A 124,258-nucleotide genomic window follows, 5' to 3' on the forward strand; every position below is an offset into this window, starting at 1 on the left:
CATAAAGCTAATGAGAATTTTCATTTAGTATCTTGATAAATCATTTGACAGACTAGGATTTCAATTGATATTTACTACAATAAGCTTAAGCACCTGAGGTAAAATATATTAGTATTAATTTGCTATCTACTACTGTTTATGACTATGTAAGTAAATGTAAACCTCACACTTAAGAATTCATCTAGTATTGATATGAATCATAACTATACTATTTATAATTTTTCATTGTATGACATAATATTAGGTGATTACTGAAATGTCAAAATGTTTTGTATAAACCCGGAAGCATCAAAGACTTATAGTAGTTTATGAAAATTCATCTTCTCTAAGGAACGAAGTTAAGGATCTGAAGAAAAATCATTTTCAGCAGTGAATCACCCTATACTGGAATGTTGAAAATGATAAATGAGAGATACTTGAACATGTAAGGAACATGTTTTATTAGAATTAGTATGAATTTAAAGGATGATTGAGCAGTATAGTGTAAACTGAAACCAGGTAAAATGTCATGTTATTGAGAAAATTATCGAATACAAATAAAGCATGTTTGTGTATGACAAAGTTGGACGAACAGAGAAGATTACAGTAAAATAGATGAAATGTTGTAATGTATAACCAATCTATACTGACATCCATAGGAGCATGAATAAAAAGAAAAAATTACTATTTAACCTTCAGAAATGATAAAACTAAAAATGTTTTCTATTTATTGTCAACTATTTAGACATGGATCTGCACTTAGGAGAGGTAGGAGGAAGCAATGTGCAAATTTGAATCAGAAATGCATGCACTTAATATTATCAGTTACATATAACTTGTAATAATTAGCTCAGTAGGAAAGGAAGAGAATATTTACTGAAAAAAAGAATAATATTTTAAAAGTAAAAAAATTTCTTGGAGATAGTTAAAGCTTGACAATGTTCAAAAAATGAGGTTTCAGTTAAAGGAGCTAGCTTATAGCATCCCAGTATGATAAAATAAAGATAGAATAATAGATAGTGCTAAACGAGGATTAAACACACTTGACACAATTATATGATATATATAGGGTATGAAGAGTATAAACAGCAATTTAATGTGATCTAAATATTTGATGACAAGAACGAAAATATAAAATGATTAATAACAGTTTCGGTAAGAAGATTATCATTGACAATCAGGTTACAAGAATAGATGGAATTAGGTAAGTTACATTGTTATGGATTAGAATGTATGCAAGAAAAAGTCAAAACCAGTTGTTTGTTGGAGCAAAGGTGCTCAGATACAATAATACTTTACCATGGTTTAAAATGTGTCAATATGATTCATATCATGGATTGAGATTGAGCTGTACAGGATATGACAAAGTTGTAATCCTTTCTATTGGTCTTACATTTTTTGTAAAAGGTTCAATTTGCTTAAAGAATTTTTGAAAGTATAATTAGTGCTATTGCTTACTTACCAAAAGGTAGAATACCTTTGAGTGTAAGACTTAGCAACAGTTTTCAATTTACTTCCTTCTTCATACAGACCCAACGTATTTCAAGTTCAAGCCATTAATTTTTCAACTTTTGCTTAGTTCCAACAATGTGATGCACTTCAGCTATTCATTTTGACTTAAGCATTCTATGTATATTTGTTCCTGCCTCTACATACTGATGGACATAGTGACCAAACTCTCATTCAAGTCTGGAAATCTTTCCTCCCTCTCTAACTCCTACCTTCTCTTGGTTCATTACAAGTTTCAGTTTAAATTGCCTAATTTGCTAATAGCCTTCTTAATCCTGCAGTCTTACCTGTGAGAATATATCTAATTCCTAAATTTATATAAACTTTTATATAGTAGTCCCATATTGATCTCTTCACTCCCATCTCTAACTAAATAGTAAGCTTCAATGAAAACCATAATTGGATTTCCTTCTTTGTATCCTATTTCACTTGGATATTGTTCAATACAATAAATCTTAAACCTTGTAGTAGATTCAAGATAAATATTTTATATTGACAAACTCCCCAAATAGAACTTATCAACCCCTTCATTAAATCAAAGATAGCTGAGTAATATGAACTCATGAAAGTCATGAAATCAGAAAGACAAATACAGCTACTAGAATTAGGGAATGCATAAGTAATACCTTTGATACTTATTATTATATGATCCATGCCCTCAGTCTGACTATTAATTACTCATTGAAATCAGACCTTAGTACTGAACTTCACATGAACAATACTTTTCAATAAGGTGAAATGAGAAAGTTTCATTGGATTGCTGTTAAATCAAGAAACAGGCCTCAAAGCCAGAAGTTCACTATATCCTTGTCTCCAGAAAAGAACCTTCCCATTTCTTACCCACAATAAGGGGAATAAAAAAAAAAAAGGTGATCCAGTCCACTTTTTTAGCTATTGATAACGCAAATCATTACAATATCTAGTGTACATCTCTTAGAAGTCTTCAACTCTTAGTACAAGGAGTTTTCAAATGTGAGTAAATCCAAGTTGATTCTAAAAAAAATGAATAAGGAAAATAAGAAATGTCTTTTCCCTAATATGGATAGATTTCTAAAGCACAACAGTAAAGGTTTCAAACTTATAGTCATTCCCATGCACCACTTATAACTGAATAAAAAATGAGTTACTTAATATCAGTAGCACAAACTGTTCAAAATACCTCCGAGAAATATGTGATGCAATGGAAAACACACTACATTGGGAGTCAGGATACAGTTTCAAACTAGATGGGCTTCCTAACCATCTCTGTGACTTCAGGCTTCCCAAGACAAATGAAGACATAGGACTTTGACAGGTTAATTAGAACATTTTGATTCAATCACCACATCTCAGTTGATTGATGTGTAGAGCAGAGTCTTGGAATGGTATCATCTTACAAAACTGATATCCTTATTTTATAATTTCTGTGAGAGTTCAGTAAAAGTGACTTGCCTTGAAATCAATGCCAATAAAGATCGTGAAAGAACTAGGAAGCCGCTTTTACACCAAGTAATATGCTACTCAATTTGTGACCAAATTAAGGATAATGCAAGATCTAGACTTCTGTACTAGAAAATTAGAAATTGTCTAACATCAAAATGGAAACATAATATGATCCTGAATATTGGTAGGATTGACTGTTGAAAACAAGAAATGCATGCTGCCTCAAATATGACTTTATTTTCCTGCAATGTTAAGTGAAAAAACTTTACTCAATATTTCTTGACCCTATAGCTGTGGTTGTCTTCATTAAAAAAAAAAAAAAAGAAAGAAAGACAATCACTTTTTTTTCTCCACCTCTGAAGCAAATATATTATAAAGAAAAAAAAAATTTCTTTTGTTGAACTCAATGATCTCTTCTACTGTTCCAGTCTTTTCGAGCTTATTAAGACCCCATTTTATTCTCTATCAAAGAGAAGATGTAAGAGAGATGGAAGGACAGAATAGAACACTACTGTGAAATTCATTATTGAGGATTCAGAAAAGCACAACAGAAAAGCTTATATTATCCAGAGTTCACCTCAGTAGACTAAAATAACTCAGTCAAAAATGATTCCCAAAAAAGGGTCAGGGTAAGGAGGAGAGAATATTCAAATCCCAGTCCTCCAAAAATATTGAATTAGTCTCTAGTTCACATTGTCGCTACACTTTTTAAATTTACTTCAGGAAATAAATGTTCAAACTAATGTTCTTGACTAAAGGGAAGATGCTCAGATAAACACATAGGTTTACAGGTTAATAGGTCAACAGGGTAACAATATTCACCTGCATAGTTTAGGTAGGGTGGGGTAGGAAGAGCTTGTGAATCTTAAAATTGCCCAAATTTTTAAAAAGGACTTCATCCCTTATTTTAACACATTATTACATTACTAATTTTGGTTATTGGTCATCATTCAGGAAATCTGTCCCACAAGAATTAGCATGAGGTGACTGGTGGTTAAGCTGCTTTTCTCAATCAGTTGACTTTCAAAGCTGAGACCAAATTAAAAATGGGTGCTATTGACAAAGATCAGATCTCCTTGTTTCTCTTTAGCGGCTGGCCCACTATCACCATGACATTCTGCTTCGATGATAATTGCAGCTGTGTCATTTCGACTTAAGCCATCACTCCTATATGTTGCAGTTGGAGGACAACCATTGGGCTCTGCACAAACATTGATGTGAGTAAGGGATTGCATCTCTGGAGGGCAACAGAGATGATTCACACATGCTTTGGAGATGCACGGTGAGTTACAGAGGAGCATCAAGTCCTGATCCAAGGATTCCTCCTGGTCTACATATTCTGGCTGGATGGTTACATTATGGATCCCTGCACTGTGGAAAATTTCTCGCATTTTCAAATTGGCATCTTGGTAATCTTTGCTGCTTTGGCACTTGATGTGGCGAGTGGCAATGTTCTTCCTACTTCCAAGTTCCCAGATGTGCATTTCATGTATGCTGCTAACACCAGGTACATTGGACAGCTTGCCCACTAGAAGAGAGAAGAACAGATAGTATACAAATGAGTACCAGAATTAAGAGTGACTATTTTATAAAGATATCAAAGAAAAATTATTAACCAATAGTTCTGTCCAACAGCACTACAATATATGGAGCCCATTTAAATGTTCCTATCTCAAATAACTTGTCTTGATTTAAATCAGCCCTCACCAGGTAAGAAAACACTTACCTCAGGAAATAAATGTTTGAACTAAAATGACTAAATAGGAGATGCTCAGGTAAACACATCAACAAGTCAACAATATTCAGCTGCACAGGATAGGTATAGTGGAAAGGGAATGGTTTGTGAATCTTCAAAATGCCAAAACATTTTTAAAAGGACTTCATCCTAAGAAAATTAATTGTGCTCTAAACAAATATCTCTCCTTATTTCCATAATATTTTAAAATTTTCAAAGCACTTTGTTTATAATAATCCAAGAAGTAAATCATACAAGTATTATTGTCCCATTATATAGAGAATGAAACTGAAACTCTGGATTAAACAATCATTGGGCATTGCAATGGAAATTTCAATCCAAAGCCAGGCCTCAGTTGCCTCTAAGTCTAATATCCCTTTCACTAGAGCTTGCTGTATTGAAAAAAAAATTAACAAGTATTAAATGCCTACTATGTTCTAGCCATTTGTATTAGGTGTTATAGATACAGATATTACAAATAAAATTATTGCTACTCACAGAAAGCTTACATTCCAGTGGGGAGACAAGCACATATATGTGGAATAAAAACAAAATGGTTTGAAGGGGTGGGCATTAAAGAAAGGCTTCTTCATATAAGGCAATGTCTTGATTGTGTTCAAAGTGAATTCTCTTTTTCTCTGAACTCTCACAGAACATAACAATGCCAATGCCAATTTTTGCATGTCATGATAGCTTGCCTTATGCTGATATTTAGCCATTTCTATGTGCATTCTTTTGTCTAACTAGCTTGTAAGTTCCCAAAGCATCATTCATTCACTCAAAAAGCATTGATTAAATGCCTACTATGTGTCAGACACTCTGCTGGTTGATAAAAATGCAGCTGCAAAAAAATGAAATAGTCCTTGTCCTCAAAGTGGTTTACATTCTATTGAGGGGAAAATGTAAGTACACAGAAAATCCAATACTAAGTATATATAGTATAGATACAAAATAATTTCTAGGAGGATCTCAGCAACTAGGGAGTAAACACAGATTTCCTAAGGTAAGCCTTACAGGAAACCAGAGATTCACTGTGGTAGAGGTAGTATAGGAGTACATTACAGGCATGGGGGCCAGTCTATGCAAAGGTATTATGGATCACCATCACAACCTCAGGGCAAGGTTGGACCCATGCATAAGATTAATGACGTTGCAGTGAAATAAAATAAGACAGGAATTTTAGATCTCTGCAGTTTTAGCTTATAATAAAATCTTTTCCCTAAGGAACAAGAGTTAAGGGAGAAAACTAATCAATATCATCCCAAGAGGAGATACTAATGACTCTGGAAGATATTTTTACAAATAACTTATTAACAACATCACAGGTAGGTACTATTATTCTGCCTCTTTTATAGTTGACGAAATTGAGCTAAATAAAGATCCAATGACTTGACCAGTGTCACACAGCTAGAAGACCTAACATTCTATCCATTGTGCCATCTTGGGCTTAAGAAATGTTGGTTAGGAGACCTGATGAATACAACAAAAATAAATGTGCACAAGCCAAGAAAACGACATATACCGTTAGGCTACTCCTAACTGGGCAGTACCTTTCCTTACCCAGTCACCACACCCAAAGAAGGTTGCAGCAAGCAGACTTTATTTGGTACAGCTCATGATGTCTCTACTTCTCCCTCATCCCTTATCCCTTATATCTTCCCCCCAATTGTCCTGTTTCCCCCAGGTCACATTTCTCAGCAATAGTCCTTCCAGTGGAGGGGACTTCATGCCCTGTTTTCAGCACGTACTCAATGCATGACTGTGACTTATTTCTCTGGCTGGAACACCTACTGCACACCTGTCAGCAGAATACATGCCCGGGTGCCTCAAACCAATGCTAGTTTGTACTATTAGCCAAAGCATTGTGTTATAGGGGTCATGGAAAACGGGTGGAGTGGAAGGTTTCAGGGCCCAACAATATACAATGTAAAGGAAAAGAATAACCACAAAACAATGGTGAATGTTGAAAAATCACAAACAATTCTGGTTCCAAAGAAGATATGAGAAGACATTCCCATTCCCACCCACTTGCAGAGGTACAACATCCATGACTAGGGTACACTGCAGAGATTTTCAGATTTTTAAAAATGTATTAATTAATTTAGCTTATTTTTCCCTTTCTTTTTTCTTTAATTATATATATATATATATATATATAATGACTTTCTGGGAGAATGAAGGGGAAGGATACTGGGGAAATTTTTGGTTATAGGAAAAAAAAAAAAAGGCACACAGCCCTGATGGCCTCAGTTCCTTATCTGTAAAATGAGTTGCCACAAAACACTCCTAATGGATTCATGAAGAGTTGCACACAACATAAACAAATGAACAGTAGCAGTAGAATGTGGAGATGGAAAAAGTGGAATTGGGACCGTCTGAGGTCTGTTAAAAAAAAATCAGATATCCTGAGTGTATATTCATTTTGTGAACTATATCACAAAACACTGACTGTGTCTTATCAATATTTTCAATACCAAAATTAGAATGAAGAGATATTTTGTGAATTAAAATGTTTGCCAAACTGAAAAAGGACACAATTTAAAATTTTACTAAATTAAAAACCTGTACTGTATGGAATATATTCCATTTTCTTAGGGCAGTTACAGTTTGAAATATGGCATAATTATTTTCCCCTAGCAATGTTTGGATTATTCCCATTAAATTATTTTATTAACAATATACATATATATATTAATATACAATGCAATATACAAACATATATACTATATATATAGACATATACACAACCCACACACACATAGACACATTCACATCTTGAACTCAGATTTATACCAAAGTCAAAACTAATACTTATAGGTTGTTTTTAACCCGAGGCTAAGCAAAAAAAAAAAAAACAAAAAAAACAAAAAACAGATCAATCCAAAAAGAGGTCAAGAATGATCTGAATTTTAATCCAACTGTTTTCATGTGCTATAATAAATTGAGAACCTTTGCCATACTTAAAAATTCAACTAGCAACTCTGCAATATCTGAAGCAAAAATGCTTTTCAGATCACTGAGAGCAGCAAGACAACAAGGATTCTTGACAAAAAGGGTATGGCAAATTAAAAGAAATCACTTGGTCTATCTCATATGGGTGAAAAGTACAAGTGTTGACTCTTGAGTTCCATATTTTCAAAATTCATAAAAATACAGGACAGAAAATGTAAAGTCTTACATAAGGGTCACATAACTAGAATGAAAATCCATGATTGAATTTCTACAACCCCAGAGAACTGAGGAATTCAGAATATATAAATAAAAATTTTCCCCAGAAATACCACACATATAATTTATGTCATTAAAATTAAGAAAAAGTATGGCATAATGGATAGAGAGCTGGCCTTGAAGCCAGGAAGACCTGGGTTATTTAACATTAATATGGTCTAGATGCACAGTAATGGGAATGTCCTCATCTGAGATTTCAATAAAATTGTAATTTCAATTCATATGTGTATTTGTATCATTAAAATTACATTGATAAAGGTGCCACAAATTAAAAGTAAATTCAGCTTACCCAATTCTTCCAAATTGATACCTTTAGGAACCATTTGTAGTAAGATGGATGCTGTCTCCTTGATGAGTGGAAAAGCAGATGACAAAATGATGATGACCATGATAATAGTAAGGCTTGGATCAATGTAGCACTGCCAGTTACATGGTTTATTTCCCTCCAGAGGAAGCACATAGAATATGATAGCAGTAATTACTACAACCACAGATCCCAGTGCATCTCCCATTACATGCAATAGAACACCTACCAGAAAAAAACAAAAACAAAACATGTGAAAAACACAAACGCCATCTCAAGCCTATCAAGATTTTTGCACACATTACTTTATGAGAAAAGTATGATGGCTCAGAAAGACATACAAATAAAGTCATTCTTCAGAGAATCAAGTAAACAAGCATTTATTATATACTAAAATACTAAGAAAAGCAAAAATGACACTGCCTTCACAGAGCATACAATCTAATCAGGGAAAGAAATGCAAATAACCATCTACAAATAAGTTATATAAAAATCAAACAAAAATAATCAACAATTGAACTTTTGAACTATGAACAATTGAAGGCACTAGAATTAAGGAGAAATAGGAAAGACTTATTATAGCATGTCAGCTGGAACATGAAGGAAGCCAGAGAAACTAGAAGGCAGGAATGAAGGGGAAAACTCCATGCATGGAGGTCAACTAATGAAAATGTCTGGAGTTTTAGACTTGGGAAGTAAAATGCCATCTGCATCCAGAGGAAGAATCATGAAGATGGAATACTATTCATATGAAGCATACTATTTCGAATCTTTTGGTTTGTTTGATATTTTTTGTGTTTTTTTTTTTTCCCTTTTGTTCTGACTATTTTTAAGAGTATGACTAATATGGAAATATGTTTAAAATGATTGTACATGCTGACCTATATCAGATTGCTTGTTATCTTGAGGAAGGAAGGAGAAAAAAATTGGAATTCAAAATCTTACAAAAAGGAAACTTATTTTTGCATGTAATTATAGATGTCTATTTTAGATTAGTCTTGAATATTTTAGAAGGATAGTGAGGTCATACTAACTGTATGAGTCTGGGCAAGTTATTTAGCTATGTATCTCAGTTTCCTCATCTGCAAGATGAGCTGGAGAAGAAAATGACAAACTACTTTAGTATCTTTGCCAAGAAAACACCAAATGGAATTCAAAAGAATTGGACACAACTGAAAATGACTGCATAACAGTTACAAAAGGTGATGCAAAAAGTTCTTTTTCAATAACTTTCTTTCTAAACAAACTATACTTTTCCATGTAAAGACTTGCCTACAACTTATTCAATTTTTATATTCTAAAACATTAGATTAAAACATCTTCAAAAATAAGTATTCTATCATAGCTTTGTGTTTAACAAAAGACAAACTATTTGTTCTTCAATAAATGAAGAGGTACTAGAGGTATTAAAGTTAACAGAAATGTCTTTAAATGCCCTTTAAGGAAGGAAATACTAGACATAGACATGTATCCTAGGTCTTAGGAAAATAGACTTCAGAAAGTATAAACAAAATATGTTTAGACTGATAGTGTAGAAAAAAGTGTTCTGCTTTGTCTGTTTCCCTCCCTTCCCTCTTCTATCTCTTATCTCCCATCGCCCCCCCATCCACCTCCCTCTGTCTATCTTTCTCTCTCTCAACTCAAGAATTATCTAGAATATTTCACAATATCCAAAAGAAACCTAATCTTTAGACCTAATCTTTAATGCTCAAGGCCAAAGCAATTCCATAAATTTCATGTATAATATACAGTCAGGCAAAAGGGAGGAGAAAAGTGAATTTCTGTTTATTATTGTTTTTCAAAATATTGAAGTGTGTATGAATGGAAGGTGATGGTGGGGGTAAAATGTTGCCTGAGGTCACTATATTATCAGCTGTACTTAACTATTTAATTTTGTTACAAGAGAACTATACTAATGTAGGAGTAATCTGTAAAGGATTGTAATGTAAAAAAAGGCAGATCCATAAAACTTTTCTCAAAAAGAAAAAATGCACACTTTGTGTGGGTTCACTATCTCCTTGTATTCATTTGATAACTTTAAACTACCTTAGCCATTTTTATTTTTTTCCTAATTGTTTCCTAAGTGTTGTCATTGTTATTTTAATTAGATTGCAGACTCCTTAAGGGTAAGGGTAATATCTTATAATTGTTTTATTTTTTAAATCATTATGCCCATCACAATGTTAAACATGGAGAAGATGTCCAATAAATATTTTTGCCTGATTTCCGTCAAAATCCTTCTGATATGGACCGCTCTTGTCAATATGTCATGAATGTAGATATCAGATATGAAATCCAAAAATTGATGTTTAAACCCAAATTCTGACAATTACTACTTGTGTGGCCATTGGTAAGTTATCTAATCTTTCTGGGCCTCAAATTTTTTTATCAGTAAAATGAGAAGGTTGAACCATATGATCTTAAAAGCCCTTTGTATCTCTGTGATAAAAGTCCTATATTCAGGTTTTGTGTAAAACTTTGGAGATATCCTTCCATTTCCCCTAAGAATGATTCAGAGCTCAAGGGGCTCTTGGAATCAGAATTTCATAGATGGAAGGCACCTCAGGTCATGAAGTCCAACATACCAGACAGTAAATTAGTTATCTCAAACCCTTATTTTTACAAATAAGGAAACCAAGGATGAGGGAGAGAATGATTTTCAAAGAATCACAGAATTTTAGATTTATTAGGGACTTTCATAGCCACCTAATCCAATCCATACCTGAAAAGATACCCCAACAAGTAGTCATCTAGTCTCTTTTTAAAGACTTCCTATGGGGGGAAATCTACTACTTGCTAAAGCCAGTTATAAATATCTATTATTGACATAAAACCTACATTTTATTCTCTTCAACTTCCTTTACCCATTGCTTTTTTCCCAACCATTTAATTTTTTAAACTAAACTCACCAAGCACTTCCTTTTATCTGAAATAATGTTCTATGCTTGGCCCCCATACAGTTGGTGGATCTTAATAGCTATAGCAACAAATGCAGTGACAACCTATTTTATAGACTAAGATTGTTTGGTAGAGTTCAATAAAAGTTCATCATTTGGAAAATGACTTAAATCACATGGCTAGTCACAATGCTGCTAAGTATTTCAAAGATGGAATTTCTTTCTATTACCTTAGTTGCTAGCAAATGTAAAAAAGAAAAGAAACAAACTGAACAATCAAAAATCATGAATTAGTATCAAATAACACTCCTTGTCTTTGACATCATCTCTGCTCTTGGGAAAATCATGCATTTTGTTGAATTTGTTGATAAACTAGAAGTCTTTTACATCACCATGGCAAACCTACTTCTTTGTGTATTTTGATGAATTTAAAAAGTACTATGGGATTAGAATAAAACAAGGAGGAAGGGACACATTAAGACAAAGAGGTAGTGATTTTCCAAAAGATTTGATATATGAAGTTCCAACTAGTTACAGCTTAGAAAATGGCAAATATTCATATCAGATAAAAATGTTCATTATCTTTTTCAGACTCAAACTTCCTACCTCCTATCCTGCCTGAACCTACAAGTCAAGTAACAGAACAGTACAGTACAAAAGTGTGAGTCAAGGACCTGATCCAAATTCCAGCTCTGTTACTTGCTGCCTGTGTGATATTAAGGATGTTCTTTAACTTCTCTCGCCATATTTTCTCAGTTGGAAACAGATTTGAAGGAGGTCGATTTATAAGATCTCTTCCAGCTCTAAAACTCTGATCCTATGAATCATGACATAAAGTTCTGTCACAAATCTTAGGGCTTCAATTTCCCTATAGATTCAAGTCAAAAATGATGGAGTCTGAGATATGGGATTTCCTCCAACACAATCTCAGATTTCAATTAGAATTAGGGCTGTGGAGACAGGAGTGAAAATGGAGAAGAAACAGCTTTTTATAAACAGCATGCTCTGTGAGACATTTCCCCAGTTCTGGGGTCACACTGTTGTCTTTTAAAATAGCTGCTTACATGATGAAAGCTTAACAATGCTACAGACTGTGTGCAGTGTAGGAAAAGGTGGGGGAGGAAAAGAGAGAGTGGGTACCTTAGAGCATGATCCTACAGCCTACAGTAAACTCTTTTTGGTTCTAGCTCTGCCATTTTACCTAGTTCTGTGACCTTTGAGAAGTGACTCAATCACTTTGAGCCTCACTTCCCTCTTCTGGAAAATGAGGAGGGGTTAAACTAGATCATCTATAAGGCTCCTTTCAAATCTAATTCCATGTGGTTCCAAATTCATTCTTTAGCATAGCCTTAACAAAGGCTGAAGAGATGGATGTTCACAGTGATAATACTGGCAAGATACAACAACAGTAGCTGTACTCTTTAATTCAATGTGTGTAGTATGCAGGATACTGACAAGACAGGAAAAAGACTTGCATTGCTCAGATTTACTCACAAATCAGCATAGGTTCTTCCCCATCCATATGTTCAAGTATTCACTTAATTGAATTTTTGAGTATCCAGATTTGTTGTTTCCTCCTCCTCCCAGCCTTTTTTTCTGTTCTTTTGTTTTATTGCCTCTAGTCAATTCAATAGGCAATGAATAAAGAATTACTGAAGCTTGACAGTACCAATGGCATAATGAGTAGAATTTTGGATTTCAAGTCAAGAAGATGCCACTTTGAATTCTGTCTCAGACTCTTACTGGCTGTATGATCCTGGGCAAATCACTTAATCTCTGCTTCAATTTTCTCAGCTGTATAATGGGGATAATATTAGCATCTACTTTCCAAGATTTTTTGTAATGATACACACATGATACAAAGTGAATAAAGTGTTTTATAATTTTTAAAACATTATATAAATGCTAAACTGTTATTATGTACAAAGACTGTGTTAACTGATTGGCAGTCAATATACATTTATGAAGAGCTTACTATGTGTCAGGCAATGTGCTAAGTGCTGGGGATTGCAAGACATGATCCCTGCCCTCAAGAAGTTCACATTCCAATGAGGGGGATAACATGAAAGCAACTATATATATATATATGAAACATGCAGGACAAGTTGAAGGTGATTTCAGAGGTGAGGAGAGCTGGAAAGAAGACCTACACATAGTAGTCTTTGAGATGAGTCTTAGAACCAAGAAAGTCAGTAGATATAGGTTAAAAGGGAGAGTTGCAGGTATAGAGAACAGTAAGTGAAAATGCCTGGAGCCAGAGATGGAGGAATAGAAAGAAACAAGGCCAGTATTAGATTCTGTTTGTAAGTGGGGCATCTGGACCCAAGATTTCATTAATGCAGGGAACTCCCACTGAGAAAACTCCCTCAGCCAGGGTAGATCTGCAACTGTTTTGCATCCTAAAGTCTTAGTGTTTGGGGTATTGGGACATTAAATGACTAGCTCAGAGATAGTGTCAGTGATGGGATTTGACTCCGAAGCCAGTTCCCTATCCAATATACCATGCCACCTCTTAGTAGGAATTTGTTGTTCAGTCATTTTCAATCATCTTTGACTATTCATGACACTGGGATTTTCTTGGCAAAGATACTGAAGTGGTTTGACATGAACTTCTTGTTTTACAGATGAGGAAACTGAAATAAACAGACTTAAGTGCTTGCCCAGGGTCACACAGGCATAAAGTGTGTGAAGCCAGATTTGCACTCCGGAAGATGAGCCTTTCTGACTCTAGTCCTAGCACTCATTGACCCCTTAATTGCTCTTTCTAGGAATACAAAGATAAAAATGAAACCTTGATACTCTTCAAATTTCTTAGGTCCTACTGGAATTTTATCAAGTGCATCCATTATCACCTCTATACACCCCTCTCCCCATTTGTAAGGGATTTAGGGATTATAATAGATTTACTGATTTTATGGTGGGAATAAAATTAAATAACTGAAGGAAAATAACCAAAATAATACTTAAATAAATGCAAATGTAAACTGATCTAGTTTTTAAATATGAATTGGGGAAGGGGATAAGTTATATTACAGAATTTACTACAACATCCTATTAATAGTGAATTTCCTAACCACACCAAATATGTGATTAAAAAAAAAATCTTATATATGGTTTTGTTCATGTTGGATGCCTCTGGTTTCTAGATCAAATGAGATAATATTTGTAAAGTACTTAGCATAGTACACATGGTACTATTTAGCATAGAACACATGGTAGTCATTTAACTCTAATTCCTTCCCCTTCCCCTTCCCCTCACCCTCCCAGTAGAATACAAGCTCCATCAAGATAAGGATTATCTTTTGTCTTTGCATACCCAAGACCCAGAACCTTGCACAGTAGGCACTTAATAAATAATTGTTGGTTAGGGGTTAATAATTGAGGAAATTATCAGTGCTACAGACTATGCATTATAGGAAAAGAGTTGGGGAAAGGTTTTCTTTCATAGCAGTTCATTAAGATTTCATCCAGTGTTTTCCAAACCATGTGAAGTTTGCCTTTTCTTTTTTTGAGAATGGTTCTCCTAATCATATCTGGGCTGGAAATGCAGCAGTTACTCCTGTATCAAAGAAATTTTGACCTGATTCATACCTAACTTGAGCTGTTTTACTCTTCCCTTGGCAGCCTTGTATTCCTTCCCCTCAAAAATAAAATTCTAGTGGCTTGCCATATAGGTGCTATACTTCGAATGGTCACTTGATCAGTTGGATTCCTATTGCAATTCAAATGATCCACAAGAATCAATCACTCCAGAATGGACTACAGGGATGCACCACCATGTCCAGTCTAAAGTTTAGTCTAATCATTACTATGTTTCCCAAAGTCATGAAGAGGTTTTTCTGTCTTTGGGGGGACCCAGTCCCTACATGTTGGCTCTAATGCTGCTAAGGGAAGGTTGGGACAAAATTCTACCTAGATAAAAAGTACCCTAGAGCAGAAAATTTGAACTTTGGGATGGGAGGGGGGAGCATTATTTTTTGGCAGAAAGATGTTTATAATGCAAAACAAAATTACAAAAGGAAAGAAATTATATTGAAATAATCAATTTTTTTCTTTCAAAATATCAAGTTGAAAAATTCTGCTTAAACCAATGCTGATTCTATGATCATGAATTCAGATGGCAGGACAATTCAAAATATATTGGTGGAAACATTAAACCATCAACTCTCGACCTTCACTGGGACCTTCAGGGTTGTACTTGAAAGAAATTTCATGGGAGGAAAATTTGGATTCCAGGGCCTCAGGGGTCTGACCCTCTAGAAAAAACTGCCTTGGCAATTCCCAGGGTCTCACATTCCTGAAGATGAAGCTGAAACTGACCAACTGATGAAAATACTAGTCTCCAATATATCATAGATTAAAGGTGTAGTCCAATTCCAACACACACACACAAACACCTTAGAGATGAGTTAGAAGCACAGAATAGTCAAATAACTTGCACAATATAATCATACAGATAGTAAGCGGAAAAAGGAAAGATTAGAATCCAGCTCATCCAACTTTAAATCAATAGTCCTTCCATTAAACTACAATGCTTCTATGATTCTACCAAAAAAAGACTATACTATAGGATTAAGGAAAATTAGGAGTAAAAAAGAAGAGTAATAATTAGCAAATGTGTTCAACTAAGGGATATGATCAGTATCACTCTAAAACTGAGCTGTAATATCCCGTTAGAAGCAATGAGGAAATAAGAAACTAGGGGAATCAATTACACTGGTAAGTGCAATTTTAATATTTTCAGACAAATTTCTCCTCTCCTGAAAACCAAATGGAAATAAAGAACAATTGTGGAAGTATGCATTATCGAAAAGATTGTCTGTTTTGTTTTGTTTTTTCATAAAGATCTTAGAATAACATACCTCTGATATTCAGGGCTTCCGACTTTTTCTCTTTTTTCATAGTCTCCTCTTGAGGTTCATTCTGGGTGTTAAAAGAATCACCTGCATTCAAAGAAGAAACCTTGTGTTGTGTATAATTCTACAAACAAAAAGAACCAAAGGACTCAAAAACAATTTTTAAAGCCTTATCAGATTAGTAGGGTCCCCTTTATCCTCCATACACAGACGTACCCACGTATGCACAAAAAGCCTCCCTCCATTACAAATAGAACAGTGTTGGTTGGCCTTGAAATAAGCCGTGTGATCAGCTGTGGACTTTGTTCACTTTTCCATTCAAGTTAAAACCAATTCAAAGGAAACAAAAAATATCCTCCTCCCCTGCCCCTAAAACTTGAGAAATGAGGGAAGAAATGATCATCCTTATAAATTAAATAAAAAAGAATGCTATTTTTTTCCAATTTTGAGTATGTGTGATAGAGCTGAATAAAGGCAAAGACAAAAAAAAAAGGAAAATAAAATCCTATGAATTGAGTTGAGTGCAGTAAAATAAGACAAGAAATGAATGGGGGACCAATAGAAGGGGGAAAAAAGGAAAGGAAAAAGGGCTGAATGGGAAGAAGAAAAGAAGGATAAGATATCCAGAGGATGCAACTGAAAAGCACCTGCTTCACGCGGCTGCAGAGTCACCCCTTTCTCCGCCTTCCGAGGGTCGGAGGCCACCCGGAGAGTTAAGGCCGAATCCGAACCCGGTACTCCAGCAGCTGGCACAGACAGCTGCTGCTGCTGCGCGCTTACTGCCTCCGGAGGTGCCGAGGGACCTCTTTTGCTGCCATTCAGACGTCGCCGGCGGCGGCCACAGGTGAACCAGGAGGAACAGTCCTGGAAGATCAACAAGCCCACCACGTTGACCGCCAGTCCCAGGGCCCCTACGATGAGCACTAGTTCTGGATCATCAATACGCTCTGGCCGGGCCAGGCGCAGGATGGCCTCCACGAAAATGGTGAAACACAAGGCTGTGAGGAAGACCGCGTTGCTCAATGCCCCCACTACCTCTGCTCGCCTGTAGCCGTAAGTGGCTTGGGCACCTCGGGTGTGGCGGCGAGCGATGAACCCGGCGGTGAGCCCCACGCAGAGCGAGATCAGATCGGACAGCATGTTAAAAGAGTCCGAGATAAGAGCGATGGAATTGCCCAGATAGCCCGACACCAGCTCAGCCACGAAGAAACCGGTGGTGAGCACCAGCATGAAGATCAACTTGCAAGTCTTGCCCGAGTAGCGGCCCATCTCCTCCGAAGCCCAGCGGCGGGAAGGGTTCGCTGACCTTCTAACTGTGGCTGAGCTCAATTATATTCACCATGCCGGCCCACCGCAGCTGGGGATTCCCTGCAGCTCACCGCCGCAGCGCCGGCTTTTGGAGAGGGGCGCAGGGAGGGGTACGTCCCGGGGTGGCTGCGGGCTATGCAGGCCTGGGCAACAAGTGCGACCCCAGACCCTGCCTGACTCTGAAAGAGCCTTGAGTACTGGCCGTCAGGCTTTCAGCAGCCAACGCTGCCCTTTGGCTTTTTTTTTATAGGACAGAGAAGAGCGCCCCTAGCCTCCAAACGTTCAGTTGAAAGGAGTGGCCCAGTGGCTGCTGTCATTAGAACACCGCCTCCCTCTACCCTTTAGCCCTTTATAGCGTGATAATGATGAGGAAACTGAAGTTCAGTGAGTATGCCTAATTATATCTGGCCCATGATCCAAATAATCCTGTGATGTGATGTGAACCCCGATCTCCAATTCCAACAGCTTACTATTTCTACTGCGTCGCTCTATTTCTTAAGCCATGATAGAGAAAAAACAAAACAAAAAAAACAAAAAAAAAAAAAAAAAAAAAGAAGAAAGAGAAGGAAAAGGAAGGAAGGGGGGGAGGAAAGAGGAGACAGAAACAGAGATTTTTGATGCATCCAAAATGGGAAAAAAAAAACCAACATAAGGAAGGCCAGAAGAAAGATAAACAGGTCAGATCTGAAAGTTGTATTTTGAATTTATAATATACTTAAAAATGAAAAGCAAGCAGAAAAGCTGTTTTAATAGATTCGTGTACAATCCTCTTATATTGTACTTTGTACATGAAAATGGTCATTTTAATTGATAGTTAAGTTTAGAATTAAAAATTTTGAAGTTCTGTCCCTAACGCAATGACCTATCAACTACACTTTATATCAAAATATCAGATTTTTCCCCCTACCTCCACCCCCCATGCATGTATGAGCTTTGAATCCACCTGAGGTTATGAATTTCCCAGCACTAAAGTCATTAAATGGAGACTGGATAACTATAAGTAGGAAACATTGTTTAAGGGAGTTATTGCCCAGGTAAAGATTAGATTAAATGATTTCTGAAGTTTTTTCCAGCTATGAGTCTATGATTCTATGAAGGGAAAATATCTTAGAGACTGCTAATAGGCTTGGAAAGAACATGAGACTATGTGTACAAACTGCCATTCATCAACCAGCAACAGATGACTACCAAATGTAATGGATTATATCAGAAAACTGTATCTTCGGTCTCCCACCTTATATTTGTTCAACTGCCCCACCAACTTACAAATGTTTAGTATATGATTAATATATTAATAACCAAGTCAGTAGCAGCAAGAGATAGGATAATGTTTGCAATGCTTACTTGATACAGATTGGTATTCATCATTACTAATTGGACTTTTGTGCCACTAGGCACTAGAAGAAATTACAAGATCAGCAGACCTAGATCATGGGAATACTGCTTAGTCACTCACTCTAGTTACAAATAGCAAAAATTGTGTCAGAGTCTAGGAGGTGGAATCACAAGAAAGCCATTTCCCAAGGAAAAGGGGGTCTCTAAGTTTCTTAGGTACCATTAAGCTAGGATTGTATAGGTATATACAATATACATTTCTGGAAGAAGTCAGATCAGACTTCCTCTTTGACATTTAATTATTTTTTTCAACACTTAATAAATAGAACTTTAAAAGTTGTCCAATTTCTTCTTAGAAGCCTGAATATGCAACCTTAGAAGGGAATGCTGGAGTGGAATTAGTTTGTAATTCAAAAAGATGCTAAAGATGTTTTAAAGTAGTTTCATTGATTTTTAAATTAAATCTTATCAATAAAATTAATTATCATTCATTTGTATAACCTGTAATCCGATTATGAATAAGATATCTGCCCTTGGATGCCCCATGGGCAGGTCTAAATCATTAAGACCAGTCCTGAATTTATTATCTTTTCCTCTTAACATCCATTGTATCTGGCTGTTTCTAGAAGTAGCACAACCATTCAAGCTCTCTCCCATGTTCAAAACCTTGGAATTATCTTTTGACTTTTCCCTTTCCATCATTTCTCAGATATAATCAGCTAACATGTCCTATCAATCCTACCTCAGCAGTCTCTCATAATCTATTTCAACTGCTACTACCCTAGCATTGGATTAATATGTGTCATAGTCCCCTAAAAATCTATAATTTCTATGAGGACAAAGACTACTAGTGTCTGGTTTAGAAAGTATCAGTGTTTATATATTTGAACTGAGTTGAAAATTTTCCTCTGTTTTGAGAAAAACTGATTTTAAAAGTCTAGATTTTTGAAATAGGTAAATTAAGATGGTAAAGGAGATAATTTTTCACTTTAACAAAGAAATAGTGAAAATTTATCTTTTTAATATGACAATTCTCATAATGATGCTAGATTGTTCAAGCCTTGTTCATCTCTAACACAGATTATTATAATAGTTTTTTAATGGCCCCCCATGCCTCAAGTCTCTGTCCTTTTTAATCCATTTTTGAATAGCTATCAAAATAATCTCTTAAAGAACAAGTATAAGTCTTTTTCCCTTCAAATACCATTCCCTGCTCAAAAACCTTTCGTGGGTCCATATTTCCTCTAGGAAAAAAAACAAAAATCAACTGCTTAATATATAAGGCTCTCCATAATCCAACTCCAGAAGACTAATCAGACTTTTGTATCTTTGGTACTTATTTAATTTTTCACAATCAATAATAAACAGAGCTTAATAAGATGTTCCATATTTTCTCAAATATATATCTTCATAGATAAATTGATTAGTAGATATACATATATCTTCTTGTTACAATTCCAGCCATATTTAATATTATTTCTCTTCCCAAATTCTATATTCCAGCCAAACGGAATGAGAAGTTGTTTGTCACATCTGACATAACTAGCATATATACTCTTTCCTGATTCTGCTTTTTAAAATTCTTCTCTTCCTCAAGGCAGGTAACAGCTCTTCTATAGTCTACCTTTATTCTCACAATTGAAAATTACTTCTCCTTCCTCTAATTCTTCTGGAGTATTTGTCTGGATCTCTCTTTTTCTCTCTTCTTCCTTCACTAGCTTTCGTCAAACTTATTGGAATACATGCCATATCCTCTAATAAAACCTAGATTCTTTGAAAGAAGTGACCATTGTAGTCAATCTTTTTATTCCCAGTACTTGCACAGATTTTACAAGTCAACAACCATTTATTAGGTACTTATTCAATATGAAATTATGTGCTCAGTGCTGGAGATACAAAGAAAGGGGGAGAAAATAATCCCCGTTATAAAGAAGTTGCCTTCTAAAGCTTAATATATATATAGTATTTGAAAGGCACTCTCAGAAGGGAAGTCATTAGCAGGTAAGGAGACTAGGAAAAGCTTTCTGGAAAACTTAAAGTAGGTCTGGAAGGAAGTTAGGAAAATTAAGATATAAAAGTAAGAGGTCAGAATAGGATGGAAGATAGTTTGTATAAAGGGAGAGGAAAAGAAGATTGAGTGTCATATTCTTTTTTTTTTTTTTTTTTAATAGCCTTTTATTTACAGGTTATATGCATGGGTAACTTTACAGCATTAACAATTGCTAAACCTCTTGTTCCAATTTTTCACCCCTTACCCCCCCACACCCCCTCCCCTAGATGGCAGGATGACTAGTAGATGTTAAATACATTAAAATATAAATTAGATACACAATAAGTATACATGACCAAAACATTATTTTGCTGTTGAATGTCATATTCAAAGAAATACAAGACCAATGTTGTTGAAATAGAAAGTATAGAGGAGAGTAAAGCGATAAGAAAGCTAGAAAGAAAGGAATCAGATTTTGAAAACCAAAATAGTTTATATTTCCAGCCCTATAGTTGATATTGGAGGTAATGGGGAAATCACCAAAGCTCATTAAGTAGAAGAGTAACACCATCCAATCTATACTTTAGAAAAATCATTTTGCCATTCCAGTGGATTGGAATTAGGACAGACTTAAAATATGAAGACTAGGTAAAAGCAAAAAATGATTAGTACATGTATGAGGATAGTGATTGTGTGAGTGGAAAGAAGACATGAAAGTTGTGAAGAGACTGAATATTTCACATGAGTGAATGTAAAGAGTTGAGGATGACCCTGAGGTCATATAAGTCTCAGTGACAGGAAGAATGAAGGTGCCCTGGACAATTAATTATAAGAAAGCTGGGCAAGGATAGTATTTTGGGAAAAAGATAATGTTTCTGTGTTATACATATATTTGGTTAGGATATACAACATTCAGTTTCTGATATCCACTAATAAATGTTTGCTTAATGAATGAAAAAGATGCATGGTGGCTATAATCAGGACTCATGGGAGAACAAGCTTAACAGATATCACAATCACTCGAATAATTACAAAAGGTGAGTCATTTTAGGAATAAGAATGAAGGATAACGGAGAGTTGAAGGTTTGCAATGGTACTACAAAATTTTAAAAGAAATAGAAGGCTTCGAATACTTTTAGATAGGTCTTACATGAAAGGAAGATATGATTCTCATTCATATTTATCTAGAAAATGGGAGATACTGCTCCCTACCCCAAGTTTGGAATGTATTCACTCCTCATCTCTAAGAATGCCTCATTTTCTTAAAGGTTCAGGTAACTCATGGGGTGTTCAAGGATGACTAGCACATCTCTGGTGTGACAACTTGCCAAACCCTTTTCAGGGCTGCTCATCCAGCTTTCCTGTCTATTTGGCTGTCTATCTTCCTGTCTATCTTCTTATATATGAGAAGAAAACACTCATGTTTTACATTTTGCCTCTGTGGAGGGGAATACTTATATTAAGGAAATAATTGAAATGCTGAATCTTTAACAAGAATTATTAGATGCCTACTATGTGGCAGGCACTGAGTAAAGCACTGGGATTACAAAGATAAAATATTGTGGACCCTTATCCTCAAAGAATTTACATTCTACAGGGGAAGATATAACACTTGAACATTTAACTTCATACAAAATAGATGACTGATTGTCTTTGTTTTCAATAAGGACCAAAATGACATCCCTATGTTGGCATCAAGGTACAATGTGTCCAACTTTGACTTATCAGACCAATACAAGTTTGAAATCATAACCAAAAAGTTCATATGACCACTTGGAGGGGAGATGACTCTAAAAAAAAAAATCAAAAGTGCATACAAGGTAATTTGGGAGAACATTCAAATCCCCAAAGCTGGAGGGGATTGAGAAAAGTTTCATGAAAGATGAAGTAGAGATATTTGTCCTTTATTTTCAAAGAAAACCAATGACAGGGTGAATTGTATAAATTCTTGATTTATTGATTCTTGTATAAATTAAATTTAAGTGAGTCAGATTTGCACAAAGTCACCAATCTCAATGTCTTTTCCAAAGTCATTAGAGTCCAGAGGAAAGAGAGAAGTCTAGACAACTGTCCCAGAATGGAATTTTTGATGTCTGACCACATTCTAAGCATTCCAAAATATCTGCTTCATCTTCTTTCATGGGCATTTGAACAAATTGTTCTCATCCACACTTTCTGCTGGGAGAAGTCCTCACATGCTTGGAGTACATCCCTCCAATTCACCAACAGGTTTGAAATCCATTGGTTACCCTCAACCTGATTTAATCTGTTTGCTGAGACAATTTACCAAACTATAACTGCCCTGCATGCTACAACTTCTTCAAGCCCTATGTGAGAGCTGAGTGCCAAATAGACAGGAAAGCTGGATGAGCAGCCCTGAAAAGGGTTTGGCAAGTTGTCACACCAGAGATGTGCTAGTCATCCTTGAACACCCCATGAGTTACCTGAACCTTTAAGAAAATGAGGCATTCTTAGAGATGAGGAGTGAATACATTCCAAACTTGGGGTAGGGAGCAGTATTTCCCATTTTCTAGATAAATGAGCTTAGATTCAAGTTGGCTTTAGCAAATAATGACTAAAACTCAAGTACCATGAAATGAAAATGTTAACTGCTGCACATGAGAGTTATCCTGGTATAATATAAATGGAGTACTAGACATGGAGACATTAGCTAAGCTTTTCTGCACAAGTCACTTAACTTCTTTGGGTCTTAGTTTCCTTATCTGTAAAATAAGGAGATTGGAATTGATGATTTCTTTTAATTAAATAATTAATTATTTTTAAGTTTTCCAATTGCTGAGCTTTATTTTCTTTTTTTTCTTTTCCTTTAAAAAAAAAATTAGTCAGGGCTATCTCTTGGTAATGTGCATAGTGGAAAGAAGGCATTTATAATCATTAGCATTCACTTATAGAGACCTTCAGTTTACAAAACATTTTCCCTCAAAACTCTATGAGGAAAATAGAGCTAATATTATTATTCCCATTTTAGAGATGAAAAAGTAGAGAATCAGATATGTGTGTGTATATGTGTGTGTGTGTGTGTGTGTGTGCTGTTTATACATGTGTATATATGCATATTCATATACACAGACAAAAAGAAACACACATTTACCTAAATATGTATATTTTAAATAGCTTTCCCAAATCTAGACATGAAATAAGTGGTAAAGTGGGGTCTCAAATTCAAGACTTCTGATTCTAGCTTAGTATCCAAGCTGCCTTAGACAGAGAAAAGACAAAGAGGGTTAATAAAATATTTGAAAAGAAAGGAGTGTTAGAGAAGAAGGATAGAGACTAAAGTAGTACCCTACAACAGCCTCCATCTTCACGTGCTGAAATGAGTTAATATACATAACAGATTATGTAAAATTTAATGCCATTTAATGGAAGTTATAAACAGTATCACAGGCTCATAGATTTCAGTCTGTAAGAGATGATTACCATTATAATTTAGGGATTGGTTCCCCCAAGGAACTTAAGAAAAAAATTCATCTTACCAGTCATTGAAATATTTCCAATTCACATAGAAGCTGCACACACACACACACACACACACACACACACACACACACAATCTCCCCATTGACAGTGTGGTTCCCAAAAATAATAACCCTGATTTCAACAGAAATAACCCTCATTTACACAGAATCTTCCCTGGGAGATCAAAAGTCTTTACTTTCCCTTGTTTTCTCTCTTCATAGCAAACCAGTAAAACATAATAGAAGAAAATATTAGCCCAAGAAATGAGGGAATGAAGACTTCTAGGGATAGGGACAGGGAATGGGGTTGTGATTCCACTAGTATAGAGACCTTCCAGATGAAAAAACTTTCTACTATTGTAAATTGGCACCTTTTCTGCAACTTAAGTCCTTAGAAAGCTGTTTAAAGCATTGAGAGCATTGGCCTATAGCCAATAAAGAGGAAGGAGAATGGGGAGGAATGGGATTTAATTTAATTTATACTTTCCCTCACCTCCATAATGTTAATTAACTTCTGATCATCTGTGTTGTGTAGTGTTTCTTACTATCAGAAAACAAAGAAGAATATATTATCTTTCTTTTAAAATCATTTGTAATGTGCCTTTCCTATCATTTGTCTTTTTTTTTATTTTTATTTTAATACTATATTATTTTCCCAGTCACATGTAAAGATTGTTTTCAACATTTATTTTTGTAAGATTTTGAGTTCCAAACTTTTTTTTCTTCCTCCATCACCCCCTCCCTCCACACACTAGCAAGAATCTGATACAAGTTATACATGTACATTCATTTTAACATATTTCCATATGAATCATGTTGGGAACATTTGCCTTAATGCCAATAAATAATATTTCACTAACTAGAAATCAGTCATACAGCCTTGGGAAAAAGCATTATCTCTACTTTGGCACTCAATATATAGGAAGTATGTTTTGCCTTTGTAACAATGGAAGTTGACCCCAATTTGGATGACAGCTGATATTCCTATAAGCCCCTTACATATTTACAATATACTTCACAGCTATTAATTCATTTGATCCTTGCAACAACTCTGTGAGATTAAGGAATTAATTTTTATCTCCTTTTTATATATGAAGGAACTATGGGTCAGGGATGTTAAGTGCCTAGTTGTTTGTGACATTACTCTCTCTTTACTCTTCTACCTGTCTGATCAATCCTCCTTAGTCTTCTTTCCTGGATATAGGAATATAATAAAGTTGTGCCCCTAGAACAATTTAATATTTTATTTGAAAGGGAGAGATTTACTGGGACCAAATGGATCCATGGTTTGGTCCTAGGGCTGAATGAGACTCTCTTCAAGAATCTAGCAGCGAATGTGGGGTACAAGATTTTTTTATAGGGGTAACAAAAATGATGACATAATTGGGGAGGTACCTGGATGGGGATGACCTAATGGGGGGAGGCACCTAGGATGACATAATGGAGGGAGGCACTAGGATGACATAATGGGAGGTACTGGAGAGGCTCCTGATATTCTAATGATATCTAAAATGGATAAAGACCAGGATGCCTCTCCCCTGAAGGGCCATCACTTCCCCTGAAGTGATATGGAGAGTAGCTTTAAATTATTCTTTATTGCTTTGTCTGAGAGAATATATGGCCATGGTAAGGAAGAGAAAAAGAACAGGAAACATGAAGAGAGGTGAGAGGAAGGAGAGGGAATGAGAGGAAGAAAGGGAAAGAAAGGTAATGTATCACTATGAGAGAAAAGAAAGAAATGTAATGAGAGGGAACAGAGGAGAAGAGAAGAAAAGGGAGGAAAAACAATAAATGGGAGAAAGGAGAAAATGCATAAAATGTGGGCTTTAACTGAAAGCATAATGTATAGGCTTTAATTACAGTGAGAAATTTGGGTAGGACATACAAGTTATTAGATATTCTTTTATCTGTATCCATCTATCCTGTCATCATCATTATCATCATCATCATCATAGCCAAGATGGTTTAGCCATTTTCAGTAGTATCCGATTCTTCATAACCCTATTTGGAGTTTTCTTGGCAAAGATACTGAAGTGTTTTTGCCATTTCTTTCTCCAGTTGATTTTACAGTGAGAAAACTGAAGCAAACAAGGCTAAATGGCTTGCCCAGGATCACACATAGTCAAACAGTTTTTAAGTATCTGAGACCAGATTTGAAATCTGGTCTTCTTGACTCTAAGTTCACAGCACTATTCATTGTGTTACCCAGATGTTTCATAGCTCTGGGACCTCTGAGGTTATCTGATCCAAGACTTGCTGGAATCCCTTCTCCAACAAACCTAATGGTACTCATTTAGCTTCCACTTTGGGCTTCTGGGAAATTCACTACTTCCCAAGGCAATCTGTTGTATTTTTGAAGTTCTTTTTCCTATTCAGTTGAAATCCACCCTCTGTAATTTCTATTTTCTGAGCCTCCAGATCAAGTAAAAGAGTCCAGACATGTATTATAAGTATTACAAGATGAAGGAAAATTAACACCCATTGAGACAAAGGTTCCTGCAAATTCTTTCAAAAGAAGATGGAACACGGGCAACTAGCTGGTATAGTGGATAGAGCACTATCTCTGGAATAAGGAGGAACTGAGTTTAAATCCAGGTTCAGACATTTGACACTAGCTGTGTGACCCTGGGTAAGGTACTTCCTGATTGCCTAAGAAAAAAATCAAACAAAAAAAACATGGAGCCTTAAAAGATTTTCCTTGAATGGTTTAAAGGAGAAATAAAAACTGTGAAAACATAAATGTATAGCCCATATTATAGAAATAAATAGCAGAATAGAAAAAATGAATACAGAGTAGCAAATCTCACTAAAGAAAGAAAAAAAGAAAATTGATTTTGGAATGCAAATACATGGAACTGAAGAGCAATCTGAAAGAGAAACAAAAATGGAAAGACAAATACATGGAAGTGAAGAATAGTTTGGAAGAAGCAAAAAAAAAACATTAAAAGAAAGCATGATCTCTATGTAAACAAAACATGTTGATTTTTTTTTATTGTTATTAATAACCTTTTACAGGTTATATGTATGGGTAACTTTACAGCATTGACAATTGCCAAACCTCTTGTTCCAATTTTTCTCCTCTTTCCACTCCCTCCCCCAGATGGCAAGATGACCGTAGATGTTAAATATATTTAAATATAAATTAGATACACAATAAGTATACATGACCAAACCGTTATTTTGTTGTACAAAGGAATCGGACTCTGAAATATTGTACAATTAGCTGTGAAGGAAATCAAAAATGCAGGTGGGCAAAAATATGGGATTGGGAATTCAATGTAATGGTTCTTAGTCATCTCCCAGAGTTCTTTCGCTGGGTGTAGTGGTTCAGTTCATTACTGCTCCATTGGAAATGATTTGATTGATCTCATTGCTGAGGATGGCCAAGTCCATCAGAATTGGTCATCATATGGATCAGGCCATCCTCAGCAACGAGATCAACCAAATCATTTCTAATGGAGCAGTAATGAACTGAACTAGCTATGCCAGAAAAATAACTCTGGGAGATGACTAAAACCATTACATTAAATTCTAATCCCTATATTTATGCACACATGCATTTTTGATTTCTCACAAGCTAATTGTACAATAATTCAGAGCCTGATTCTTTTGTCAGCAAAATAATGTTTTGGTGATGTATACTTATTCTGTATCTAAGTTATATTTTAATATATTTAACATCTACTGTCATCCTGCCATCTAGGGAGGGGTGGGGGTAGAGGTGAAAATTGGAACAAGAGGTTTGGCAATTGTTAATGCTGTAAAGTTACCTATGATATATCCTGTAAATAAAAGGCTATTAAATTAAAAAAAAAAAAAAAAAAGAATTGGTCATCATATAGTATTGTTGTTGAAGTATATAATGATCTATTGGCCCTGCTTAAAACATGTTGATTTGAAGAAAGGATATGCAGAGGCAAATTAAGAATTATAGGACACCCAAAAGTAATGCCAAGTCAAAATAACTTGAAAACAATACTTCAATAATAATAATAATATTATTATATATATGTGTATATATATATATATATATTTTTTTTTTTTTACTGAGGCAATTGGGGTTAAGTGACTTGCCCCGGGTCACACAGGTAGGAAGTGTTAAGTGTCTGAGGACAGATTTGAACTCAGATTGTTCTGACTTTGGGACTGGTGCTCTATCTACTGTGCCACCTAGCTGCCCCCAAAATAATATATATATTTTTAAAAATCTGTCCATTTCTGAGCACAGAAAAGAAAGAGCCAATTTAAAAAAATTTACAGATTGCCTTCAGAAAGAAATCATATGTTGCAAATCACAAGGCATGTAGTGATAAAACTAAACAATTCCATTGACAAACAACAAATTCTACAAATGACCAAGGGGAAAAAACCTTCAAATATTAAGGAAAGGAAATTCAAATAACATAAGATTATTCTGTATCCACAAAAAACCACAGTAGGGACTGGAATAATGTTCCAAAGTATAAAGGAGTTCAAGATGAAGCCCAAGGTGAGAGTCCCAGAAAATCTGAGTCTAACTATAAAGGGAAAAAAGAGATGATGTTCAATCATTGTCTTCTAAACATACCATGTTTATTTCTATTTCTATATTTGCCACATTTGTCCCTTATACTACAATCTCCTCCTCTACTTCTTCAAGTCTATCCAAACTCTATTCATTCTTCATGATGTAGCTTTTTATACTCCATGAAATCTACCCTGATTATTCCAGCCCACATTAAGTAGGACTCATTGAAAAGCAGTGGTAAATGTTTTTAGCCTTCTGAGGGAGAACATGGCAGTTAGCAAGAATAATAAACCTCTGACTCAAAACTGCTTTTAAAAAGCCAAAAGGAAGTTATTGGTCCATTTTTGAAATTGGACTGATATGAAGTCAAGGCACCATCTATGTAAAATAAATACAATATTTGGTAAGACCTTGACCATAAAATTTCCTTTAAAACTACAGTCAAAAAATGGCAGACTATATTGAAGTATATAGACTTAGAAGGAGGGAGGGTTTTCTGGATAGCTCAGTAAATCCAAACCCTTTCTTCCTATAGGGTATCCTACTCAATGTAGATTCTAAGTCTGGAGTATTATAAAGGTCCCTGGGGAAATTGGATGCTCATCAGAGAAGGAAATTTTCCTGATTATTGGCTCAGAAAACAGTTCTTTGTGTTTTCCATCTGATTCAATAAAACCTGTTGTGTATTGAGTGTTTTGTTAATCTTAATATTTTTATGAGAACTCTTTTAGATATGAGCCAACTTGTGATGTTCTCAGGAAAAATTTTGAAGGTATAAGGGGGATTCTTTTTAAAGACTTCAAGATTGAACTTAGTTTGTGTAAGTCCAGATCTACTTCTCTACTTAGTAGAGCGACAGGTTACAAATACAGTGTTTTGTACTGTTACATTTGAAAATTAAACTGAAAAACAGTGATCTGAGTATGATCAAAATATTAATTAGGCTATCTGTAATCAATAAATTGGGTGATTGGTCTCTCCTAATGACAAGGTCCTAAGGTAGGACTTATCAACTTTAATATAGTTTTGATGATTTTAGAGTTCAGGAGGGGTTCAATAATACAATTGAAAATAGGGTAGAGAGCATTGTGGTGTTGGGGAAAACAAGATTACTTACATTAGAAAAAGAGATTTGACACTCACATGAAGTTAGCAATTACCCATCTTGGTCTTAGAGGAATATTTGCTTGATTTATGGGACCCAGTGCATCCTGGAGCTATTGATAGGGAATCAGGGATAGGAGATTCCCTGGCTCTAAGATACACATATCTTATGTATTGCGTTAGCTTCAGCACTCAAAGATATCACCAGATGTCTTAGTATTTTCCTAGGAGCTGAAGGTATGCTAAATAACAGTTTTCCCATCAATTATAACTTTAAGTTAACTCATAGGGAAGCTAAACTTCTGTGATTAAGAAATGTTCATTATTTGAGTCTACTTGCAAAGTTAGAGATAGTGGACTAGATAGACTTCCTGGTGTCCACCTGCATCTTTCAGAGCTACCAGATTTCCTTGAGGCAAAAATAAGGAAGTGGTTAATAGAAGAATTCAGTTTCTAAACTTAACTCATTATAGACCAATTGAATTTTGAACTAAGTTCAGAAACAAAGAACCATGATTTAGACAATTATTCATGGGGAAAAATCAATTAATTGTAAATAGGATTATTTAAAAGATATATAATCAATTTATTTTTTTCAGTATCCTAAAAGTTATACTGATATTATTAATCATAGGATTTCAGAGCCAAAATGAATCTTAGAATACTATTAGAATTCAGAGAAGAAACAGATTACTAAGGATTAATGGTAAGGCTTTTTTCAGAAGTGAGAAAAGATTGCTTTCTCTTTCTGAATAGGATAAATCCTGGGTAGGATTTAGATAAATTGAAAGAGGAGTTAGGGAAAAACATTCTCAGCAACAGGAATGACACAGATCAACAACATCTCATACCCATTTCCTTATTTCTCTTCACACAGCTGCTTCTTTAATTGAGGTTTTTATCACTTCTCATTTGGGCTGCTGTTGAAATCACTAATTAAATGGCCTTCCCCCAATCCTCTCAAAGGAATCCTATGACTATGAAATTTCTCTAATTCATCATTCAGATCACTAAAAACTGTCCTGTTCAAAGACTTCTACTGACAACCTATTGTCCAACTAAAAGAAGTACACACACTTTAAGCAGGCATTCATGGTCTTTCCTTATTTGATCCCAATTGATCTTTATAAACATTTTTTACTACCCCACTCCTTATTCCCATGCAGTCTACAAGGCAGCCAAACTCTACTACTCACTGTTCCTGTTATCCCCTCCCCAATGCTATTCCCCCAAATGAGTACTCAGATGGTATTCAGAAATTGGAGTTTGAATCAAGTGAGAATATTCCCAGGAGAAATTCTGATGGGAAATTCTGTACAATCTTTAAAAGAATGACAAAATCCTAGAACTGAAAGGGATCACAAAGGCCAACTAGGGCTTCTTGAATCCTTGAAAAATCCCGTGAAGAGATTCTTAACATGGGACCAAAGAACTCCGTTAGGAAAAAATATGTCTTTATTCACTAACTTTGGGGTTCCTTTGTAATCTTTTATGTTTTGTTTTATAAATTTAAAAACAGTATTGTAAGAAGGTCTATAGACAAATTACTAATAATTTAATGCAAATTTAGGCAATACTGAAGTTCCTCCTCATAGATAAAAGATTGTCAATATTGATCAGAGAAAAACAACAAATGAAAGGGCTGTGGGAAACAGGCACATTGACGCACTCTTGGTAGAGCTATATGAATTGACAGTCATTTTGGAAAATATTTGAAACTTCTATAACTGTGTGGGACGGGTGCTAGACCCCCTTCCCCAAATTAACTAATCAGAGAAATCTTCAGGTACAAAGAGAAAGCATTTATTTAGTCCCTGCAGGGAGAGGCCCAGACACACCTGGGAGCCATCCTAACTCTCACCATGTGCTCGTGGAACCTCACCAACTAGACATAGAACACCTGGTTAAATTGGAAAAAGCCCAAGTCATTTCACTAGAGAGACTAAAAGGACATAACTCATCCTTAACCAATGGTCACTCAATGCTGTCTACTTCCCACAGGTCACTTCACTTCCTGTAACTTCCTGAGGGTTTGACCTTTAGAGACCAAGTGACATCCTGCAACCCAGGGTTTGAGTCCTGATGTTCCACTCTGGAAATAGGGATCTTGTGATTTCAGTCTTAAAGTGAGAAAACTTTATCCACCCAGTCCCATTCAACTCTAATGACTAAACTATACATACTTTTAACCTGGCTACTTTGACTCACTACTAGCCAATTACCCCCGCCCCAAATCCATTTCTATAATCCCCACCTTTCTGAATAAGGGAGGGAAAGTATATTTTCTTAACTTCTTTGGAGCCTTGCTTGACTACAATAATTACATGTTGTTTAATATTGGTTTTACTGTTTGACCATTTACATTTTTATAATCATATTTTTTTAATTTTTAAAAATTTTTCTATAATCATAAATATCATCTTCCTGATTCTGATTACTACACATTATATACATCTTCCCATACTTCTCTGAATTCTTCATATCATTTGTTATGACGCAGAAATTCATAGCATTAATGTCCTACAACTTATTCAGCCATTCATCAAACAATGGGTCAGTGGATCTTCTTAACAGATAATAATCCTTAACTAAATTCTAACTAAAATGCCTCATCATGGTACAGAAGTGATCCTGAGGTTTCAAAGGCAATGCCAGCAAACCCAAGCTCTGGCAGGTCCTGTATTTTTGAAATTTTTCAAACATCAGTTCAATATCAGACCAGCGTGGTTATGTTTGAGAGGTTCCTCTGCAGTAAAGTTGGTCAGCAAGTAATGAATTTTTGGAGTCACTGCAGTTCAGAGATGCAAGTTCCTTGAGTCTATGTATTCCCTAGTTTTTGTATTGGTATCCCTAGTGCTTTGCATAGTGTCTAGGACATAGCAAATCCCTAATAAATACTTGTTGAGTGATTATTTTATATTCCCAGGGCCTGACACATAGTATTTAATAACTTTATTGATTGATTGATGAAAAAACCATCTATTTTAGATATGGAAAGAGCTGAGATGTGTATTAGTGAAGGTACTTAAGTTCCATAGATTTTAAATTATTTTTAATGCTTCTTCTTTGCCCCTCTTAATCAACCTATGACATTGCTTTATTCCACTTAGGCATCATATTTCAGAAGGTCATTTGTCTCCTTGCACTTTATTATGCATATTCTATATATTTGTATATATGAGTGTATAAGCACTTTTACTGTCCCTTGGACATTTTCTCTGAATTAACAGGCTTCAGTCTATATCATAAATGATATTCTGTAGAATAAATCTTAGTAATTGTATCTGGGATTTTTTTCTCCCTTTTTATTGTATTTTCAATTTAAAAAATTTTTACAATTAGATCTATGAGCCTTCTTATATCAACCAATCAATATTTATTAAACACATAATGTATTCTAGATGCTGGGGATACAAATTCAAAGGAGAGAAAAATCTTTACTCACATCTAACACAATTCTTTCAGTGGAGACAGGAAGTGCATATATAAGGATATTCAAGGGAAAAATAGAGAATAAATACAAACAAATACAAAGTAGCCTGGGAAAGATGGTACTTCAGTAGATCATAAAATGCTTGAATTGAGTTTTGAAAAAAAAGAAATTCTATAAATGATTGAGTGAGTGAATAAATGATTGAAAAGTTATTACATATTTATTATGTACAAATTACAAAATAATTATAGAAAAACCATAGATATGTCTCTGTTTTTAAGAAGTTCAGATTCTAAAAGGAGACACAGCACATCATAGGTGCTTTCAGCTGTAAGCCAGAGGGTGAGTTCCTGTGGTCCTCTGCAAAGCAGGTGATAATTACTTCCTTTTTGTTAGTTGCATTGATAAAATCATATCTATTTTTGACATTGAACCAGTGAGAAGAAATATTTTTTCTGAGTTGTCTAGCTGTGAAGGCTAAGAAGGTGGAGGCTGCAACATCAGCAGAAGTAGTTACTGCTAGGGTTGTTGCCCTGGAGAATGGCTGCCTGCCAGGGCTGTGATAGAACAAGGGCTAGTTGTCTGGGTTAGGAGAACATTACCATTACCAGCATTGTTGAATTTACCTGCCAAGAGCTGGCCGTTGGTTAGTAACATTAGGCAAAGGGAGAAGGCACTGAATTCCAGGGATAGGAACAACTTGTGCAAAAGTATGAATCAATGCCATGTGTGAGGAACAGAAGGAAAAAAAAAAAAGCTCAGTATGGTTGGACTGAAAAAAGGAGAGCAATGTCCAATGATCTAGAAAAATAGATTGGGGACAGGCTGTAAAGGGTTTAGAAGATTTTATTTTTGATTCCAGAGACAAAAGGGATTCACTGGAATTTATTGAATAGAATAGCAAAATAATCATATCTGTACTTAAGGAAAGTCCCTTTGGCCCTAAGTCAGGTAGAGACTTGAGGCAGGGAGACCCAAGGTAGCCATTACTTACAATAGTCGAGAAGACAGGAAAATTAGGACTGAACTAAAGGACTGGTTATGTGAATAGAGAGAAAGATAGAATGTGAAAGATATCATGAAGGTAGAAAAGCAAGATTTGGCAATTGACCAAATATGTTGAGTAAGGTGATAGCAACAGTACCAGTCTCAGAAAAAGGAAGAATCATGGTGCCTTCAATAGAAATAAGACAATTTGGAAGAGGGGTGAGTTTTAGGGAAAAAATAAGTTCTGCTTTAGACATGCTGACTTTGAGATTTTTCCGATTATTGGTGACACTAGTAAGGAAACTGATTGTGGATTTAGGAGTATTTTCAGCTGACTTTGCCCATAGATGGATTGATCTAGCACTCAAATGTGGAACTTTTGAATAGAAGGAGTTTAAAAGTAGGACTTTGGTTGAAAACTTCTAATAGCCACAGAAACCTCTTTGTCGATTGCTTTTAGCCTACTTGTGAGCAGCTTTGCCTGCCTTTATCTCCCCAAATTGTTCCTTAACCATATTGAAAATTGCTTTTGTAGAATCTTTTGTTCTTTCTCCTTAGCCCTCCACTGTTATCTTCCCCCTCTAGAATGTAAGCTCTTTTGGGACAGGGACTGGCTATGTTATGAGGAGTGGAGATTCATATTTTGTAACTTCTGTAACATCTAATGGATAGGGAATCCGAAAAGGAACTTGTGCTTCAGGATAGGAAATAAAATGCTGCCTTTGGAGTTTCAAAGGTGTTTCTACTCACCTAGGCACCCATTCTTGCAAAATGTAAAGCAAATTTTTCCTGCATTCATGAGTGAGTCAGTGAAGTTTTTGGTAAAGTATTTTGTTTCTTACAGTAGTATTTATAAAGTGCTTTAAAGTTTGTAGAGTGCTTGGTGAATATTGCTTCATTTTATCCTCAAAATAATCAGGGAGGTAATTGCTATTATTCTCATTTTATAGTTGAGGAAACTGAGGCAATAAAGAGGTTAAATGATTTGCTAAACTTCACATAACTGAGGAAAAATTTGAAATTTGAAAAATTTGGTCTCTCTGACTCCAGCTCTAGCCCTCTTATCCTCTGAGTCACCAAGTGCTAATAATCATATGTTAATTACCAATTATGTGTAAGGCCCTAGGAATAGGTGCTCATGAAACAAAAATGAAAAGATTATAGTCCCTGACTTCAAGGAGCTTACAATTTGACAAGGAAGCTATGTTAAATGCACAAACAAGTATGATCCAAGATTGAATGTATTTGTTTAGCCTACATCAGATTGTTTGCGGTTTAGGGGAGGGAGCAGGGTGAGTAGGGAGGGACAAAGATCTGGAACACAAGGTTTTTCAAAGGTGAATGTTGAAAACTATCTTTGCATGTATTTGAAAAAATTAAAAATCTTTCAAAAAAGAATTGCTTTTGAAATATATTGGAATATGTGTATGAACATATTTACATATGCATATGTGTATTATTACATAACATATATATTTTATATACTCTATGTATATATTATTATTATTATTAATATTATTATTATTATGAAATGGATTATTTGATTCCTTAGGCTCCAAGTGATCCGATGTGGAACAACAAACTTGACACACCAGAAGTGACTCTGTGATATGACAGATATTCATTCAGGAAGATGACATAGCTGCTAATTATTCATGTCAGATTAATAAACAGTGACCTCAGTATCCCTCAAAAGGGAATTACCAATCTCCTTAATTTACTGTTCTTCCTATAACTAGGGGGGAAAAAAGGTCCTCTCTCTCTTGGTACCACCTTGGAATCTTTACCATAATGTCATGTGGCATAGGAAGCTCCTATCTCAGAGAGTACAATTCCACTCTCTGTGGGAGACCCTGAAACTGATTAAGCTCCAGTGGATCAGTGGTCCATTTTCTTTTTCTTCCATTTTTCAAACTTCAGATTATATATGAAGTCTCAATTCTTGTCTGCCCCTTCAGATTCTTCTCCCCTGCCTTTTCTTCTTAAAGTATTCCTTGCATATTTTAATATTTAATTTTCCCTTAAAAACCTGGTGAAGGTTCTTCCAGCCCTTTTATCTTTGTTACTTGTCAGGTAGTTAGTTGTCACTTGACACTGGTGAAAACATATTAAATCACTGAAATATTTGTTGTATCCTCCATGTTGGCTGAATCATATCTTCAGTTCTATATAACTCTTACTGATTGACCAAGGACATTTGCTGTGTTGGGTACTTTCTGAGGGACTCGTTTATATAGGGCACATTTCCCGGTGTTTTCTCAGGCTTTCCTCCTGCCTTATCTGACACTTACTTGCCTTTGACCTACAACTGACATATTCCCGGCACTAAAATAAGTAGTAATTGTCTTTAGCTGTTATCTAGAAGGTCTTTTGAAGATAGGGTAATTAATTTCCAAGAAGTAATAAATGTCTTCTAATTTAATATCAAGACAGGATATGGCTTTTGGGGAGAAGGATCCCCCCAAAATAGGAAGGGAGAATTGAATTACTATGCAGTCTTAGTGAAGTAGAAGGATGGTGTAATGGGGTTTTTGTTGTTGTTCAGTCATTTCAGTTGCTTCCAACTCTTTGTGATCTTATTTGAGATTTCTTGGTAAAGATGCTGGAGTGGTTTGCTCTTTTCTTCTTTTTAAAATTTTATTAAAGCTTTTTATTTACAAAACATATACATGGGTAATTTTCAACAATGACCCTTGCAAAACCTGTTCCAAATTTTTCCCTCCTTCCTCCTGTCCCCTCCCCTAGATAGCAGGTAATCCAATATATGATAAATATGTTAAAATATATGTTAAATCCAATATATGTATACATAGCTATAGTTATCTTGCTGCACAAGGAAAATCGGATCAAAAAGGGGAAAAAAACTGAGAAAGAAAACAAAATGCAAGCAAACAACAACAGAAAGAGTGAAAATGCTATGGTGCGGTCCACACTCAGTTCCCACATTCCTCTCTCTGGATGTAGGTGGCTCTCTTCATCACTGAACAATTGGAACTGATTTGCATCATCTTATTATTGAAGAGAGCCATGTCCATCAGAATTGATCATCTCATAGTCTTGTTTGCTATTTCCTTCTGCAGCTTATTTTACAGATGGGGAAACTGAAGCAATCAGAATTAAGTGATTTGCCCACAATCACACAACTAGTAAGTGTCTGAAGCCAAATTTGAACTCAGAAAGATGGGTCTTCCTTATTGCAGGCTTGGTGCTCTGAATGCTGTTTTGACTCTTTGCATGGGTGACTGGGAAACCACTGAGAATTTTTGAACAGGGGGATGACATCTGTAAGGAAATGTTTTAGGTAGTTTATCTTGGAAATTGATTGTGGCATGAAGGATGGATTAGAGTGGAGAGGGATGTTTCAAGATTGTTTGGAATTTCAGAAGCGAAGTCATAATGGCTTAGAATAGGGTATTAGCTTTGAAAATAGAGATGGATTCAGGAGATATTACAATTGGTAGGTCTTGGGGGATTAGATATGAGTGTAAAAGAAGTTGAAGACTAGTTGTGAATGACTGTGAGGTATCAAGCCTTTGTTACTGGGGAAATGATAGTGCCAATGCTAGACATAAGAAAATTGCTAATAAAGGAAATGGAATCTTGGGAAAAGGTGAGTTCATATTTAATGACAGTTGAATAATAGCCATTAAGCAGTTGGAGATTCAAGACTAAGAACAGAACATTCATTATAAATATAGTGATAATCTTATGGTGGGGATGTCAGCCAGATTCAAGGGGTTGAGGAGTAAATGGATGATAGGGTAATATAAGCAGCACATAGATTATGTTCAGAGAAATTTGATGGTAAAGAAATGAAAATTAGATGAAAATTGGATTAAGGAAGTTGTAGAGATGGAGGAAGGGTTTTTTGTTGGTTTTTGAAGGTAAGGGAGAACTAATTCTATATATAAGTATAGAGGAAAAGAACTAGTGCTAAAGAAATGCTAAAGAGATCGTAGATATAGAGAGGAAAAGAAAGCCATAGAGACAATGACAGAGACAGACAGACAGATAGACAAAGGATAACTAATTCACAGACATAGATTCAGAACTGGCAAGGATTAATTTTAAAGATGAGGATTTGCACAAAATGATTTGTATAACATCACACTAGTAGTAAGCAGCAAAGACAGAATTTGATCCTAAACCCATTGAGTATTATTTCCCACATACCATATCTGTAATAGGATATGCAAGTGGAGACATTCTGTAAAGATTGTAAGCTCATTGTAAGACTAATCTACACTCTAATTAGAGGAATAAGAAATACAAAGAGCATGAATGAGCATGAATAACATTTTGTACATGTTTGTATTTGTATGTGTAAATTTGTCTCATAGGGAAACTAAGTGGAAAAGACGTGATTAAGAGGGCATATTAAGGAATCATGGATTGATTAGATATAAATCGTGAGCAACAGTGTGGATTCCAATATAAGAGTAGTCAATTAGGTCTAGAGGAAGAAGACAGTTTTTAGGTAAGAATTGGTGACCATCAAATAAGAGAGAGGTTGGTGAAAATAGAGGGGATGATTTTAAAGGTATGTGACTAGATGACCACTGAAGTCCATTCCAACTATGAAATTATATGATTCTGTTTGACTGGGAAGAGAAGCAACCCATAATTCAGGAAGACTCAAATTCAAATCCAGCCTCACTCAACTTCCTAGCTTTGTGACCCTGGGCAAGTAATCAAACCTCTGACAAAATGGACCAATGGAGAAGGAAATGGCAAACTACTCTAGTATCTTTGCCAAAAACCAAAACAAAACAAAAAACCAAAACCCAAATGGGATCACAAAAAATGGGACAAACCAGAAAGATTGAACAACAACAAATTACTGAGCAAAAGCTTCATTTACTAAGATCAGTGATAATTCCCAGGGAGCAGTTTCACACAGTTCCCTCCCCTCTTTGCAGAGGTGGGAAATTATGAGTATGAAATATTAGATTATGATATGTTGGTTGATTGTCTTAAAGGCTAGGAACAGGAATTGCATCCACAAATTTCTCTAATTTTGAGAACTCTGTAATGATGAAATTCCCTCTACTGATGCAGGTTGGCATCTTAGATCTCTGAAATTTAGAATGTTAGGGAATCACATAGAGCATTGAATTGCCTGGGGTTTTACAGTCAGTATCAGAGATAGTGCTTGGGTAATGGGAATCAAAGGCTCCAAAAATAACTCTCATTATTCCATACACACTCTCTCAGTGCTTTTACTAAACTGCTTTCTATTCTTTCTTTCTTTCTTTTTTTTCCCTCACAAGCAAATAGCAAGTAGAGGTGACTAGGGAAAGAGTAAGAGATATTTTCAGAAATTTTATATATATGTGTGTGTGTGTGTGTGTGTATTTATATATATGTATATATAAATACACACACATATATATAAATACACACACACATTTGTTTTAGGTTTTATGTGTATATTTATATATACATATATATAAATACACACACACATAAAACCTAAAACAAATCAACACAAATAAGAAAAATCAAAATTTTAAAGGCAATTTTAGTGACTTTGTATCTAAACCGGTGTCTACCACAGTGCTTTACATATAGTAGTAGCCCTTTAATAAATGTGTTAAAGTGAATTGTTGAACAATAGCCAGAAGCTGTAAACTAGTTTCCATTTACAATCGTCTTTTTATTCAAAAAAGTTTATCTTCAGCTTTCTGAATCTTGCTTATCTTAACTGTTTTTCAATAAAATTTCCTGTAGGAAATTAACCCAAAAAGAAAGTGACATATTTTAGTCAATGTCTACAGTATTATACAGAGCAGATAGGTGGTTCAGTGGATTGAATGTCAGGTCTGAAGTCAAGAAGATTCATCTTCTTGAGTTGAAATCTGGCCTTATACACTTATTAGTTGTGTGACCCTGGGCAAGTCACTCAACTCTGTATGCTTCAGTTTCCTCATCTATAAATGAGCTGAAGTAGGAATTGGCAAATCCAATTTCTATAGTCCAGTTTCTCTGCCAAAAAAAAAAAATTCACAAACCCCAGATGGGATCATGGACTGAGAAATGACTTAATAACAACAAAACAGTTTTATATATCCCAGGAGGTAATCTTTTAAAAACAGGCGTCATATGTATTTGATCCTATTAACTCCAAAGGGCAAAATGCAGATAATATGTGGAAGTTTCCAGCAGGCCATTTTTGCTTTCTTAACAATTACTGTTGGTCAGTTGAGTCCAGTTCTTTAAGTCCCTATATGGAATCTTCTTGGCAAAGAGAACTAAGTGGTTTACTATTTCCCTCTGCAATGAATTAGGGGAAACTGAGGTTAAGTGACTTGCCTGATTTCACAGAGTAAGTGAGTAACTGAAGCTGGATTTGACCTCAGGTCTTCTTGACTCCAAGCCTGACACTCATATCTAGACCACTTCATTGCCCTTTCTAACAATTAGAGATATCCAAAAGTGGAATGGGCTATATTTGAAAGTAGTAGGTTCCCTCTTAGTAGAGATTTTCAAGTTGACTAGATGATCACTTGTTGAGAATATTATAGTGTTGTTTTTTTTTTGGTCTAAATCTAGATTGGACCAGATGACCTCTGAAGTGCCTTCTAGTTCTGAAATTCTCTGATTTTTCCATGATAAATATCACAAATAGAGTTTGCCAAAGCAACAAGTCAACAGTATTGAAAAAGAAATACTTTGCTGAGATTGCAGATCCTTCTCAGTGCAGATTGTCTATTACTACATCTGACAGCCTGGCTTAATCTGTAGGAGTACTTTCACCCTAGGTGGGAGGGTAAATATTTGGGGAAAAAAATTGGGGAACAAAAAGAAATTAATTTTTAAAAAGTAAAGCTTTACAAAGTTTAGAAGAAAGGTCTTTTTCTATTGAAAGTACATTTCAAAGTCCATTTATAGAGCAAGTCAGCTCTGTGAGCCTGCTTTGTTCCCAGTCCCATTGCTACACAAGGCAAAAAAGACTCACTTATAATGAAAGTTTAGCAGCAAAAGATAGTAGAAAATCACCTCGAATTTAAAAAAAAAAAAAAAGCTAATTTGCATTAGGGTGTCTATCCATCCTCAAATTAAAGAAGTTCATCTATCAGTTTAGGAAAGAAGAAAAGGTAAATGTTAAAAATCAAATAAATCCAGAGTAATGAAAACTAGACAACTTAAGCAGAGTCTTTAAGTTGTATTGTGGTCTCAGAAATCAGGAGATAGTTATAGGTTATAAGACCTCTCCTAGATGGTAGTGTTCATAGCCTCTGCTTTTGAACTTTGAACTTGTAATGTATTCTGCTCTCCCTTCCACTCTTCTTTTCTTTATTAATTCTACCTTTCACTTTTGTCTAAACTGCATTGAAAACCAGTTGAGATATTTAAAATTCATTCATTTCCATCTTTTCTCTAATTAAAGGTCTTGGGTATCATCCAAACCTCTTAGTCTCTCTCTTGTTGATTCATTTTCATGTTTCCTGGCTCAAGCTGTTCAGTTTTCCCCCCTATCAATTACCCAGGAATGTCTGAATAGAATGTACAATCTTTGTTCCCAGTTTAAAAAAAAATTGGTGAGCCTAGTAATTTCTTGATTGAATTTGAAATTGAATTTCTTGATTTGTCTCTCATATCAGCTACCTGAATTTAATGAACTCTAGTTCCCTTTGCCATATATATATATATAGTAAAATGGGTGAAGAGCCATATAAAAAAAAGAATGAAAGTATAGAGTAAGAATCACTAGAAAGATGCAAATCAAAAATTTTTATTTTAATATTTAAAAAAAAACCCAGAGCACTTTATATGGCTGGAATGTTAGACCAAAAGATACTATTGATAATTTTTAAAAAATATTATGCAGAGGAAAAGGTAATTGATACCAAAATATTAAAATCAAAACACACAACCTGACTTTATAAGCTATAAATTACAAAAGTGGCAAGAAACATATGCTATCAATTGTAATCATTATTTATTTCAGTTTTGCTTAATGGTTTTGGGGAAATATATTCATCTTGGTTGTAGTGGAGAGGTAGTTGTGCTTATGTGTTTGTTGGGACATAGTCTGCTGTGTCAAAACAAAAAATACCAATAAAACAACATTTTAAAAACCAGGATACTATATTAGGGGTCTAGAAATGTAAAAATTCTTTCTCAGTCCCTACAGTCTAAAGTATGAGATCTCTGATTTTAAAAATTGTGTCTAATAGTGAGTACCAATCAATACTAATGTAAGAACAGGATGCATTTTATTCCGTTATTTTTATGAGAAAAATGAAGTAGGGCAATCTGTAAGTGTAAAAGATTCAACTAGCTTAGATGTTTACTCTTCACTTGAAACCTATTTTGTAGAGACAGGAGAGAGAAAGAGATGAACATTAAAACAGATAACTAAAAACATCGCAAACATGAGACTAGAGAGAAGAATAACAAGAATCCAGATGTAGTATTTCTAATAAAAATAATATTCCCTTTTTTTTAATTAAAAAGGGTTTTAATAAAAACCCTGAAGAGTTTACATCAAACATTGGATCATTCATATACATATCATTTAACTTAATAAAACCAATGCCAATAGAGCTCAAAATACAAAAAAAGAATATGAAAAATAGAAAACTATATCTCTAGATCAATAGTCCCTATCACCACAAGTACTTAAGTCTTTTGACAAAAGGACTAACTTACCAGGGAATGTATCAAAGGAAGATGAATAATATTTTCTTTTGTCTTATACCCTAGGCTGCTCCAGACCCAAGACCAAAGGGACCCATATGGTCTGCTCCACATGAACAGGTCAAAGGCTAGGATAAAAAATGGGTCTTGTGTCTTTTATTGTTATCTTAACATGGAAGTAAAAATGGGAAAACACTTCAAAAATGAGCACTTTGATAAAACAAGTTAAATAATTTTCTAATAAATGGATCACAGATGTCTAAAACATTGCCATGTTATTTTCCATATTTGTCTATGTTTATCTTTTCTAGCATTTCCATTTTGTAACTTTCTTTACATAGATGTTTATAATATAAGAAAAAGATAAAACTGGAACCAATGTAAAGCAACTGAGATAAATTAAAAATGTGTTCGTTAGGATCCTGTTGACACTTCTATCATTGTCCCTGTTTATATGTATTGGCCAACTATTCTTGCCTTGTTTTAATTCTAACATAGGACCAAATGTCATGTTATACTTTCACATAATGACCTATGTAACAAGATATAAAATCTTCACTCAATCGGTAGTTGTCCTTCACAAAAGAGTCATAACCACCATTTTATTTTATTAATGTATTGATTTACTCACTTAAAACATCTATTATTGAACATCTAATATGTGAAAGGCATTTGTGTTAAACTCTTGAGGGTTACAGAGATATACGAGAGAAAATTTTTCTCTTAAAGAGTTTACAATGCAATTTAATTATTCTTTCCTTTTGGGGAAAGAATGTGCTTCAGTATAACTCTAACCTAACATACATAACTGCAAAGCTCTTTCAAGGAAATCCTAGTTCATTGTCTATATATTCTCTTCCCTTATTCCAATCAAATTGATCCTTCTAACTCCATTTTTTTTCTCTTAATTTTGCAAATCCTACATTCTATGTCAAATACCACTAAAAGAAGTATACTGTTATTGTGACTTTAGAATATCCCCAACTTAATGACAAGATACACAACAAAAATAGATTCTTTATTAGACTAACTCCAGTTCATCCTATATATATCTTGTATGTTTGCAAGTTGTTTCCCATATTAGAATTTTAGCTCCTTGAGGTGAGGGATTGTTTTTGCCTTACTTATATTGTCTAGCATAATGCCTGGTACCTAGTAAGCATTTACTAAATACTTACTGACTGATTTTTCAGTGAGAAATTACAATTTACCAGTATGCAAACTGAAATGGAGATTGGCTAAGGCACTAGTCCCCTATATTTATCCACTCATCCATGTAATAAGCGTATCTATTCTACTATATCAAATATCAAATATCTATATCTATATCAAATTCTATCTCTATCACACCAGAGGGTGGTAGAATCTTAAAATATAAGATCCCAATAAGTGAGAGAAGATTGAATAATATGAAGCAAGAAAATAACAAATTTATAATTCTCAAAATCCAGAGGAGAAGTTTAGAAAGAATCCCAGGCTAGATCATAATATTACTCAAAGGCTACTATTGGCAGATTTCTTTTATGAAATTTTTTCTTCTGCAAACAGCTTTGATTAAAACAAAACAAAACAAAACCTCCCATGGCAATAAAAATATGACATACTGTTCAGATTGAAGAGCCTCTTTAGATCTGTTGCTTTGTTCTAAGGTTTATTGCAAGCTTTTATTTTAAGATCTAATGAATGAGAATGGGTAGGACACTCTTTCTACTTGAGTTTTTTCATAAAACCCACACCTAAATAACATTTTTGTCTTCCTTAAATGGAACAGATCCAGAATGATAAATATACATTCAAATTACTGTGAAGTTTTCTGTTAAAAAACAGAGAACTTACTAAATGAAAGGCTCCTTCATTTTTTTTCTTCATTTGTACAAAATATTCTTAGGCATCTGCTAATCTTAATTTTTTCACAGTTACAAAGTTTTTGGAGGAGGACAAGGGAACAATTTATTTTTTTCTTTCTTTTTTTCTCCCTTTGGTCTCATACTTTTTAACTGAACTTCCAGAGATTGTTGCCTCTAAAATTTCACCATTGCCGTTTCACATCTAGTTAAACAATGACTTTTTCTTCACAGGAAGTTCTTTGATCTATGTTGATCTTTTTCTTTTTTCAAATGACTGACACTGCTTTTGAGGATCCTTCCATTCCTAGATACCTCTCAGAAACTCCTTTTATTTTGTCCCTGGGGCTGGACTAGATGGCAACGGAGTTCCCTTCCAGCTCTAAGTTCTATGATCTTAAGCATTAAAAAAAGAGACAATCATGGTACTGACTACTAGGGACAGTGGAAAGTATACATGATTTGGAGTTAGAGATTTGACTCCTGTCCCAGATTCAATTTGTATGAATGAGTGTGTGTGTGTGTGTGTGTGTGTGAGAGAGAGAGACAGAGAGAGACAATCCCTCTGGGACCAAGTTCCTATAAAATCTATAAAATGAAGAAGTAAAATGAGACCAAATAGTCTCCTAAGTCCCTTTCTTGATCCTATGGAAATAGCCTGCTCCTATTAATCTCCTAGGAAGTTGAGAATGAAAGTTCTTATTCCCAGATAAGACTTTTTTCTTAAATTAAACTTAAAAAAACATAATATCTACAGGATATAATTTCCCAGAGAGAATGATGGTAAGAACCGGGTAGGAATTTTATTAAACACACAGCGACAAAATGAAGAAATACTACCTTTCAGCTATTTACCTGTTTCAATATCTTCCTTAGCGCTGTCGGCAGAGCAGTAACAGCAGTCTAGAAAGACAATGTAGTTGACCACATTGAAGAAGAGCCCAATAATCCCAGCAATGAGGACCAACAGGGCTTCTTCTGTCTTCTGAGGATTGATATACCTCTTGATGGCTTCAATCAGGATGCTAAACATGAGGGCCACAGCAAAGATGGTATTGCCAAATGCTCCCAACACTTCTGCACGGGGCAAGCCATAAGTGCTCTTCCTATTCTGTTTGATTGTACTGACCCGAACCCCAAACAGACCTATGATCATTGAAATGAGGTGAGAGAGGACGGCAAAGGCATCGGAGGCCAAGGAGAGAGAGTTGCCAATATATGCAATGGTTAGCTCCATCACAAAGAGAAGCAGGCTCACCACGCACATGAGAGACAGGCGACAACTTCTCCCTGTGTAACGACCCATGTTGTCTTGGCCCTCCCACTTGGCTCCTCCAGTTCTCAGGAAGGTCTGGGCCCCACTGGGAGCAGCTACAGATTTCTTGATTACAGCTCCCCACGATAACTCTCTCCTTCAGCCTTTCAGGGCTTGTCATATTTGGAAAGCACTTTTTATAGGCCCTAGTAAAGCAATAAAATGGTTTAAAGGGCAATTAAGCAAGGGGACATCACGTGAGCCCCAATGGGGAAATGCACAACATGGGGATCCCCTAGCTTCAGGTGTAGTTCTGTTATTGAAAAACATATATCGAACTGGTGAAAATCCCATGCCGTAACAAGTGGGTAGTTCATCACCACTTGCTGACTTCCCATCTTTTGAAGCCATGACATAGAATATAAGATTATTTCAGCAAAGCAAGATTCATCTAATACAAAAAAGCTTTTCTAACCTGTTTTGTAGATTATTTGCAATGTTACTTGCTGTATAGCATGAGGAATTTCCGGAGGAGATCAGCACTGAAGTGAGGGACAGCTGAAAGGTTTGCTTCCTGTCCGCTCCTTTTCTTAAAGACTTTCCTTAAGTTCAAAGACAAATATTACCTTATACACTCTCCCTGGGAAGATAAGATATATTCTCTATTGTTGGGGGACAAGAGGGCAGAGAATTTGCTCTTCTAATGTTCAATTATCTAAATTCCTCTGGCTTCATACAGCCAGGGAATTACTCTCCAGTGTTTTGCGATATATTAACTTTTTAAAATGAGTGATAGCAACTTTACTAATTAATATTTTGAGTGGTTATAATTTCTTCATCTACTATTTCAAGTTGAGACGTTTCTTTTAAACCTATTCTGTCTCCCAGAAAAGATGGGTTTGAAACAAAACTAAGCTATTTCTGAATCAGATTTATATAATAGCTCTCTATCTAAGCTTAATTTCTTTTTATTATATTATTGTGATCTATAGGGGTAGACATTTATTCTTCCTGGTTTGTGCAGCTGCAATTGAACCCACACAGAGATTTACTAGAGAGCAGCGATTGTTTTATTGTTATCTTCCTTGGTCTATAGCATAACACACAGTGTAGCACCTTACAGCTTTTGCAGTAGGTACTGAGTAAATATTTGTTGAATGAACAAATTAATGAGAAAGATAAATGGCAGGCAGGCAGGGTAGTGCAAAGTTAGGAGTCAAAGACCTGAGTGCCCAGTCCCAGCTTTGCTGTTGACTATGAGTTTAAGGCATTTTACTGTGCTGGACCTGTTTTCTCACCTGTGAGATTCAAACAATGGACTGATTCATCTCCAGAAGTTCTGTAAGTGTTGTTGTTTGTCCTTCATTCTCAAAGAGGACCATGATATTTGGGAGATGATGCCATGACTTGCAAGTGAATTGGATTAAAATGAGGGAGGGCTACACAAGGTCACCTGGCTCATTTTCCCCTCCAGAGCCATCTAGGTCCAGGGACAAGTATAGATCAGGATGATTGGAGATGCAAGTCTTAATCTGATGTCATTAACCTAGCAGAAATCAGAAATTATCTTTATCTTAACTTCTGTGCTAATGTTACTTTCTAAAAATATAAACTGTTAGAAGCCTATCTTCAAAAGAACCTGACAGGCTCATGCAGAAATTAGTCTAACATGATTTCTGATCTTTCAAATGTATTTTTACGCTTTTGACTAACAATCTAAAAGTTGGACAGTGGTCCTAAAAATCACTTATTTATTCATTTATTTTAGCACATCATACATTTTTATTTCACATTTGGTTAAGAGGGTGCAGAAAAAAAATGCCAGCTACAGAGTTGAGAGACCTGGATTCAAGACTGATTTTTGACACTTCTATTTATGCAAAATTAAATTTATGCAATTCACAGATTAAAACCAATTTCCTTATCTGTAAAGTATGAGGAGCTAGATGAGATAGAACCTCCAAATTCCCTTCCAGTTTTAAAACTGATCTTATAACAGCCACAATGTGGAAAACATTGCATAAGCACAGCTACACGCAAAACACAAGCCAATGTATTGGTTGCCCTCTCCCCAGAATGTTGATAGACTCACTATTTATTGACATTACTGACAACATGCTTAAGGGAGGTAGGGGAGGAAGTGGGGCAGAAGTCACACTAAAATGACCCTTAAGACTAATTTTTTTTCCTGCAAAAACAATTTGAATAATTTTAGTACCTATCAAAGTTAGATTTTATTACATTAGGCAAAGATAAACAATTAAATTTAATGCTTTGACTCCACCTATTGTGGAACATACACATCCAAACTCCATGTTTATGGATACACCGTGGTTATTCAGCTGATAGTATGAAGGAACATCCCAGATAGATAGCCATCATTTTATTCACATTTTGCAATGCCTTCTTTCAGGCTGCTCTTTGTGATGGGAAACTTCAGTGATAGTGAACTCTCTCCAATTCAGTTTGTAAGAATGTTGAGCAGATGCTCCCCCACTCAAGATACTGTTCATGATATTCCCTTATCACGTGACTCGGATCTTGAGCTGAACTGGGTTGGGCAGATTCTTCTGCAGAGAGCAGCTTAACCAATAGCCAACGCTTTCTTGGAAGGGCTGAAGTGATGAGTACAAGTCAAAGGTCAGTTTGGGAATTAAGGTGCCACTGGCTCCCTCCTCCAGACAGGAAGCTGCTGGCATCAAACTTTTGTTATTGGTAACAAATAAAAACGTCAAGGTACGAACAATATAGTTATATGGCAGAAGAGACATATTAATAGCTCTGGTCAAAGATAAACAGTGGGATCTACCTAGACTTTCTACACCCAAAATACCAATCTCTTATCTATTTGCCATCTGCTTTCATTATGACTCTCACATATCAGGATGAAGACATCTTTATGTCTTCCTCCACCAGTAGGTCAAATGACTTAATGTAATTATCCAGGCTTCAATTTTTTTGTAAATAATTTTTCTGGTTTGTTGGAGTTAAATATATATATATATTTAAACTGTCTTAGTTGGACTAAAAGTAGTTTCAGCTTAAATAAGATGTAAAGCGGAACTGTGCTTGTCCTTCTGTATGTTAACTTTCTAGAAATGGATCTTGTTTCACACTGACTCCACTAGCTGTTTTGAAATTGATATCACATGATTCTGATAGTCCTCAAAGGTTCTGATAAAGGCCTCATTTCTAAAATATATAGAGAATTGACTCAAATTTATAAGAATTCAAGCCATTCTTCAGTTGATAAGTAGTCAAAAGATATAAACAGACAATTTTCAGATGAAGAAATGTGAAAAGGTGCTCTAAATCTCTACTGATCAGAGAAATGCAGATTAAGACAATTTTGAAGTACCACTACATACCTCTCAGATTGGCTATGACGGGAAAAGATAATGACGAATGTTGGGGGATAGAGCAAAACTGGGACACTAATACATTGTTGGTGGAGTTGTGAAGTGATCCAACCATTCTGGAGAGCAGTTTGGAACTATGCCCAAAGGGCTATCAAACTGTGCATATCCTTTGACTCAGCAATGTCTCTTCTGGGTCCGTAAGCCAGAGAGATCATAAAAGGAGAGAAAAGGACCCACATATGCAAAAATGTTTGTGGTAGGTTTGTGTAGTGGGAAGAAACTGGAATCTGAGCAGCTGCCCATCAGTTGGAGAATGTCTCAATAAGTTATGGCATATGAATGTTAGAGAATAGTATTGTTCTATAAGAAATGACCAGCAGGATAATTTCAGAGAGGTCTGGAGAGACTTACATGAACTGATGCTGAGTGAAATGAGCAGAACCATATCATTGTACATGATGATCATTTCTGATGGATGTGGGTCTTTTCAACAGTGAGATGATTCAGGCCAGTTCCAATGGTTTTGTGATGAAGAGAGCCATCTGCATGCACCCAGAGAGAGGACTGGGGATTGAATGTAAATCACAACATAGTATTTTCACTCATTTTGTTGTTGTTTGCTTGCATTGTTTGCTTTCTCATTTTTTTCTTTTGGTCTGATTTTTCTTATGCAGCATGATAATTGTGCAAACATGTATAGAAAAATTGGACGTTTAATATATATTTGGCTTACTTGCCTTCTAGGAGAGGGGGTGGGAGGAATGGGGTGAAAAATTTGGAACACAAGGTTTGCAAAGGTCAGTATCAAAAAACTTTCCATGCATATGTTTTGAAAAAAAAAAAAAAAAAAAAGAAACTGATATCACACTTCCCATGAACTTGGAGGGTACTTTTTTGAATAGCTGATATAACACAACTTGGAAATAAAATATAATTTCATTCCTTTCAGGGGTTATTTGTTTCTAAGCCATCCCTTGCCTTGAAAAATACTACCATTCTACTTTAGGTAATTAGTGCCTTTATCATAAGACAATTACCAAATTTATCAAATAAATTAATATTACTAAAGAATACAATCAGGGCAGCTAGGTGGTGCAGTGGATAGAGCACCAGCCCTGAAGTCAGGAGGATCTGAGTTCAACTGTGACCTCAGACACCTAATACTTCCCTTGCTATGTGACCCTCAGCAAGTCACTTAACCCCAAGTGCCTAAGCAAAAAAAAAAAAAAAAAAAAAAGAATACAACCTCTAACACAATAACTCACCATAGAATCCTTTAAGTGATGAATGCATCTTTAAAAAAAAAAAAATAATAGCTTTTTATTTCCCCAAATACATGCAAAGATAGTTTTCAACATTCACCCTTGCAAAACCTTGTGTCCCAAATTTTTCTCCCTCCCCAAGACAGCCAACAGTCCAGTATAGGTTAAACATATGCATTTCTTCTAAACATATCTCCCCATTTATCATGCTGCACTGAAAAGTCAGATAAAAAGGAAAGAAAATGAGAAAGAAAAAAAAAAAAGCAAACTAACAACAAAGGTGAAAGTACTATGTTTTGATCCCCATTCAGTCCTCATAATCCTTTCTCTGGATGCAGATGGCCTTCTCCTTCACAAGTCTATATGAGTTGCCCTGAGTCACCTCATGGTTTCTTTTTTTGCAAGGCAACAGGTTAAGTGACTTGCCCCGGATCACACAGCTAATAAGTCTGAGGTTTGATTTAGACCCAGGTCCTCCTAACCCCAGGACTTATGCTCTCTCCACTGAGCCCATCTGCCCCTGAATCACCTCATTATTGAAAAGAACCAAGTCTATGTAAATTTACCTTGAAGGAGAATTTCAAGTGCTTTTGGAAAGCAGCAAATATACCCATTATGTGAAACCTAAAAATTGCCAAGGAGCAATATTCTTGGAAGACACCATTGATGACATATGTGCTATTTGAAAGATTGACAAAATACAGATAGGGTGTGATGGTAGCTATTTTGGGAACTTTGTTCTAATAGCATTTTTTAAAATTTAGATACCCCCATTATATAGGGAAACTGAGAAACTTAAAGGTAAATTATCAGGTACCAGGTGAAAGATGGTTCATAAAGTTGATTATTCCTAAACTTTTCATATTAATTCATGGAATTTTGGAAATTGATTTACAGATATCTTTGGGAAATATTTTGGAATAAATCAATTCTTATTAAAGTTATATCAAGTACATTAAATACATTAAAATTCTCAATTGAATCTGTAATGTATTCATTTGGGATGATACAAGATTACCATTTATCCATGCCTAGCTATTTTGTGTACTTCATGTTCATGTTCTCTCATAAATTTGCTATAAGGGGTTCATCAAAAAGGCTAGGGCATTTTCTTACTTTTTCATAAATGAAAAGAAGATGTTTATTAAATACTTACTATGTGCCATATCCGTTAAGATAGCCTGACATTGCCAAAATACTAATGGATTGTTAAATTGTCACCATGTCATCCTTTGCACTTGCTATGTGATTAGTTCTTCTCCTATTCCTACCCTACATTACACTGATAACAAAAGATCTTAAAAGGATCAAATCTAAAGCTGGAAGAGGCCCTTCAGTGACTTGATCTTTCCTGACACTCTGGGTTTAAATGTTTTTTTTTTTTTCCTGAGGTCTGAATTTTTTTCTGCAATCTTTAGGAATTTCTCTTCCTTCAGATATCATTATGAATTAATTCTTCATTGCTTCCAATATAAATCTCCTCTGTGTATTCTTCTTCCAAACTAGTGGCTTTCACTGTTTTTATTCTTAAGTGATATTTCTATCTTCTGTATAAGTATCCAAGAATTCAATGAGTCCAATTGCAATGGTTTGATGAATCTTGCTGTTTAAAGGTGTCTGAATGTTTTGCAGATTTTTTCCCACTGATTCAGTTTTTGAGGAGATACTGCTCATCATCATTCATCATCTCTTTCTTTATAACCTCTTACAAGTGAGTCTAAATAGGTGTTGCCTATAGACACCAACTTTTTGCTGAGCAAATACATCATTCTCGCTATCAAGATGATTTTAGGCTTTAAAAAAAAAAATCTCCATATTATGATAATTAGTTAAACTTCTGTGTAAAGTAATAAGCAGTATTGATATAATTTTATTTCTGTTGTATATGATTTTTTTTTCGTTATTACTTATTTAGATAAGTTCAGGATTGAACTTTCTCAATTGCAGGCCATCTTTAAACTCCATAGACTTATACTCCAATATCTCACATAAAATGGAGGTAGTACTAGTTCTCAAAGAATATGTGAGTAGATTTTAGCATTTGCAAGGGAGTTGACTATGCAGTGAAGCATTAGATATCTACTTTCTGAAGCTCAGTCTTGGTATGAATACAAAGTCTTATCATCAATATGCTAGCAACTTGTTAATAATCTCTTTGGCTCTGACAACTCATAAAAAGTATAAAGAATAAAAATTCTGCACAATAAATCTTCATTATACTCGTGGTTATTTGGATAAATGCAAAAGTACTAAAGATATTACTGATTCTCAAGAAGAAGGCATTTTCAATCTGATGATTTCAGAAACTAACAAACATGTTCTGTTCCTTATGGCATTCTTTATAATAAAACACACACACACACAATCACATACCCCAACCCCCCCCAAAAAAAAACCCTCCATAAATAAGTCTGATTATGTTATAATATTTTCACATGATTCAGCATCTTTCTTGCTTAGCATGAAATTTCATGTATCATTATCTGGCTTCATTCAGTTTAATGGCTCACATTCATGTTTCACTTCATTCATTTCTTCTTAAAATGTATATAAGATTAACAGATTAACATTTTAGGAAAGATGGATAAGGGCAGGAGATATCATCATTAGTCTGAATGTTGCCATTATTTTAAATTCCTAGTGACATTATTTTTTAACAATTTCCAAAGGCTTGTGAGGATTCATATTTTGATGGAGTCAGTTGAAACATTACAATGGGAACTGGTGGTTGTGGTAGAGAAAGTAGAATTTACTTCATACTTTGTTTGGAATTAAGAAAGTAACACTAACAATTCCAACCTGAGATAACAGGAGCAGTAATCCTAGCACCTAGGTTGCTGTTTCCTGATTCAGAGCAACTTATAAAAGTCAAATTCTTCAATGATCCAGAGACTTTTGAAAGATCTATTAAATGTCCACTTATATACTACTTTGTTTAAATTTTTAATTTGATTAAATTTTTTTCATAAAAAAGAACTCAATCCATATAAATGCAAATATGAAGAAATGTATGATCACAATACATATTTATTGTTAGAACTGTTCACAGAAAAGTCTTTATTTCTGCTATTTTAAGAGTATAATGACGTTTTCCTTTTCAATGTTGTCTCTTATGGCTCTGCTTTTTGAAATTTTATTTAAAAATTCATAAAACTGGTTATTTTTGAGATGTCAGTCTTATTTAAAAAAAAAAAAAGCTCAGCAATAGCCATTTTCTCTAGTAACTGCGACCAAACAAGGTGTAGAACTTGGCTAACTTCTTGCCACAGACACACTTGGCTCCAGGTTGCAGCTCACGGAGAGGTTTGAAGGGTATACAAAGGCTTTTTGCTCCCATTGATGGGGCACCAGGTTCAAGATCTTGATCTCTGAAATAAAAATAATTTCATTTATATATATTTAGACAACTCTATTAGTTTGAATGAGTACAAAATTTTTTTCATTAAGTTAAATAAATTCTTTATAATAAATTCAATAATGATATTAGAGCTCAATTTTATTAAAAAAAAATATTGCCTAGTAGGCAAAACATTGTGATAAGCTTTTGAGAGTTGTGAGGCACAGAATGATTTACATGTAAGTACAATACAAAATAAGATGTGATAAAAGAGGTGCAAATAAAGTGTCATGAGTATAGAGGAGGTCACAATTGCTCAAGAATATTCAGGGAATGCTTTAATTGTCCATTAAAAATAGGCATGCCTTCAACAGTTTTTGTATAAACAATGATGTTGAATCTTTTAAAAAAAGATTGATTTATCATTGCTTGGACTGCAATAGTTTTTAAACTGGTCTCCCTGACTGAAGTTTCTTCCCTCGCCAATCCACAGAGCTAGATGTCAGAATGATATTCCATGTTCATGAAAATTCAGTTGCTTGCTATTCCCTCTAGGATCACATACAAACGCTACTATTTGTATCTTAAGAGCAGGACCAAGCAAATTTTGTGTAAATTGTTGCACTGGTTCTCTAGCATTAAAACATTTCATAAGCTGGCTCATCTATCTTTCCAGTCATTCTATGTCTACTACAAACTGGCCTCTCTGCCATTCTTTCACATTATATTCTAACCCATCTTCATACCTTTGTATAGGTTGCCCTATAAACTTAGGTTGCACAACTCTTCTCATCTTTGCTGCCAAAATCCCTACCTCTCTTCAAAGCTGAAGTGTCAGCTCCTATATGAGGCTTTTCCTAATTCCCTCACATTACTAAGCACTTCCCAACTCTACCTGAAACCACTTAGTATTGACTTTGCACATTGCATTTTTTTACATTTGTTCATTTTGTTTCCCCAGACAAATGCAATCACCTTGAGGGCAGGGATTGTTTCATTTTTGTTTTTATATCCTCTGTGATTAGCAATATCTGGAAATTAGTAAGTACTTAACAAATTCTTCTTGATGGACTAATATATTATACATTATGGATTCAAATATTAATTTTTAATGATATTTATGTGACTTCTGTTAAAAAAAAAAAAAAAAATCAGGGCATAGTATTCTTTATTTGAGGTACTCATATAATTCCATGAAGCCAGGCTCCAGTGTCTGCCTAGTAGTAGAAGCCTTCTGCTTATTTTGTTAAAAGGGAAGAAGAAAGCTTAAAACCAAATTCCAAACACACAAAAATATCTAACTTCAACAATTGTTAAATGTGTATGAACTATATTAAAAGAGAATATTTAAAGTAATTTCTAAATTATTTGCACATTTAAGTTGTATTTATGAATAAGTTTACCTGGCAGTAGTTTTTTTGATCCAGTCTTCACAGTCAATTTCCCCACAGAAAGGAATCTGAGCAATCTAAGGTAACATATAATGAAGAAGAAAAAAATTATAATTTGCTGCGTTCCATAAAATATTTTATTTACATTTAGTGCTGAATCATTTATAATTCTAAGCACAATATATTCACAACTACATAAATTGCCTCTGCCGAATTTTATTTATTTATTTATTTAATAGCCTTTTATTTACAGGATATATGCATGGGTAACTTTACAGCATTAACAATTGCCAAACCTCTTGTTCCAATTTTTCACCTCTTACCCCCCCCCCTCCCCTAGATGTCTGCCGAAATTTAAAAGTAAAACTATGAACTATCAACAGGGAAATAAATTATTTAATTACTAGGAATAGACTTCATATAGGTTCTACCTCAAGAAGAATTTCAATAAATATTACTATACTAATCTACAGTTACAATCAACATAATTTATCAGGATCTGAAAAGGAAATGCTTGATCAACTTCTACCTGAATAATGTATTATCTGAGTTCACTATTCATGATAAATGTAATTTAATTGTAACAATTTTATTTTGCCTCTGGCAAAAGGCAATTTAAGATGCAATTTCCCCCTCGAATTTAAAAATAGAATACTCTTATGAAATGATTTTTGAAGTGAAAAATTTAAGTTCAAACTATGAAAGTATTTGGGCCAAGATAACAGTGAAACTTGTCCCCTTTGTGTTGATATTTGGTAAATCATTAGCACCAACTCAAACAAAAAGGATTAAAAACTCTGACATTTACAAAAAGTATTGTTTACAATGAATTAGAAAAGGGGGAAGATTGAAGGAGAGCCAATCATATTTAATTATACAGTGACAGGAAACTATTCATGGTTTAGTTATAATCTCTTCCTACAGGAAATACATACCTATGTATTTTATTTTCAAATGTTAATTCAGCAACTAGGTCAATATTTTCTTATTTGATACTATTTTAGCAATATTTTAACAGTTTTATTTCTAGTTGGCAGTTACATTCCTTAATTTTAAGAAAACAATCACTATGCCCTAAGTTTGGATTGATCTTAAAAACAAAGAGCAAAAATTCACCCAATAATGTTGTTAGCTAAATTGTTCAAAATATGTGTACTTAAAAATAAACATGTTATAATTTTTGAGATGACACAAAATAAATGTAATACATAATAGCTTATTCAGAATATCTCAAATTCTATTCTTTATAATAAACTAATGGGAATTTTTAGGTTAAATTCAATTCCAATAGTCATTAGTTGTATGGAAAATACCAACTGACAATTGGTATATACCTCAGTTTCCTTATCTATAAAATGGAGAATAATGATTAACATTTTCTACAACTTACAGAGTTGTCCAGAAGGTATTTTATAAAGCAAAAAATGCTGTACGAGAGTTCCTTGTTATTATAATCCAATCATTGAAATATTTCTGGTTAATACTAAATCTTAATTTAACTTTAAATTAGAAAAATCCTCAATATTAAAAATTGCTATAGTGCATTGAAATTTTTTAAATGGGAAAATTACAAAGATATGTCACCATACTAAATTCTTCAAAAAGAGACATTTAAAACTATACATAAAAAACAAATATCACTGTAACAAAGGAATTCATGCTTATACAATATATATGTACATAATGAGTAATATTACACATGATATAAAATAATGGTGTGCATTCTACCTAAAATTAAGAATCAGAGTACATCCATACTTTGCTAATGTTTATTTAAATGCACAATGAAATCTGTTTGAATGGTTTCAGTGGAAATATGTACACTTATGACATCTGTGTTAAAATGCATAATAGTTCAGTTAATTAAAAAATTCTACATTGGAATAATTCCCAAAAGCAAACCACATACAATCAGATATAAAGAAGTTTGGGGAAAAAATTTTTAAATCAATAGTTAAAATAACTAGATGCCTAACAATTATCAAATTATGTTTTATCTGTAAAAGTTCTTTTTTCCCCTTCAAAAAAAGTATAATAGCTAGCTACATTTTAGACATGAGATGAGATGGGTAAGAGAGTTCAAAGAAGACAAAATACAAAATTTTTTAGTGTTTAAAATACATTTGTTGGACCTGTACCTGAAATTCAGTTGTAGTCTAGCTTAAATAAGTTGAAATGTTTACAGAAGTTTATCTTCTATTAGCCCATCTTGTACATTTTTAATTTCTGTGAAAGTTATGGTTATTATTATCATGACAACTAAAGTTGTGCCATAGGCTAATTTATTAATTCATACAACATTTTAAAAATTACTTTTAAAAAAGTAACCGATAAGATATTGTTTCCACAATAAAGGAAATGAAAATGTCTTAAGAAATACATTAAACACAAAGAAAACAAATAGGATGCACATTCTCAAAACAGAAAAAGAAAAACCCAAATCTCCCCTGGACAGCTGGACACTAGTTCCTCAACACCTTTACAATGATGTGGTTAGTGAATCATTGTATATGACAGAAATGATGGGATTTGAAAGAGAATAAAACTATATAAGGAAACCACATACATAGAAAAGGTAGCAGATTTTGAAAAAATGGGATCAAAAAAACTAAGAATTGTGAGGGATCTTAGTATCTAATCTTATAAATGAGGACACATTTATAAATTTATTACTATCTCAGTGATAGTAGGGACCTTCAAAGTTATCTTGTCCAATAAAGGAATCTCCTCTACTTTTTTTATTAGATGATCTAGTATCTGCTTTATAACTCTCAATTATGAGGAATTCACTCTTTTATAAGGCAGTCAATTCAATTTTGGCCTGAACTCAAAACTATACACATTAATTATTTTGTCTAGTTTAATCCCTTGTGCTTAAAACAGTGCTTATATATTTTAAGTGTTTAAGATTTATCAGTTCCTATGGGAAAATAGACATGCCACAACAAAAATTCAGCTAATGTTTTATATTGGTTTTGACAAGAAGACATAGCAGAAAGTCCACTAAATCGGGTACCAACATCTGGGCTTAGCTGAAGCATTGGTATTCATAGATAGTCAGTGTGAATCTGGGCAATTTGTCATCTAAGCCTGAGTTTCTTCACTCAAAACAACAATCACATTCACAATAGTAGCTGTAGCTGTCCATACATTAGTCAATGTGGATTATCAGCTCCCTAAATATGCTAAGACATTATAATATCACTTATTCATTACATAGTCATGTAGTTTGAGCAGCCTCATAATGGCAAAACTTTTTTTCATAGCAATCCTCAGGTGAGAACGTTGCAATAAAGCCACCTCATCTAATTATAAAAAGCGATAATCATATTGTTCCTTAAGTTCCAACAGTATTTAAAAAGATAACTTAAATATTTTAAATTCACCTACATGGTGGTTTTAAAAACTTTTCAAAAGTCTTTTACCTTTCCAGAATCCAGTATTTTCTGAAATTCTTCCATTGTATCGGCTACAACCATGTGAGTTTTGAGGTCTTCAGATGCTCTACAGAGAAAATTATTAACAAATATTTCTTTTTATTCACCAATATTTATAAACAGTTTATAACAACACAAGGTGGTAAACAAGTAAGAGTATATCAATAGGCTTGGACACAGAAGACTTCTGTCCTTATCCAGATTCTGCTACTTATTAGATATGTGACCATATACAAGTCACAGTCTCTTATGAGTCTCAATTTCTTCATCTCAAAACATGGGTGTCAATGTAAACTGGAATGTTTGTTATTTTTTTCTCTTTATTTAAATACCATTGTTCTAATCTATCTTTTGTCAATATTTGTTAAAATCCAAACACAGTTTATGAAATGTCATGGAAGAATAAAAAAAAGAAAATAATGAAAAATATTACTTGGGATGGTGACATGATTGTTTTAAGAACCAAATGACACTTAAAATGCTCTCTGAATGCTTAGTATTCTTAGTAGATCTAACACAGCAGTCTCTTCTCTTAAGAATTTTAAAATATAAAAACTTTAGCAATTTAATTGGTTCAATAAGAATTTTATTATATGTTCTTTTTTCCACTTTCACATGTCAATTACAATTATAATTATATATCCCTTAAACAAATGAATGGCATAGAATGTATTGTAATAAAACATCTCTCACCCCTCTATACATATTCTCCCTTTTGCATACTGGAGATTCCTAGGACCACCTAAATGCTTGAAAGTGAAAGCCTTTGTATGGAAACTCTACATTTTACCCTTATAAATTAATTAATCTAATAGCTGTGATAGATTAAGCCAAACTTAAACTCCAAATCAGCATCCTAGTCACATTAAATCTGATGATTGCAACATAAAATTAGTTTCATCCCATGTTGTAAAACATGGATGTTAATGTAAACAGAAATGTTTGTTATTTTTTCCCCTTATTTAAATACCACTGTTCTAATCTATATTTTGTCAGTATTTGCTAAAATTCAAATACAGTTTATGAAGTGTCATGGAAGAATAAAGGAAAAAAATAATGAAAAATATTATTTGGGATAGGAATTACTTAGAAGGGCCTGTAAAATTTCTTTTCTAAAAACTAAGCATCATGTTTAAAGAACTTATTAACGTATATCTCAGATAGTTTGTAAGGATCCAACCTTTTGAAAAGGTTAACATGGATATCCTCCAAAATATCACGAAGCTTCATTTCAGCATCCTTTTCAGCAATTGTCAGCTTTTCACCAGTGTCTCGTCTGACTGCTACAAACTGACAGTTCTTCATATCTCGTGGTCCCACTTCAAGTCTGATTGGAACTCCCTAGAAAATGTAGATAACTGTAACATAAATACACATGCACATGCAAATACCTGCAATTACATACATGCATGTCAGGAATCATAAGAAAGACAAGTCTATATATACAATAAAAACATGATTTCTCTCTATAATCTCTGCAGCTGGGTGGTGCATGCATAACACATAAGCCTGGATTCAAGACGATCCACGTTCAACTCTGACCTGAGACACTTATTGGCTGAATGACCCTGGGCAAGTCATGTATCCCTGTTTGCCTCAGTTTCCTTATCTGCAAAATAAGCTGGAGAAGGAAATGCAAACCACCCCACTATCTTGGCCAAAATATCTTTCCATCTTTGAGGAAACCTGCATGAGAGTACGGCCCTGTACATATCGGCTCTTATGTGACAATACATGTATAATCAACAAAACAAATAATTAGAAAAAATACAAAAAACATCTGGAGAATTCCAACAAAGCAAATAAATAATATTACTGCACTACATTAAATATGGTTGCTTTCTAAGAAAAGGGACTGCAAAAAATAACAAAGTTATATAGAAGAAAAAAACCTTTAAATATTTAGCTCAAAATGAAAACATTGTCGTGTGGTAAAATAGAAAATCAATGAATGGGAACAGAAGGAATCTCAAAAGTAAAAACATTTATCCTTTATTCATTGTAAACCTCCTATAAAATTTCCTAGCAAACAGTTATACCAATGCTCAACTCTTCCATTAACAGGCAGTTCATTAACAGAAGTCCTATAAGCTTCACATATAGAGAAACAAAATGTTTCTGATCTGTTTCACTGAATTCTCTGCTTCTCTAATTGGTCAAAGTTTTTTTTTTTTTTTTGGAGCAACAAATAACAATCGAACATAAACGAAATCAAGAATATTTTTAAGGAATGCAACTTAGAGCTAAAGTCTAAAAACTGGAAGATTTTATTTTTTTTAACATATAAGTTTATTTATTTATTTTAAACTTAAACAGAAAATAAGAAAAGAGAAGCAACTAGATGGAGCAGTGAATAGAATGCCAGCCCTGGAGTCAGGAGGATCCGAGTTCAAACTTGCATTCAGACACTTGACACTTAATAGCTGTGTAACTCACTTAGCCCCAACTGCTTTGCTTCCCCCTACCCCTACCATAGAAAAAGATGATAAAAAAAAAAATTTGCCATGTGCACAGAACATAAGAGAAGATTCAAAATATAAAGCAATAAATATCCATTTCAAGAAAGCTTATACAATAAATACTAGTTATATTTAAAACTATCCATTTTTTCTTTGCTTCTTTGTAGGTCTTCTTTTGTTCTCTGTTGTGTACTTTTTACTTTATTCTCCCCCACATATACAAACATCTGCATACATATATACATATACATACATAGCTATATACATTCGTATCTATCTGTGTAAGACCATAGTATGCTTATTTATCCTTTGTTTCTCTGAAAGTGAATAACATCTTCTTAAGTCCAAGTCCTTCCATATTTTTCTAACTCCGCCAACTCATCATGTCCTATACCATAGCAATATTCCAGACGTATACTGTCTAGTTATTTTAAAAAGTCTAATACAATGTAAAATATTGGCATATAGTATAGTTTCCTTATTTTTTCCCTTTTGATTAAATCTATTTTAGTTTTAACTTACTCCTGCTTTTTATTAACATAACTCCTAACCACCCACATAAGTAAAACTCCCTTATCCTCTATCCCCCTATGCTTATTTCTTTCTGAATTTAGAAGACTTTTATACCCTTATAAATATGTATGTATTCTTCTCCCTTGAACTCATTTCCAATGAAAGAAAGGTTCCAGAACTAGCAACCCTCTTCCCCATCTAATTCCTCTGTCAATTCTCCTTTTCATACCTTATAATTGTTCTACCCCAATCTTTGTTTCAAACTACCCAATTATTAAATGTCTTAGACATATGGTTTATACAAAGACATGTATAAAATAGAAATAGTTTGTCCATATTGAGTGCCTTGTAATTAGTTTTTGATGTTTACTTTATATTTCTCTTGCATCTTTTATATCAAATTTTCTATTAAGTTCAGGTCTTTTTGCAACAAAATCCTGAAAGTCTATCAATTCATTGAATATCCTTTAGTTTTTCATTCATGATTGTCCTCAGCTTTTCTAGGTATATTTCCGGCCACAACCCCAGTTCTTTTGTTCTTTGATATATAGTGTCGAAGATTTTTGGTCTTTTAAAGAAATCACTGCTAGGTTTTATGGGATTCTAATTGTGGCTCTGCCATATTTGCATTTTTCCCCTTCTTGTTGTTTGTAATATTTCCTGTATGATCTGGGGGTTTTAGAATTTGCTTTGATGTTCCTGTAGGTTTTATCTGTAGGATCTCTTTCAGGTGGTAATCGGTGAATTTTTAAAATCTATTTATACTTTCCCCCTCTTGTTCTAACACTTCAGCACAATTTTCTTTGATTATGTCTCGTATTATTATATCAAGATCAAGACTGATGATACGATGAAAAAACTCTTTTTTTGAACATCGCTTTCAGCCAGTCCAATTATTTTTTTTTTCTTCTTGATCTCTTCTCCAAATAAACTTTTTTCTTATGTCTCCTGATCTCTTCTATTTTTTTATTTTTTATCTTTTGTTTTATTAATTCTTGGTCTCTTAGACCACTGCTGGCCTCCTCTTGCCTGACTCTAGTTTTCAAAGAGTCATTTTTTTTCCCCTTAAGACTCTGGATCTCCAAAGCTTCTTAAACTCTGCTTCACAACTATATATATATATATATATGTGTAACTGAATATGGGGGTCACAAAATTTTGGCAACAGTAAAAAGGATCAAATATTCTACCAAGATTTAATTTACTATGCTACAATAAATGAGCATATCCATATCAGTATAAAAATCTGCTTTTTATCTTTAATAAATGATAAAATTATGTGTATGCCAAAGAATTGTTTTAAAATAAATTTTTGATTTATTATTAAAAAAAATTATGGATCTCTTTTCTAGTTGATTGACTTTTCATAATCTGCTTATTTTTCTTGGCTTGTTATTTTTTTCCCCTTTATCTCTCTAATATTTGACTTTTTAAAAGGAGTTCTAACAATTCTTTTTAGGCAGGTGACCATTTGATGTTACACTTCAAGGTAGGAGAGGCTTTTTTTGCTTCAGTATTTTTCTCTGAAGATGAACTTGATCTTCTCTATTCCTACAGCAATTTTCTATGGTTGGGTTCTTTTTTTCTTTCTTCTTCCTCCCTCTCTCCCCCCCCCTTTTTTATTGTTTTCTTTTTTTTCTAGTTGTACACGTACATTAAACTTTTAAAATATGCATTGCTTTAAGGATCAAGTTGGGAAAGAAAAATTAGAACAAAAGGGAAAAACCACAAGGAAAAAAAAAACAGAAGAAAAAGGAAAAAAAAAAAAAGAACATAGCATGTGTTGATTTACATTCAAGTCTCCTTAGTTCTCTCTAGATGCAGATGGCATTTCTATCCAAAGTTAATTGGAATTGCCTTGGATCATTGAAACTCTGAGAAAAACCAACCCCCTTCACAGTTGATCATCTCACAATCTTGCTGTTACTGTGTACAATGTATTCCTGGTTCTGCTTGTTCTGCTCAGCATCAGTTTGTGTACATCTTTCCAGGCCTTTCTAAAATCAGCTTACTCATCATTTTTTATAGAACAATGATATTCCATTTTTTCATGTACTATAATTTATTCAGCCATTTGCCTGTTTACTTAAAAAAAAAAAGTATAGCCTCTTGTTAGCATGATCACCTCTAATATGAGGGTGTGGGGGATGGTTTCTTTGGCCTCTAGTCCTCTTTCAGCTCTCCCCTCTAGCCTGGAACTGAAACCAAGAACTCTCCTCTTAGTGCTGACAGCCAGCCTTAACCCCACTGCTTCCGCACTCACCAGGCAAGTGCTGATTCCTTCTCACCAAAGACCATGTTTTGGCAACACAGCTAGACTTGGCATCCTCTATCAGTAAAAGTTCCCACAGTCTTCTGACTCAGATGCCTGACTCCACATTATCTTGGAGGTGAAAATTCCTATGGCTGGGACGAAGGCTACCTCTCAAACTAGCTAGCCCCAGGGTTTGCAGCTTGCTGTTCCAGCAGAACCAGCTTGGACCAAACCACATCCTGGTATTTTTCTTCAGATCTTCTCTGTTTTCCCAGGAGGACCCCTGTTCTGCCTCAATTTTTCTTTCTTTCTTTTTTTCTTATAGCTCTATGTTCTTTTTGCTCACTCTCTTTTTAAATTTCCCATATCTGGTTTCCAATCTCATCAGTCAACCAAAATCATGCTCTTTAAAGTTACCAATGCTCTCTTAATTGTCAAATCTAAAAGTCTTTCTCCAATCTTCCTCCTCCTTGACTTTTCTAAAGCCTTTGACATGGTCAATCACCCTCTTCTGCTTGATATTCTTTGTCTCTATGTATTTAAGTCCACCACTCTCTTCTTAGTCAGTCCTTCTCCAGTCACTTCTTCTCAGTTCCCTTGCCAGATCATTGTCTAGGTCACATTAGGCTCTCTTTTCTTCTCATAGTTTCAATTGTTTTCTCTATGTTGAGGATTCTTAGACCTAGTTATCTAGCCCAAACCTCCAGATGCATTGTTTGAAACTGGATATCCTGTAGACATCTTAAAACATGTTGAAAACTGAACTCTTTCTGTCAAAACCATATTCTCTTCTGAATTTCCCTTGTACTCTAGAGGTTACCACCAGCCTCCCACTCATCCAAGCTTCTAACCTAGATGTCATCTTTGACTTCTCTCTCTCATCTCCCATATCCAATCTGTTGACAAGTATAGCTGATGTTATTATATACTTATTATAATACAATGAAATTGTTAGGAAAATATCCTGAACATATTATTTAAAAAAGAGAGGAGAGCTATAATTTGTAGAAGAAATTCCATAGCATCAATGTTACTGAAAATAACAAAACAAAAACTCAAATTAAAAACAAATTAATTTTTAACAAATGGGGAATGGTTTATTAAACTATGTTAATTAATGCAATGGAATATTGTAATGCAAATTGGACCAAAAACAGTTGATGTATATCATATTTGGTAAGTTTTATGTAAAAATAATGCAAAGTAAAAGAACCAGAAAAATTGAATAGACACTTATTAGGAGGAAAATTGAATAAGAATGACTAGACAGATCATTCTGAAGAGGATTTAAAGGGAGTGACTGAAAAACCACCATGATTCTATTTATTTATTTGTTCTGGTTTATTTATAAATAACTCCTCACCAAATTTATATATATATATATATATATATAATATATATATATATATATGAAATAGTGCTTTGTAAATATCTAAAAATAATGTACATAATTACAGGTTTTTAGGTAACTCCTCACCAAACTTTTATACATATATATGAAATAGCATTTTATAAATAACTGAAAATAATCTACATAATTCCAGGTTTTTAGTTAAATAAAAAGGATAATAAAAGTCTAGAATCTTGGACCCAAAATCAAACACAAAAGTCCAGATATAATCTGACTACCTTAGAAACAAAAAAATACTATGATTCTTCATTACCTCAGGTACCAAATTTCAATTCATCTTTTACATCATGGTCTTTGCAATATGTTTTTAAAAAAAAATCCTTATATCTTATTTTGATTCATAAATCCCTGCTCAAAAACCTCCAATGTTTCATTATTCCAATGCCAGGTAAAATACAAATTCCTGTATATGGCATCCAAGGACTTCTAAAATGTGGCTTTAAACTATCTTTTCAGAACTACTTCTCATGACTCCTGTAAATGTACATGGACTCCTATCCATTTCAGTATAATTGAAATAGCCATTGCCCTCTGTTCTCTCTAACTTTTACTGCCCTCTTGTGTTTGTTTACATATTCGGTTTACATCATGCTGCAAATGGACACCCCTTCAAGCCCATTCTTCACCTTTTAGGAAATTCAATACAGATGTTGTCTTTTTTTATGAAAACTTCCTTGATTCTTTTAATAACAAGTGATCTCTTACTCCATGTAATTCTCATAATTTGCCTGAGTTTTTTCAATTTAAAACATCTGCTCTTGCCTTAGAGTTATTTACATATAATACTTATAATACTTCCCTTACCAATTAAGTTATAAGTTTCTTGAGAAATAAGGACAAAACTTATTTATCTGTGTAAGCCCAAGGCCTACTGTCTTGGGGCTTAATGTCTGTTGAAATGAATTGAATTGTAATCTAAATTCAAATGGATTTTTGGCAGTTAGCACAGTATTGTTTTATAATCTGTAGTCAACTCTCCCAAGGCAGCTGATTTCTTGAACCAATGTTTAAGATTTTAGAGTCATCTGTATTTCACTGTTAGATTTCACTTATCATTCCAGTTTGCTAGGATTGGAGTATAAACCTGTTACCTAATACATAAGCTATCCTTTCAAGTTTCACCTGTCTTCACCTCACCTAGCTACGTCTCCCAACAGACTATTTTCTGGCCATTTGTAAGCCAGACCCCCTGTTTTTTAGTCTTTTTTTCCCCACTGAAACTCTACTGTTCTTCCTGGGGGTGCCTTATGCTCACTGATTGGTGAACTTTCAACTTATTTACCTCAGTTTCAGCCTTATTATATTAGTGCAGATTTCTGATCATCCAGAAGTTATGCCTTTGGATTAGAACTCTTTTAACGTACTTTTCATCACATTACTCCTCCTTCATCTTCTATTAGAATGTAAGCTCCTGACTGTTGCTTTATAATATAGTTTGAAGTTCTTAGAACAATCCTACCCCTTTTAATCATTTCATTTTATATTACAGAGCTTTATTAGAAATGAATTTTGCTATTATTTTCTCAAGTATTGTAAAGTAATTGTTTGATGATTTGATTGGTATAGAATTAAATGTTCAAATTGACTATGGCAATATTGTCATTTTTATTGTATTTTTATGCCCTAGCATGAGCACTGAATATTTCTCCAACTATTTAAATATTCTTTATTTAAGTTCTTTATTTACTTTGTCATTGAATATATACAATATATGCTTTAGCATATTTAACCCTACATATTTTATGTATTTTGTAGTTATTTGGAATGAGATTTCTATTTCTATTACTGGCTCTTATATGTTTTTGTTATTACCTCATAGAAATGCTCCTGATTTCTGACGGTTTATTCTGCAGTTTGTAACTCTGATGAAGCTATCAATGGTTTCAAGTATTATCTTTGCTGGTTCCCTAGAATTTTCTATATAAATCTTCATGCCATCAGCAAATACGAACAGTTTTAGTTCCTCTTTCTCTATGTGAGGTCTTTAATTATAAAGCAGCAATTATCAAAACCACTTGATATTGGTTTTAAAAAAATGGAGAAGATCAATGGAACAGATTATAGACAATGGAGAATCAGAAACAATGGATCTCAATAACCCATTGTTTGATAACCTGAAAAAGATAAATTACTTGTGAAAGAAATGTCTATTTGATAAAAACTGTTGGGAAAAGTGGAAAGCAGCCTGACACAAATTAGGTTAGACCAACGCCTTATGCTAAATTCTACAATATGTTTTAAGAAGATATGTAAACTCAATATTGAAGATTACATCATAAAAAATTAAAAGAGAAGATCCTTAAAGAGCTATGGGGAGATGTATTCTCAATCAAATGAGCAATAGAGATAATTACAACAGACAAAATGGATCTATTTAATAAGATAAAACTTAAAAAGTTCTACACAAAGAAAATGAATGAACTTAGGATAAAGGAACTAGTTGAATGGAGGGGTAAAGAAAAATCATTATATCAAATTTCTCTGAAAAGGATTTGGTATTCACGATATTTTTATACACACACGTGCATGCATGCATATGCTTATGTGTCTATATGTGCATAAAAAGACCAAAAGTCATTCCCCATTAGCTGTTGGCAAAGAAAAGGAACAGTTCTCAAAAAGAACTGCAAACTCTTAATAAACATGCCAATATTCCAAATCATTAATAATAGGAATGCAAATCAAAACAACTCTGAGGTTTCATTGAACACTTGGCAAATAGACAAAGATGACAAAAGATGGGAATAGTCAATACTGAAGGGCTTAAGGGAACACAGCCATACTAGTTCATTTGTGGAGTTGTCAAGCAGTCCAATCATTTTGAAAAGTAATTTGGAATCATTCAAAGTGACTAAAATATCCATACTCTTTGACTCGGAGATTCCATTACAAGACTTATACCTCAAGAAGACTATGAGTAAAAAGAAGGTCATGATATATACCAAAAATATAGTACTTTTAGTGATAACAAAGAACTGGAAACAAATACCGATCAGTTGAGAAATGACTAAGCAAATTCTAGTACCTGATTGTAATGGAACATTATGCTATAAGAAATGATGAACATGAAATAATGAATGTTATGAGTAGAGAAGAACAAAAGGTTTTACTTGAACTGACAGAGAGAAGTAGAGAAGAAAATAATATACACAATGATTATAAAAAAATAACTACACACTATTCGATAAACAAGTCAACAAATAATACAATATATTTTGAAAATAGTTCAACTACTTAGTGAAACCCTAATTCCTGATGGAACTACGATAAAATTAGAATAATCACATTTATTTCAATAAAAACAAGCTAAAACAACTCTTCCATTAAAAACTTAATGTGCATATAAAAATTAAATAGATACCACATATCTACAGAGTAGACAAATACTACATCCATCCATCCATCCATCTATCCATCTATCTATCTGTGTGCGTGTCTATGTATATACATGTATAGCAAAGCACCATCTGGATTTTCAATTTTTACTGACCAAAGAACACTACTACTTAAAACACAGAGGAATAATAATACAACCTTTAAGTATGAAAAAAAGTAGCTATAAATAACAAAGTTTGGAATAAAATCAGGTAGGGAAAAACAGTTTAAAGGAATTTACCTTGAGCTCCCAATGATTGAACTTCCAACCTGGTGAATAATTGTCTCGTAAATCTACCCGGACACGGATGTTAGCCATGAGCAGTCGTTTTCGATAATCATTGCATTTCATAAACAATGCCTCTCGGTCTTCTTCAGAGAGTGCGTTTGTAATTCCACAAGGAATAACAACAACCTATAAGCCAGTAAAATGTCCCAAACTTAGAATACAGAAATAAATTCGATTCAAGTAATTTTATTATGTAAAGTTTGCAACCATCTACAAAACTCTGCAAGTTGGTGTATATGAATGATGTCTATATTGCTAGAAATTTTATGGAATTATTTATCAGATCCCATAAATAGCTTCTTCTATGAAGTAGAAAACACTCCATTTATTTTAAAGTAAGTATTTGAAGAACTGAAAGTAATTAACTATAGAAGCAAAATAAAATAGATACAAAATGGTTAAAATGAATAAGAATTTGTTTAATTATCTTGTTTACATTATCTTGTTTACAATGCATTTTAAAAATCTACTTTTCAAAGTAGAAAGTAAGTTACATAAAAAAGACTTCTTCCTTACCTGAACACAGGCTACTCGGGGTGGCAGGACCAAACCCATGTTGTCCCCATGAACCATTGTCATAACACCAATAGTTCGAGTGGTAAGTCCCCAAGAATTTTGATAGGCAAACTGCTTCTCTCCTGGTGTCTTCGGGTCTTCAAAAATAATCTCAAACATTTTAGAAAAATTCTGCCCAAGATGATGTGATGTTGCTCCCTAAAATAAAGTTAAACAGTTGCAAGCATAAAAAAGCATGGCAGCTTATTTAAGTAAGGTTAAAATAATTATGTCTTGACAAATAAGTGCTGGAATTCTAAAAAAAGTTTTCTCCAATACAAAAAAAAAGTTAACTATTATACCAAATTATCATTATTTTAGAAACTTTCTTTTTAAAAAAATTATAATAATATAAAATAGATATGTTTAAGGGTAATAAAAAAATTTCAGTTTATTAAAAATATACATTATTCAGGGATGCTAATGAACATGATTTCTTTCTACTGTTAAAAAAAAGGAAATATTATTTCTGAAGATCAAATTATAACATTACCATTAAGTGAAAAAGAGGAAGTATATTTAATACTAAGCTCCTTTAAATACATCTATTTTACCCAATAATAATATAGTCCTAAATAAAGACAAACGTAGAAAAAGTTTTAAAATATTTTAAGAACCACCTTCGGGAATTTTCTTGTCTTTACTTCTTTGATTGTCACACCTAAATGCATTAAATAAAATCTATATCCCAAATTGATACCTGAATTGCTCTTCCACTGGCAGAAATGAATGCTTCTACTGTAGTAGTATAGTCTCCTCCTGCAAACTTCTCCTTCTCAGTTTTTCTTCCCTTTACAACAGGGATAGCCAAGAGTTCTTCATACACTTGAGCATATAGATCAAGTATCTGCAGGACCTATAGATATTGCAAATTATGTTTTCACATTAATAACATTTCCTCATTTCAATTTATAAAGGCTCAAATTTTAAAAAATGGATAGAAATTCCTTTTAAATTAGAATATTTTTTCTGAAAAGGTTTATAAAAGTGAACAGTACAAACTTAAATAGGGAAGCTTCTGAAACTAACAATGAGAATAAAACAAATGAAAATCATATTGCTACAATAAAAGTATACATAAACATTTTATTTTACAAATTTAGGGGATAAAGTAGTCAAGGAGATATGGACAGGTGTATGGACATATAAATGTGTGTGTATGTATATGTATGAGTATGTGTATATATACACACACACACACACACACTATATATACTGTTAAAAGCAATTGAGCATTTAATAAAAAGAAGTTTCTAAAGAGAAATCAAAATAATTAAAAATTAAACAATAATGATTATTTTTTCTATCAATTTGGGTTGTATACCAAAGTAAAAATTTTCAGTTGATTCTCTAGAGTTCTCTAGGTATATCATCATATCATCTGCAAAGAGTGATAATTTGGTTTCCTCATTACCTACTCTAATTCCTTTAATCTCTTTTTCTTCTCTTATTGCCAAAGCCAACATTTCTAATATAATGTTGAGCAGTAATGGTGATAGTGGGCAAGCTTGCTTCACCCTTGATTTTACTGGGAATGGTTTTAGTTTGTTCCCATTACATATGATTCTTACTGATGGTTTTAAATAGATGCTACTGATCATTTTAAGGAGAACTTCATTTATTACTATACTCTAAAGTCAAAATTTTCAACTACAAACAACAAATAATGAAAAATTCCAATTGAGAAATTATTTAAATTCTAATACATTTGACACTTCATAAGATTTCTCATTTCATGAGGATGGCAACTCCTTCCATTTAAATAGATTATTCCTTAGGATATGGTCTTCATTACTTTTTAGGGTGAAAAAGTTCCTTTTTTATGGAAAGTAGTATCTCCAAACTTAGTTAAATTGGCAATCTCTAACTAGCTTTTCAAGTATCATAGTATATGCTGACACTTGCCCTTTGCTAACAAGATCGTCTTCATGCTGCAAATAAGGGTACTGTATAGTACAGGTAACATGTAGTATATAAATCAAAGACTATTCCACAAAAATCTCTTTTGTGCCACTCATAAATAGATTTAATTTTTACTTCCAAACACTTAGAGAATGGCTATTATATGGATATAATGTGCTAGGACATATACCCACACAGCAAATCAATAGATCACAAAAAACTATACCTCTGCTGCAGCTTCTTCATATGTAGCGAAAGCACTGTGTCCTTCCTGCCAAAGGAACTCACGGGTACGTAGGAAAGGCTGTGGATGTTTGAATTCCCAACGCTGAAAAAGAATTTAATGTGTTTACAATTCAGGTTTTTTTAGTTTAAACTGACTATTATTTTATTTGGCATTTGTTTCACAATTCTCAAAATCCAAAATAGTCCCATCTCCAAAAAAATTCATTCAGTTTAATAAACAGTAACTAGGTACTTTTTATGAAATCAGTAAGAATTAGGTACCTACCACTACATTGCACCACTGATTAAGTCTGATTGGCAGATCTCTATGTGACTGGACCCATTTTGCATAAGCAGGATACATTACTAAAAAACAAAGTGGAGGGGAAGAGAAGAAAACTTAATTATCTAACAACATACTAGTGACAAACATACAAAGCCATTTCCAGAGGGTGGGTAGGTCTAGCTATTTAGAGGACAACAGGAAAGGGTGCTATAGAATTATAGATTTTTTAAAAGTACATTACAAGCATGAAGACAAGACCACCTAAGGCAAGGAGACAGGAGAATGAATGTGGTTTATATTGAACAGAAAGTAAACCAATTGGAATAGATTGTAGATAGCATAAAGGAAAATAAAATATAAAAAGGTAAGTTGGCAAAAGTTGAAATCCCCAAAAAAGGAGTTTATATTATTTAGAGGTAATAGGGAAACAGCAAAGATTAGGGGCGTGACATGGCCAAATTTGTCCTTTAAGATATCACTTTGGCAGCTGTAGAGAGAATGGATTAAAGGAAGAAAAATGGCTATTGTAATAGTTCAGGCAAAAGATTTACTAAAGTATAGCATCAAATTTAGTATAAATAGGATATAGGGGCAGCTAGGTGACAGTCCATAGAGCACCAGTTCTAGAATCAGGAGGACCTCTACCCTATTCCCACCCCCCAAAAAGTTTATAAAAACACATCTAAACTTTTTGTCATCTATTTATCTATTTATCTATTTATATAAATGTTTAGTTATTATTACTAATAATTAGAAATTTTAATATAAATTACTATTTTAGGTGCTTTGCTCAAAACTTGTACTATTTTCTTTTATGTATAACCCATGTGTTGTGAATATACAAAATATTAAACGAAATACTAAAGAAAGTGTCATAAGATACAGAAGAGAGAGAATATCAGGTCTGAGTGCTTGAGCAGGCTCTAAAAAGATCTCATGTGAGATAGAATTTTAGCAAATAAATAAAACAATTTTATGAAAAATGAATTTAATTAATGTTAAAATACAAAGTTACATAAACTGTATTACAAATGGTATATTACTATACTACCATTATGAAAAAGAACATTCCCTTCCATTAGCCATGAAACAAATTGTTTTTAAAAAATGGTACAGTAAGAATAGAAGCAGATTTGAAGTAAGATGTTGGGTGACTCTCCATTCCACTATCTACCAAGTGAACATATCTACCAAATGAACAGATCATAACCTCTCAGAGAGGTCATTCTTTCTGTTTACTCATCTGCCAAATAAAGAGCCTGTACAAGATGATTTATAAGGACTCTTGAAGACCTAAAGCATGAAAGCATACACTTCTAAAATTTGTGGTTATAATTACTATGCCTAATCAAAAATAGCAAGACTTCTCTTGAAAGGCAGATTATAGTCTATTCTCTCAATTATTCTGACAAGGCATTTTATATTACTTATTGTGTTTTGTTCAAAATCCCTTAAGTATGAAAACAAAGGCAACTTTTACACTCCTATAAAGCAAACAGATAATCATTTAAGGAGAATTAATGAATCTGCAGAACTGAAATAACCAAGATAACTAATAAAAATTGGAAATGGTATAGAGTTTAAGCATTCAGTGAAAAAAAAAAAGGAATTTTTAAAAAGTTTTAAAAAGACTTCTAAAAAAAATTAATTTAATTTTCCTAACTAGAAAGTGTTACAAACTATCATTTCTCTTATTGGAAAGTGAAAGAAAAGGCTTTTCTAAGGCCTTTGTAGTCATGATAGGAGAATATGATTATTTATCTTTTCCATACCATATCTTTATTAAACTTCCTAAGACTTTAGATTTCTGATAAGGAGACTTAAAGCTAATTTAAGTAGAGTTCTCCATTAATCCAAGGCCTTTTCTTACCTGTTTCACTAGTGGGGCGAACAGCTATTGGTTCTGCCAATTCTGTTTTGCCAGACCTTGTAACCCAAGCAACCTAGAAAGACAAAATTTGTACTCTGAAAACTTTGGGCAATTAATCAATTAATTAACATATTCTAGGCACCAACTACACAAAGCAGCTCTTACCCTCAGGGAGCTTACATTTAATCAGGGTAAAGAAACATCTGTATAGATGTCAGTCAAGTAATGTAATAAGTGCTAGAAATACAAAAAAAAAAAGAAAGAAAAGAAACGAAACAATATTCTCAGTCGTACAATCACCCAAAACTACTCTAAAAGGACTTGTAATGAAAATTCCTACCCATTTTCAGAGAAAGAACTGATTTGATCTGAATATAGATTGAAGCATTCTCTATTTCTCCTTCTTTCTTTCTCTTTAACTTAATTTTTCTTAAGGGTTTTTATTTTTATTAGAATAGGAGAGCTATATTTTCTTTCACAACTTGACTTTTATGGAAATGTTTTACATAACTTCATGTGTGGTTTCCTGATTGTGGATGAGGATAAGGGAGTACTTAGAACTCAAAAATCTTAAAAATAAATGAAAAAAAAAAAGTTTTGAATATAACTAGGGGAAAAATGTTAAATAAATAAATAAATTTGAAAATAATATTTTAGAGGGAGAATGGGATGATGACTAAGCCACTTTTTTTTTTTTAATTTTTTTTTTTTTTAATTTAATAGCCTTTTATTTACAGGTTATACGTATGGGTAACTTTACAGCATTGCCAATTGCCAAACCTCTTGTTCCAATTTTTCCCCTCTTTCTCCCACCCCCTCCCCGAGATGGCAGGATGACCAGTAGATGTTAAATATATTAAAATATAAATTAGATACACAATAAGAATACATGACCAAACCGTTATTTTGCTGTACAAAAAGAATCAGACTCTGAAATATTGTACAATTAGCCTGTGAAGGAAATCAAAAATGCAGGTGGTAAGACACTTTCTAACAGAAAAGTGATGGATTCAGAGAGTAAAACTGAGTTATATACAAAAGCCTTTTGAGACATTGGCTAATGCAGGAATTTGTTTTGCTTGACAATGTATACTTGTTATAAGGGTTTTGTTTTTCTTTTTTTTTTTCAATGAAGGAGAAGAAAGGAACAAATGAATTTGTTAATTGAAAAAATAAAACTAAATTTAAAAAGCAAAAATTCACACAGAGTGGTGCTTGACCTGTCTTGAAAGAAACCAGAGATACTAAGAGGCAAAAATAAATAGGGAATGCATTTAAATTTAGTGGACAGTCAGCAAAAAAGCAGGATATGATCATAGGAGAAGGACTATGTCAGCAGGCTAATGTGCCTTCATTATAAAGGACTTCAAGGGGAATAATGTGTAATCAGCCACAATGGTTAAATCAGGGGTTAGGTTTTGAAAAGCTCTCAATGTCAAAGAGAAGAATTATATTTATTCCTACAAGTTAGAGGGAATCTTGATCTGAGTTTTTTGAGGACAAGAATTGTGTTTTTCTTTCTTTGTATCCCCACTCCATAGCATAGTGCTGGCATATAATGAAAACACTTACTGACTTTCTGATATAGATCTAAGAACCATCTGCAAAGAGATGACAATGAAATCTTGGCTGATGAGATTTAGCTAGTGAGACAATTCAAAGAGAATAGAACACAGGATAAAACCTTAAGGCAAACCTAAAGTTAAAAGATATGTTACTAAATGATGAGATGGCAAAAGGCATTGAGAAGCAGCAATATATAACTTTATGTTTCTGATTAATAGTTCTTACAGTAATGACAGTTAAAAACTGAACAAATTACAAACTGCCACCATAGTATCTTTAAATAAGGACAGTTCAACTTAATAGCTAAACATCTATAAAACCAATCCTACCCCACTGTAAATATTTTTTTTAAAAAGGGTGATAATTTTCATTGCCTATTGTTTTTAAAATTAAAAACTTGACTAATATAGAATTTCCATTTATCAATCTATAAAGACATTAATATAAAACCATTCCTACATAATTTATTTAAAAAGCACATTTCCCCTAATTTCTTACTAAAGGCTTTTTAAAAGTTAAATTCAATATCCATAAGTGAAAAATTTTTTTTTTAAAAATCTGATTATAACAACCATGTAAAAAAAAAAAAAAAAAAAAAGAAACAACTTACCTCAGGGGCAAAGTCAGCAACATGAGTCTTTTCTTTCTCCAAAGCACCTTGAGACACAAACATAGGGAAGTAGCAGTTTTCCACACCCAGTTTCTTGATCTCAGCATCAAAAAAGTCTTTAATGGCTTCCCAAATGGAATAGGCCCAGGGACGGAGGATATAACAGCCACTCACATCATAGTACTCAATCATTTCTGATTTTGTGATTACCTTTATAAAACATACATTCATTATTACAAAAGAACTTACTAAAGCTATTAACTAAATGATTAATGAAATATAAAAAAGTTATGAACATGAACTTCAAACTCTAATCTCAAATTTACACAAAAGGCTCTAAATCAAATTCAAACTTTCAAAAGATACATGTTTTCATCAGGATGAATATATTCTACTTAGGCAGATTAAAACCTCTCCATGCTTTAGTAGATCCTTTTTGCGGGTAGTTGTGGCAAATTTTCTGATAAATCTCTCAGAAATAAACTATGCCAGTTTTTCAAACACAAATCCAGATTCTATAACTCAAACCTTTTACAATTTCATAGGTTATGTAATCAGAATTTGCATTTTGCTATTTTAGCCTCTGAAAACGCATGGATGTCAGAAGAGAATTTTAACAGAGAATGTAAAACCACACAAAAAACATTTAAGAACTATGTATACTGTCTATCCTGTCCCAAGTACAATCTAAAAGAAACAGTAAGACTATACAATTCATTCAAAAGATGTGATCAATACACTGAAAAATAAAATCCAAAAAATGTTAGAAATGAGATTAAATTACATGTAATCAAATTTCTTTTTCTATAATTATGTACAATAGTTAGCACATAATAGTTAGCACAAGTTCAATTCAACTTATAAATAAATTTAAGTCAAATGGAATACACTCACTTGAGAAAACCAGTCTGCAAGATTTTCTTCTTTTTTTGCTTCTAATCCCAATCTATAGAAATGAGAAAACAAAAGTAAATCCCCAACTGATATTACTACTGTTAATATTTAAAGAAAATTGTAAAAATAACTTTAAGCAGAAGAGACCAACTTATAGTTGGTACCAAGGACAATAAACAATTTCTCAGAGGAGGAACTGTACTCTCTATCCTTGTTAAAGTAGTCATTTCAAAAACCTTTAGAGGACCATTCAAAAAGATTCAAAGTACATAAAGTCAAGAGGTAGGCATGTTATTTATCCTCCACGCCAGGCAGCCCAAAGTGTATTACTAGGTTGTAAAGCACAAGAGCTAGTTATAGATGAGTAGAGTGGATTCTTTTGGATAGTCACAATTGACTTGTGATGGAATGCAATCCCAACTCTGGCTGTCACTCCCAGCAATGGAAACCTATCAGTTTTTCTTGTTGTCACTCCAATGAGAATCTTAATAAAACTGTATATGGGTACTTCTTTGTTGCTCATCTCTATAAATTCAGTGTACTGAGAGAATATATTATCCTCGAAGTAGGTACTATGCCAAAGTAACCCAGCAGAGGTCTAAAGACTGGGCCTAAAATTAGTAGACAAGTTAGACTTAACACTTTTGGAATATCTGACTGGATTTTTATATCAGCTGGACATCTTTTCCATCCTCCTCCAGGTAATTGGGGTTAAATAACTTACCCAGGGTCACAGTGCTAGTTAGTGTTAAGTGTCTGAGACCAAATTTGAACTCAGATTCTCCTGACTTCAGGGCTGGTGCTCCAATCACTGTGCCACCTATTCCCTCAGCTGGACACTTTACTGAACATTCCAAATTTACCTTGGGACATATACCCCATTATTCTAAATTTGCATGAACCTGATGGATTCTCTTAAACTTAAAGGATAGTTCTTTCTACCTGACAACTTTCTATTTTTTGAAAGTATAACCAAAACACATCACATTATTCTTTTTTTTTTTTTTTTTTTTGGTTGAGGCAATTGGAGTTAAATGATTTGCCCAGGGTCACACAGCTAGAAAGTGTTAAGTGTTTGAGGCCACATTTGAACTCAGGTCCTCCTGACTTCAGGGCTGGAGCTCTATCCACTATGCCACCTAGCTGCCCCACATTTGATTATTCTTTAACTTATCTCAGCTATTTCTACATTTTTAGTTCTTTATTCAGAATATGATATAGCAATAGTGTGATAATTATTATGAATCCTAGTTGAAAGAAAAAAAATTCACTTTTCTTAAGAAACACTCCTCTCTAAACAAGAAAACTGTAATTAAAAAGTTACTTATTATTTCAAGAGTTCAGATTCCAATAACATAAAAATGATTGAATCGGTTTATTTCACATTATGTCCCTAAATACAAAACTATAAAATGCTGCTAATAGCCATATTCCCAACTTTCAAAACTTCTAATGCAGAAAATCTCTTCACAAAGTACATTCTAACCAAATATAATATACAAGGGCTATGTTTATAAGTAAAACATATAAGACTTTAAAAGGTAATGTGCATCTTCACTACTCTTTAAACAATTTTAGTTTTAAATTTAAACTCATTTATTTCAAAATTCTCAAAAGGAAGTTCCAAATCCTCCTACACATCTTTCTTTAAAAAAAAAAAAAAAATCTCCCCTTTCTCTAATCCCCCCCAATTTTTGTTTATACCAAATCTTAATTCCTTGTGCTACTGTGTTAGCATTAAGATTATATGTAAGAACTCACACTGACCAAAATAAACTATATTTTAAATTAGTTTGATTCAACCAAAATTTCTTGCTTGGATTTTGTGGGGATTAAATTGCTAGTAATGTATATATTTAAATCTATACACACACACACATTACCTGGTTTGTTTCTTAGGTCCCTGACCTTCTCCTGCTCCACTTGAAGACATTCCACTGCCTTGGTCCTTAGAAGATTCTTTCTTTTGATTGTCATTTTGTTTTTGTGACTTATTTTGTTTTTCAGATTTATTTTCCTTTTCTTTTTTCTTTTTATCCTTGTCTTCAGTCCCAGTAGCAGAAAGTGGCTTGTAATCCACTCCTGTCAGAGACTTGTACTGTGCCTTCAACTGAAGAAGTTCCTGTACAGCTGCATCTACTTTATCCTTTAAAACAACAGAAAATACAAGCCAATAAGAATCTCAAATTAATTTTTATACACTGAACAATAATCATTATGACAAATAATGCGCATGCCTAAAAGATTTTTATACAAACGTCTCAGAAGGAAAAGGAAGTCTAAATAAAATATTAACTTTTGATGGAAATAAATAGTTTATGGTGTCTACTTAATACTGTGGCTGAGATACAAAGAAAAGAAACTAGAAAATATTATGGTTTTGTTTGATGGGAATCTAAAGTAAAAGTAATTAAAACTGTACAATTTAACAAACAGGGTTATATATTCTCCTTTTAACCCAATACCTACTATGATAGCCTAAGTTATACACACACACACACACACACACACACTCACTCTCACACTTGTTATTGGACCAGATCTGTGATTCCCTTAGTCCAGGCAGTTCCAGTGAAACACTTGCTTTATAAGTTACAATTTCAGATTGCCTAAGATGCTGGCAAGTGAAAGGCTTATCTGAGCCAATATAAGGTTGGAGCAGAACATAAAGTTGTGTCTTTCTGATTCTCAGGTCAGTTTTCTTTTGCTCTCATATTGTATGATATATTTTCTAAAAAATTTTTTTCTAATTAAAAAAAAAACCTCCACATATGGTCTATCTCATTTCAAAAATATTAATCAATGAGACACACTTTATTAGTTCTGTTAACATAATAATAAACTATCTTTTCAGGGAGATGTATGACAACATAAGAGTGTTTTGTAAAAAAAAAAAAAAAATAAAAATAAATGCAGACTTTGGTGACTTTTTCAGCTTTTAGTTTCCGAACTTCATCTCCTTGGGCAGCCACTCGGTCAAACAACGCTTTAGCTTCAGGTGTGTCAGGACCACTGATTTCAATGATTTTAGTTGGACTTGAAACCAAACTCTGAAATGGAGGTTGATTAGGTTTGTATTCTTGTCCAGTTTTTTCTTTATACTCAGCTTTTAAGGAAAGTAACAGTTTCACAGCTTCATCAATTTTATCCTGGATTAAAAGAAAAATCAAAAATATACACACAAAAAGGAAAATTATGAGGACAAGAAATAAAAACCACAGAAATTTAATCAAGAGAACATGAGTGTCCTTTTCAATCTTGAAATAATCAGGAGACTATTCTTGTAAATTTTATTTCCTTTTTTAAAATAGCTAGCTAGTACTTTAAGGTTTGGAAAGTGCTTTACATTTTATTTCTCTTAATCATTATAAATAACCCACTGAGGTAGATAGTCTTATTATATCCATTTGATGAATAAGGAAACTGAGGCTGAAAGAGGTTAAAGTGACTTGACAGGATCACACAGTTTAGTAAGTGAGGCTAAATTCAAACTCAGGTCTTCCTGATTCCAACTCTAATAAGTTAGCCATGGTACCTTGCTATCATAGCAAAGAAAAGTTAAATCATTTGGCCTAAAAGCATAGGGAAAAATGCTAAAGCAAAATTAAGAATAGAATTGTTATGTATGGTACACATTCAGTTCAGAAGATAAAATTCATTCAAGAAACAAATTGAACATCTATAAATTTAACATCTTGTTTTGTGTACAGTGAAATCTAAACTAGAGGTGTAACACATACAGACCCACAAGTCCAGAGAAAGAGAAAAAGAGGGGGGGAAATATAGGGTACAGACAAAAAGATTGCCCATTTAAAAAAATATGTCTATTTCCTAAAGCAGCTGCATAGTCACTGGAGCATGGATAGAAAAAAATAAAGCTGTAGCCCAATCACAACTTAAAAAGTAAGAAATTCTACTTTCAAAAGCTGGAAATGAACTGCATAAACCATTATGCATTTTAAAAATGCTTATGTGTAAGGCATTGTATGGACTATAGGATATGATCATTGTGGTGATTTTAGTTGCATTCTTGTGTATTCTGGCGTACATATGTATGCCACAGCCTTTGATATTAGAACTTTTCTTCAAGTGGCAATCTAAAGATCCTTTTATTTAGTCTCATTATTCCTAATATTAGTAAGAGATAACAACAATGGGAGAAGACAGGGAATGCAATATCTTGCCTGCTACTTTTGCAATACAAGATGTCAGTCTAAAGAAATAAACTGCTTCTGAATAATAAAAATTTTTAAAAATAATAATAGCTTTTTGGGCCAGCTAGGTGTCGCAGTAAATAGAGCACCAGTCCTGATATCAGGAGGACCCAAGTTCAAATCTGACCTCAGACACTTAACACTTCCTAGCTGTGTGACCCTGGGCAAGTCACTTAACCCCAATTGCTTCAACAATAAATAAATAAATAATAATAATAGCTTTTTGTTTTTCAAAACACATGTAAAGATAGTTTTCAATATTTATCCTTGCAAAACTTTGTGCTCCAAATCTCCCTCCCTTCCCTTTCTTTACAAGTTATCAAATATAGGTTAAACATGTGCAATTCTTCTAAATATATTTCCACATTTATCATGCTGATCAAGAAAAACCAGATCAAAAGAGGGAAAAAATTAAAAAAAAAACAAACAAACAAGCAAACAAACAACAACAAAAAAGGTGAAAATACTATGTTGTAATCCACATTCAGTCCCTATAGACCTCTCTGAGCAATAAAATTAAAAGGTAGCTGCTGACCTATATGCTAAAGGCCCAAACCATAAACATACCTTTGAAGCTTTTTCAGTTTTCAGTCTTCGGACTATTTCTCCTTGTTCAGCCACCTTATTATAAAATGTTTTACTGTCTACTGAACTTGAGCATGTATTTGGGGGTATAGAAGAAGTAAGAGGAGATGAAGCAGAAAGAGAAGAAGCTGAAGGGAGACCACCTGGTTTGTACTCCTGCCCCGTCTTTTGTTTGTATTCTGCCTTTAAAGTTAGTAGCATTTTCACAGCAGAATCTACTTGATCCTGAGAAAGAAAAAAAAAGAGAAATGTCAAACATCTATGTATATATTCATTAAAAATGAAACATACACATTTTTAAGTTAGCTGAAGAAAATGGAGAAATGTCAAGAAAGATCAAATGATTTTCTTAATCATTTCTGCAGATAAAAGGACATTTGAAATAAGTTCTATTTTGCACTAAAAAGCAAACAGTAAAGAAATAAATGAGACATTATTCAGACAAACATTCTCTGGGGTAGAAGGGAGTGGGGGAGAGATGTGAGTTTACAGTACTCTAACTGAACCTTGACTACATTGAAAATGAAGACAGATAAACACTCAAGACAAAGTGATAACATAAATAACATAGTAGTTTATTTTATAGTGAATGGGGAACTAAATATTCTGATTAACTAGAATGTGTATCCTAAATGGATTTTATCATTTTTCAAAGAAATATGCTGAATAACAAAAATACCATTATATGGCGAAACCTCTCATTTTACACACACACACACACACACACACACACACAATTTTTAAACTATTTCAATGATTCTATAATTTCATCAATGTTGGTGAATCCCTCAGGAGATATCATTTCATTTCCAAAAGACAATTCATTCATTCCTGCTCATCCAATGATTCTTTCAATCATATCACAATACCAATTACTGATTTTTTTTTGATAAAATGATAACTGAACACTACTATAGCAGATATAGGAGAATGAATGAAATATATATCTACATACTCACTTTTAAAAAAAATTCCTGATTTTTATAAGATACAATGACTATTAAAAGTAAAATTTTAAAAGGAAGAGGTGTGGAGAGGCAAGGATGGAAGGAAAAGGGAAAGAAAGGTAATAAGAAAGAGGGAATTTCATCCTGTTAGTTGAACTTTTTAATAGTTTGGAATCTAAGTAAACGAGACCACAAAAAGACAATAAATATTGATGATGATAAGAATTTCTTTATCGTGTAGTAGTCTTTATTTCTTGTAAATCTTCTATGAACCATCCAGGACAGTGCTCTGGACATTGTGGGCACAATACACATAAGGGGCAATACGATACGCAAACTAGCTCTGTGCTTGAAGCTAGGAGACATAAGGTCAAATATTGATTTAGACACTTTCTAAGTATAAGCAAGCTGCAACTTTTCATTTTAGTTTCTACATGTGTAAAATTAGGGTGATGATTATACAATAACAAATATCTTTTGTAAAAAGTTTTAGTTAAATAAATTGCTGATTAAATACGTTTTTAAAGAAGGATCTTTAAGTTTAAACATTATATAGTACACTGTGATCTATAAGTGCAAATATATATGTAAATATGTGTATATCTCCATGTATGTAAGTATGTTTGTGTGTAAATATGTATCTGTGTATATATGTAAGTAAATATGCTAAAATATGAGATACATATATTAAACCTTCAAGGAACTTCAGAAATTACCCTTGATAAATATGGGAATATAGAATAAATAAAATTGATGCAAATAATAAGAATTTATAGAAAACACTAAGCAGAGTTTATAATATAGAAGGAAATACACACCCAATTGAAAGATTTCCTATTTTAATATTATAAACATAAAAAATACCCAAGCTCATAACAGAAACTCCAAACTACCAAGAGAAGGGAAAACTGCATGACAAAAGACTATCTTTGACAAAAACAGAACACAATGGGGACCTAATTTCTAAAACTTAAAAAAAAAAAAAAAAAAAGATGAAGGGGGGAGGTCAGGGATTAAAAATAAAAAAGATTTCACATTTCAAACTCCTTTCAGAACAAAAATATTTTTAATCACTGACAAAAAAAAAAAGCTTCATCCATATTAAATCAATTAGAGCACTACAGTTTTCTAAAAAGGATAGTATTAGCTGGATTGGTTTTTATGTCTTGTTCAAATGAAATTTTGGAGGAAGCATTTGGATAATAAATATAAAAAAAACAGGATCTATGAATCAAAAAGATCAAAAGATTAGGCTTATTTTTAGTTAAACAGCAAAAATGGCTTGACACAAAACATAAATTATTTGTATTTTTAATCCATTACAACAATAAATAAAAATTATTGATTTCACAAGGCCTAAAAACACCTGAACACCTTGAAATGTCAATGGGTTTAATTTTTAGCACGTGAACAGTCTCCTATTTTTAAAATTTCACTTTAAATGTAAAGTACTATTTTTTTTATAATGACATGAATTAGACTTTACTGACATCTCTATTTAAAATGAAATTTTTTTTTTCTTCCTCCTCTTCAAACTATAACACAGAAATTTAACGTGAAATTTGACCATAATTTTTGCTCAAGGAGTATCTTGTGTTCAACGCCACTTATTATATCTTTATAATATCTGCCTATTACTTCACCTTGTTATACTACTTTGTTGTAAATGTTTCTGCAATCTATGGAACAAGGGAAGGAGAAAGTTGGAACAAAAGAAGGCTGACTACAAGAAGAAATTGAAGGTAAATATCCAGGATTCCTGACCTGTCTTATGCTTATACTCTGCTTTTACAGTTAAAAGATCTTTCACAGCATCACCTATCTGATCCTAAAAGCAAAAAAAGGGAAAAAAAGAAAAACAGAGTACTTATAAGTTATATCCTGAAGCAACTTTCTTATGTCAAACTCTGACCAGTTGAACTGTGCATCAAGGTAATATTTTATCCCTAAAGAAATCATACAAAACACAACATTTTCAGAAAACAAAATGCCTAAATATAGTCATGTTAATAAAAATCTAAGAGCTTATGTATGATACAACAAGCCTGATGATTAAATGGATATCTGATGCTTACAATGCAGGGCTATTTCCTTGAAATCATCTCTTCAAATTAAGTGGTTTACAATGACTGGAGAATTCTATTATACTCAACAGAGATAATTATCATAAGATGTCAACTCAGTACATTATTTTTAAAGTGTCATTGTATAGTGGAAGTAGAACTAGTAAGATTGAGCTTTTCACTTACTGACTTGTAACTGCTTTATTTATTATTAAATAGGGTTAGTAATACTCATATTACATTATAAGATTAATGAGAATATTTTGTAAATATATATATTTATATATTGTGATATATAAATCATCAAATAGCTATCTTATTAAAACACAACAATCACTAAACTTTTCTTTGGAAAGGTTTAAATGTCGCCTGAAAACTGGGAAAGGCTAGACTAATGCTAAGAAACTGGAATTCCCGAGAAATATCATTCTTTGAAATATAGTTCAAGCACTGATGTCTACAGATCTACTGGCTAATGTTAGACATGTAATAATCTGGCATTCAGGCCTATATACTCAAAGCTAAAGACAAGGAAATGTAAAAAAAGATTAAGTCTTTATAACATGTTACAAATTGCAAGAATTGAAGTTTCTGAAAGTTAAGCTATGGGATCTAAAAATATTATGTTCAGATTTAGTTCTCGCACTTAAAATGTTTTAATCATTTTATTATCTTACCTTTGAGGCCTTTTCTGCTTTGAGTTGACGAACCACTTCTCCTTGTGCAGCAACTTGATCATAAAGAGCCTTATCGTCTGTAGTAAAGGAACTGTTTGAGATGGGGGAATTTTTTTGTACTACAGTTGGAGGATTTCCAGGTTTATATTCCTGGCCAGTTTGCTCTTTATATTCAGCTTTCAAAGCCAAAAGATGCTTTACAGCCATATCCACATCTTCCTTGGCTGCTTTCTTTGCTTTTAATTCTCGAACTACATTGCCCTGAGCAGATACTCTGTTATAAAGGGCCAAAGCATTTTCTGGGGTCTCAAGCTCCTTATGAACAGGTGGTGTAGGTTTTTCTTTCAAAGTAGTTATCTTTAAAGGCAGAAAACAAAAATTAAACATGTAGTTCATATGAAATGCAGATAATAAATTTTTTCAAAACACATCCTCATAACACATAAATATAACTTTTCTAGACAAAAAATAGCTTTAAAGGTTTTTTTTTTAAAGCAAAATTGAACTTTAGCTAAAAGAAATCTTTTCCTGTAAAATGGTACTGAAGAAAAAATTACGTTAGGAAGAAAATGAAGTATCATGATCAATCAATCAGCAAGCATTCATTAAGCACATGCATCAGGTACTGTATTAAGTGATAAAGACATAAACACAAAAGCAAATCAGTCCCTAATTTCAAGGAGCTAATATTCTATTATGTGAAACAATATTTACTAGGACAGTAGGAAAGATTTTGTGGGGTAAGAGGAAAGCAGGTAAAGAATTAAGATAGCAAGTGGCATCTGAGCTTTGAAGAAAATTAGGGATGCTGAAAGGCAGGAGAGAGTGACATGAATTCCAGGCCTGACAAAAAACCAATACAAAAGCATAGAGACTAAATATGGATTATCTTACATGAGAATCATTAATAAGGAAATATAGCTGTACAACTGAATGAATGAAGTAAAGGCTGGAAAGGTAGGCTGGAAAGTAGAATGTACAAATAATTTGGTATTCTTAATTAAAGTGTTTTAAATTGCTTATTAAGGGAACTGCTGGAATAAAAAATTATCATGAAAAGATTATTTATCAATTTTCAAAAAACTGTGTATTAGCAAACTTATCCTAAAGAAGATAAATATCAATAGCAATTTTCATTTTTAAAAATGTCTCCTAGAATGACAGGGCTTTATGCCCTAAATTTTGGCATAAAGTAGCATAATTAAAACAAGAACAACTTGTTTTATTTGATTCTTTAAAAAAAAACAAAAACATTTCTACTTTCTAAATATTATTTTTCAATTAACAAAAATATTGTCTCATGCAAACTCTAACTTAAAAACATTTAAGGATAGAAATCTAAAGTTCACACTCATTTTCATATGACGTCACTATTTGCCTAATATGAAAATTGAAAGTACTAAACAATTCTTGCTAATTTAAAAACATATTTATAAAAATTAACACATTTACCTCATTCTTTGTTGTTTCTGCTTTAGTCTTTTCCTTTGAGCCAGATGTTGGCATTTCCTTTGTGTGGCCATCAGGGATATATATCAAAATGCACGGAGCTTCTCTGCAACTATATGGGCTAAAATAAAAAATAGTGTGTGTGTGTGTGTGTGTGTGTGTGTGTGTGTGTGTGTGTGTGTTAGGGAGGGGGAGAACCCATGAAATTTCTTGAATACAAATTAAAAAAGAAATATCCAAATTAAATGAATAAGAGATTTTTAAAAGATGCAAAAAACTGACCTTTTTAAATTTCAAGATATAATAGTTCATTTGCCTACATGCATGAATCCTTAGAGATTTTTTAAAATTTCACAAAAGTATCTATATACAAATTAGTTTATGACTTTACTCATTTTCTAAGAATCTCTCAATTTTAAAGCGTTTACAAAAAGTTACTAAACTGCTTGATTTTACCCATTTGGTCCAGTTATACCACTACTGACTCTACATTCCCCTCCCCAAAAATCAAACAAAGAGGAAATGGATCTATGTATAAAAATATTTATAACAGGTCTTTTTGTAATAGCCCCAAATTGTAAAATAAGGACACCTTTTCCTACTAGGGGATGGCTAAGCTAATTGTAGTATAATGTAACTAAATATTATTTTTGCCACAAGAAATATTAAAATGATCAGATGAAAAGGAAAAAAGGAAGACATTATGAAATGATGCAGTGTGAAGCAGAATGAGAATAATTTATACTTTAGAACTCGATTCATGAACAATGATAAAGTATTGAGTCTAAAAGAATGAAGGTAAAACATGCCACTCACTCATCTCCCAACAGAAATAAAACTCAAAAATTCAGCAAGAGAGCATATTCAGATAAAGCTGGCATGGGAATCTATTTTGCTAGATGATACAGAAATTCATCAAGATTTTGTTTTTTCGGTTTTTTGTTTAATAGGAGAGGGCAACAGATGGATAGGTAATAAAAAAGAAATACTTGCTCCTTGAAAAAATTTTTTTAAAGGAACAAAAAGGCCAATCAATAATGACACATCAACTTTTTATTTATATCCAATTTTTTCATTTATGCAGGAAAAAAAAAAACTTTTAGAGAGAGCACTATAAAATTGCTAAAAGGCATATTTAACATTTGTTATGACATTAGTAGTACATTGACACAGAATAAAAACGCTTACATTCAAAATACATTCTATCAGAAATTCTGTCATATAATTTTAATTTTCCCAAGAAAGATATGCTGATCCCCAAAGCTTCATATGCCCACTGCCATTTTCCCTTCACTTTTCCTCTCACTTGATAGACCTACTTGGAATGGGTGATGAAGTAACAGTGAGTACTCCACATAAGAATTGTGAAAGACTAGAGGACCAACCCTGAAGTCAGGAGGACCCGAGTTCAAATCTGGTCTCAGACACTTAACGCTTCCTAGCTGTGTGACCCTGGGCAAATCACTTAACCCCAATTGCCTCAGCCAAAAAAAAAAAAAAAAAGAAAAAGAAAAAAAAAAAAAAGAAAGAAAGAAAGAAAAAAAAGAATTGTGAAAGACAAAGTAAAGGAAGTCAAGGGAAAAAAGGAATGTTAAAAAAAATTAAGAGCATAGTACCTTCCTTATTTTCTTGGTCATCATCATTTTTTTTTTTAATAATAGTTTTTTATTTTTTTTTATTTTCAAAATACATGCAAAGACAGTTTTCAACATTCACTCTTATAAAATCTTGTGTTCAAATTTTTCTCCTTCTCTTCCCCTCACTCCCCTTCCCTCGATAGTAAGTAATTCAAAATGCCATTATCTAATTTAAAACTATTCATGCTTTTGTCAATTGACAAAACAAGACTATAAAATGAAGTCAGGACTAAAAAGATAAACAATAAGAGTTCTATTCTAAATAATATTAAAATAAAAACTGGTATTTTTTGCTCAAGGGTAAATTATATCTTTGAAACATTTTGTTAGCCAATGAAAATGATTAAATGTACTTTAAGAACCAAATTTTGATTTTCTGATAGAGATGGCTGAGAGAGAATTTAAGAAAAATACTGCATATCATAAGTCCTAATAAAACTCAAACAATCCAATGCAACTGCTATTCATCTTTAAAGTTATTCTAAATGTTCATTTAGCACTTATTTTAAAGTTTTTCTACAAGCAGTTTAATAACAATTTAAGAGGTGGAATCAGAACAGAAAAGCAATTTTCATTCAAAAGACATTTTAAAAATCTAACCATTTCAATATGTAAAATCTATTTTAAACAACATTATTCAGATTAAAAATGTGCCTTCCTAAAATATGAAAGTTTTGTTATGTAAAATAATTCCAATGATAATACTAAATAGAGAAATATGACAATTTAAAATTCTGAACAATTGTTAATTACTTACTAGATAATTACCTAGCTTGAAAGAGATTATTTAAGACATTACCATTAGGAAAAAAGATAGAATTTATACTCATAATTAAGATAATCAAGGATAATTGCTTACCTAAAAGGTTCATAGGGTTGATCACAAATAAAAAATCCTCTTCTCTGTAGTTGTATTATATCTCCTTTCTTCAAATCCTTAAGGCAGGGATCCCCTAACATTAGTTCTTCTTGCTAAAAACAATAGTTTAAAAGAAAACACGTTTTCTCAAAATCTGAGCATGTGAAAAGCCATAAGAACATATTTAAATATGATAAATGGATATGGAATCTGTGAAACTTATGTAGCTTAAAAAAATTCCGATGACTTCAGGATATCCTGAAAAAATCAATTGTTCAGAATCTGTGCTACCACCCTTTCCACTTGAAAAAATTGTAAAAATTACAGAACAGCACCACAACCACAATCAAAGTTCATTCTATTTTCAGCTGTAGCACCAAGAACTAAATGAAAATTGCTTTCTAAACAACCTTGCTATTCTTGTTGATGTATTGTTTGAAGTCTTCATCTTTTGCAAGAACTGGCTTAGTAATGAGGTGCTCATAAGTGACACACACTGCTGGAATAAGAGAAGAATTTGCAGTCTCTGCAAGCCAGGTGATCTTAGTGGTCTTCTTGTAGTCCTTGTTCTCCAAGTTCAATTTGCCATCAAGGGATACAATTTTTCCATTTGAATTCCTAAACAGAAGTTGGAAAAATATTTTGAAGAAAATGAATTGAAACTCCATAATGTTTATCTTCAGCTCAGTGAATTAGAAACTTCCAGCCATTTGGCATTACAAAATTTAATATGAATTACTGATAAAAGTACTCATAATATATCTTCATGATTATCTGGAATTTGCTTATAATTAACACAAACTCAGATTTAAGATTGCAAATAAAACTCAGTTTATATATAAAATAGAAGATTGGAATCTCAGAAAAGGAAGCTCTCTCAAATTCAATTCTACCTTTATCAGAAGCCTGAGTACAAACTATTTAGAAGTTCTCCCTCCTACTAACCTGGGATCTGCCTTCCACTAGTCCCAGTTCTACCTTATGTTAATTCTACCTTATATTTAATAAATCTAGAACCAAATTTATAGCCACTATTTATTACAGAAAGCAATGTGGACATAAATCATTTTAAATCAAGGAAACTAGCACTTAAAATAAAAAATGTTATGTCTGTCCAATATGCTGAGAAGATCCAATTTGTAAGTGCATTCTAGAATTAGCATTGGATCAAAAAAAGAGCACTAAATCAATGGGACATTTTTATTGACTTTGTTCCATTCCATTTTAAAACAACTATACTATCTTAGTGGTATAAAACTGGCAAATGAATCAAGAACAAAGTAACTCCTACATCTATCAATTTACATATCTGGGAAGAAGTAAAAGAAAAACTGTACTGGTCAGACACACGAGAAGTAAATGTTCAGAAATATCTCAAAATTAAGAATTGAGAATAAAGACTAATTCTTACTTATGTATTTTAGTGATGATAATGTTGCCCCAATTTATAAATGTTACGATCTCACCCTCTGATAAGGTCTCTGCATCAGCACCTTCAATGAGCACTTTGGGACCATACCACACGGGCTTCAGGCCTACATCAACATTCTATATCATAAGAAAAATAGGAGCATAAATATAACAAATAGCACTGATAAAAATCTGAATCCAAGTACTTTATACATTATGAACAAGGGTGTATATCTATTTACAAATTGATAGTATGATACAATGATAAAAAGATAAAACTTGGAGTCAGAAGATCTGGGTACAAATCCTTCTCAGACAATGGCTTCATTTCCTCAGCTATAAAAAAGGAGTTGGATACCAAGGCCTCCAAGATTCCTTCCAGTCCTAAATCTATGATCCCATGACCTCTAATGTCCCTTTCTGTTTTGAATCTATGCTACTACAAAAAAAAAAAAAAAAAAAAAATTATTAATCTGTGCCCTAATTATGTTTCTTTGTAATGCTATCTTAATAATGCTATACTTTTATAAAAGTTAATGCTCCTCTAATACACTTTTAAATGAAACTTGTTCTAGCTTTTGAATAGTTACAATCACTCACTACCAATGTCAGTGAAATGCTACCTGCATCCATACCAGCTCCCTGCTGTTGTCACAGGAATGGAAAAAAAAGATGAGAACACAAACGTGCAATGATGGAAGCAACTCTGATAGATAAGGCCATTTTAGTTGGAAAGTATAGCATGCTTTGCAGCACAATTTTTCAAGGACAGTGAGTGTAGAAACTTTAAGAAAATTCTGCATCTTCAGTTCAAAGTACGAAGTAGAACATCACAATTTATCTTGGAAACTTAAGGAATATGAAGAAAGTCTACTTTAGGTTTCTGCTACCACAACTGGGCAAGCATTACCAATATCTGGCACCAGACACTCAGTAGGAAGCATTTGGAAAAGGAACAACAAAAAAGTGAATAAATAAGATTCATTAAGCTTTGCCTAAAAGTTCAAACTTTAAAAACTATTGACATTATAAATAAAAGGACAAAACTCCTGAGTGCAGCCCAAAGCAGATTAAAATGTAATTGTGAAATGTTTAAATACAACGTGGATAATGATAATCTGTAGATTTTGAAGTCAATATGTGCCCCATAGGAATCCATTTCTTTTTGAGTTGACATCATTGGATTAAACTCTTATGGTTTAACCATGGCTAGTTAACCAGAAATATGGCTATGGCCTAAGTGAGTGGCAAGGAGACAGTTATGGAGAACAGTACCACAAGCACAATCAAAGCTCATTCTATTTTCAGCTATAGCATCGATGTCTCACTCTTTAAGCAGAAGAGATAATTAAGAGTTACTTGAGTGTAGTCAAATCATGATAATATAATGCTCTACATAGCCCCCTGTCTTATATAGATGACTTGTGATTTTGTGTTATTTATAAATCTCTTTCTACAGAGCATTAATTAAAATGCAAAAGTCACATGGATAAATTTAGGGCAGAATGGGATTTTTCACATCATCTAATACAAATGTTGATCAAAAGTTCAGAAAAGGGTACATTTCAATTTCTATGATTAAAAGTAGTTGAGAATACTATCTAATCATCTAGAAACAGTGGAAAAAGTACAAATGTAAGATTCGACTCTGCATGATTTTCTGGCTCTGCAGCTTTCTACCTGTTTGACTTCTGGGCCTTTCTTATGTGTAAAATGATAGAGTTGGACTAAATGATTGCTGAGATCACTCTAGCTCCAAATTTCATGATCTATGAGATTGACATACAGCAAAACTATATAGATAGGTTTTAGGATTATCCTAGGTAGATAGGATTATCATCATCCTGCTTGCAAATGAAGATGTTCTATGAATAAGGATGTCTTAATTTTGTGTGTGTCATGGACTCAACTTCAGCAGTTGGATAAAACCTTTAGATCCCTTATTAGAATCTTTTTTAAATGCACAAAACAAAATACTTAGGATTCCAAAGATAATTTTATAGAAATGAAATTAGAAGGGAAAAAAATTCATGGATCCCAGATTAAGAACATCTGTTCTACAGCTCTGGAAGAAAGGCAATAGTCATAGGATTTGAGATTTAGAAATAGAAGGAAGGGATACCAATTAAACTTATGTCTGAGAATTATTAAATTTTAAGGGTGGGAAAAGATCTTACAAGTCAACGTTTAACCTACTAGTTACATTTGCAGATGAAGAAATAAACTTTTTCTAATGGGCCTAATTTTTAGGAAATGGTCTGATAAACATTTCAAACAGAACTTATTCCCCATATATTACAATCAGGGAAATATGTACCAAAAAAAATTACTGATTAGTTTATCAGTAAGAAATTATGCTAGCCACAACTTCCCATTGGTTATTACTGGAATGATAGCACAATGTCTTCTTTTTAAACTCTAACCATTTTCCTAAGAGAGAAAAACATCAACAAAATCACAGTGGGACCTTTGGGTGTTTAGCCACTTCTTTCATCTCTTCTTGAGCTTCAGGTATGTTCACAGTAATTACTTCTTTCTGTAGTAAAGCAACATATCGAGGAGCCACGGGATCTATAACCTTCAAAAGTCAATAAAAGAACAATGAATAAATACCTTATATTAAAAATCCTCTCGTCAAAATCAAAATGTCATACAATCAAAAGATATGACAAGGAATATTAACTGGTTTTCTTTGTTACTGCACTTATATACTGTTGTTTACCTGCTAACTCTCTTCTGACAAGTAAATGCCAAACGAATGAGGAAAATTTAAATCACAACTACAAAAAGTTTAAATTAACTTTCAAAGAAAAAAATTCTTGGCAGGCAAAAGAAAAAAAAAAGGAGTAGAAAGAATTTGAAATAATACACTTCAAATATCTAAGCACAAATGTTCCTGTTGGGCACCAGAAAATAATTATATTCTATAAATAAATATTCTAAATCTGCCAGTAGACTTCTACTGAGTGGTGAGGGTGGTAGTAAAAGGTTAGTGGTGTAGGAAAGCCCATTTTAAAAGAAATATGCATATTTTGTGATTATTTTTCTTTTAAACAAATCATTAAGAAATATTTTAAAAGCAGAACAGCATTAGGTCACTATAATAAGGCAATTTCAGAATACAACACTAAAAAGCCAGTAAATTGTAATTACTTTTAATAGTCATACTAGCTATGTTCTAAATCTACTCTATTTTTAAAACAGAACAAGGGTTTTCTACATTTGAGGTTTTGTCTTTATTTTTCTTTTTTTTTTTCTACACAGTTCAGTTTAAAATTGTCCAGGAAAAACACAACAGTATTTGAGGGATACAAAAAACATGGGAGGGAAAACAATTAGAGGATATAAACATATCCCACTTAGTGTTAACTGATTTCTCCAAAACACATTAGATGAAACATCACAGAGGTCAGTTAATTAGAAATAATGTTATATACACGTAATGATGTTAGGAATAGGCATTATGGTAGTATATATTTATACGTATTAGCACATATATATATATTCAACTGTATGAAAAGTGCATGTAGGTATCCGAAATAATACATTATTTTTTAAAAAAGTATCCATTTTTCATTTTTTGCAGGTACATTTTCCTTTTAAATACAGGTAGCTCTAGCATTTTAGGAATTTATAAAATGATAAACAGGCCATGATGGAAAGATATGGTTTCAGGAGCTGGAAAAATTCTACATAGCTTTACTCTTGCTCACAGCTCTATGCCAGAAATGGACAGCATCACCTCTCTTTACATTTGATGATTTATACCTTTTCTAGGGAAGAAAAAGTATACCCTCAAAGTTTAAAAAAAAAAAAAAAAAAAAAAAAAAAAAGGGAGAGGGGAGAAAAGAGTACTAAGGTAAAAAATAATTAACTAACTAAACTTTAAACAATATATCAATAATAATGTCAAAGAAAATAATCTGTCTCTAGGTAACAAAATTTATACATCTTTTTGGGCTAGAAATTAAGGAAAAACCATTTATTAAGCCCTTAATATGTGATAAGGGATAAAGTCATTACATTTTGATACAATTTTTATTTTGAAACTGTATATAGAATAATATATTTTAGGACTTTATGGCAAGCAAAGCTTTGCTGGAGTTATATTCCAGATTTCAAAGCTATGACACTTTTTGTTTTGAAAGAACAAAAAACCCAGTGTTAAATTATTTAAAACTTTTTCAGAGTAACAAAACAAGTTACATATCTATATCTGAAATATTTTCTACAATGTCAAGAATAATATATTTTATGAAATTCAAACTATTCTACATGATAGATAAATAATAAAGAATGCCAGTAGAGTAGAGAAGATAAAGTACTACTAGATCTGGAGTTAAGAAATCTAGTATTTATAAATTGTGGGATCATGGGCAAATCATTAAACTTCTATGAAACTCAGGATTTTTCATCTGTAAATTGGGACTATTATTACCCCTAATATGTATTTCACAAGGGGTTCAGAGATGAGAACACACATAAAGTACTTTATAAACTTCAGTGAAATGTTACTTAATATTACTAATTGGTTATTAATATTGTTGTTATAATAGTTCAATGAAGATGAAAATTCAGATTTATGGAACAAATGTCATTTTCATTTTAGAGTCAATAATATTGCTATCATTCTTTTTGATACTCTCTGGTTTTAATTGTCTCTCTTCAAACATGCCTGTAACTTAATGTTTTAGTTTTATCCAAAGCCATTAAGGCAGCTGGCAGGTAAATTGTGACCCAGTACAATGCTTAATTTGATCCCATGGTTAAATTTAGCCTTCTGCTCCTTCATTATATTTTAGTCTGAGAGGGAGCAAAAGCTCTTTTGTTTTAAAAGCTCTATTATATGTTCTATGACATATGCTCTATATTCTACATATTCATATGTTCTATGACTACAAAGACTATAGAAGGAAATTTCAGTGAGTTTCATCATAAGAAGATGCAGGGAAGAAAGACACCAATGAGGGCAGTATAAAGCTGTTGCCTTGCACACAAGGATGCTCAGAATGATTATGGTTTTCGCCACCATTCTAAACTTGAAACCAAGATACAGATTTAAGAATGGTGTTTGTGAATTACTAGTCCAAATAATATGTAATTTTTAAAATAAAAAGTATGGTAACATTCACTTTTTTTCTACTATTTTTATTCTACTATTCATAACTGCAGCAACAGAACCAACCAATTGATAATTCCTTGATGTGCTCTACTGACCAAATATAAAAGGAAAAAATATAACACATGCCAGACAAGCAACTACTTTTCAAACGGGGCAAGGCATCAGCAAAATCAAGCAGCAATCTCCCCCCTACTCCCCCCAAAAAGTCCACAGAACACACACAATCACAAAAACCATAGCATAAAAGTTGGCATTCTAAAAAGATTCGCCTTATTATAGTGTCCAAGCAATCTGCTGCCAATTAATGAACCATGTCAAGATGCAGTATTCCTTGTTTGACATTCAAATGAGAAACATTAAAATGAATACAATAAGACAAAGGAAATAAAACTGAAGAACCATAAAAATCAATGAAATTTAATGAAAGGTACATATTTAAAAATCCTATGTCCTCTAATCAGAGAAAGGAAAGGTAGTTAGTGTAATTATAATAGCTTCCCTTTGAAACTAAGACCACCAGAGGACAAAACTTAAAAAGAAAAATAGGAATAATGCATTTTCACTGGATATAGACAATGCAACTGTTTTCCTTTCTATAAAAGTGACTGTGCTACAAAGCAGCATAATGGCATCTCAGATTACATGTATATGGTGCTGAAAGCTATGTGCTAAGGCAAACAAAAACATTAAGTAATACCTTTTTACAGATAGCTCGCAGCTTGAAAGCAGAAAAATGAAATGCAGAATGTTCATAAGAATCACAGCAAGAACAATTACCTTTCCATAAAACTGTTAAAAACACTGTGCTACTGTTATGTTTAGTGCTAGTATGTTACAAAAAGGGAAACATTCCATTTTCCTGAAGGTGTTATCAATGATGTGATCAACTTCTATGATTTCTTCTTTTTACAGGCACTCCAATGAATTTTAGATTTATTACGATCATTCAAGAATAAGTACAAAGAAGTAAAAACAAGAAATGAAACTAACACATACCTTTTTGTTAAAGGACCAAATTTTATCCCATTCCATGTTAACAACTGACCGTGAAGAGCCCTAGAAAAAAAAATTATTTTAAGAAACAGAATAAGAAAAAACAAAACAAAACAGAAAAGCAATACAAAATAAAATAAAACAAAACAAAAGAGAACATTATCATGTGCCCAACAGAACATCAGGGAGGATTCAAAATATATAACAACAAATACCAATTTAAGAAAGTATATATATTAGTAGAAGAAATTTTATTCATGAATGTTCACCTTTTCTTTACTTCCTTGTAAACTGTTCTTTTGTTCTCTGCTAGACATCTTATTTACTTTATTTCCCCTCCCCCCATCCCCTGTTTAAACCCCTACCCTCAAGCAAGCTATTATTAAGAAAAAATATGTTTATGTATACCTATGTAGACACACACACATATACATATACAACAACCTGGAAATGTTCTTAAATATCAAATTGGAAAATGAGCTATTAAAACTCTAGTCCATGGTTTTTCATGTTTTAATCTTGATTTTGCATAAGATAGGATAAAGAGAAGATAGAAAAGTAAATACCTATCAGTAAAACTTATTTGCAGGTTTATAGCCTTATTTCAGAGCAAAAGAAATGAACACAACTCACTTGGGCAGCAATAAACTGTTTGAGTCCCTCAACTGTCATCCCTCTTCTTAGCACACCACGCACTGTGGGAAACCTTGGGTCATCCCTGAAAGATGGTAAAGCATTAGTGATTTAAGAACTTCTGTTATATGAAGAGTTAGAATACACACAGGAACAGAATAAAGCTTTTAAAAAATATACATCCTATTGAATTATATTTTGACTTCTGAGTCAATTACCTTACAAGAGTGGGATAATAATGAGGCCAAAGTACCAGAATCATCAATTGATACCACTGAGATTACTTGGTTCAACTCCTTCATATTAGAGATGAGGAAATAGGTCAAGAAAGGTTAATTGCTAAAGGCCATACAATTATTAACTGGCAGACCTAAAATCTGAACCCAGGCCTTCAAACTCTAAAACTCCTTCTGCTATACTGCCTCCCTATGGATTCAATCACTCAAACCAGCAGCATTGTCATCACTTGTAGAATGAATAGCATTGATTAGACAAATTGTACCTTCATATGAAATAATCCTTAATATAATAAGAAAACACTAAAGACTTGTTCCAAAATGGACCTCAAAATAAGAGGTCTCTCCCTCCCTCGCTCTCTTCCTCATTCTCTCCCTAGCTTCTTCCCTTGCTCCCCCTTGCTCTCTCCCTCTCCGCCTCTCCTCCTCTCTTCTCCCTCTCCCCCTTTCTCACTCGCTCTCTTCCTCGCTTCCTCCCTTCCTTCTTCTCCCCTGCGCGCTCCCGCTTGCTACCTCATGTGCTCCCACTCGCTACCTTCCTTACTCCCTTCCTACCTCTCTCTCCTTCCTTCCGTCTCCCTCCCTTCCTCTCTCTTCCTCAATCCCTCTCTCCCTCCCTCCTTCCCTCACTCTCTCCTCCTCTCTCTCTCCCCCTCTCCCTGTCCCTCACTCCCTCTCTCTCCCTCCCTCGCTCTCGTCCTTGCTCTCTTCCTCATTCTCTCCCTGCCTCCCTCACTCTCTCCCTTCGTCTCTCTCTCCCTCGCTCCCTTCCTTCGTCCCTCTCTCCCTCGCTCCCTTCCTTCGTCCCTCTCTCGTTTGCTCCGTTCCTCTGTCTCCTGCATGCTCCCGCTCGCTTCCCCACACGCTCCCACTTGCTACCTTGCACACTCCCTTCCTTGCTCCCTCAATCCCTCCCTACCTCCCTCTCCTTCCCTTCCTCTATCTCTCCCTCCCTCCCTCCCTTGCTCTCTCCCTTGCGCTCTTCCTCGCTCCCTTGCTCGCTCTCCCTCCTCTCTTTCCCCCTCCCTCTCTCTCCGTCCTTCCTTCCTTCCCTCTTTCTCTCCCTCGCTCCCTCTCTTGCTCTTCCTTGCTCCCTCTTGCTCTCTCCCTCTCCACTTCTCCTTCTCTCTCCCTCCTTTGCTCCCTCTTTCACTCTCTCTCTTTCTCGCTCCCTCCCTTCCTTCCTCTCTCCCCCACGCACTCCCGCTTGCTACCTTGTACGCTCCCTCCCTACTTCTCTCTCTCCCTCCCTTCCTCCATCTCTCCCTCCCTCGCTCTCTCCCTTGCTTGCTCTTTTCCTCCCTCGCTCCCTCCCTCGCTTTTGGATTTCAAAACTTAAACCAACTTGGATTGAGGTAGTATCTAAGAGGGTTTGTACTCAAATATGTTCCACTAGACAGTAACAGCAGTTTCATCCACATACATGGATATGTATTTTACACAACAAATATTTGAGTACTTAGGCCTGTCCTATTTAATTTAGGATATATGACCTATATTAACAACATGCCAAGAATGACCCTAACACAATATATGTAGCAGTCCATGTCAAACAGATTGCATTTAGGATAGTTCTATTTATTATCATGCTTAACAACTCAGAGGAAGAAGTCTCACAACACTACCATGAAACAAAATGCATATATCATTTCTCATTTTATAGATGAGAAAAGATCAGAAAGGTTACTTTTTTTATAATATTTTCATTTTCATTTATTTACAAATGCCAAGCTTTGCTGTTAAAATTCTTTCCCTTTTTTATTTTAACTGTTAATTTAAAAAATTTTTTTCTTGGAAGCAATGGAAATATATAGTATAAAAACTAAACAATATAAATTGTTTTAAATATATATATATACACATAGATTTCTTTACTATAGAAATCATACATATATGGCTAGTAAACTGTATTCATTCACATGTTTTCCATCAATTCCAGATAACATAAAACATACCATCCATCAACTAGTCCTTCATTGACAAACCATGTGAGCTTTCTTTTAGACAACACAGTGTTGTTTAAATTTAGACGACTATATTCCCAAATATATGGTCTTCTTATGCCCAATGCTTCAATAATCCAATAAAACTGTTCATCTCTATCATGATATTCTGTTGTCCTCAGAGCATGTGTAACACCTTCAATGCTATCAACTATGGGGCAGGCAAAATCATATGTAGGATAAATGCTAGGAAAAAAGAAAGAAATTTTTTTAATCAACAAAAAACATCCTTATTACCTTTATTCTTTCATAAGATTAAAAACAAACATAATTTCTTGATTTCCCAGGAATCCAGGCCATATTTGCTCAAAACTGATCATTTTTTGAGTGTACAAATTCAACTTATTCTCAATATAAAGCAGTAAAATGAACTTTGGGATTACTTCTCACTTATGTCTCACTTAGCAAAGTCTATAATAATGGGCTAGTACTTTTGTTCCTTGATGTGTTATATAGAATTGAAGCAAGCAATAACTAGCAGGTGCCATGTGATAATCATTTAAGAAAGCTGTCATTGATGTTCTCTAGTACTGCTATTCCAAGCAATTCAACCTTGTTAGAAAATGTTTTTATCCCAACATATGAAATGATTAAAAAACAGGATAAAGTAAATAAATTTTAAATACTTTTGAAAACTTTTATTAAAACAAAAACCTTTACCAAATGGTTTTAATTTGAACTCTATTAAAACTTAAAACATTATTATTACATTAGAGTAGCCAATCACAGAATATTAGAGAAAACGTGTAAGAAACAATTCTTGAATTTTCAAAAATAATCAAAATGGGGTATGAACACATTTATAAGATTTCCAAAAGCAATCTTACAAAACTAAAATTAATAAAGCAAATAACTCTACCAAAAAGCCAGACATTTACTCCCTATCCTTCCATAATACAAATTATAATATTAACTAATACATCCAAAAGATATATTGCTATTAGAATAGTCCAGGCAAGAGATTATATGGATCTATGCTAAGATAGAGGTAAAGTTGGTAAAACTTATATGACTGAATAGAGGAAATGAGGGAAAGGGAAAAATTAACTCCTTTTTGGATTTCTGAAAAATCAAATTCACTCCATGTTCATTTCAATATAATTTTTTACAATTTACATACCCAAGGAATCAATAATTAGCATCTTAGTAGCTCCCTTCCAGATTTAAAGCAAATAAAGAAGGAAAAAGAAAAATTAACCAAGTTTGTGTTATTTGTATTTTATTGCTCAATTTAATTTTTTTTTTAACTCTAAAAATCAGAAACATCAAGGTTTTTAGTGAAGGTTCTTTAATCTTTCTCAGTATTAGTTAGAGAAGTCTGGATGTGCTTCACTAGGAAATACAAACTAAAGGATACATACAAATAATTCACTACAGGTGATTTAGGTGTTACTTGATATGAAAGGGAAAAAAAGCATAAGGAAATAATCTTAGCATTAAAGAAATGAACTTACTTGTATCTATTTCCAGTTCGTGGATGTGGTTGAATTTTGCAACGGTAAAGAGTTGGGTCCCTCATGCATCCATTATTACTACTCATGTCAATTTTTGCTCTTAAGCAGCAGGTCTGACCAAATGGAGTTCCTTTTTTCATTTCTTCCCACATTTGTAGATTCTTCTCAATGGCTAGTGAATAAAGATATACAGTTCAACCAAAGCATTAATAATTTGGCTCAAATTTCTTTTCAAATACTACCAACATATTCCATAGTATTTCAGGTTTTTTACAAAAAAGGAAAAAAAGAGAGTTCATAAACTGATTTATATCACATCAATAGGAAACTAAACTGTTTCAATCTCTGGTACTGAGGCAGATATTTTTTTTCTTTTTAGCATCAGAAGATCATGTAGACAGAGCTACAAGAGACCTCAGAAGGCATTTTGGTCCAAAGAAAACTGAGACTCAAAGTTAAGGAATTTCCTTGCGGTCATACAGGCAGGAAGCATTTCTGACATAGAGAGAAAATTAATGCGTTTGAATTGAAGAATACATTCAAGGTAGCACTGCTATTTTTAATAAAAAAAAAAAAAAGATGAGTACATTTCATAAATGTAGAGTAAGTCAGATGTATAAAGGATTAAATGCATCTTACAATTGTTCCTATGTTTCGATTCCATCCTCTGTTCACGTTCTGCTTTCATTTCTTCTGCAGGAGTATCATCTACATAAGCTTTTCCTTCCTGAATAAGTTTCTCTGCATATTTCATTATTGTTTCAAAATGATCTGATGTATAAGTAAATTGATCCGGCTTGATATGCAACATAGCCACATCCTCCAAGATAACCTGAAATATGAAATCCAAAGAAACTTCAGTTTTATAAGTCCAATAAATATACAAAGTTACTATCCCTTTTAATTGAATTTCCCTTGACTAGTCAAGCACTGATACAAGTGCTTTATTAGTATAACCAATAGAAGAGAAGCCATAAAGGATACAATATATTTGGGCCCCTGTTACACAGCCTGAATAAATTAGTGAGCTAAAAGAGACTACAAAGTCATTTAATCTAATTCCATCATCTATTTGGTGATGAGAAAATTGAGGCCAAAGGTAGATAAGTAGTTTTCCCATGGGTTACACAGGAAGAGCAAAGATCTGAACTTAGGTCCTCTGACTCCAAAATCAAGATTATTTGGCAAAAAATTAAGTAATGTCAAATGAGTGAAAGAAAAGAAAGAAAAAAAAAATGTCAGAAAGAAAAATGTAAGAAATGTTTATTGTATTACCCAACTCATTCCTTTCTAACAAAAACACGACTTCATGACAGGGATTACTAATTACTCTGAACAATTACTGAGCATCAACTTGATAAGGATGAGTTTACCTCTCTCCACTGTGAAGACATTAAACTTCTAAGCTTCTGAATGAAGATGACAAAAAAGATACTGGGAAACTTTTACATTTTTTCACCTAGTTATTGAGGGTTTTGTTTCTTCTTTAAGGTTGAGTTTTAACTGCTTATGTTATGTTATACTTTTTCCTCCTGTAACTGATCTCAATAGAATACTGTTAATTCACTTATGTCATACCTTGCTATTTTCAGTCTGGTTATATGTAATCATTGTATCCTAAATGCTTGGGCAACTAAGTATTTTGCCTGGTCATCTCTGTTACTGGATATTTGTGTTTTGTTTCTTTTAAGATTTCTACATGATAAGAGGACAATTAACAGGGGTCTATAAGACAGCAGCCAAATTTGCCTGGCAAACTCATCTCTTCACATAGGAAACAATTTATTTTGGCCTCCTCATATTTTGCAGCAGTCTGGTGAACTGAGTCTTTCCATATGAGACTGATCTAAATCGGTCAAATTACATATATTGGCTTGCTTTTGGAACCTTGATCAGCTTTGATTGTCAGCATGGCATACCCAGTCTGCATGGAATGAGAGCCTCCTATCACTTCACAGCCTGAAGCAGTAGTTTTTAAAATGAGACCATGGACTGGACCCTGCATCTACTGTACTTTGGACTGATATGAGGGACTTTGGGAATGTTTGATGACTGACTGTTGAATCTTGCCTGGATCATCTATCACTCTGTGTTTAAGATTTGGGATGGGATTTGTTAAAACTGTGTAATTATTGCTGTTATGTTTGAGGGATTTTTAGGAAATGCCACTGTACTAGTCTGTTATGTATAGGGATTTTAATTCACTCTTGGGATTTATATGGGGAATAGTCATTTGATAATTCCTTTCCATGAGGAAAAAGGGAGGAAGGGATAGAATATTTGGAAAATTGGTAGATTTTTTCAAAATACCTGAAATAGTGGGAACCCCTATTCAATTTGCCTTAGTTCAGATTGAATTTGAATGCTTTAGCTTTAGAATCCCTTATTTTGTTAAAATTGCCCTGGCAGACTCAGTTTTGGGGATTATTTTTTAAGCTTTAGAATTCATTAATTAGTACTTCAGAACCTCAAAGGGCCTTCTTTTGCTTTTTTCCCCAAGTAGATAGTGCCCTGGCCAAACTCATTCATGTACACTATCACCGCCTTGAGACTGGTGATGATCCCCTTGATGCTCATATGAGCAATAGAAATTTTGGACCTGGTTAGTCAATGACAGGTAAGATTCCTCAAGGACTAGCCGACCTAAGCCAGGAAGAGACGTTTCTGCACATCCTTCCTATGACGGGTAAGGCTTTTCCCCATAGGAACAACCTAAGCCAGGCACAGGTCGAGAAATGAAAAATTCTACATTTGATTCTTTTGATATAAATGAAAAAAGGGGGACCTGTGGGAAGCCGGCACTAATCTACAGCCACATAAGGCCAACCTTGAATAGGTTGGAATCTCCTAATCGCATCATACCAAAGAATTCCTGAATAGGAATCTCCTAATCACATTCTAACTTTGAATAGGCAGGTATCTAGGTATCCCCTAATCACATCATAAAGCTTTCTGCCACCAGAAACATCTGAGCAGCTCATCTTTGGGCGGGATACCAACCCTTTGTCATGGACCCCCACCCTGTACTGTGTTTGTACAACCCTGCCTTCTTTTCTACTGCTATATATATCTGTACTATTGCACCCATTAAAATGGGGCTTGATCAGAATGATTTGACTTGCCTCCATTTTGTGCATCCCCTCTCTCTTGCCCTTATCTCTTTTCTTCCAGGGTCCACACACTCTGCCTCGCGGGCCGAGGCAAATTACAACAGACCTGAGATTGATGAAGGTAGTATTTTCCATCTCAGAGAGAACTATGGTGATTGAGTGCATATTGAAGCATACTATTTTCTCCCTTTTTTTGTTTGTTTGTTTGTTTCTCATAGCTTTTTTCCTTTTGTTCTGATTTTTCTCTTACAATATGATTAATATGGAAATGTTTAAAATGACTGTACATATTGCTTGCTGTCTTTAGCAGAAGACAGGGAAGGGAAGAAGGGAGAAAAAAATTTGTAACTCAAAATGTTACAAAACTGATTGTTACATGAAAAAAACAAGACAATATGTTTAAAAAAAAAAAAGGCAATTTTCCATTGAAAGCAAAAAAGTATATAAAAAGGAATGCAAAATTCTATTTCTTATCATATTTAGCATAAAACATAAAAGACTTGAAAAGAAATGGAAAAATAAGTTATGTGTACTGAAGCTCATTATATCTCCACCTGAATTTAAGAAATATAATGTGGAAAATAAAAAGATAAAAGGACTGCCATCATTTAAAGTTAAGAGCCATGAAAAGCCCTAGGTCAGCTCTAATTTTAATGAACTTATCCAACACTACACTTAATTTACCTTTTCAAAATCTTCCTTCTCTTTTTCTGGATTTGTGTCATCAAACCTCATGATTAGTTTCCCTTTAAAGTTAACCTGGTAGTGCTGGTTTAGAAGAGCAGCTTTTGCATGTCCAATATGTAAGTAACTAAAATAGAAACATTTCAAAGAAACTTCATTGACATGTTTTTTAAAATTACTTTAAATTAGCAGACCCCTTTGAAGTGCATGAGAACAAGCTTAAAAAAACTTTATATAAAAGTTGGTCTGCTTATATTGTGATCTAATAAAAGGGTATATATAAATATACATAATATTAACAAGATTAAAAGACTATAACATTATTAAATTAAATATATGTATTTTTATTAAGAGATATGTATTTAAATATTATACACTTAATTATAATTTTTGAATTGCAAAAAAGTTATAAAAAGTTGGAGGCACATTGCTAACTTTACTCCCACCCAATATTGCATGTAATTATAATTTGATGGTCCTGACATAGGTTGCCTATTCTATTTCTTGTCCTGTATTAGGAAGCAAAAAGCCGTATTTGATCTGTTCTTCACCTCTTGGAAACTGATTACAAAGAAAAGCAGAACAAACAAGAACCACAAATGGCAGAAGGATTTTTCTTATTAGAAATTTTAGTTATTAACAGACATTTTGATCCTAGTCATTATTATCTCTCATTCATCTTGAAAATAGAGCTCCACCTGAATAGAGATGACTATCACTACTAGCATTATCCTATAAAAGACATCCAGCAAATAATGAATGAATCATAGAAGAGATAAAGGATTAAAGGGACAAAATCTTTATTATACTAGAATAGTTTTGCAACCAAAGTTTAAATTGGAAACAGATACAATTTTTCAATTCCATTGTTTTCCAATATATTTTAAAAATCTGCCTAAATAATGTCCCTCACTTTTTTTTTTAAACCAGGGGAAAAAGCATCTATTTAGAAATGAACTCATCTAAAACTGCCTCTGGCATATCTTAATTTAATAAATATGATGTCCTATATATATTAACTTATAACAGATAATTTTTTTAAAAGTTGTATTTGCCTTATTTGATCTTAATCATGCAAATGATTCTTAACAACATTAGCTTACCCACTGGCCTCAGGAGGGAATCTGACCACAACCTTTCCCATCTCTGCACCTGGAAGCTCAACAAATTTTCCAACATCCTGTTTCTTTTCGGTTGCCTTAAAACAAATGAAAACTTACAAAGTTAGCTGTTTTGCCCATTCAACCAATAGAATCACTAAAGTCTGCAAAGTACAAAATCCTCCAGGAAAAGAAAATATGCAATAAATACAAAGTAATTCTGTTTAACATCACTCGAATCTTATTCACAGTATTTTTTTTTCTTTAAGCAGTACCAAATAACTACAATTCTGCTTACCACTTTGATTTTTGGTGCAGCAACATTCCATTTGGTACCAACTGACTGAAATGCACGTTGAGCTTCAAGAAAGCCAAACCAGCGTTTTACATGAAGTGGAGCCATATTCTCTTTCAATTGCTCCTGCCATTTATTATTTCCTGTCAACAAATACATATTTTAAACAATTCACTAACCTTGCAACTTTAAAATGACTCAACTTAAGGCAGCTAAATCAATGAAAACAGTACATTTCTAATGGATTGTAAATTGTAGACTATTTAAGACATTGTGACATTTTTGCTACGTTTATAAAACATGCATGATTCAGGAAAGTTATGAGTCCAGCAATATATATTTAACCCAACTTAACTTTTTTGAGGCACCACAATACACACCAAACCAGCACACCATTGAGAACAATTCTGAGAATAAGGTAGCTTCTGCTTATCTCCTCCATCAGACTTTAAGCAAGCTGAATTATGCCATTCTTTGTATTTATGCACCTGACACAAAGTAGGCACTTAATGAATACTTACTAATGGTAGCTCAACTAATTATAAATAATCTTGACCATTAAATTTTATCAGTATTAACATCAAAGTTAAATACTAAAGCACTGTATTAAATAAATATGTATCCTTTAATTTCTTTCTAAACAATTTACTAATAATCAAATCATTTTATCAGATATGAATAACTCATCAGATGCTTCTATATTCTACATAGAATAATAATAATTATTATGCAATGCTTCTAGTCATTCTGAATGTACTCCTAGCCACACTAAGGCACATTTGGTAAAAGTCACAGGCACACTGGTTCCTTAAGACTTTAAGGGAAGCTGGGAAAGGTGCAACAAGATGGTGCAGTGGATATAGCCTTGGAGTCAGGAGGACAGAGTTCAAATCTGAACTCAGATACTTAACACTTTCTAGCTATGTAACCCTGGGCAAGTCACTTAACCCCAAATACCTCACAAAACAAAACAAAACAAACAAACAAACAAAAAAACAAGACTTAAAGGGTCTGTGATGTTGCCACTATGTAGATTATCAGTCTTCAATGATTTAGAAGACAATAGTCCATGAGTTGCTCTACTTAAAAAATCCATTTGATGCAAATTAAGACAACTCTAAGATACCACTACACACCTGTCAGATTGGCTAAGATGACAGGAAAAAATAATGATGATTGTTGGAGGGGATGCGGGAAAACTGGGACATTGATGCATTGTTGGTGGAGTTGTGAACGAATCCAACCATTTTGGAGAGTAGTTTGGAACTATGCTCAAAAAGTTATCAAACTGTGCATACCCTTTGATCCAGCAGTGTTACTACTGGGTTTATATCCCAAAGAGATTATAAAGAAGGGAAAGGGACCTGTATGTGCACGAATGTTTGTGGCAGCCCTTTTTGTAGTGGCTAGAAACTGGAAACTGAATGGATGTCCATCAGTTGGAGAATGGCTGAATAAATTGTGGTATATGAAAATTATGGAATATTACTGTTCTGTAAGAAATGACCAACAGGATGATTTCAGAAAGGCCTGGAGAGACTTACACGAACTGATGCTGAGTGAAATGAGCAGGACCAGGAGATCATTATATACTTCAACAACAATACTATATGATGACCAGTTCTGATGGACCAGGCCATCCTCAGCAACGAGATCAACCAAATCATTTCTAATGGAGCAGTAATGAACTGAACTAGCTATGCCCAGAAAAAGAACTCTGGGAGATGACTAAAAACCATTACATTGAATTCCCAATCCCTATATTTATGCACACCTGCATTTTTGATTTCCTTCACAAGCTAATTGTACAATATTTCAGAGTCTGATTCTTTTTGTACAGCAAAATAACGTTTTGGTCATGTATACTTATTGTGTATCTAATTTATATTTTAATATATTTAACATCTACTGGTCATCCTGCCATCTAGGGGAGGGGGTGGGGGGGTAAGAGGTGAAAAATTGGAACAAGAGGTTTGGCAATTGTTACCTGTAAAGTTACCCATGTATATATCCTGTAAATAAAAGGCTATTAAATTTAAAAAAAAAAAAAAAGAGAGAAAGAGAGAAAAAAAAAAAAAAATCCATTTGACTAACTTGTTGGTGAGTTTCTCCATGCTTATCCTTGAACCCATGATCAAAGGCTTTTCTTCTTGGTAATACTTCATAAAAGTCAGTGTTCTACTAGAATAATCTAGGTCACCTTCAAACCACTTTCCTTTTACTCATACTTCTTTTCATTTCCCGTCTAATTATGTATTTATTTCATGGTAGAGCAAAAGTATCTAAGGAATGATCTCATTGTACATCTGAATTGAATAGTCAGGAATATAAAAATCTTAAAGTCTAGTCCAAATTTGGAAGGTTGCATTATTAACACCTCCTTTAATAGGAGTTTGCTATTTATCACTTTGTTTTTCATATTTTTGTTGATTTGAAAGAGGGGAGTAGAAAGAAATTATCAAAGGTAAGAAAAGCAGAGGGAGGGGAGCAAGTGAAATACCTAGATAAGGCCATCAGAAAAAGTGAGGATCCCACTAGAAGAGCTATATAAATAGCACATCCTCACATTTTTAAGAACAAGGGGTATCTTCTTTGTGTTTCCCCCAATTAGATGATTACGAGCTGATTGTTACTGTACTGAGCGAGTGTCTTGGTGTGGCACTGTAGGGGCCTCTCACATGATATATATATATATATATATCTCACTGATGGTAAAATTATTGCTTGAAAATTATTAATTAGCCTAGAAAAATTTGAAATGTTAATATGAAAAATAGCAAAATACTTTCTGTGATGTTCATCAAGGTAATCTTCATTTCAAAGTAAAAGAACCCAAAATTATTACACCTTAAATTTTCCTGTTAATAACGGAATTAAAAATCTGTGAAGAAATGATTAGTTAATGGCATAAAGTAATTGAAAATTTAAAGTACTTGAAAAAAGAAAACCAGATATACCTTTTAGTGTGGCCCAAACACACAGGTCTGCTAAGCTCAATGAGTTTCCAACTAAGTATGTTCTCAGTGACAGACAGTGATTAAGTTCACTTACTGCTGTATTAAACAACGTACAAGAAGATAATTTTGTAACACTGAATTCCAACCAATGGTCAATCTGGCAAAAGAGAAAAAGTCAGAGATGAGACTGTATGACATCCCAACACTTATTATTTGTTTAAACCATCACAAAGAAAGTCTATCTAACGAAGGTAACTCAACAGTTAAGATTTTGTGAGCCAGGCCAATTGTACAATATTTCAGAGTCCGATTCTTTTTGTACAGCAAAATAACGGTTTGGTCATGTATACTTATTTTGTATTTAATTTATACTTTAATATATTTAGCATGTATTGGTCATCCTGCCATCTAGGGGAATGGAGGGAAGGAGGGGAAAAACTGGAACAAAAGGTTTGGCAATTGTCAATGCTGTAAAATTACCCATGCATATAACTTGTAAATAAAAAGCTATTAAAAACAAAACAAAACAAAAAAACAAAAACAAAAACAAAAATTTTGTGAGCTCTGTTTTTTATCTAGGGAAATCATACTAGCGTTGCTTACTAAATATCAGACTATTATTACAAGAAGGAGTATGGAAAGATAACTCCTTCTTCCTTCTAAATAACATAAATATCTAAGAAGTTATCACTGCAAAATGGATCTATCCACACAAATTTAACAGAATTCTTATTTGGAAGAATTCTTATTCTACATATGGAAAAAGGTAAAGGACTTTAAAATGATCTGACCTTAAATTTCACAATAAGAAATAATCAAAAACGAGGAGAGGAAGGTAGATTCATAAAATTCATAAAAATCTCCATCAATAATGCCAGAAATTTTGGCATGAGTCAGTAACTTTCTGAATATCTATAATGTGCTAAAAGTATTTTATGCTAATTTACACCAAATGCTTTCTTGTGCTACAAGAGTATTCCCTTAACTTTTAAACTAATTTTTTAAAGAAAGTGTTAAATATCAAGCAACCATGTTAACAGGTTATCTATTATAGAATCTTAACTGGATCTTCACTAAAGTAAGACAATCCATTAAACCTCCCTAATTGATTCTCTATCCTATTTCTCATAGCTCATCCAAACCTTCTCTTTTTGACCTTTCTACTATTAGAACAGAATATTGTAGATATTCTCAATTCAGGTCTTTGAATTGGATTTTTGTTATTTTTTTTTCTTTATAGTGAAAGAAGGCTAAATCTGTAAGGGAAAATAAAAAACAACTATAACGCAAAGACATAAGGCATTAGTAAAACCAGCAAAAAGCATCAGTATTTTTAGAAGAAATAATAGAAATCCAAAAATAAATAGAACAATTGGGGTAGGAGGAAAGAGATGGGGAAACAAGAAAAAGTCACAAATTCAGTATCCTAGGTGATATGATTCTAACTATAAAAATGCTACATCAAATAAAGGTAAGAATAATGAAATGCTCAAATAAGTACAAATGCAAGATAATAAAAAATCACAAAGATTGTTGATGACTTACTTCAGTGTGCTCCATCAGGTTACAGCCATACAACCCGGCTGAAGTTGCAACTCTGGCCAAGTAGCGAAGTATAGAATTCACGTCAGTGAATGTAACATTGCTACAAGTAAGAAAATACTATTTTAGCCATTTGGCTACCACCAACTTGAAGATTTGTTATGTGAACAATTAGTAAGATAAATTCAACTAATAGAAGAATCATCTTCACCTTCCACATTTCACTCTGCTCTGCAATGACTTAGTTTTGAAACACAATTAAATTTTTAAAAGTTTCTGTAATGTGTCTCAATGTGCCAAATAAAAAGTTATGGTCCTAAAATCTGTTGTCATAACCATTTGTTGACTCCAGGTATTTAATGGAATTTATTACATAACAATTTTTGTGTCTATAAATCATGAAAATAACAAAACACTCTCCAGGAAACTGGTTTTTATATAAATGTGTTGAAAAATATAGATGTTTATGTATTAATTATGAGAGACAGTGCATCACAGTGGATAGGGATCCAGCTTCAAAACCAGGGAGATCTTTGTTCCAAGTCCCACCTCTTACATATATTGGTTGTGGGATACTGAGCAAGTTATTTAACCTCTCAGTGCCCTACAACAACAGTGTCAAACTCAAATAGAAAGGTTGTATAATGACTTAGAAAACAAATTAGCATCATCTATATTGTATTCCATTTTTATATTTTGTTAAATATTTCCCAATTACATTTTAATCTGTTTCAGCTCCAGTGTAGGGCAGCTTAGGTAGTACAGTGGATAAAGTGGCAGGTGTAAAATCTGGAAGACTAATCTTCCTGAGTTCTAATCCAGTCTCAGAAACTTAACAGTTGCGTGGCTCTGGTCAAGTTACTAAACCCTTTTTGCCTCAGTTATATTATCTGAAAAATGAGTTGAAGAAGGGAATGGCAAACCACTCCTCTATCTTTGCCAAGAGAAGGGACCACAACGAGTCAGACGTGACTGAAAAATTATTAAACAATTATCACCATAACAGCCCAAATTTTGTTGGCAGCTTGCAGTGAGTTCAATGCTTCTAATCTACACAATCCTTTAAAACTAGGGACTGACAGGAAAATGTCAATCTAATGATAATAACAATAACAATAATGATAGCTATCATTTACATGGCTTTAACAAATAATATCTCATTTTATTGTTGTAACAACTTTGGCAGTTAAGTGTTATTATTATTCCCATTTTACATTGAAAAAATTGAAGGTATGTGATTTGCCCAGGGTCACACAACTTATAACTGTGGGAGGATAAATTTGAAGTCAGGTCTGCCCAACTCTAGGTAAAGTCTCTCTATTCATCTTGCCACCTGAACTGAATTGATAGGGGTAGTTTTCTTATTTAGGAAATATTAGTGAAAGTACAAGAGCAGTCCCTTTTCTGTTTGTTTGTTTTAAATAAGAGATTTACTATGTTTGGTAAATCATGGGGGAAAAAATGAAATGCCTCAGCCTGCTGCCAGGTATGTCTTGATTTTAAAAAAAAAAATAGTAAGAATAAAGAATCTTCAAACACAGATGAATAATTTCTGACAGAATTTCAGGGGTTAGAAAACTACTGGGCTGTATTGGCCCTTAGGTCATAATTTGCCTACCCCTATTGGCCCATGAATTTTAAAAATAGGTTAAAAGGAGTAAAAGAATATAATAAAAACATTAGAGAACTATATCAGGAGATACAGGAGGTTTTGTTAAACTTAATATGTACTTTAATAAGTTCCAAATTGTACATAATGGAGTTCACAATTTCACGTGTAATTTTTTTTTTCTTCTTACACTGAAATTTTTCTTCTTAAGCAACAATCATTATAAAAAGAAATAAAGTACAAAGCACTATAATAAAAGGGGGGAAGATGATCAGAAAAGGAGATGAAACAGAAAGACTTATTAAAATAGCAAAGCCAAAACCTTGTTTCCTTCTTTGACAGGGTTATGAGAATAGCAGTTGGAGTATCACAGACACAACATAAATGAATTTCTGCAAGTCAGTGGCAAAGTCTTCATTATAAGGAAGAGCTGTGGCTTAGAGGATACTAATTTATGGTAGGAATGAATGTGACTGAAGGACTAGACCCAAAGAATAGTATGATTGAATGGATCACTGTTAAACCCAAGGGAAACTTGAAGTTCCCAAAGTGGAAACTTGCCAGAGTTTGTTTGTTTTCTTAATAAAAGCTTTTTTTAATTTTCATAACACATGCGAAGATAGTTTTCAACATTCACCCTTGCAAAACCTTGTGTTCCAAATTTTTCTCCCTCCCTTCCTCCCTACCTGTCCTCCCCGCAGACAGCAAGTAATTCAATATAGGTTAAATATATGTAATTCTTCCAAACATATATTCACATTGATCATGCTTGGCAGAGTTTTTAAAAATCATAATAAAAACTCACATTTTAAAAACAGAGACACTAGACCAAGAATCCATATAAATACATTTATAATAAAAAACAAAAATAAGGCTATACAAAATACATTCAAAATAAATTTGTGGGGAAAGGCAGTGAGGAGGATGATTAGGAAAGACAATGTCAAAGGTGGTGATGACATGGGATTCTAAAGTATAAAAACAAAGAGGGAATATATCCCAATCACAGGGCACAGCCAGACAGTGCAAGGGCAATAACATATAGGGGTGGATAGTAGGTTAAAATCAAATTGTAAAGAGTTTTTATTATCAAACACAGAAATTTAAAAGAAAGTCATAGGGACTTATTTTTATAGGAGTTAACATTTTTAGATCTATGCTTTAGGAAAGTCACTTTGGCAGATCATCATCCATGACATCTTTGGCATTTCTGAAGGCTAAGTCCTTTCTTCTTATTATACTTTCTTACTTATTATACTCTCGGTGATCTCATTAGCTCCTCTGGGCTTAATTATCATTTGATACATTTGACTCCCAAGTTTATGATTCCAGGCCTCATTTTGCTTCTAAGCTTGAATCCCTTATCAACAACTAATCTGTTAGAAATCTCCATGTGGATATACTAAAGTCGTATTATGCCAAATATACTTAAACAGAAGTCTGCATTCTACCCCAAAATCCTTCCCTGCTGCAAACTTATTTTTATTCAGGGTGCCATCATCCTTTCAATCACTTAGCTTAAACATTCTTGCCTCTTCACTTTGCCTTAATTCCCATATTCAGTTTCTAAATCTTGTCAGTTCTTACATATCCTGTCCCCTATCCCTCTGTTCATACTAAATGAGTTCAGGCCCTTATTTCATTTCACCTAAATGACTGTAATAATCTTCTATTATATCTTCCTATTTAAAATCTTTTTCCTCTGCAATCCATCCACCAAATAGTCTAAGTTCACTGTCTTACTATTCAATCACCAGCTCAAAAATCTTCAGTGACTCTCTTGTGTCTCAAGAATAAACTACAAGCAACCTAACTTGAGACAATTTAAGTCAAACACGATCTGGCTTTTTTAAATTTTGATTCAATAATGCCATTACTGAACTGAATCCTATAGATGTTATTGGGAGGGAAAAAAAAGTTTCTTATGAAAAAAGGTTCAAGGCAGCATTATTCAGGATCACAAAAAAGTTGGAAATAAAGTGTATCTCAACAATTGGGGAATAGCTGAATAAGCTGTGATATATGCATGAAATAAATTATTACTGGTCTGTTATGAACAATGAATATGAAGAATTCAGAAACTCATGAAGAGACCTAAAATGAGATGTAAAGTGAAGTTCATACAAATGAACAATATGCAGGATGATTGCAACAATGTAAATAAAATCTACATAGAAAGGCAACAAATTCCAGTCAAATGCAATAGACAAACAGCATCAAACTATCAAGGTTAAGAATACAAAATTCTTTTTCTGTAAATAATCAATACTTTGCTTTTACTTTTACCAGAAATGTCCTTTGTGTACAGGGGTTGCTAGGACTCATCTTCTGTGTCAAAATAATTTTTAACCTTCTAATACCTAGATGAAGTGATTATTTGTAGAGACTATGGCAAATCAATAATTCGACTATATAACAAATGAACAAGCAGTATGTTGACAAGAGTCTACCCGGCACAAATCCCTATTAGAAGGTTATAATTTATGGCCTGAATTAAGGATCTTGAAATCTTAACATAGCACATAAATATAAGGTATATGAATTGTGGTTTCAAACAGAACACTAGATTAAAGATTACAACCTCAGAACACTCTGAAAGGTTTGCCAAACTTTAAAAGCAATTCATACATAAAATTATCCCCCAAAAAATAGATTCAAAAGCCTACTCTTTAAAGTGAATTTAAGAACTATTTAACTAAAAACTGAAGAATTATCAAATTTGAAATACCTCAAAATGATTTTTCAGCTACTTACTAAATAAATCAGTTTATTTTTTGGTGTTATGGAATTCATTTACTCCAATTGGAAAATAGGTTTAGCTAATGTTTCTTAAATTTCATTTCCCATTTTAAAATGTACTACTGTTATAAGAAATCAATTTTATGTAGCCATTACATAATGAGATGGTGTTGAATGTCAACATAAAGTGCTTCCTTTCCATTCTAAAGCTATTACTGCTTCATTATCAGCAGCAATCTCTATCCTTATGATGTGGTTTAGCCAGTTTTCCCATTGGAAAGTTTGCTGAAGGTCAAAAAGTTAAGTCAAAACATGAAAAGAGAGTGTTAGACCAGGAGTCTAGGAGACCTGGATTAAAATTCCCCAACCTAGTCACTAATTATGAAAGTATGTCACTAGAACTCTTATGGACCCATTTTTTATCTTTAATAAAATACTACCAGCAAAAATACTACTCTCACATGGCTCAAATTTAATAAACAAGGTACACCACAAATCTTAAAGGAATAAAGTGTCATTATTAATAACAACAAATAAAATGATTTATACGATAATTATAAAATTAAAGAAATTGTAGATATGAATTAGTGGGATACCAGAAGTTAGGAGATGAAAATCTTTGATTGAATTTTATAAATATGGATGCATAAGATTACCCTTAAGGCAACTGAACTATAAGCTTTTTAGAAATATAAATACAATTCAAACATTTAGAACATTGAAAGATTTAAGATTATTTTAAAATTCTATAAAGCAACAACAAAAATTAATAGCTGATTTAAAGAACTGATCAATGCAAAATGTTTTGAAAGTTAAATTATTCATTAAGAAACATGCAAACAAGAATATTAACTGAAAATCACGTCATGTTTTTTCCTATATTCTACATTATTCTATATTCTGAATGCTTCATCATGAACCTTTTAGAGACTCTGTAATAGTCAAGAAAGTGCATATTGTTGACTTTTTTGTGCTTATCTTTATATCCTCAATCTCTTGATTTGCATGGCTTGACACAGGAGATATGCTCTGGAAAGTCAGAAATCCTATTTAATGAATCTAAAGCAATATATGTACATATACAACTTTTTAATGCTGTGATCTCCAAATTAAAGACACCAAAACATATTTAAATTGATAATGAATAATAAAACATCTTTATAGGAGAGATATGAGAAAAAATACCTCATATTATGTTGAATATATGAACTTGAGTAATTATAATCATGTTGTACAATTAAATGGGACTATGAAAAATGAGTTACATGATTTTAAAAGAACATTCAAAAGGATAAATCTGGGAGTGATATCTCAACATATTTCCATTTGTTGTTTTCATTGTAATTGTATTCCTTAATAATATCATCTCTAACAATCATGCAACAGAATTCAAGCATGCAAAAATAACTGCTTTTAATTCACACACCCAATTAACATTTTTAAAATGCTAATCTAAATAATGAGGGCAGAAATGTAAAAATTACTTACTCAGAAACTCGAAGGATATTCTCTTTTCCTTCATCAATTGAAATTTTGACATTGTCTTTAACATGTTCTATTGTCAACAAAGCTCCTACAAACAATGGAAGAAAATTTAAAGTCTCTCCATATTAGGTCACATTTGTAGCCTGAATCATCAAACTTTCATATTGAAAGTTTCTCTAAACAAATATACCCAGAAAAGGGGAAATTCTTATATGAGAATACACCAACAGCTCAGTCAGGGGCATTTGCTTCTAGATAGGCATTTAAAGTTAACTTTCTTTTTATAGGAGACAAGGATGGCTTAGAACATCATGAAACACAATGGTTACTCCTATGTCTCTTAAGTTGGATGATGCAGTCAACTGTTCTTTAGAAAAATAACACCTGAGTTCTCATAAAACTAGCTTCCCCTAGAATAAGTAATTTTAGAAATGAAAGACTTGTATATCATCTCAGTACTATTCAAAATTGTGAGAGTATTTGGCATAGCATAGAAGATACAGAAGACAATGTGATACAATGGAAAGTGTTGGATTCTGGTTGGAGGATTTAAGCTCAAACCCTGCCTCTATCATTCACTACTTGAGTGATTTTGGGAAAATCATGGGCTTTCATTTCCCCAAACGTTAAATGAGAGATTACATCTATGTGATCTTTAAGTTCCTTTCATCTTTAAAATCTGTGTCTCTAAATATATAAGTAAAAATCATTTTAAAAGACAATAGAATCTGCACTGGCTAAATTAATACTCAGAGAAATGCAAATTAAAACAATTCTGAGGTATCACCTCACACCTCTCAGATAGGCTAAGATAGGAAAAGATAATGATAAGTGTTGGAGAGGAAGTGGGAAAACTGGGACATCAATAACTTGTTGGTGCAGTTGTGAAATGATCCAACCAGCTCATTCACAACTGCACCAACAAACCCATATTTTTCTAACTCTAGGGTAGAACCTCTATTGATTATTCAATTCTGACACTCAAAGGATACCAATTCACAAAAGCAGCACAAATTATCAAGTCCCATGAGAAAGATTTAAAATTTCTAATAATAAAAGAAATGCAAATTTAAGAAACACTGACACAAAGTTCAGTAGTTATTATTAGAGTTTTTGATAATTTAGAAAATTTGAACCATATTCTTCTCAATGTCAATAATATAATTAATGGCTAACATTTCTATAATGCCTACTATATGCCAGACACTTTACAAATACTGTATCATCATTATCTATCCCCATTTTTCAGCTGAAGAAAGAGGCACAAAGGTTAAGTAACTTATATAGGGTCACAAGGCCATTAAGTATCAGAGGTTAAATTTGAATTCAGGTCTTTCTAAGTCCAGTCCCGCCTACTCTATCCACTGTGCTAATTCCCAAAGATGCACTGGACTAATAAAGAAATTTAAAATGATAAAATATAATGCAGGCTAGACTGTGGAGGAAGGAACATCATATTGCCAGTGGTACAGCTATGAAAGTCAATCTTTCCATAAAGCATAATGGTGTTGTACAATGAAAGCTATTAAACTTATTTTACCTTGAGCTGGTGATCACATAACTAGAACTCTACTTTACAACTGTTACTAGTAGGCAAAAAAAATAACTAGTGGCTATGGAAAGAAATCCAGAATAGCATAAAATTCTGAAATGATGTATCTGGAAATATGTCCAACCAAGATGATCAGAGCGGTGGCACAAAGTTTATAGATGGCAGGCCCTGGATTAGGATGTAGGTCTTTTGATGGGAAAAAAAAAATAATATGAAGACTACTAAACTTGGGTTCAACTCTGACCTCTAATGCTTCCCACCTATATGATCTTAGACAAAATCCCTTAGCTTCACTGAGCCTCAGTTTCTTAACCTGTAAAATGAAGAAGGTTCATTAGATACCCTCTTTCACTTCTAAATCTCTAATGCTAGGACTCTTCTGATCAAATCTCCTTATGCTAATAACTATATGTATCTTTCTATTAATTTTATTATTAATAATCTGTTAATTAAACAAACATCTGTTGAGTTTCGATGTAAAAGGTACTTATGAGGGAGACAAAAGCACTTAATTTGCCAGAGTATATTAAATGATGAAACATATACCATCGTGGTATTTTTAAGAATTTGCACTATTAATCAGACAGTACAGTTGTAAGAATAATTACTAACTCAATTAAACAGACATCGTTCAAGTGTCTGACTACATAAAACAAATTTTTAATGCTATGTACTAATGTCTCTAAATATCTAATTTTAGAGGCATTTGAAACATCTATTTTTTCCTCTCAAATTACATCTAAGATAGTCCCATTCTCATTTAGGTATTCTCAAATGTTATCTCAGCAACACTTCATGTTAAAATAATTTCCAAGTATTCTGTGTAATCAACTATGGAACAAAGTTATAACTCTATAAAAGAATTAAATAAACAAAACAGGTAAAATCTCCTTGATTTAAATGACTGTAATGAATTAAAGCAATGGAAAGAGTGAGAATATGAATAATAATAAATCAAGGATCCAAAAAGTCAGGCAACAAAAATCTTTTAGAATTTCTGCCCATAAGCAGTAATGAACTGAACTTGCTATACCCAGAAAAAGAACTCTGGGAGATGACTAAAAACCATTACATTGAATTCCCAATCCCTATAGTTATGCACACCTGCATTTTTGATTTCCTTCACAAGCTAATTGTACAATAATTCAGAGTCTGATTCTTTTTGTACAGCAAAATGTTTTGGTCATGTATACTTATTGTGTATCTAAGTTATATTTTAATATATTTTAACATCTACTGGTCATCCTGACATTTAGGGGAGGGGGTGGGGGGGTAAGAGGTGAAAAATTGGAACAAGAGGTTTGGCAATTGTTAATGCTGTAAAGTTACCCATGTATATATCCTGTAAATAAAAGGCTATTAAAAAAAAAAAAAAAAAAAAAAAAAGAATTTCTGCCCATAGAGAACACAAAGACTAAAAGATTTAAGGGTAAGGATCATCTTGCCTTGCTTCTATTTCTTCAAGAGAATATCTTACTTAAATTAAGTTTGTATTTTCTAGTACTCCTATTAAAAACATTACATCCACATAAGATCTATTAACAATATCTTTATTCTAAAAGATTTAGAACCCCAAAAGAGCTAACAATGTCAAAACTAATTTGAATATGTATATCTCATCAGCTGACCAAGTCCAAAATTTAAGAGGGATGAAGGGTATCGATGGAGACTCAAAATAAATAAATAAATAAATAAATAAAATAACGATCCTGTAAATTTTTGTAAAAACCATCTCTCTCATGCTAATTTCTGAAAGTTCATTATTCATGTTTGAAATATAACCCTGAACTTGGTACAAACTGAAAACAAAGAGGGGAAGTGATAGGTCAGAACCTTACTACTTTTGCAGGATAAAAAAGTAAATGCACCTGCCTACAATATGACTGGTGTTTCAGGTACCCATTATTTGCAATAAATATGTCACCAGAATAGGCAATGGTAATCACTTGCTTTGATTACATTTTCCAAGCAAAAAGTACAGCAAAAAGTCCAAAATATAAGTAACAGAAAAGTGGGAAAATAGTGGGTTTGTTTTTTTTTTTTTGGGGGGGGGGGGGGGGAAATCCCATTGCATCTTCTCCAATATTCTGTCCCTTTTTATCATCTCTCATTTTTCAATCTCTTCCTGTCTATTGCTGCTTCCCTCATGCCTACCAAGCACATCCATGACTCCTCAAAAAATCCTCACTCCATCATCATTAGCTATCATAAAACTTCCTTTCATGACTAAACTCTTTGAAAAGACTGTCTACAACCAATGACTCCACTTCTTTTCCTCTTCCCTCTTAACCTTTCACTTTGGCTTTGGATTTTTCGAGTAAAATCGCTCTCTCCAAAATTAGATGATTTGTTAATCGCCAAATCTAATTGCCTTTTCTTGTTTCTCATTTTTCTTGACCTCTCTAAAACCTTTAAGCAATCCATCACCTTTCTCCTTGATACTTTCTTCTCTGCAGGTTTTCAGGATACTGCTCTCCCCCTTCCATCTGACTAACTGGATCTTTATCTAAGTGTGCCCTGATAATCAATCGTGGCCTCTGCGCTGAGTTTTTGCTCTACTTCATTTGGAGAATCAGTCTTTCCCTTTTTATCAACTCCATCCAGTCTCTATGCAAAAGATTCTCCTAGTCATAATCTCTTGTGACCTTCAGTCTCCAATCTCTCCAATATTTATTAGACTCTCAAACTGCATATCCGACGGATATCTTAAACTAAACTTATTTTTACCCAAAAAACCGCTGCTATTAATTTTCCTATTACTGTTTTAAAACACACGATCATCTTTTTAGCTAAAATCCAACTTCTATAAAACGCCTTTCCCTCTTCTTCTTAATGCTAGTCTTTCCTCTGTCGATTACCACCAAATTATCTCGTATATATCGTATATATCACGATATATCGTGTTTTCCCTTGTGCCATTGAGCTCCGGCACTTAATGCTTGTGAGGGCTTAAAAGGAGCTGCATGATCCCCTCCCACAGCGCGTCATTTACAAGCTGAGGCAGCCCAGGCGCTCCCAGGCTCGCAAGAGCCATTTTAAAATAGCACGGAGGAGAAAATGCAGCGGAGTCGAGGAAACTGCTTTCAACGCAGAGGGGGCAGAAAGGAGCCAAACCACATGTTCCCGGGGTTCGAGAACTGGGTCAGGGATCTCCTTACAAGCGACGAAAAAGTCCCCCAAAGGAAAAGCGACTCGCTCGGGCCTAGCGCGGAGAGGCGGGCAGGGGGTTAGAAGAAACCGCGTCTCGGGCTGGTGCTTCAGGTTCCCGGGGGGGGGGGGCACCCGCCCTCTTAGCCCGGCCCCTGGGTCCTAGCCGAGGCCTAGGGAGGCCTTACCGAGAGGAGGGTCTACAGGATTCACTGTCAGGCTCAGCGCCGCCATCTCCACCCGTCAGTCCCTCGGTCAGTCTGTCAGTCCCGCCGGCCTCTGGAGAAGGACGCGTGGGAGACTGGAGGGTGAGACGTGTCCACGCCGCGGCCGCCAAGGCTCCTCCCCCCAACTCGGTCGGACACACCCAGTTTCAGCCCCCACTCTCCACCCCGTCCGCAGGACTTCCGGTGCAGAGGCCAAATGGCCTCGGGCAGCTCCGGAACCTTTTGCAGTCTCTGTCGCGTCGCAGGGTCCGCTTCCAAAAGAAGCCCCTTGGACGGCGGGGACCGCGTCTAAGCGTTCCTTGCCTCCCCTTGTCTGATGCCCTACATCTCCAGTCGCCTCGATCATCTCGCCTTCACTTCTGCAGTCTCCAGTTCCTCCGTCCCTTTCCCCTGATGCCTTCTCATTCTCACTGATCGTGGTTAAGAATAATTACAGCTAGCATTTGCATGGCGCTTTTAGTTGTGTGAAATGCTTTACACTCCCGTCTCAGCTGCACTACGACTCTGAACAGGGGAGATAAATGCTGCAGTTGTGATGATTTTACAGGAAACTGGCAGACTGAGCTTTCAGTGGTATGAACAGTAGAGAGCATTTTAATAGCTTTAAGGTTCTGCAAAACAATTGACATATTTTGCTATTCTGATCCTTAAAACGAGTCTATTATGAATTCGTGGCTTTCTTCAAAGGTTCCTGGTCTAATGTTCTGAGCTCGGGTGGAGTTTTCATGCTTGTCCTGTGTGATGGATTGAAGAAACTAACTAAACTAACTAACTATGGAACTAGTTAAACTAACTAGTTTATCCTGTGTGATGGATTGAAGAAACTAACTTAACTATGGAACTAGTTAAACTAGTTTATCCTGTGTGATGGATTGAAGAAACTAACTTAACTAACTATGGAACTAGTTAAACTAGTTTATCCTGTGTGATGGATTGAAGAAACTAACTCAACTAACTATGGAACTAGTTAAACTAACTAAAAATGGAACCAGTGAATGTAGATCTTTTAAATACTTAACCATATTTAGCGTTTTGGACCACTGACCTTCAAGAAATTCGTGTTGTTTTTTTATCCAGGTCATGTTTGTAGAGGAGCAAGAAAGGGCTTTTAGAAAAAGAAATTCATTTATTGTGATCCATCATTCACACAGTGGAAATGATGATTCACTATTCTGATTCTATTGATTTTGGAAAAATAACAGTTACTGTAGATCCAAGGAAGCAGATCAGATTATACTTTTTAATTTAAATGCTCTTTTGTAAGACCATAAATTTGTGTTTTAAGTATTTATTTTTTAAAAATCAAGTCCCCCATTTGTACTTATGCACTATGTTACTGTTTTGCACAGCTATTTGGCAATTATGATGATATATGTTGGGCATTCTGCTGTAAAACAATAACTACCCAGAAGACTCTTTAAAAAAGCATATTATTGTTGTTTTGATGATGATGATGATGCTCATTTGAAAGAGCTGGGGTCAGAAAGGATCAGTGACTTGCCTAGTCACCCAGCCAATAAAAATCTGACACAACTAGTAAGGTTGAATATGAAGTGATCTTCCTTTTCCTTGACCTTTCTATCCCTTCGAGCTCCCATGTACTGTCTTTTCATAGGAGAAAAAGGGCTCCCACTGCCTTACAGCCCACTCACTTCTCACTCCCTAGCAATCCGACCCATTACTTCACTGAAACCCTACCTTCTAAAATTAGGAATAACTTAATTGTTAAAGATCAAAGGCTTTCTTTTCCCCTCTTCCTACCTTCCCACTATTTTCTATCACCCAACTACATGACAGTTTCTGCATGTTCTTCACCAACCCTGCCTCTATCCAATCAATTGTCAAATTCTGTTGTTTCTACCATTGTAACTGCTCTTCTACACTCCCCCTTCTCTCCTGATAGTACCACCATCCTGGTGCAGACCTCTTTGCCTCATGCCTATGCAGGTGGGTCTCTCTCCACTCTAGTCCATTCTCCAATCAGAGGTTAAACTGATATTCCTAAACTTTGGTTATGTTCCCCTCTCCCCTGTTCAATTAGTTCCAGTTGCTCCCTATTGTCTCCAGGATCAACTACAGAATCCTGCTGGGATTATAGAGCCCTCCATTGGGACTTTTCTACCTTTATATTGGTCTTATAGTTTATCATCCTACTCTGTGATCCAGGATAATGGCTTTCTAGCTGTTCCTCAAACAAGATACACCATTTCCAAATGGGAACATTTTCATTGGTTGTTCTCCTATGCCTAAGCTCTCTCCCTCCTCATCTCTGCCCTTTAGCTTCCCTGGCTTCTTTCAAGTGAAGTCTCATCTTTTGTAAGAAAGCTTTCTCAATCCTGTTTAATGCTGGTGTGGATCAATTTAATCTGGACATAGCATCATTTATATTTTCTTTCTTATTGGATTGTAAACTGCTTGAGTTTGGGAATTGTCTTTTGCTTCTTTTTATATTCCCAGTGCTTAGCATAGTGCCTAGCATATAGTAGGTCTTAACATTTATTGATAGTGCCTTCCATGTTATCTCCAATTTATTCTATACAGATTACTTGTATTTATCCCATACAGCTTACTTGTACATGTTGTTTTTCCCCATTAGTTTGTATGCTCCTTGGGAGCACAGGTTGTATCTTTCTGCATTTCTTTGAATCCCCAGTATTAGCACAGTACTTGGCATATCATAGGGACTTAAATGATAATCTTTCAACCTGTTTCCTCATGC

The 124,258-nt window shown here is 33.7% G+C and overlaps 2 protein-coding genes across 5 annotated transcripts; both read right to left on the reverse strand.

Annotated features, from left to right (window-relative positions):
* Positions 1 to 3,404: 3,404 nt before the first annotated feature.
* Positions 3,405 to 45,866, reverse strand: LOC116419118 (zinc transporter 10-like). Of its 2 annotated transcripts, none has more exons than XM_031937387.1 (4): positions 45,416 to 45,866; positions 15,937 to 16,017; positions 8,163 to 8,402; positions 3,405 to 4,438 (listed from the first exon to the last, which is right to left on the reverse strand). In XM_031937387.1, the coding sequence occupies exons 1-4, from the start codon at positions 45,864 to 45,866 to the stop codon at positions 3,951 to 3,953; spliced, it is 1,260 nt and encodes a 419-aa protein (XP_031793247.1). In that variant the 3' UTR covers positions 3,405 to 3,950. The 2 variants fall into 2 exon arrangements, with proteins under 2 accessions (XP_031793247.1, XP_031793246.1); XM_031937386.1 differs by lacking the exon at positions 45,416 to 45,866 and adding an exon at positions 16,578 to 17,594.
* A 7,569-nt stretch (positions 45,867 to 53,435) lies between these two features.
* EPRS1 (glutamyl-prolyl-tRNA synthetase 1) lies at positions 53,436 to 121,635 on the reverse strand. 3 transcript variants are annotated; one of them, XM_031937389.1, is made up of 34 exons: positions 121,501 to 121,635; positions 116,617 to 116,701; positions 110,784 to 110,883; positions 109,239 to 109,395; positions 106,285 to 106,424; positions 105,990 to 106,084; positions 104,887 to 105,013; positions 101,732 to 101,924; positions 101,093 to 101,264; positions 99,591 to 99,824; positions 97,400 to 97,484; positions 96,770 to 96,829; positions 96,471 to 96,491; positions 93,119 to 93,229; positions 90,653 to 90,789; positions 89,652 to 89,859; positions 89,242 to 89,354; positions 86,749 to 86,857; positions 85,297 to 85,653; positions 81,592 to 81,834; positions 79,729 to 79,959; positions 78,694 to 78,956; positions 76,811 to 76,862; positions 75,917 to 76,126; positions 73,741 to 73,813; positions 71,871 to 71,950; positions 71,586 to 71,687; positions 70,158 to 70,313; positions 69,419 to 69,616; positions 68,855 to 69,028; positions 59,782 to 59,942; positions 58,590 to 58,668; positions 55,177 to 55,241; positions 53,436 to 53,804 (listed from the first exon to the last, which is right to left on the reverse strand). In XM_031937389.1, exons 1-34 carry the CDS (start codon positions 121,544 to 121,546, stop codon positions 53,654 to 53,656), a joined length of 4,788 nt encoding a protein of 1,595 aa, XP_031793249.1. In that variant the 5' UTR covers positions 121,547 to 121,635; the 3' UTR covers positions 53,436 to 53,653. The 3 variants fall into 3 exon arrangements, with proteins under 3 accessions (XP_031793249.1, XP_031793248.1, XP_031793250.1); XM_031937388.1 differs by having other exon boundaries at positions 86,749 to 86,866; XM_031937390.1 differs by lacking the exon at positions 96,471 to 96,491 and having other exon boundaries at positions 86,749 to 86,866.
* Between the last annotated feature and the right edge of the window lie 2,623 nt (positions 121,636 to 124,258).

This window comes from Sarcophilus harrisii, chromosome 4 (genome assembly GCF_902635505.1).
Source record: "Sarcophilus harrisii chromosome 4, mSarHar1.11, whole genome shotgun sequence".
NCBI lineage: Eukaryota > Metazoa > Chordata > Mammalia > Dasyuromorphia > Dasyuridae > Sarcophilus > Sarcophilus harrisii.

Coding starts and splice junctions, on each gene's coding strand:
- LOC116419118 (XM_031937386.1), bottom strand. CDS start 17,199: ATGGGCCGCTACTCGGGCAAGACTTGCAAGTTGATCTTCATGCTGGTG. Junction 16,018..16,577: donor TCTGCAGCCGCGTGAAGCAG/GTGCTTTTCAGT, acceptor CTTTGAATGCAG/GTGATTCTTTTAACACCCAG. Junction 8,403..15,936: donor GGAAGCCCTGAATATCAGAG/GTATGTTATTCT, acceptor TTTTTCTGGTAG/GTGTTCTATTGCATGTAATG.
- EPRS1 (XM_031937388.1), bottom strand. CDS start 121,546: ATGGCGGCGCTGAGCCTGACAGTGAATCCTGTAGACCCTCCTCTCG. Junction 85,654..86,748: donor CAGAAACAACAAAGAATGAG/GTAAATGTGTTA, acceptor CTGCCTTTAAAG/ATAACTACTTTGAAAGAAAA. Junction 79,960..81,591: donor AAACTGAAAAAGCTTCAAAG/GTATGTTTATGG, acceptor CTTTTAATCCAG/GATAAAATTGATGAAGCTGT.